This window comes from Ranitomeya variabilis, chromosome 1 (assembly GCF_051348905.1).
Source record: "Ranitomeya variabilis isolate aRanVar5 chromosome 1, aRanVar5.hap1, whole genome shotgun sequence".
NCBI classification, from domain to species: Eukaryota; Metazoa; Chordata; class Amphibia; order Anura; family Dendrobatidae; genus Ranitomeya; species Ranitomeya variabilis.
The window spans coordinates 875,983,680-876,127,858 of NC_135232.1; the positions used below are offsets into that span (position 1 = coordinate 875,983,680).

The window sequence follows — 144,179 nt, forward strand, 5'->3', positions numbered from 1 at the left end:
CTCTTTAAAGATTGGTAGATGGTAATACGCATCTTTCAAGTCCAGAACCGCCATAAAGCAATGGGGAAACAGGAGTTTTACGGTGGATCGAATGGATTCCATTTTAAAAGTTTGATTTTCTAGGAAGGTGTTCAGTTTTTTAAGATTTATGATGGTTCTGAATGATCCATCAGGTTTTGTAATTAGAAACAGCGGGGAATAGAACCCTTTCCCTTCCTGAAGAAATGGAACCTCCACCAAAACTCCTTTGGATAGCAGATTCATTACTTCTTGCTGTAATGCCTCCTGTTGAGACTGTGACTTTAAGGAAGTCAATAGAAATGAGTCCGAAGGGACTCGGGCAAATTTTAATTTTAAGCCAGAGGTGACGAGATTATTTGCCCAATTGTTCGAAGTTATTTTCCTCCATTGGTCTGAAAAAGAGGATAATCTACCTCCCACAGGTAGATCTGCTCTAACGGGGCTTGTCTTCAGATTTAAAAGGGCGCTTCCCAAAGAATGCACCTCTTTGTTTGGCGTCTCTAGGGGTCCAGCGATCTTGGTTTTTAAAATCTTTTCTTTTATTAAATATGGGCTTCCGGAACGCTTTCCTATAGAATGGAAGGTAATTATTATTAGGGAAGCCCTTCTTTCTTTCCCCCGCTTTAGTTAGAATCTCGTCCAGTTTGGTACCAAACAGGTACTCACCCTGACATGGGAGGCTACATAACTTAGACTTTTCTGTGGATCGCCTTTCCAGCCCTTAAGCCATAGGGCTCTGCGTGCCGCGTTTGTGAGACCTGCTGATTTGGCTGCCAGACGTATAGAATCGGCCGATGAATCCGCCAAAAAAGCTGTAGCCCCTCTAATTAAGGGTATAGAAGACAGCAGTTTGTCTCTGGAAAGACCACTTTTAAGACCTTCCTCTAAGTCACTCAGCCAGACCAACATGGACCTAGCGGTGCATGTAGCAGAGATAGATGGTCTGAAGGCTCCCGTACACGACTCCCAGGCTCTTTTTAATAGTGAGTCGGCTTTACGGTCTAACGGGTCCTGTAATGAACCTGAATCCTCCACCGGTAGCAAAGATTTTTTAGATGTAGATGCTACCGCAGCGTCCACTTTTGGCGCTTTTGACCATGTCGAAAACTCTTCATCATTGAAGGGATACCGTCTCTTTGAGGATGGAGGTAAACCCCTTTGGCCCTGGCTTTCCCATTCTTTTTTAACTAAAGATTTTATTGCTGCTATCACCGGAAAAGAAGGCCTTTTCTTTTCCGATAAGCCAGCGAACATAATGTCCTGCTGTGTTCTGGGAATTTTAGAATCTTCGATACCCATCGTATTACACACGGACCTGACAAGGTTGTCAATACTATCCGTGGGAAAGCATGTATCCTGGTCCTCGTCCGAGGAAACATATTCGCAGGAGATGTCAGAATCCGCTTTCTCTCTATCCGAAGATGGGTCAGATATAGGGGATTCATATCCTTTTTTACTTTTAGTATGCGGCTCTTTATCAGAACCTCTCAAGGCTTGTAACTCTTGCCTTATCATGAGCCTGATGTCCTCAGATTTAATTGAGGCATCCTCCCGCAAGGTAGAAGCAATACATGATTTGCACAGTCTCTTTTTATAACTATCCGGGAGGGGCTGGAGACATAATGCACACTGTTTGTGCTTCGTTTTCTCTGTTTTCTTTCCCTAGGTGTATAAAGGGAAAGGGAACACCAGTCAGCTTATGAGGGTAGATGCACACTTACCCCAGTGAAGCTTTTACGGTACCGATTGACGAGGAGATTTAGGTGGAGAACCGGATTTTTTCCTGGAGGATCCGCTCTGTTTGGAGCAACTGCTGCTGCCCCGTGTACGTGGGGTAGCCGCGGTGTCTTCTATGGAGAGCATCGCAGGGGTCTGTGACGAATCCATTGTGGACACCGGGCGCTTGTGCCGGCGTCCTTTTACATGGGGGCCGCCATCTTCTTCCGGTTGAACCCGGAAGTGCTAACCACTTCCGGGTCGCGGCCATACTGTATGCACTCGCGCTGTCACCGGCATCAGCGCGGGTGCCGTCCACCTCCTCCTTCACCCGGAGTTTCAATTCTGGACTCCCGGGGAAATCGTGGAGCTCCACGCCGCCTGAGCGCTCGCCAAAGCGCAGCGCTTACCTCTCCTCGGCGCTAGGTCCCGCAGACTGCCCGGATGGATCCCCATGAGCCAGGAACCCCAGCAGTTGTGGCCTCATGGTGTCTGCCAGCAGAGGGGGGAAGCTGAGAAGAGGACCCCCGACGCTGCATCCAGCCCTGGAGCCCTTGCCGTCCTCACAGGTAAACTGCGCAAGCGGCATCCAGGCTAGGCATCCTCTTCTCCGTGGATTCCCATAGGAACAGGAAACCAAACTGTGGGAGCGAGGGGGACCGCCCCTTTTATCTCTCCGTAGGGTTTCCTGTTCCTAGGGGCGGATCCCCTCTCTCAGTGGGTGCTGTCGTGGCGAAGAGAAAAAATTTATATATATATATATATATATATAGTTTGTGAAACACTATTTTTACGTTATAAACTTCTCTGAAACACTTGTGGGTTCAAAGTGCTCAGCATACATCTAGATAGACCCCTAAGGAACTACTTTCCAAAATTGTGTCATTTGTGGGGGTTTCCACTGTTTAGGTACATCCTGGGGCTCTCCGAATTCGACAAGGCGTTCGCTCTCAATTCCAGCCAATTTTGCATTGAAAAGTCAGACCCCACTCCTTCCCTTCTGAGCTTTGCCATGCGCCCAGACAGTAGTTTACTCCCACATATTGGGTATTAGTGTACTCAGGAAGGAAAAAAAAAAAAAAAAAAGCTTAACAAGTGTGATCCAATTTTTCCTGTTACTCTTTTGGAAATAAAAAATTATTTGTCTAAATTGAACATTAACTTTTCACAAAAAAAAAAAAAAAAATTATATATATTTTTTTTAAACATTCCAAAAACTTCTGTGAAGCACTTGAAGGGTTAACATCTTGAATGGTTGAGCACCTTGGAGGGGGAGCAGTTTAGAATGGTGTCTGTCATGATCTCCATGGCCAGAGAACTAGCATAAGCCTCTATAGGAACAAGCTCTTGGAAGATGTAACTGTACTGACCATGAACTAAACCTACCGCATCATCTAGAAGTAGCCAGGTAGCATGTCCTACTTTTTATCCCTATATGCCCAGCGCCGGCCGGAGAACTAAATAATGCTAGCAGAGGGAAATATAAGACCTGACTCACCTCTAGAGAAATGCCCAAAAGGAGACAGAAGCCCCCCACATATATTGGCGGTGATATGAGATGAAACAACAAACGCAGCAGGAAAATAGTTTTAGCAAATTTGAGGTCCGCTTTCTAGATAGCAGAAGACAGAAAGCATACTTTCATGGTCAGTAGAAAACCCTAACAAAACACATCCAGAAATTACTTTAGGACTCTGGCATTAACTCATAATACCAGAGTGGCAATTCCTGATCAACAAGAGCTTTCCAGACACAGTAACGAAACTGCAGCTGTGAACTGGAACCAAAATACAAAAACAAAACATGGACGAATGTCCAACTTATCTAGTAGATGTCTGGGAGCAGGAACAAGCACAGAGAGGCTTCTGATAACATTGTTGACCGGCAAGCATCTAACAGAGAAGCCAGGTTATATAGCGACACCCAGATCTAATCAGAACAGGTGAACAGGGAAGATGATGTCACAAGTTCAATTCCACCAGTAGCCACCGGGGGAGCCCAGAATCCAAATTCACAACAGGTGTCACTTTTGGGCATTCTGCCATATAGACCCCTCAAAGTGACTTCAAATGTGAGGTGGTCAAAAAAAAAAAAAAATTATATATATATATATATATATATATATATATATATATATATATTTTAAATCGCTGTTTAGCTTTTAACCCTTAACAAAATTTGTTTCCAAAAGGTTGTGCCAGTATAAATTAGATATGTGGGAAATGTTATTTGTTGTTAAGACAAATATGTCACAAAATAGTTAAGGGCATAAAAACTAAAAGTTTAAAAATTTGCAAAATAGCAGTTTTTTTATTTTTTGAAACAAATAAATGCAAGTTATATTAAAATTTTTTACCACTAACGTGAAGTTAAATATGTCGCAAAAAAAAAAAAAAGTCTAAGAACTGCCAAGATCTGTTGAAGTAACAAAGGGACAGTGGTCATAATTGTAAAAATTGGCCCGGTCATTAACATGCAAACCACCCTCAGGGTAAAGGGGGTTTTTAAAGTCCAACTGTGGCTTTCTAGTTAATGCAAATTGAGATTTGCCTTCACTCTGCTCAAGTGTAAATTGCAGTAAGAGAAATCAACTATTCACAAGAGACGCCTTAAAATAGCAAAAATGTCAATAGCAAGGAGGAATGCTGTCATTTATTCAAAAGTTATCAAGACATTTATAGGTTAATAACAATAAAAGTTTAAAATAATTCCCAGCCATTACAGTCCAGGACTGGCTTTCCTTGTAGCTAAAACTGGTTACATTTCAAGTGTCAGGCTGCATCTCAGACAGGAACTGAAATTTCAGGGACAGTCCATCCATGTTTGAGGGTTCAGTTAGATCCCCTTCTGTTGCTCTTTTTTGCCTATCAAGGACTTGTGAATATGAGGAATGACACCTAGAATGAAAATTAGAGGTTTTAAAGAACCACAATAACTAAGCTACACATTTATGTAATGCCCACCAATAGGTGAAGCACAGTTCTGTCATCGGGCCACACAAAAAAAAAAATACAAATAAAACCCACCCACACTAGACCAAAAACTCAAGGTTGTGTTTAGTATTGCAGTGCATCCTCAGACAAACTACTGTGTTTAAAGAAAACAAAATATATATATTACATATACACACACTGCTGCCGCCTTCTTGCCAAGGCCAAGAATTGAATACGCCCTTGTTCAGATGTCCACCCTCCCCCTGTATAAATACATGTCACTTGATCTCCATAACAAAGTCGTTAAAGCTAATCCTTCATAGTAAACAGCTGTAGATCTGAAAGTACCCATCAGCGTACTTACCACCACCAGCAATAGTAGCCTTAATGAGGGCATCCAGTTCTTCATCACCTCTTATTGCAAGCTGCAAGTGACGTGGCGTAATACGCTTCACTTTGAGATCTTTTGAAGCGTTTCCTGCCAATTCAAGTACCTTAAAGTGAAGAGCAAAAAAATAAATAAAGTCTATATTACACATACAAGACTGTTTAGAGATCACAAGGCATTGTTGAATCATGCAATAAAATTGTTTATGACTTTTAGAATTCATGCTACCATTCACCCTGATGAAGTACGGTAAATGTTGCATAGTTTGGTCGCAGAAGAAACTTGTGAGTAGATTATATGGGGTAATTCAACTTTTATCTACACAGAAAATGAGGTACATGCATCAGCTTCTTAATACATCATAACAGGAAGTCTAAAAGACCTTTTACCAGAGAGAGTGAAACCAGAGTACAACAAGTATATGCATTACACTGAACTAATCATATAACAACAACATCACCACCATCTGTCAGAAAAGTGTAAACTCCTCCTGCACACAAAAGTCTAACTGTTGCATATCTGCCAACAGTAAATAGAATGGAGGGATTTTTTTTAAGTGTGTAAATAAAAAAAAATCCCTCTATTCTAAGTGTACAGAAGAGAAAAAAAAAAAAAGAAACCCTTGCACTTTAACTTTACAGGATAATCCCCCACCCATGGAATGGCTGAACTTGTGGAATGGTTAAGGTACAAGAGATGGGGCCTGCACCGATTGGCAGATTAGAGCCCTTATACTCCCCTCCTTCAAGAAAAGGGCAGCAGTGCACATGCTTGACCACTGCTCCGTTCATCTTCTATAGGGCTGCAGAGTGTTGCACTTTACTCTTCCATTCATTCCCTATGGGGTTTGCTGGGAAAGCAGTCAGGCATGTGCACTGCTGACCCATTTTCAGCAGGATAAATTATTTTACCAGTGATGTGGGGCACACTCAATTGGTAAATGATAACTTGTCACTGGAGAACCTTTTTATTTGAGATTTATTAGTGTTCAGTGCACTCTGAACAGAAGATTTGCAGAATCTGCTGCATTGGCATTTGCTGTGTAGTGTATCTTCCAGCAATAGCTGTAGAAGCCATGCTTCTATGACTGAAAGCCAGGAGGAATAAAACAATTATCCCAGTCAAACATACTAAACCTGCAGATGAACCCCATATCTGCAGGTTAGTAGCATTTGGGGACATGGCAGGTTCCCTTGAATGAACGGTGTGCACCCAGTTCATTAAAAAAAAAAAAAAATCACACACCACTAAGAGCATTACCGGTAAGTAATCCGGTATTTTCTATTCGACATGACAGCACCCACTTAAGAGATTTACAGAGACTATCACTTGGGTGGGTTCACCGTGTCCATGACCGATATTCCAAAGGTTAAATCAGAGGAGGAAGATTGTCTACACTATAGTGCTTATAAAAAAGTACTGGGCGAAGACCAGGTTGCGGCCTTACATATAAGGTCTATTGGGACGTCTGCCTTTTCTGCCCAGGAAGCCAACAAAGCCCTTATAGAGTGCTCCCACTTGTTGGTGGATCTTTTCCTTTAGCCTTATATGCCAGGATTATTGCATCTCTAATCCAGCGGGATAATGTATTCTTCGTAACTCTGGGGCCTTTTTTCCCCCTGGAAAGATACAAAGAGCCCTACTCTGTCTCCAGTCCCTGGTCCTGTCTAAGTAGGTCAGAACAGTCCTCTATACATCCAGGGTATGAAGTTTTTCCTCTTCTGGAGTCGAGTGATCCTCATAAAAAGTAGGCAGGAAGATATCTTGGGATCTATGAAACTTAGAAACTTTCAGAAGATAGGACGGGTCCGTTTTTAAAACTATTCTGTCAGGTTTTACTGATAAAAACGGAGGATCTATTGACAAAGCTTGGAGATCGCTCACCCTCCTAGCAGATACCAAAGCTATTAATATTGTTTTTAATGAGATGTTTCAATGAGGCTGTATGAAGAGGCTCAAAAGGGCTTCTTGTTAATGTGTCCAGGACTAAACTCAGATCCCATTGTGGGACCTGTGGTACATGGAGCGGTTTTGATTGTTCACATGCAGACAAAAGGGATATCCACCTATTGCCTGCAATATCATAATTAAAGAGCTCCTAGAGCTGAAATTTGAAATTTTAGAGTGCTTGCAGAGAGACCTAACTCAAGTCCCTTCTGCAGAAACTAATATTGGAAATATGGGTATTTCAGTAGAAAACTGCGCTGTGTGGAACCCGAGAAAGAAAAAAAAATATATAATAATTGTCTATACCCGATAGGGACAAAAGATGACTGGGCTAGATTCATGATGTCTGATGTAATGGACATGAGACTGTTTGACCGCACACCTCCTTGATGGTTTAAGTAAGCTACTGAGGTAGTGTTAGAAAAGATCCTTGTATGGGAGCCTTGCAGCTGCGGAAGAAAGTAGGAGTATGGCATAATATATTGCCCTTAATTCTTTTACATTAGAAGAGTTGCTAGATTCTGCTCTAGACCAAAGACCCTGAACCATCTGCTCCTGAAAATGTGCACCCCAGGGACTAGCGTCTGTGGTCACTATGTTCGAAGGAGTTATTACCCAAAGAACTCTGCCCGAGAGAATTTTTTTTTTTTCCCCTCCGATCCAGCTACCATGTAAGGGAGTGAACCACATCCAATGTTAGAAATATTGTTTGATCTAAATATCCCTGCCTTCTAATGTCCTCCTCTAATAACAATCTCTGCAGTTCTCTAGTATGTAACTGCCCATTGTACCGCAGGAATACATGAAGTTAATGAACCTAGCAAGGACATGGAGTTTCTTAAATGATATACTATGCTTTTCAACAGCTAGGCTTACCCTATTGACTATGGATGTCTTATTCTCAGGAAGCAGACATTTTTGGCTTACTGAGTCTAGAAGAAGTCCAAGAAACCTTTGACACGTTACCGGTTGGAGTCTGGATTTTTCCCCAAATGATAATCCAGCCAAGTTTTTGCAGAGAAACAACAACTTCCCCCAACCTCTGCTCACACCGAAGGGGGGGGGGGGGGGGGGGGGGAATTTCCTACTATTAGAAGGTTGTCTTGGTATGGAATAACTAGTGTATCTTTTACCCGTAGATAGGATATTACCTCTAATAATAATTTGGTGAAAATTCTGGGAGCCATACACAACCCGAAGGGCATTGCTCTAAATTGTAGATGACAAATCTGGCCCTCCAATACAACCACCACTCTGAGGAATTGCCGGTGTGATTGGTGTATAGGAAGATAATACGCATCTTTAAGATCCAAAACCACCATATAGCAACCAGGAAACAGATTTATAGCTGAACGTATATAGACTCCATCTTAAAGGTCTTGGATCTTAAAAAGGTGTTTAATTTTTTTAGATTTATTATAGTCCTGAAGGATCCATCAGGTTTGGTTATCAGAATCAAGGGGGAGTAGTATCCCTTCCCTATTTGAGATGATGGAACCTCTATTAACACCTGTTTGGCCAAGAGAGACTTAATTTCAAGCTCTAACACCAACTCTGCTGTGGTTTAGATTTCAAGGGTGTCAAAAGGAAGGAATCCGGAGGCATCCAGATAAGGTCTAAGGTTAGGCCTGATGATACTATATTGATGGCCCATGAATTAGTTATTAGTTATTTCCTTCCATTGTTGAGAAAAATTAAGCAATCTACCCCCTACTGGCAGAAAAGAACTAGCGGGATCTATCAGCCGGCTTGAAGGGACGTCTATTAAATAGGTTCCCTTTCTGTCTGAACTCCTTGTTATTCCAGTGGTCCTTAAAGTCTTTTCTCCTGCAAAATGGTGGCTTCCTGAATGCCCTTCTGTAAGAAGGAACAAAAGGATTAGGAAACCATTTCTTCCCCTCGCCTGCTTTGGTTAGGATATCGTCCAGTACAGTCCCAAAAAGGTACTCATGCTGACAGGGTATCGCACAGCTTAGATCTGAATTGATCATCACCCTTCCAATTTTTTAACCATAATGCTCAGAGCTGTATGGGTTAGATTAGCCGTCCTGGCTGCCAAACGGAGAGAGTCTATTGAGGCATCTGACAAAGGCCGCAGCACCCTTAATCAAGGGAATAGAAGCACGCAATTTCTCTGGACATACCATTCTTTATATTCTGGTCCAGCCAAACCAGCATAGATCTGCCAGTACATGTGGCTGAAAATCGCCGGCTTGAATGCCATGATGCAAGCTTCCCAGGATCTCTTTAGAAGCGCAACTGATTTCCTATCCATCGGATCAGCTAGAGTTCCTGCGTCATCTACAGGTAAGGAGGAGCGGTGAGAAGTGGAGGCTACAGCCGCGTCTAAATTAGCCCAAGTCATCATCGGATGGGTAGCACCTTTTACAAGATATGGGCACGAATCTTTTCTGCCCCTGTTTGTCCCACTCCTTTTTAATCAGATCCTTAATAGTCTGAATAACAGGGAATATGACCTTTTCGCTGGGAGAGACCCACAACCAACCTCCTGTGGAGTCTGGGGTTCTTTGGATTCTGGTAACCCCATTGTGTTTCTAACAGATTTAACTAGATTAACCCCATCAGTAGGAAAAGCCGGATTACTCACCGGTAATGCTCTTTTAATGAGTCCACAACAGCACCCCACATGAGAGAGAGGGATTCGCCCATAGGAACAGGAAACCTACAGAATAAAAGGAGGCGGTCCCCTCTCCTCCTCAGTTTAGTTTACAGAGTATAAAAAGGAAACCGCAAAAGCTTTAGTATTAATTCTTATTCAGCAAAATATCTTAAAAACTCTATACAACCATTATTTGTGAATTAAAGAAAGAGCTGTGCATAATCAGGGAGGGTTGTAAATGGGTGCTGTCGTGGACTCATTAAAAGCATTACCGGTGAGTAATCCGGCTTTTTACCCTTCGCCACGACAGCACCCCACATGAGAGACTTTCCGAGAGTCATTATTCGGGTGGGATTACTGTACTAAGAACAGCTCTACCAAAGGTCAAATCAGAAGATGAAGATAGATCAAGTCTATAATGGTTGTAAAAGGTAGAAGGTGTAGACCAAGTTGCGGCCTTACATATTAAATGGATCGGGACATCCGCTTGTTCCGCCCAGGAGGAAGCCATGGCTCGTGTTGAGTGCGCTTTAATGCCCACTGGAGGAATCTCGCCTTTTGATGTATAGGCCAAGCAGATAGCATCTCTGATCCATCGAGATATGGTAGCTCTCGTGACCCCATGTCCTTTCTTGTGGCCCTGAAAGGAGATAAACAGAGCCCTACTCTCCCTCCATGTTTGACACCTTTCTATATAAGTCAGGATGGCTCTTCTGACATCTAAGGTGTGGAACTTATGTTGTTCAGGGGTTACAGGAGAATCAAAAAAGGAAGGGAGAAATATTTCCTGTGACCTGTGGTAGGTGGATGCTACCTTAGGGAAGGTATGAGGGGTCTGGTTTTAGGACTATTCGATCATGGAATATCAGTAAGAAGGGTGGGTCTACTGATAGGGCCTGGATGTCGCTAACACGTCTGGCTGAGGTCAGGGCTACCAAGAGGGCTACTTTATATGTGAGGACATTTAGAGGTATAGAATCTAGAGGCTCAAATGGGGAGCTGGTTAAGGCTTCTAGCACTAGATTTAAATCCCACGGAGGTAAACGGGGAATATGTACCGGGTTACTTCGTTCACAAGATTTAATGAATCTGGAGACCCATCTATCAGCGGCTATATTATATCCATATAGGGCTCCTAACGCTGATATCTGGACTCTTAAGGTGTTTACTGATAGACCTAATTCTCTACCTTTTTGTAGGAACTCTAGAATAGGTGTTATCGGAACGTGTTTAGTGAATGGTATTTTTTGCCAGGAACTAAGTTCTTCATCACTGAAGGTGTAGCGTCTTTTAGCAGAGGATGGTAAGAATCCTCTTGTGTGTTGTTTTTCCCACTCTTAACCAGCTCCTTAATTGTGGGTATAGCGGGGAAGGACCTTCGTTTTCTTTGTCCTAACCCTGCAAACATGATGTCCTGTGCTGACTTCTTTCCCTTCTCATCTGGGCACCCCATCGTGCTCCTGACGGCTTTAATTAAACTGTCTACACTACTATTTGGTAGACAAAAGCCTCCTTCATATTCCGATGAACTTGGCTGGGACTCCTCTTCAGAGGATTTTTGTACTACCTCTGACTCCGAGCTTACTGGAGATCGGGACCTGCTAGGCTGACGGGTACTGGTGCTACTTGTATGCGCCAGACCCTGCATCTCTTCGCGAATTAGGGCTCTAACGTCAGACGGAGTCATTACGTTTTCTTGCCATAAGGTCACTATGATGCACTCTGCACATAATCTTTGTGTATGAGTCTGGGAGGGGTTGTAAACATAAGGCACATTCTTTATGTTTGGTTTTATGTGTCCTTTTCTTGGTCTAGAGGAAGGGGATACAGGAGGAACATATATCAGCATATGGGAAGAGACCCTTTTAAAAACTCACCCAGTGAAGCTGACAGGTACCTGTTCTGGAGGCGGATTCTTTGAAGAAACATCCTTCTGTTTGGTGGTAGATCGCTTTTCCTGGGATCGATCCCCACTTTTGGTGCTGCTCCTGGCGCTTGTCTCCTTACTGGGAGACCGCTCTGTTGCAGGCAAGTGCGCTACATCGGCCGGTGAAGCCATACTTACACACACCGGCCGACGCTAGTGCTGCACTTTTTAAATCTGGCGCCGAATCTCCTGCCTCCCCGGACCCAACCCAGAAGTGCTCCAGCGACTTCCGGGTTAGACGCGCCGCTCCTCCTTACCATGCGGCGGCTGCTGGATAAGAAGCCGACCGCGCGCGTCCTCATGGAGCCGGGCGGCCCAGCGGTACCGAACCCGGACCATGGCGACGATCAGACGAGAGGGGAGGCTGCAAACAGTGGCTCCCCCGCCGCTGCTTCTGGCACCGCAGCCCCTGCCGTTCCCACGGAGACCGATGCAGGCGGGTGCATGGCCCAGGAATCCTTGAACTGCAGGTACTTCGGGTTCCCCATAGAAACCTAAACTGAGGAGGAGAGGGGACCGCCTCCTTTTATTCTGTAGGTTTCCTGTTCCTATGGGCGGATCCCTCTCTCATGTGGGGTGCTCTCGTGGCGAAGGGTAAAAACAGTCCTCTTAATCTGAAGAACCTGACATCTGTGAGATATCCGAATCTATCTCTCCACTCTACAAACGTGTCCGTTCTAGGTGAGGGTGCCCTTCTGCCTCTCTATATTCATAGAAGGGCTACTACTTAAGGACTCTAGCTCCTGACGGATCATTAAATGAAAATCGTCCATTCTGACTGATCCTTCCTGTTGTAAGGTATTGCCTATACAAATTTGACCTCTTAGGGTACCGTCACACAGTGCCATTTTCATCGCTACGACGGCACGATTCGTGACGTTCTAGTGATATCGTTGTGTCTGACACGCTACTGTGATCCGGATCCCCGCTGAGAATCGTACGTCGTAGCAGATCGTTTGAAACTTTCTTTCATCGTCTAGTGTCCCGCTGTGGCGGCATGATTGCATCGTGTGACACAGGTTGTATACGATGTGCTCACAGCAACCAATGGCTTCTACATCGCAAATACGTCAGGGGTTCAGTACACAAATCACATAGCTTATGTTTACTCTTTCCAGTCTTTTATCTATGAAAAAAATAGACATAAAATAAGCTACCATGAGCTTCAATGAAGCTTTTAAATGAGCTCACCTGGACATAAAACCATATAAATAACGGCTGTAGGGTTGTTTGATTAGCCTGGGGTGCAGACCTGGTTGATTTTCTGTCTTTTCCTGATTTCTCAGTGGAATATTGGTAATTTTAACTCCTCCAGTGGGCACTCAGCATTATCCTCTTGGGATGACATGTTTGCGCACACTCCACCATCTCCAAATGATTCATATAGTGGAGGAACTTCATACACCCTGCACAAAACACACCCCTTCCCCCCCCCCTCTTTTTTTAAAAAAAATCACCTGTTTCCAGCTGCGGCTGATCACTACAATGGCATCCAAGGAAGGAACACCATCCCCCAACACCGCACCCCCATCTACTTCCGGGACGCTGCCTCTACTGCGTGTGCTCGTGCCACCAAGCTGCTTCCTGGTGCTATGCGGCAGCGACTCTTACTAGACCTTTCAGGAGGTAAGCGCTGCTCCACGCTGATAACTCCGCCACATTCACTGCGGTTCCCGTGGGGGAATCTCTCGTGACCGCACAGCAGACCGTCCAAACAGTGTCCCAGCAGGGAGATAGTTGACAACATAGGGGTATCCATCCTTATGTGACCAGGGGAGGGGGGAGCCAGCAGGAACATTCCCCCGACCCTGTCACCTGTACTGGAGCCCCTGCTGCTCAGCAGAGCCGTACAGGCGGGTATTCCTTCACAATATCTTCAGAGAGTCTTATCTGTAGGTTCCCAGCTAGGAACAGGAAACCAACTGGGGGGCCGCCCCTTTTATCTCTAGGTTTCCTGTTCTTAGGGGCAAATCCCCTCAAGTGGGTGCTGTCGTGGCAAATAGAAAATAAAAAAGATTTAGGAAGAGGATCCATCCTGGCAGAGAAGGAAGCAGATTCCTGTGATAAGATATATTGAAAGATTGATTTCTTGTAAATCAAAGATTACATGAAAATGAGCAGTTATTCTTTCATAACTTGGTCTATGTCTTGGCCAACTAGTCCGAGGTTGGTCTGACAGGTTCTCTGTAATCCACTCCCCTAGACTGACTTAGCTCTCCTTATGCATACATTACTGCAATAAGGCAGCCAGTGTTCAGTTCGTGTTGTCTATTTGGGAAGCAGGAATCTAATGGCAGGTTCCCTTTAGGCTAAGAGAAGTAGTCCAGTCATAATTAATGACATGCAATTGGATAGGTAATAGACTGGTGGGGCATCCAATTTCATCACACTTCACTAATCAGCTGTCAGCCATTGCACTTAAGTTCCAATTCAAGAGAGCTGATAGGTGGTCTGTTCAGGTACCAGGTGTCAATCAGCAATTAATGACCTCTCCTTAGGATAAACCTGGAAAACCCCAAGGCATGACAGTGCATAGACCTGCTTGGTTCATAGGTGCTCAAGTAGGGTTCCACCCCAAATGCATTATATATACACAAAGAACTTGGCACTCCATGGTATTGTACAGTACCCACAAGCAAGTTTTGCCATACCACAGGGCTGTTACTATAAACTCTGCAGAGAAAGTAGACAGATCAATCTGATCCTATAAGATGGAAACCTCAGTTTGTGCATCTTAGGCTACTTTCACACTGGCGTTAACTGCAATATGTCGCAATGCGTCGTTTTGCCAAAAAAACGCATCCTGCAAAAGTGCTTGCAGGATGCGTTTTTTCTGCATTGACTAACATTAGCGACGCATTGACACACGTCGCAACCGTTGTGCGATGGTTGCGCCGTGTTGTGGCGGACCGTCGGGAGCAAAAAACGTTACATGTAACGTTTTGCTCCCGATGGTCCGCTTTTTCCGACCGCGCATGCGCGGCTGGAACTCTGCCCCCACTGCACCTCACAATGGGGCAGCGGATGCGCTGGAAAAATGCATCCGCTGCCCCCGTTGTGCGGCGGAGACAACGCTAGCGTTGGTGACCTCGGCCCGACGCACTGCGACGGGCCGGGCCCGACGCCAGTGTGAAAGTAGCCTACCTTGACAAAGTTTATCTTCATTTTCTCTAAAAAGCTTAGTCCTAAAATTGCAAGTCATTCGCTATTCTTTAGTTAGGAGATACTTACTGATTGAGGTCCCAGAAATCAGCCCAAGAACAGGGCTTTGGATCCAAGGAATTAGGTCCTGCTGAGCCCAGTCTCGAAAGGAGTAGTGCATGCTTGACCTCTATTCCATTCATTGAATATGGGACTGCACTTGTATCCAGCAGTTCCATAAAATAATGAAAAGTGCTGAACCAAGAGACTTGACATCTATTGTGCCCCAAAATAGTTATGAGTAGTTTTCCCCAAGAACAGTTCTCTGCAAAGATTGTGGAACTTCTACAAAGTGCCAGTCATAGAAACCCATTGATAAAGAGCTGCAGGATAATATTTTTCATGTTGCGCTCGGGAAGATCATACCACTGGCTTCACAAGCAGCAGGAATGCAGAAGACAAGCGCTTTCCCTAGCAGACCCCAGCAATTTTATCATGCAAAAAAGTATGGCCACATTCCATAGCCCATGTGTTACATAGGACTAAAGGCAGCATCTATTGCGTTCGCTGTACTCTTATCACCATCATTTGTGATGTTAAAAAGTGAAGGGGGTGGGATACATTTTTGGGGTTTGCATTGTTAGCTTTATAGTTCTGACTAAATGCTAGTCCCTTAAGGTACCGTCACATTAAGCGACGCTGCAGCGATAGCGACAACGATGCCGATCGCTGCAGCGTCGCTGTTTGGTCGCTGGAGAGCTGTCACACAGACCGCTCTCCAGCGACCAACGATGCCGAGGCCCCCGGGTAACCAGGGTAAACATCGGGTTGCTAAGCGCAGGGCCGCGCTTAGTAACCCGATGTTTACCCTGGTTACCAGCGTAAAAGTAAAAAAAACAAACAGTACATGCTCACCTGCGCGTCCCCCAGCGTCCGCTTCCTGACACTGACTGAGCTCCGGCCCTAACAGCACAGCGGTGACGTCACCGCTGTGCTTTCACTTTAGGGCCGGATCTCAGTCAGAGCAGGAAGCAGACGCTGGGAGACGCGCAGGTGAGCATGTACTGTTTGTTTTTTTTACTTTTACGCTGGTAACCAGGGTAAACATCGGGTTACTAAGCGCGGCCCTGCGCTTAGTAACCCGATGTTTACCCTGGTTACCAGTGTAAAACATCGCTGGTATCGTTGCTTTTGGTGTCAAACACAACGATACACGGCGATCGGACGACCAAATAAAGTTCTGGACTTTATTCAGCGACCAGCGACATCACAGCAGGATCCTGATCGCTGCTGCGTGTCAAACTAAACGATCTCGCTAACGAGGACGCTGCAACGTCACGGATCGCTAGCGATATCGTTTAGTGTGACGGTACCTTTATATTGCACTTTAAGGCTTACCTCAGCAGTGAGATACTCCAGGATTGCTGCTGTGTAAACTGCAGCCGTTCCACCAACACGGCCGTGACTGGTAGTTCTGTTTTTCATAAGACGATGGATACGACCCACTGGAAACTGAAGTAAAATCAGATGCTTAGGCAAGAAAATAGAAAAACCCTAACAGCAAGTAATCCTCAGAGCTTGTGGGGTACATAGCATGAGTGAGGCATGTGTCCCAAATAGTAATGAGGTCCACAACACTGCCAAATAGCTTGGCCATTTCCATAATGGAGTGCTCTTGCCATTCAAATAGTCAGTGTCACCACACAGAAAGTAAAAAAGACAACACGTATTTTGAACAAAACACCCAATGGACACTGGGTAGAAGCCCCCTCACCTCTAAAATCCAAATAAGCACTTAAAGTCTTAGGGTATGTGTCCACGATCAGGATGGCCGGCGGTATCGCCGGAGCGGCAAACCCGCTAGGCGCTAAGCCCCGCCCCCTTCTGGGACACGATGATGCCAGATGTGTTCATTGTACACATCCGAGATCATCGCACCCCTCGCATAGGGCCCTGTGTTATTCCTCGCCGCAAGGAACACGGACATGCTGCGATCTGAAAAGATGCGCAGCATGTCCGGAGTCGCAGGGCCACAGCATGCGTGTATCCACGCATAGTGGACACGGGATTTCAAAAAATCCCCTCCACTATGCTGGAACATCTGGACGCTGCGTGTTTGACGCTGCGGCCCCACGCAGCGTTTCCTGACCGTGGACACGTACCCTAAGGTTATGTGCACACGCTGCGTATCCACAGCGGTTTCCCATGCATTTACAGTACCATGTAAAGCTATGGGAAATGAAATCTGCAGTGCACATGCTGTGGAAAAAACCGTGCGGAAACGTAGCGGTTTATTTTCCGCAGCATGTCAATTCTTTGTGCCGATTCCGCTGCTCCAATAGAAATCTGCAGGTGAAAACCCGCAAAGGAAGCCGCAATAGAAACCATGACAAATCCGCAGCGGTTTTGCACTGCGGATTTATCAAATCCGCTGCGGAGAATTCCGCAATGGAATCCGCAGCGTGTGCACAAGCCCTTAATGAAAAGAGCTACTCATACATCCATACGTTCTCTGGACAATGGAGCTCAAGTGAAAATGCATGGTATCAATTAAGTGTGTTAGTCACATGTAATTGACCATGTGTGCAGCTTCACCATGTTTTACAGAACATAGCCATGATTGCTGCCAAATATACCACCATGCTTCCACACACACACAAACTTGATAAAGATGCCAGTATGGCCTTTATTATCCACTAGTATCCTCAGTACATTGTATGGCAAAAAAGAATCAGTCCAAACTATAGCATGTCCAACCACACTCATATCCATGGATGAAAAGAAGAAAAAAAATTTAAATTTTCCTTAAAGTTAAATACAAGAACAGAGTTAAAGTAACAACACTCACAATTATTGTAAGAGATGTGGTTAGCCATTGCTTACCTGCAGTCCTGCTCTTGAAGAACGGGTAACAGAAGTACCTTTAGATTTGCCAGAATCTTTACCAGCCTTGCCTTCAGCCTGTAAAGTGAAGAGTGGATGACTATTGGAAATTCTCTACATTTAGTTGTAGTGTAAAGCCACAGTTCACAGTTTATAAGCCAAACCAGGCGTGGGTGGAAAACGCAGAAGGGGTGACGTGTTTCTATTATACTTTTCCTCTGACTGGTCAGTATGTGTTACACTCCTGGTTTTAGTTTACAATTACTGAACATGTGAAGGTGTTCTTAACACACAAATGGAGAAAAAAAAAACACAAAAAAAAAAAACAAAAAACACATTTGTGTGTGAATGGTGGCAAGCAGCAATATCCAGCTATCTGGAAACCTGTGCATGAATATACAGTGTTTTTACCTCTACCAGCTCCCAGATTAGATAAACTACCAAATTAATAGCATGGGCCAGGTCTACAGAGGCTTATGTTTTATGGAGTATAGCCACAAGTTTGGGGACAGACTAGAAAATATATTTTCCTATAGACAGAATGTGTGATTACTTGCTGATCCCAGTTATGAGATCTCAAGAAAGAGAACAGTGGCTTCCAAAAATCAAAAATCCATTTGGCTTGCCAAATAGAGTATTCCCAAGCACTACACAAGCTGTTGATTTCAGTGGGTGCCTTGGAATGCCTTCTCCGGAAGATAAAACAACACATTCAGCCACCAATAATCACACCTGGATTTCCATGTAATCAGTTACAGTTTGAGAGAAATACAGCCAGTAAAGCACAGACTTAAGGTGGTGTCCTAAAGTTATATGGAAGGAATGTGGTCAGCTCATCTGCTTTAGCAGTAGTATAGAGCTTAATGAGGCAAAACACACAACAGGACATGTGTACAGTGGAGTACCTACACCAGAAACTAAGTCACACAAAAAAATCCACACGTGAGCATAAAGTCAGAACTTGCTCTTGACAGGAAGGGTAACTAAAACCACACTAGTCCAGCCTAGGTACCCTAACTTACCATAATGTGAGCACACGCAGTCCAAAGACCCTGGATTTAAAGTACAAAGTCAGGGCACTAGTAACAGGGCTGGGAGCTCAAACTCAGAAATGCACCAGTGGCAGAGGTCTTCTTGTACCTAGAGAGTGACGAGAGTGACCAGAGTAACACCATAAAGCAACTTAACCAGACAATTTCAGCTTACCACCCATACTAAGGGGACCCAAGTATATACATCACAAGTCAATTAACCTTATAGCATCAAAAGCTAAATCACTAAAATGGAGGTAAAAAGAAACATCACTTCAATGGTACAGAAACCAAAATCACATGTATTAGGACTATCCCTTAAATCCAGATCCTAATGATAACATAACCCTCAGCCCTCAGCCCTCAGCCCTCAGCCCTCAGCCCTCAGCCCTCAGCCCTCAGCCCTCAGCCCTCAGCCCTCAGCCCTCAGCCCTCAGCCCTCAGCCCTCAGCCCTCAGCCCTCAGCCCTCAGCCGGACAGCTGCTTCACCTTCTCTGGATCTGCTACAAATGAGGCTTTCAGAGTTAGGTGTCTGTATAAATGATCCTTCTCCTATCAGAGCAGTCTTCACCCCTGCTACATAATTATGTCAAATCAGTGTCCTGCCTGGGGTGAGTGGAAGAAACTACCACGCCTTAGGCCTCTTTCACACTTCAGTTGTTTGACGTCAGTCTAAAACCGTCATTTTCCTCAAAAAACGGATCCGTTTTTTTTTTTTGACGGATCCGTTTTTTCCCCCATAGACTTGCATTAGCGACGGATTGTGACGGATGGTCGTCCGTTCCATCCGTCATGCGACGGATCCGTCAAAATTTAGCGGACGTCATCTAGACATTGACGTTCATCTAGACGTTTTTTGTCTCCGTTGAAATGGCGGATCGCGACGGATCCGTCGCGTCCGTCATTTCATAGAATGGCCACCTATGGGCGACGGATCCGTCGCGATCCGTTTTTTGGCGGATCCGTCGCCCCAATCCGTTTTTTCAACAATTGTGACGGATCCGTCGATCCGTCACTTTGTCGGAAGTGACTGACGCCAAACGACTGAAGTGTGAAAGAGGCCTTAGGCTACTTTCACACTAGCGTCGGGAAAGACCCGTCGCTGTGCGTCGGGCCGACGTTCCCGACGCTAGCGTGGTCTCCGCCGCACAACGGGGGCAGCGGATGTATTTTTCCAACGCATCCGCTGCCCCATTGTGAGGTGCGGGGAAGTGCGGGGAGGTGGGGGCGGAGTTCCGGCCGCGCATGCGCGGTCGGAAAAAGCGGACCGTCGGGAGCAAAAAACGTTACATGTAACGTTTTTTTCTCCCGACGGTCCGCTACCACACGCCCAAGCGTCGCAAAACGGACGCGACGTTTGGCAATGCGTCGCAAATGCGTCGCTAATGTTAGTCTATGACGAAAAAGCGTATCCAGCAAGAACTTTTGCTGGATGCGTATTTTCGGCAAAACGACGCATTTGCGACGTATTGCAGTTAACGCTAGTGTGAAAGTAGCCTTAGGCTACTTTCACACTAGCGTCGTGTACTGCACGTCGCAATGCGTCGTTTTGGCGAAAAAACGCATCCTGCAAAAGTGCTTGCAGGATGCGTTTTTTCTCCATAGACTTGTATTAGCGACGCAGTGCGACGCACTGCCACACGGCGCAACCGTCGTGCGACGGTTGCGTCAGACCGTCGCCACCAAAAAACGTTGCTTGTAACGTTTTTTGGTGCGTCGTTCCCACCTTTTCCGACCGCGCATGCGCGGCCGGAACTCCGCCCCCGCCTCCCCGCACCTCACAATGGGGCAGCGGATGCGTTGAAAAACAGCATCCGCTGCCCCCGTTGTGCGGCGGTACGTCGCAACAACGCGATTTGTCGTATGTCGTCCGACGCTAGTGTGAAAGTAGCCTAACTTTATATAGGAGCCTGATAAGAGTTGTAGTAAGGAATAATGGGGAGGAGGAATAGGAAGGAAAGTGCATCTCAAATGTATACAATGGACTAAGAGCATATAGTAGTTGCTGCACAGAACAGTCACATCAGAACTGGAGACATCCAGTATACAAATAATGCATTTAGCATGAAACATTTGAAATAAATATATTGATATTAGACAAGGTCAATAAAGAGGTGACAGTGCTCCCCCTAGTGACAAAGAGGTGAATGCAACGCTAGATGCAAACTAAGGCCTCATTAAAAGACGTGTATTTTCTCACATATTTGTTCTATCCATAGTTTTCAAGGATAGAACACATACCCATTATAATCTATGAGGCAGTTCAGATGTCTATGTTTTTTTGAGGAACGTCCCTTTTTTATCAGCGTCATGGATGAAAATCACTCATAAAGTCTATGTGTCCGTGAAAATCACGGACAGCACACAGATGACATCAATGTGCCATCCATGTTGCTGTACATAATTAACGTTGTAATGGAAAGGAAAAGCTTTGCAATCTATTTATTTTTGTCGCACAATAAAATCACTGATGAAACACTGATGATAAAAACAAACACATAGATGAAACTCAGATCAAAAAAACTGATGAATCTCAGACCAGTTTCTGTGTGCATAAAAAATAACAAACGTCTGAATAAGGCAAATACAGCAACAATACGTATATTTTATTATCAGCGTAAAAAACATATTCATCTATTAAAGTTAATATTTTCAACCTACAAAACACTTGTATAAATACATAATATAAGCCACTCTCCATCAGTCATAATACAGTGCATAGATACAGTGGGGCCGATTCATTAAGACTGGCTTAGCGCACAATCACGCTATGCCAGTCTTGGAGAAGTAGAAGGTGCCAAATTCATAAAGAGGCACACGCCAGGTAATGAATTTGGCACCTCTCCTAAGTGGCGTGCGTCTCCAAGCACTGTACCAGAAATACTACTCCAGGCACGGGCAATTTTCATGAATTTGATGGGCAGGCCACGCCCCCGACTCAGCTCCAGCCATTCAGCAGACCTGACTCACACTGGCATGAGGATGCCAAAAGTTGCTAAAAGTTTGCGCAACTCCATGATGCACAAAAATTTAGCGACTTTTCAAAGTGTTTACACTACCTTTATAGCGTAAAACCTTTTATGAATCAGCCCCATAGTGCACTATCCCCAGCATAAAAAGTGATACAAAAAAAGAAAAAATTAAATAAAAATATATAATAAAATAATTGATTATGAAGTCAAGAATAACTAATTTAGAGTCACTTTATTAATTGTGATTCTAGGACATAGAGTTCCCTTATCATATATAGTGAAAGGATCAGTAGGGGTCTGACCACTGTGACCCCTAGTGTATCCAGAGAGCAGGCTTGACCTCCTCTCCATTTATTGTCTATAGGACTGCCAGTGAAAGCCAAGTGCTTTACTCAGCTATTACCGGCTGTCATTTCTGCCAAAAGAAAGGTAGTGGAGTAGCCAGTCCAGAAACAGAAATTGCCAGATGTCTTTGCATAGGACGTGACGTTGGTTCACTAGTGCCTTTACTAACCTTACCACCTACCCCCGTACACTTTGCCTAATTCCCCTTCCACCGTGGCCTCGCATTTTCCCAGGCATGTTGCTCAGATAGTGTGGCAGGAGCACAGAATTAGCAGTAAAAAATTTGATTTTAAACTCTGCACCACCTCTGCAAACAGCTGAATTTCAGCGGCAGTAAGTTCCAAGGAGAAATATGGCATGCTGTATCGCGTTAGCCACAGAAGAAAGAATTATTTGAGTGTGGATGAGGCCTGTATGACAAAAAAGATATGCTACAAACAATTTGAACATCAGATGTTACCTACTGTCTGACGTTAGGAACACAATAATTTTTTTGTGGCCTCTGGATCAAGCCTCTATAACTAGTGTTGAGCGATACCTTCCGATACTCAAAGGTATCGGTATCGGAAGGTATCGGCCGATATCCAAAAAATATCGGATATCGCCGATACCGATACCCGATACCAATGCAAGTCAATGGGACACAAGTATCGGAAGGTATCCTGGATGGTTCCCAGGGTCTGAAGGAGAGGAAACTCTCCTTCAGGCCCTGGGATCCATATTACTGTAAAAAATAAAGAATTAAAATAAACAATATGGATATACTCACCCGTCCGGTGGCCCCTGGACCTTACCGATGTAACCGGCAGCCTCCGTTCCTAAGAATGAGGAGTTTAGGACCTTCGATGACGTCGCGGCTTGTGATTGGTCGCGTGACCACTCATGTGACCGCTCACGCGACCAATCACAAGCCGCGACGTCATCGCAGGTCCTAAACTCCTCATTCTTAGGAACGGAGGCTGCCGGTTACATCGGTAAGGTCCAGGGGCCGCCAGAGGGGTGAGTATATCCATATTTTTTATTTTAATTCTTTATTTTTTACATGAATATGGATCCCAGGGCCTGAAGGAGAGTCTCCTCTCCTCCAGACCCTGGGAACCATACACTGGGAACTTCCGATTCCGATTTCCGATATCACAAAAATATCGGAACTCGGTATCGGAATTCCGATACAGCAAATATCGGCCGATACCCGATACTTGCGGTATCGGAATGCTCAACACTATCTATAACACACTAGATGCTACAAAGTATTTTAAAGTCAGGTCTCCTACTGTATGACACTAGGAACAGAAGAATTTGTTGGTGCCCTCTGGATCAGGCCTCTATAACACAATAGATGCTACAAACTATTTTAAAGTCAGGTCCCCTACTGTATGACGTTTAGCAACAGAAAAAAAAAAAAAGTTCTGTGCATGAGATCTGCAGACAGCTTAATGTCAACTCAACAAATTGACAAAGTGTGATATGGCAGGCTGTCTCACTTTTTTCAACTGAAAAATTATAATTTTTTTTAATTTGCGCTAGATCTCCAGACAATTTCATATCACCACAGCACTAAATGAAAAGGTGGGATACAGCAGGCTAGTGAAAAAAAAAGTATTTAGATTGCTATAATCGTGCATGGAGCACAATAGAAGCAGTGCACAACACACTAGTAGGACATGTGCCCTGCTGGCTTTGCCTGTGGACCTCAGTAATGCTCCCCCCCCAAAAAAAAAAATGCTGGAAGGTAAATTTAACAGCCACACAGGACACTAGCTAGTTACACTGTCTGACTGATATACAACAGCCTAGCTAACAAGCTAAAATCTATCTGCTAACAGTGCTAGTGTCAAGAGCAGCCTCTCTGCGCTGGTACAGTGTAAAAATGGCACCAAAACAAGATGATGGCTCTTTATATGGAGATGGACATGTGATTTCAGCAGCCAATGGCACAAGCTGTGGTGTCAGGACATTGTGGATGTTTCCTGTGCCGATAGGCTAGCAGCAATATGCATACATACATAGTTAGAAAAAAAAAAGTTTACAGGAATGCCGCACCTCTGAGCTCTACAAACCCCTCCTCTCATCAAAAACGCTCATGATACACTACCATTGTCATTGTAAAAGTGCTGAAAATACTTTTGTGGCAACTCAAATATTTTCCCGCCCTTTTTACCGAATGTTACCGATTTTTACTGATTTTTATAAAATTTTGCTCGTGTTTCCGTTCACGAATCTGAATATGCCATATTTGTGCCGAACTTATATTTTTCGATCGTTTTTCAAACAAATTCGCTCATCAATACTGCTGACACATAGAGATGTTTTACCCTAGAGAAAGGACCATCCTGATTAGGGATATCTTGTCGCGATAGGAAGGATTTTACGCTTTTTGATCAAAATAGTGTTCAATGTTATTTCTGTGTACTATTACTATTTACTTACTGCAAGTTATTTGCTCATTGTTTTTTATCCTAAGTTATATAAAATGTCCGTTATTTTAGTATATATGGCCATTTACCTCACAAGCCCCAAACACTTTTCAAAAAGCTAGTAAGAAAAGCAATGTTACAAAATATTACTTAAATATTGTGTGCACCATAGTTTATATTTTTTCACACCAGTTATCCAAAACACATAATTTAATAATAATAATAATAACTAGATGGGCATTTCCTGAAGGAAATACATGGTGCTTGAACAGCGCTGCCAGCTTTACAGCAGCACTATTCACACACGGGACCAGGGGGGCCACTTACTTTTCCACACCCGGGACCAGGGGAGCACTTACTTTTCCACACCCGGGACCGGGGCGCACTTACTTTTGCACACCCGGGACCGGGGCGCACTTACTTTTGCACACGGGGCCGGGGGCGCACTTACTTTTGCACACGGGGCCGGGGGCGCACTTACTTTTGCACACGGGGCCGGGGGCGCACTTACTTTTGCACACGGGGCCGGGGGCGCACTTACTTTTGCACACGGGGCCGGGGGCGCACTTACTTTTGCACACGGGGCCGGGGGCGCACTTACTTTTGCACACGGGGCCGGGGGCGCACTTACTTTTGCACACGGGGCCGGGGGCGCACTTACTTTTGCACACGGGGCCGGGGGCGCACTTACTTTTGCACACGGGGCCGGGGGCGCACTTACTTTTGCACACGGGGCCGGGGGCGCACTTACTTTTGCACACGGGGCCGGGGGCGCACTTACTTTTGCACACGGGGCCGGGGGCGCACTTACTTTTGCACACGGGGCCGGGGGCGCACTTACTTTTGCACACGGGGCCGGGGGCGCACTTACTTTTGCACACGGGGCCGGGGGCGCACTTACTTTTGCACACGGGGTCGGGGGCGCACTTACTTTTGCACACGGGGCCGGGGGCGCACTTACTTTTGCACACAGGGCCGGAGGCGCACTTACTTTTGCACACGGGGCCGGGGGCGCACTTACTTTTGCACACGGGGCCGGGGGCGCACTTACTTTTGCACACGGGGCCGGGGGCACACTTACTTTTGCACACGGGGCCGGGGGCGCACTTACTTTTGCACATGGGGCCGGGGACGCACTTACTTTTGCACACGGGGCCGGGGGCACACTTACTTTTGCACACGGGGCCGGGGGCGCACTTACTTTTGCACACTGGGGCGCACTTACTTTTGCACACGGGCCGGGGGCGCACTTACTTTTGCACACGGGGCCGGGGGCGCACTTACTTTTCACACACGGGGCCCGGGGGCACTTACTTTTCACACACGGGGTCGGGGGGCACTTACTTTTCACACATGGGGCCGGGGGGCACTTACTTTTGACACACGGGGCCGGGGGGGCACTTACTTTTGACACACGGGGCCGGGGGGCACTTACTTTTGACACACGGGGCCGGGGGGCACTTACTTTTGACACACGGGGCCGGGGGGGCACTTACTTTTCACACACGGGGCCGGGGGGGGGGGGCACTTACTTTTCACACACGGGACGAGAGGGTGTCAGTCACTTTATTCTGATGTTTGACTTTGATAAATGATCATGTCCTAAAATGGACACCATACATTTGCATAGCTGCCATCTTTGGAAGGTCAAGTTGGGGGTAATGGAAAGTTCGCCATTATTTCCTATGGGAATTTTTTTTTTTTAAATGCGATTTAAATAAAATCTACATATCGGATCGACTATAAAAGTCATAGCACACCTGTCCCCACCGAGGCCTTCGAAACGCCGCCTGAACGGGGTCTCTGCGCCGAGCGGTTTGGGCCGCATTAATTGCGGAAAACGCGGAGAAGAAGAAGAATAATAAAATATAAGAAATCGGATTACAATATGTTGCTTGAACCTAGGAGGGTTCAAGCACCATAATAATAATAATCTTTATTTATATAGCGCCAACATATTCCGCAGCGCTTCACAGCTTAACAGTTTCAAACACAACAGTCATAAGTAATAATGTTAGCAATACAATAATTAAAGCAAAATAAGATGACCCTGCTTGTGAGAGCTTACAATCTACAATGAGGTGGGGGAGATACAAAGTACAGGTGTGTATTTACAATGATGTATTTACAATGATGGTCCAGCCATCTTCAGGGGGTGGGGGTAGATGGAGATAGTGAATGGGCTACACACACACAAACATAAAATGACTTTGATTAGGGAACATGATAGGCCGCTCTGAACAAATGTGTTTTGAGGGAGCGCCTAAAACTATGTAAATTGTGGATGGTCCTAATATCTTAGGGTAGAGCATTCCAGAGGATTGGCGCAGCACGGGAGAAGTCTTGGAGTCGGGAGTGGGAGGTACGGATTAGTGCAGAGGTTAGTCGAAAGTCATTTGCAGAGCGCAGAGGTCGATTAGGCCGATAGACCGAAATGAGGGAGGAGATGTAAGGGGGTGCCGCACTGTGGAGAGCTTTGTGGGTGAGAACAAGTACTTTGAATTGTATCCTGTAATGAATTGGCAGCCAGTGTAATGACTGGCAAAGAGCGGACGCGTCCGAGTAACGATTTACTAGATGGACAACCCTGGCTGCTGCATTAAGGATAGACTGGAGAGGGGAAAGTCGAGTGAGGGGGATTCCAATTAGTAGAGCATTGCAGTAGTCCAGGCGGGAGTGGATCACGGTGACAGTGAAGGTTTTTGTTTCCATGGTGAGAAAAGGGCGGATTCTAGAGATGTTCTTTAGGTGTTAGCAGCATGAGCGGGCAAGAGATTGTATATGGGTGGAAAAGAAGAGATTGGAGTCAAACATAACACCCAGACAGCGCGCCTGCTGCCGAGGTGTTATTATGGTGCCACCCACGGAGAGGGAAATGTCAGATTTAGGGAGGTTAGTAGATGGCGGGAGCAGAAGAAGTTCAGTCTTGGAGAGGTTGAGTTTCAGATAGAGAGCGGACATGATGTTGGAGACTGCGGACAGACAGTCACTGGCGTTCTGTAGTACAGCGGGAGTAAGGTCAGGGGATGATGTGTATAGTTGTGAGTCATCAGCATAAAGATGGTACTGAAAGCCAAATCTGCTGATGGTCTGTACAACTGGGGCCGTGTAGAGGGAGAAGAGAAGGGGGCCAAGGTGTCATGAATCCCCAATGGCTAGGGATAGCACAGGACAAACAAAGTACAAATAAATAACGGACGAGCTCTAGGGTGATGGAACCTGGGCTGACCGCTGCCCTACGCCTGACAAACGCAACTAGAGATAGCCAGGGAGCGTGCCTACGTTGGTTCTAGACGCCACGCACCAGCCTAAGAGCTAACTAGTACTGCAGAGAAAATAAGACCTCACTTGCCTCCAGAGGAATGAACCCCAAAAGATATAGTTGCCCCCTCACATGTATTGACGGTGAAATGAGAGGAAGGCACACACATAGAGATGATATATATAGCTTTAGCAAATTGAGGCCCGCTGTAAACTAGAAAGCAGAAAGATACAAAAGGGGACTGAGCGGTCAGCAAAAAACCCTAATCAAAAATACCATCCTGAGATTACAAGAACCCATGTGCCAACTCATGGCACATGGGGAGAACCTCAGTCCACTAGAGCTACCAGCTAGCATAGAGACATAATAACCAAGCTGGACAAAAAAACCAAACAACTGAAAATCAGCACTTAGCTTATCCTGAAAGATCTGGGAGCAGGTAGGCAGGAACCAAACAGAGCACATCTGAATACATTGATAGCCGGCAAGGGAATGACAGAAAGGCCAGGTAAAATAGGAAACATCCAGCCTCTGATGGACAGGTGGAAACCAAAGGCCGCAACCCACCAAAGTCACCCAGTACCAGCAGCAACCACCAGAGGGAGCCCACAAACAGAATCCACAACAGTACCCCCCCCTTGAGGAGGGGTCACCGAACCCTCACGAGAACCCCCAGGGCGATCAGGGTGAGCTCTATGGAAGGCGCGGACCAAATCAGTCGCATGAACATCGGAGGCGACCACCCAGGAATTATCCTCCTGACCATAACCCTTCCACTTAACCAAATACTGGAGTTTGCGTCTGGAAACACGAGAATCCAAGATCTTCTCAACAACATACTCCAATTCTCCCTTCACCAGCACCGGAGCAGGAGGCTCAACCGAAGGAACAACGGGTACCTCATACCTCCGCAACAACGACCGATGGAACACATTATGAATAGCAAACGATGCTGGGAGATCCAAACGAAAAGATACAGGGTTAAGAATCTCCGAGATCCTATAAGGACCGATGAACCGAGGCTTGAACTTAGGAGAAGAGACCTTCATAGGGACAAAACGAGAAGACAACCACACCAAATCCCCAACAAGAAGTCGGGGACCCACGCGGCGACGGCGATTAGCAAACTGCTGAGTCTTCTCCTGAGATAACTTCAAATTGTCCACCACCTGATTCCAAATCTGATGTAGCCTGTCCACCACCACGTCCACTCCAGGACAATCCGAAGACTCCACCTGACCAGAGGAAAAACGAGGATGAAACCCCGAATTACAAAAAAAAGGAGAGACCAACGTGGCAGAACTAGCCCGATTATTAAGAGCAAATTCGGCCAGTGGCAAAAAAGCAACCCAGTCATCTTGATCAGCAGAAACAAAACACCTCAAATAAGTTTCCAAGGTCTGATTAGTTCGCTCCATCTGGCCATTCGTCTGAGGATGGAATGCAGACGAAAAAGACAAATCAATGCCCATCTTGGCACAAAACGTCCGCCAAAATCTAGACACAAACTGGGATCCCCTGTCAGAAACGATATTCTCCGGAATCCCATGCAAACGAACCACGTTCTGAAAAAATAACGGGACCAACTCAGAGGAGGAGGGCAACTTAGGCAAGGGCACCAAATGAACCATCTTAGAAAAGCGGTCACACACAACCCAGATAACGGACATTTTCTGTGAAACCGGGAGATCAGAAATAAAATCCATGGAAATGTGCGTCCAAGGCCTCTTCGGGATGGGCAAGGATAACAACAACCCACTGGCCCGAGAACAGCAAGGCTTAGCTCGAGCACACACTTCACAAGACTGCACAAAGGTACGCACATCCCTAGACAAGGAAGGCCACCAAAAAGACCTGGCCACCAAGTCTCTAGTACCAAATATTCCAGGATGACCAGCCAACACAGAAGAATGGACCTCGGAGATGACTCTACTGGTCCAATCATCCGGGACAAACAGTCTTTCTGGTGGACAACGATCCGGTTTATCCACCTGAAACTCCTGCAATGCACGTCGCAAGTCTGGGGATACGGCGGACAATATTACCCCATCCCTAAGGATACCAGTAGGCCCAGAGTCTCCAGGAGAGTCAGGCACAAAACTCCTGGAAAGAGCATCTGCCTTTACATTCTTTGAACCTGGCAGGTATGAAACCACGAAATTGAAACGAGAAAAAAACAACGACCAACGAGCCTGTCTAGGATTCAAACGCCTGGCAGACTCAAGGTAAATGAGATTCTTGTGATCAGTCAAGACCACCACACGATGTTTAGCACCCTCAAGCCAATGACGCCACTCCTCAAATGCCCACTTCATGGCCAAAAGCTCCCGATTACCCACATCATAATTGCGCTCGGCGGGCGAGAATTTTCTAGAGAAGAATGCACATGGCTTCATCACCGAGCCATTAGAACTTCTCTGCGACAAAACCGCCCCCGCTCCAATCTCGGAAGCATCAACCTCAACCTGAAAAGGAAGTGAAACATCTGGTTGACACAACACAGGAGCAGAAGAAAACCGGCGCTTAAGTTCCTGAAAGGCCTCCACAGCCGCAGGAGACCAATCAGCAACATCAGCACCCTTTTTAGTCAAATCAGTCAAAGGTTTAACAATACTGGAAAAATTAGCAATGAACCGACGATAAAAATTAGCAAACCCCAAGAACTTCTGAAGGCTCTTAACAGATGTAGGTTGTGTCCAGTCACAAATAGCCTGAACCTTGACGGGATCCATCTCAATAGTAGAAGGAGAAAAAATGTACCCCAAAAAAGAAATCTTCTGGACTCCGAAGAGACACTTTGAGCCCTTCACAAACAGAGAATTGGCCCGCAGAACCTGAAGCACCTTCCTGACCTGTAGAACATGAGACTCCCAGTCATCAGAAAACACCAAAATATCATCCAAATACACAATCATAAACTTATCCAGATATTCACGGAAAATATTGTGCATAAAGGACTGAAAGACTGACGGAGCATTGGAGAGTCCAAAAGGCATTACCAAATACTCAAAATGGCCCTCAGGCGTATTAAATGCGGTTTTCCACTCATCACCCTGTTTTATCCGCACCAGATTATACGCACCGCGAAGATCTATCTTAGTGAACCACCTAGCCCCCTTAATGCGAGCAAACAAATCAGTTAATAATGGCAATGGATACTGATATTTGACTGTAATCTTATTCAAAAGGCGATAATCTATACAAGGCCTCAGGGAACCATCTTTTTTTGCCACGAAAAAAAAACCTGCTCCCAGAGGGGACGAAGATGGACGAATATGTCCCTTTTCCAAGGACTCCTTAATATAATTCCGCATAGCAGTATGCTCTGGCAGTGACAGATTAAATAAACGACCCTTAGGGAACTTACTGCCAGGAATCAATTCTATAGCACAGTCACACTCTCTATGAGGAGGGAGCGAATTGAGCTTAGGCTCCTCAAAAACATCCCTATAGTCAGACAAAAACGCAGGGATCTCAGAAGGAGTAGATGAAGCAATTGAAATCGGAGGTGCATCACCATGAACCCCCTGACATCCCCAGCTTAACACAGACATTGTTTTCCAGTCCAGGACAGGATTATGAGTTTGTAACCATGGCAGACCAAGCACTAGTACATCATGTAAATTATACAGTACAAGGAAGCGAATCACCTCCTGATGAACGGGAGTCATGCGCATGGTCACTTGTGTCCAGTACTGCGGTTTATTCATAGCCAATGGTGTAGAGTCAATTCCCTTCAGAGGAATAGGAACTTCCAGAGGCTCCAGACTAAAACCGCAGCGTTTAGCAAATGACCAATCCATAAGACTCAGGGCAGCGCCCGAATCCACATAGGCATCGACGGAAATGGAAGACAGTGAAAAAATCAGAGTCACAGACAAAATGAACTTAGGCTGCAGAGTACCAATGGCAAAAGATTTATCAACCCTTTTTGTGCGTTTAGAGCATGCTGATATAACATGAGCTGAATCACCACAATAAAAACACAATCCATTTTTCCGCCTATAATTTTGCCGTTCACTTCTGGACTGAATTCTATCACATTGCATAGTCTCAGGTGCCTGTTCAGAAGACACCGCCAACTGGTGCACGGGTTTGCGCTCCCGTAAACGCCGATCAATCTGAATGGCCATAGCCATAGACTCATTCAGACCTGTAGGCGTAGGGAACCCCACCATAATATCCTTAATGGCCTCAGAAAGACCATTTCTGAAGTTTGCAGCCAGGGCGCACTCATTCCACTGAGTAAGCACCGACCATTTCCGAAATTTTTGACAATATATTTCCGCTTCATCATGCCCCTGAGAGAGGGCTAATAAAGCCTTTTCAGCCTGAATCTCCAGGTTAGGTTCCTCATAGAGCAATCCCAATGCCAGAAAAAACGCATCCACACTGAGCAATGCAGGATCCCCTGGTGCCAATGCAAATGCCCAATTCTGAGGGTCGCCCCGCAGGAAAGATATTACAATCTTGACCTGTTGAGCAGGGTCTCCAGAGGAGCGAGATTTTAAAGAAAGAAACAATTTACAATTGTTCCTGAAATTCAGGAAGGTAGATCTATCTCCAGAAAAGAACTCTGGAATAGGAATTCTAGGTTCAGACATGGGAGTGTGAACAACAAAATCCTGTATGTTTTGAACTTTTGCCGCGAGATTACTCAGGCTGGAAGCCAAACTCTGGACATCCATGTTAAACAGCTAAGATCAGAGCCATTCAAGGGTTAAGAGGAGGTAAGAAGCAGCTAGACAGCAATTAAGGGCTAGGCAGCAAAACTCTGAAGGGAAAAAAAAAAAAAAAATTCCCTTAAACACTTCTATTTCTCCTGCTTCAGCCCAAAATATTAACACTTTGTGGGCCGGCTATACTGTCATGAATCCCCAATGGCTAGGGATAGCACAGGACAAACAAAGTACAAATAATTAACGGACGAGCTCTAGGGTGATGGAACCTGGGCTGACCGCTGCCCTACGCCTGACAAACGCAACTAGAGATAGCCAGGGAGCGTGCCTACGTTGGTTCTAGATGCCACGCACCAGCCTAAGAGCTAACTAGTACTGCAGAGAAAATAAGACCTCACTTGCCTCCAGAGGAATGAACCCCAAAAGATATAGTTGCCCCCTCACATGTATTGACGGTGAAATGAGAGGAAGGCACACACATAGAGATGATATATATAGCTTTAGCAAATTGAGGCCCGCTGTAAACTAGAAAGCAGAAAGATACAAAAGGGGACTGAGCGGTCAGCAAAAAACCCTAATCAAAAATACCATCCTGAGATTACAAGAACCCATGTGCCAACTCATGGCACATGGGGAGAACCTCAGTCCACTAGAGCTACCAGCTAGCATAGAGACATAATAAGCAAGCTGGACAAAAAAACAAACAACTGAAAATCAGCACTTAGCTTATCCTGAAAGATCTGGGAGCAGGTAGGCAGGAACCAAACAGAGCACATCTGAATACATTGATAGCCGGCAAGGGAATGACAGAAAGGCCAGGTAAAATAGGAAACACCCAGCCTCTGATGGACAGGTGGAAACCAAAGGCCGCAACCCACCAAAGTCACCCAGTACCAGCAGCAACCACCAGAGGGAGCCCACAAACAGAATCCACAACACCAAGGACTGAGCCCTGAGGTATCCCGACAGTGAGAGGAAGAGGAGATGAAGTGGAGCCAGAGAACAGATGACTGAAGGAGAGGTCAGAAAGATAGGAGGAGAACCAGGAGAGAGCAGTGTCCTTAATGCCTAGTGACTGGAGCCTAGAGAGTTGGAGAGGGTGATCAAAAGTGGCAAAAGCTGCAGAGAGGTCGAGAAGAATGATCAGAGAGTGGTCACCGTTACATTTTGCTGTCAGAAGGTCATTGGTCACCTTGATGAGTGCCGTTTCTGTCGCATGTAGGGTGCAGAAACCAGACTGTGAAGGGTCTAGGAGGGAATGAGTGGAGAGGTAACGGGTAAGGCAGGAGTAGATCAAGCGCTCCAAGAGTTTAGAGATGAAGGGGAGATTGGAGACTGGTCTGTAGTTGTTTGTGCAGGATGGGTCGAGGAAGGGTTTCTTTAGTAATGGAGTAATGATAGTGTTTGAAGGAGGAGGCGAAAATGCCAGAGGAGAGGGAGAGATTAAAGATTGTAGGTGAGTTGTGACGACTGGAGAGAGAGACTGGAGGAGATGTGAGGGAATGGGGTCGGTAGTGCATGTAGTCGGACGAGAAGAAGAGAGGAGCCTGGAGACTTCTTCTGTAATGGGATCGAATGTGGAGAGTGAGCCAGGGGTAATGCAGGAAGGGATGGGAGTTGCTGTGCTTGGTGTCTGGGAGCGGGTTTCCTGATGGATGCTATCTATTTTCTCTATAAAGTGGGAGGCCAGGTCATCAGCACAAATGTCTGTGATAGGGGCTTGTGCTTTTTGCCATTGTAGTGATGTACAGCCAGATCAGGACAGGAAAAAGAGGAAATTGGGGTCAATGATGAGTGTAGGGAGTCTGAAAGTGTGTGAGGGTTGATAGCATGTAGATTTCTGAATGTGTGGTAGGTAGGAGGGTGCTGCGGTGGGCGAGGAATTGTGAGTGTGAAGGAGAGAATTTTGTGGTCAGAGAGGGGAAGCGGTGAGTTATCTAGGTTGGAGATTGAACAGAGCCGAACGAAGACCAGGTCAAGGGTGTTACCGCTTTGTGTGTTTCAGAGGTTGAGAGCTGTGAGAGGCCGAGCGAAGTGGTTAGTGATAGAAGCTGGGATGCAGATGTAGAAGTGGGGCTGTTTTTGGGGATGTTGAAGTCTCCCAGGTTAAGGGTTGGGAGTTCTGAGGACATGAAGTGCGGCAGCCAGGCAGAGAAATGGTCCAGGAAGTGGGTGGGTGAGCCTGGGGGCCGATATATGACCGCTACTCTGAGGGAGAGGGGACAAAAGAGCCTGATGTTGTGGACCTCAAAAGAAGGGAATGAGAGTGATGGAGCTGGGGGGATAACCTGGAAAGTGCATTGTGGGGACAAGAGTATGCCGACTTCACCACCATGTCTGTTTGTGGGTCTCGGGGAATGTGAGAATTGTAAGCCACCATGGGAAATGACAGCAGGAGAGACAGTGTCGGAATCCTGAATCCAGGTTTCCCTGAGGGCCAACAGATTGAGAGTTTTTCAGAAAGTAATTGTGTACGAAAGCTTGTTACATACAGACCGTGGATTCCAAAGGGCACAATTAAAAGGAGATGAAGGAGTGCAAATAATATTAGTAAGATTACTAAGGTTTCGATGTGATGTAGGGTAGGTGTTGGGGTTGGGGGAGGTGTCCCCTGAAATCAGTAGGAGTAGGAAGATAAAAAGCAAGTAGTTTTTGGAATTGTATGAAGTTTTTTTTGTGCAGTGTGTTTGGGCAAGATGGGCTGAGGTTTTTCAGGAAGGTGAGAAGTGCATGGGAGCTGTACATGGGAGAGGGAAGTATAGAGGGGCTGATGTATATGATTTGTGATGGAGGGGGGATTGGGCGATGAATGTGGACTGCAAGAGAACATAGGAGGGTAGGAATAAAGCACATGGATAGAAGGGAGAGCAGAGTGTGGGTTACCTGACTCCTGGCCTGACTAACTGCCATGGAATAACTGCTGTATCACGACGCTTATCTTCGTGACGCTTTGCTTCGGGATGCTTCTAAATTTATAGTCCCAAATGCTGGGAAGAGATGAATTGTGGGCACTGGTTGGGGATAATTTGGCAGCTGGAGCCAGCACACCAGGGGGTGATTAAATGATCAAACACATTGTGGCTGGCAACATCTATATGCTATAACACCTTCAACAAGATGATATCTAGAGTGACCACAGTCATGGGTATATATCAAACAGTGAAACAGTAATTTGACTTTTAATAAATTATGTGGACATTTGAGGTGAGTGTATGCCCAGGCTTTTATGTACATCTATATATATAAGAGGCATCGTGATTACTCGCTAATCCTGCCCCTGCACAGTAGCTCTGCCCCCCACCACATCACCACACACAATCGCGCCCTCACCACATTACCACATACAATCCCGCCCCCCATCACATTACCACACATAATCCCGCCCCCCACCACATTACCACACATAATCCCGCCCCCCACCACATCACCACACATATTCTCGCCCCCCACATCACCACACATAATCCGCCCCCCACCACATCACCACACATAATCCGCCCCCCCACCACATCACCACACATAATCCCGCCCCCCCACCACATCACCACACATAATCCCGCCCCCCCACATCACCAAACATAATCCCGCCCCCCCACCACATCATAACACATAATCCCGCCCCCACCACATTACCACACATAATCCTGCCCCCCAAACACATCACCACACATAATCCCACCCCCCACCACATCACCACACATAATCTCGCCCCCCCACATCACCACACATAATCCCGCCCCCGACCATATCACCACACATAATCCCGCCCCCCACCACATCACCACACATAATCCCGCCCCCCACCACATCACCACAGATAATCTCACCCCCCCACCACATTACCACACATAATCCCACCCCCCACATTACCACACGAGGCTCCGTCCCCACACATTACCACACGAGTGTCATTACACCTTTCTTTGCCAATCTGGGTTATCATCCGTGTATCTTACCTAGGTCTCCAATTAATTCTCCGGTTCTGGCAGTGGAGGAAAGGCTGACTGCGATGAGGCAAAATCTGGAGGTTCTGAAGGAATCCCTGACCACAGCTCAAGAACAATATAAGAGATCGGCTGATAGATTCCGTAAACCTGCACCCATGTTCAAGGTAGGAGATTCCGTGTGGTTAGCAACTAAGAATCTGAAGTTAAACGTTCCTTCACAAAAACTTGGACAGAAATTCATTGGCCCTTTCAAGATCAACGGTATTGTGAGCTATTATTGCGGCTTTCAAAGAATGGAGGCATCATCTGCAAGGAGCTGCACAACAGATCATGGTGCTAACTGACCATCGCAATTTAGAGTTCCTTAGATCCGCTAGATGTCTTTCTCCTCGTCAGGCTCGTTGGAACTTATTTTTAAATCAATTTAACTTTGTTATCTCGTTATCTTCTACAACCATTACCTGTTCCGTCCTGCCCTTGGGGGTCTATATCAATGGACTTTATTGTGGAGCTGCCTACATCGGGGGGCATGAAAACAATCATGGTGGTAGTTGATCGCCTGACTAAAGCTGCTCATTTTGTTCCGTGCACCGGCCTCTCCTCAGCTAAAGATACAGTGAACTTGGTTATAATGTCTTTCGGTTGCATGGGGTTCCGGATGAGATCATCTCTAACCATGGAGTGCAGTTCACTTCAAGATTCTGGAAGGGGTTTTGCTCTGCACTCAATATTAATGTCTGTCTCTCTTCCGCTTACCATCCCCAGACAAATGGTCAGACTGAGCAAACCAACCAGACGCTGGAACAATATTTAAGATGCTATGTCAGCCATCTCCAGGATGATTGGTTGGAGTTGCTGCCGTTAGCCGAATTTTCATATAACAATTCTTAGAGCGCCTCCACTAAATTTACACCTTTCTTTGCCAATCTGGGTTATCATCCGTGTATCTTACCTAGGTCTCCAATTAATTCTCTGGTTCCGGCAGTGGAGGAAAGGCTGACTGCGATGAGGCAAAATCTGGAGGTTCTGAAGGAATCCCTGACCACAGCTCAAGAACGTTATAAGAGATCGGCTGATAGATTCCGTGAACCTGCACCCATGTTCAAGGTCGGAGATTCCGTGTGGATAGCAACTAAAGGTACCGTCACACTCAGCAACTTTGCAATGAGAACGACAACGATCCATGACGTTGCAGCGTCCTGGATAGCGATCTCGTTGTGTTTGACACGCAGCAGCGATCTGGATCCTGCTGTGATAGCGCTGGTCAGAGCTAGAAGTCCAGAACTTTATTTTGTCGTCAGGTCGGCGTGTATCGTCATGTTTGACATCAAAAGCAACGATGTCAGCAATGTTTTGCATGGAGCTAACAACCAGCGAGAACGATAAGTGAGTCGCCGTTACGTCACTGGATCGCTCCTGCATTGTTCTGGAGCTGCTGTGTTTGACGTCTCTACAGCGACCAAAACAGCGACGCTCCAGCGATCGGCTCGTTGTCTATATCGCTGCAGCGTCGCTGAGTGTGACGGTACCTTTAGAATCTGAAGTTAAACGTTCCTTCACAAAAACTTGGACAGAAATTCATTGGCCCTTTCAAGATCAATGGTATTGTGAGCTCTGTGGCCTTCCGGCTGAAGCTGCCTAGGACTATGAAGGTACACCCAGTTTTTCATGTATCTTTACTAAAGCCTGTATCTCCTAATACCTTCCAGGGACGTGTTGTGCCACCTCCACAGCCTGTGGTGATTGATGGGCAAGAACAATTCGTGGTGGAGGAAATTGTTGATTCCAGGATTCGCAGGAATCGGCTCCAATATCTGATAAGATGGCAGGGATATCCCCCTGAGGAAGACTCTTGGGAACCTGTGGAAAACATCAATGCCCAACAGAAGATTTCTCGTTTTCATCAGAGATTCCCTGAGAAACCAGGTCCAGGATCGTCCTGAGGCCACTTCTAAGGAAGGAGTAATGTCAGGACTCTGAACATTTTTTATTACCTTTTTGTGCATTACTGCCCTTTTCCAAGATGGCGTCTTTGGTCTCATGTGCACTGTGTCTTCCTGCTATAAAACTCCACCCCAGCCTTCAGTCTGTGCTAGAGTATTCTGCCTTGCATTCAGCTCCTGACCTCTGGTTACTCCCTGGCTATATACCTGCTCCTGTGAACCTGTGGGGTTATCCTGCTACTCTGCTCTGAGTTCCTGCTGCATACACCAGTTCCAGTAATCCTCCTTCATCTGCTGCTCGTGTTTGCTTTCATCTGCATTTGCTGGACATGTAAGCTGTTTCTGCTCTGCAAGAACCTGAGACTATTACCCAGACCTCCCTGGTTGAGCTAAGATATTATTTGAACTGCCTTATAAGCATATCTATCTGTGTTTTGGACTAAGCAAGGATGTATTTGTGTCAAGTATCCTCAAGAATAATTGTGCTTCATAGACTATCTGCGTGATTGCATTTTCCTCTGACGTTTCCTATAGACTGCTGAGCTGCATTTGATATTTGCACCAAGTGTTGTGGACTTGAGTTTCTCTCTGCACCTGTTTGAATCACCGTGTGATAATATAGACTTTACCACTTATAAAACTGTGTCCTGTAGTTGTCTTGTTCCACGCAAAGAGTCTCCTGAGTTATCCCCTATAATTATTACAGGATACTCTAGCCTAAAGAAAAAAAGGAGACTGCTGGAACAATGACTGCAGAAAGCAGACTAGAGCAGGTGTTTTCCATAATTAGATCACTGCAGAAAGATGCGGAAGGTCTGCAAAAGAAGTTTGGAAGCTTTGAACTCAATCAACAAGTGTTTGGACAGACTTTGCAGGACTTAAGCACCCGCATGGCAGCCCAGGAAAACAAACTTGCTGGCATAGAGTCCCAGTATGGACGGGCTTTTCAGGACATAAGCACGCAAATAGCTGCACAAGCAACTTTTCCTTCTGGGCAACCGCCACCAGCTAGCCCACCTAAGTTGCCCCCATTCAGATTTAATAGTGATCGCGACAAATTTTGTGGCTTTGTGATTCAATGTATGCTATATTTTGATGTGCATGCTGACCGTTTTCCTAATGATAGATCCAAAGTATTGTGTGTAATAATGCTGCTGACCGCACGAGCGCTCGCCTGGGCGAATCCGATGATTGAGTCTCGTGACCCACGGTTAAATAACTTGGATGATTTCTTGGCCGCTATGGCATTAATGTTTGATGATCCTAATCGCCGTGCAACTGCTGAATCTGCTTTATTGTCTTTACGCCAGGCAAAACGCTCTGTTATTGAGTATGCTACTGAATTCAGGAGATTAGCGGTAGATACCAATTGGGACAGTTATGCACAATTGCCTATTTTTAAAAGAGGTCTGTCTAGTATTGTAAAAGATGAACTAGCTCACTCTGAGTCACCACAAGGGCTAGAGACATTTATACAGCATTGTGTGCGCATTGACATTCGCCTTACTGAGCGTAGGCAGAAGTTTGCTGCATATAACCATATTTCTAACTTTTCCCTTCCTTCCAAAGAGCCTGCAGGTAAAACATCTCGGGAAGTGGAGGAGGTGCCCATGCAAATTGATTCCGTTCAGAGGCGCGAGATCAATGAGCGCCGGGAGCATCGCCTTCTTGAAAGTCTATGTTTCTACTGCGGCCAGTCTGACCACTTCTTGATCAATTGTCCTAAGTGTCCTAGACGGCCTAACAAGGTGCTAGCAGCAGTAGGGGAGTATGACAACTGTGATGATGAATCTGACATCTCTGAATGTAGCCTGCCTTTAAACGCTGTATTCCATTCACTTTCTATGACTTCACCCCCCCAAGGAGCTTAAGGAAAAGAACTCTCACTGTTCTCTCCCTATTAAGATCCTGTGTTCAGGACAGTGGATTTCCAGTGCAGCTATGATTGTCTCTGGTGCAGGTGGCAATTTCATGGATATCGCATTTGCCAAGGAACATGGTATTGAAATTCAGCAAAGAGCCTCTCCAATTACCATGGAAACAGTGGATGGGTCACCTTTAATCTCTGGGCCTGTGGATCAGGAGACCGTACCCCTTGAAATTATGTTGGAGCCTAATCATCAGGAGCAACTTTCTTTCTTGCTAATTTCTTCTCCTCATTTTCCTGTGATTTTAGGCTTTCCTTGGTTGCGTTCTCAGAACCCAATTATCAACTGGGAAACCAAGGAGATTATCTTTCCAACAAGGAGCAACTCAGCGTTAACAGAAGCTGTCCCTGAGTCCACGGCTACGGAACCACATGTACAGGTATTTTCTTTACCTCCAGCATATAAAGAGTTCTCTGACATCTGTGACAAGAAGAATGCAGATCAGCTTCCTCCACACAGGCATTATGACTGTCCCATTGAGTTGCTTCCTGGAGCAGCTATTCCTTTTGGTAACGTATACCCTTTGGCGGCACCTGAGCTTCAAGCCTTAAAGGAGTATATTAATGAAAATCTGGCCAAAGGCTTCATACGTCCTTCTTCCTCACCAGCAGGGGCACCTATCTTTTTTGTAAAGAAGAAGGATGGGACCCTGAGACCCTGTGTTGACTATCGGGAACTCAAAAAGGTAACCGTACGAAACCGTTACCCTTTGCCTCCGATTCCCGAATTACTGGAAAGAGTCCGCCATGCTAATGTGGTCTCTAAACTGGATCTTCGTGGGGCTTATAATTTGGTGCGTATTCGTCCAGGGGATGAGTGGAAGACAGCATTCAGATGCCGGTATGGACACTTTAAATCTCTTGTGATGCCCTTCGGGCTTTGTAAAGCCCCTGCAATGTTTCAACACCTTGCTAATGACATTTTCAGTGATTTGTTGGACCAGTTTGTAGTGATCTATTTGGACGATATACTAATCTTTTCTGACTCTCTACAGGAACATGAAGAACATGTCAAAACTGTTTTAAGACGTCTGAAAGAGAACCATCTGTATATTAAGCCAGAGAAATGCGAGTTCCATCGTTCTGAGATACAGTTCTTAGGTTATATCATCTCTCCCCAGGGGCTGAACATTGAATCTGTTAAGATTCAGGCTATCCTTGACTGGCCGGTACCCAAGAACGTTAAGGAGGTCCAACGTTTTATTGGTTTTGCAAATTTCTACAGACGCTTAATTCGAAATTTTTCTGATATTGTCCATTCCATTACTTCCTTGACAAAGAAGGAAAAGCCCTTTAAGTGGTCATCACATGCTCAAGAAGCTTTTGATCGGCTTAAGATCTGTTTCACATCAGCACCACTGTTGATACACCCAGATCCAACACTTTCTTTCATTGTGGAGGTGGACGCTTCTGATAATGCTTTGGGGGCTATTCTCTCCCAAAGAACTGGAGAGAAGGGTCTGCTACATCCTTGTGCTTTCTTTTCCCATAGACTAACCTCAGAAGAGAAGAATTACGACATGGGAGACAAGGAATTGCTGGCTATTATTGCGGCTTTCAAAGAATGGAGGTATCATCTGCAAGGAGCTGCACAACAGATCATAGTGCTAACTGACCATCGCAATTTAGAGTTCCTTAGATGCGCTAGATGTCTTTCTCCTCATCAGGCTCATTGGAACTTATTTTTAAATCAATTTAACTTTGTTATCTCGTACCGTCCAGGTTCTCGTAATGGTAAGGCTGATGCTTTATCCCGAATCCATGCTGTGGATTCCGTACCTGGAGCCCCATCCAAGACCATTCTATCTGATGCCAATTTCATCGGAGTTATCCACGGTCAGGACTTGTGGAAGGAGTGCAGGGAGGCCTATGACGGTGATGTATTTCTGGCCAACCCACCTGTGGATATTAATCTTGTCTTTAAGGGTGGCATGTGGTTCAGAGATCGACATATCTACGTCCCTGAGGTCGTCCGTCTGCAGATCCTCAAGTTGGTACATGACTCCAAGATGGCTGGTCACAGGGGGGTACAGAAGACACAAGAGTTCCTGAGCCGATTCTTCTGGTGGCCAACTTGCCTGAAGGATACCAAGGACTATGCTCTCTCTTGCGAGGTATGTGCTCATTACAAGACTCCTCATGTGGCACCTACGGGTCTTCTACAACCATTACCTGTTCCGTCCTGCCCTTGGGGATCTATATCAATGGACTTTATTGTGGAGCTGCCTACAACGGGGGGCATGAATACAATCATGGTGGTAGTTGATCGCCTGACTAAAGCTGCTCATTTGGTTCCATGCACCGGCCTCCCCTCAGCTAAAGATACAGTGAACTTGGTTATACAGAATGTCTTTCGGTTGCATGGGGTTCCGGATGAGGAAGACTCTTGGGAACCTGTGGAAAACATCAATGCCCAACAGAAGATTTCTCGTTTTCATCAGAGATTCCCTGAGAAACCTGGTCCAGGATCGTCCTGAGGCCGCTTCTAAGGAGGGAGTAATGTCAGGACTCTGAACATTTTTTATTACCTTTTTGTGCATTAGTGCCCTTTTCCAAGATGGCGTCTTTGGTCTCATGTGCAGTGTCTTCCTGCTATAAAACTCCACCGCAGCCTTCAGTCTGTGCTAGAGTATTCTGCCTTGCATCCAGCTCCTGACCTCTGGTTACTCCCTGGCTATATACCTGCTCCTGTGAACCTGTGGGGTTATCCTGCTACTCTGCTCTGAGTTCCTGCTGCATACACCAGTTCCAGTAATCCTCCTGCTGCTTGTGTTTGCTTCCATCTGCATTTGCTGGACATGTAAGCTGTTTCTGCTCTGCAAGAACCTGAGACTATTACCCAGACCCCCCTGGTTGAGCTAAGATATTATTTGATCTGCCTTATAAGCATATCTATCTGTGTTTTGGACTAAGCAAGGACTTATTTGTGTCAAGTATCCTCAAGAATAATTGTGCTTCATAGACTTTCTGCGTGATTGCATTTTCCTCCGAAGTTTCCTATAGACTGCTGAGCTGCATTTGATATTTGCACCAAGTGTTGTGGACTTGAGTTTCTCTCTGCACCTGTTTGAATCATCGTGTGATAATATAGACTTTACCACTTATAAAACTGTGTCCTGTAGTTGTCTTGTTCCATGCAGAGTCTCCTGAGTTATCCCCTATAATTATTACAACCAGGCTCCATCCCCACACATTACCACACGAGGCTCCGTCCCCCCACATTAACACATGAGGCTCAGTCCCCACACATTACCACACGAGGCTCCATCCACACACATTATCACACGAGGCTCCGTCCACACACATTACCACACGAGCCTCCGTCCCCACACATTACCACACGAGGCTCCATCCCCACACATTACCACACGAGGCTACGTTCCCCCACATTACCACACGAGGCTCCATCCCCGCACATTACCACACGAGGCTCCATCCCCACACATTACCACACGATGCTCCGTCCCCCCACATTACCACACGAAGCTCCGACCCCACACATTACCACACAAGGCTCCGTCCCCACACATTACCACACGAGGCTCCTTCCCCACACATTACCACACGAGGCTCCGTCCCCACACATTACCACACGAGGCTCCGTCCCCACACGTTACCACACGAGGCTCTGTCCCCACACGTTACCACACGAGGCTCCGTCCTCACACATTACCACACGAGGCTGCGTCCCCACACATTACCATACGAGGCTCCATCCTCACATATTACCACACGAGGCTCCATCCCCACACATTACCAACCGAGGCTCCGTTCCCCCACATTACCACACGAGGCCCAGTCCCCCCACATTACCACACGAGGCTCCATCCCCACACATTACCACATGAGGCTCCGTCCCCACACATTACCACACGAGGCTCCGCCCCCCCACATTTCCACATGCAGCACTTCCTTTCTATGTAATTCAACCACTTCAGCCAAGGTAAATGTACATTTAATTACATCCGCATTCTCCCAAACAAAATGAGCCAAGAAGAGTCACCAGGTCCATCTCACAGGCCGCAGGAAAATCCGGACAACGATGCAGTAGCTGATCGACAACAACAATATCGACTAAATCGTAGGATTGGTTATCAACAACGAACACCTGAGCAGATTGATAAGGACAGAAAGAGATATTATTGTTATTAACTTCATTTTAAGTTAATTTACCACCTGTGTAAGCGCTATTGAATGTTGTCATTATTTACTTTAGTTTAATCACCAGCAGCGTTAATTAGATAGCAATGAGCGTGACGAGCGTTAGCTGGCTGGAAACAGCTAGTAGAGTTTATACAAATATACTTTTCATAGTCATGAGAACACTAAGCACGTAGTATTCTGTTTTCTATGGTTTATGCTCTATGATTTCTAAGTAATTTGAGTTTTACGGTTTTACACCTCAAGACAAAAACATCTGGTCTTCATAAGGTCTTAACACTAGAACCACTGAACTCGTGACCCCCACTAGAACTACTGAATGTAGTCATTTTGACTACTGACTTGTTTTCGTTTATTTTTTGAGTTTCATTTGTGGTTATTTATTAATATTTTTAATGTATTATTATTGTGAGATCCAACAGTAATGCTTTGGAATGTTTTTTTTCAGATTTTTCATATTTTTCTACAGGAAATAACAAAAGTAAACTAAGTAAAACAATAATAAAAGACGTATAATGTTCGTTCATTTTTGACTGGACCTATAAAAGTCTTGATGTTTTAGCTAATTTATACATTTTGTTGCAGAATTATACTGTATGTGAACATGGTTGATCATAAACAAAAGAAAAATGAAAATAAACCACGTAATTTTTATCGTTTTCGCGTCATAAAACATTACATTGTATTATTGCTATATTCATGCATATTGCCCATTTGCAGATAAAAAAATATTCTTTCTAGCTGTAAACTATAACTAATAAAATCCAGATGTATGCAAATATAGTTTTTCCCCCCAAAAAATTGCTGCTTCACACTATACAGTACAAAATAATTGAATAATATGACAATAAAATGTTGTATCTGCTATATACTTGTATGAGTTTTTTGAGCTCTTATGTCTGCATGTGTTCGCTTTGTCTTTTCAGCTGAACTGAAAGTAAACTTACTATCCAGACTACTGTCTACTGCTAGGACCAGAGAAAAACACACTTTTTTAGCATAAGATAAGAGCCTACAGTATTTCAAACAAACTCTTTTCAGTTCAGCATTACACAGTATGCATGAGACAGGGATTGAATTATAACCAAATTGGATTATGTAACCCATGCTTTAAGGTACCGTCACACTCAGCGACGCTGCGGCGATATAGACAACGAGCCGACCTAAACTAGATCGCTGGAGCGTCGCTGTTTAGGTCGCTGTAGAGACGTCAAACACAGCAACTCCAGAACGATGCAGGAGCGATCCAGTGATGTAACTGTAGCGCCCCCACTGTCGCAGGGCCGAGAGGTACCCGGTACCGGGCCTCTGAGTCTCTGTTCTGGGGTTGTCACGGTGGCTAGACCCGGTCCGTGACCCTGCTGAGGGGCGTACAATAAAGGTGGAGGGAATGGTGATGATGTTGTGGTGGTGCGGTGCAGGTCGCAGTAAATAACGAGGACACCAGGTTGCAGTCTCTTTACCTCTTTACTGAAGGTCTCAGGATCCTCAATCCGGAATACGGTTAACCGGGCTGCGCAAGTCCGGCCGGTCCGATGGCACCTCCAGAGTTCCCTTTGCAGGTGGAAATCTGTGCCTACCTTCTAGCGCTTGTGTGTTGTGGTCCTCCCCTGCTGTGCTTACGGGATAGTCCCCACAACTGTTGTGTCTGTTTCTGAAGTTCCCTCACAACTCGATTATGATGTTCTGCTTCGTCCCCCAGATGATATGGCTAGGACACACCCGTATGACGGGTAGGCTCGGAGTTCTTCCGGGACCCTAGCGTCGCCCCTCTCCTATTGTTGCCCCCTGTGTCTTCGTAGGTGATTTGTGTGAGACAGCCCGCCTATAGCTGACTGTCCTGCCGTAGGTTTGAAGTATTGCTTGGAGCCTAGTACTTCCTCGGCGTTCCGGCCACCGGCTACGCGCCTCAGTAGGATGTTGCCTCGTCTTACAGCACGACTCCTACTGGTATTTCTCCTTGTTGCGTTGATCTCGTTTCTCACTCAGCACAATGAACCTCGCTTCTTGTCCTTTCTTGGGGTACCGCCGCTATCTCGTGCAGGCGCGGTCCCGTAACGTTCTCTCTGTTCGCTAGGCCTCTGTCAGGATCCCACCCCTGACAGGGACCCCCCTGAGTTTCTCCCCGCAACACCCTCTGCCACAGGGTGTTGCCTGTTCGATTCCCAGTCAGCTTCTTTCTAACTTTCTGCCTAACCCCCAGTTTTGCCAGATTGTGAGGAGTGGCCTAATACATAGAACCCTTAGCTCCCCCTGGAGGCCAGACTGTGAAGTGTATTGGTGACTGTGATACCTGGTCAGAAGAACTCCTTCAGTGCCATCAGACGTACCATAGCCCCCCATAGCGGCGGAGCATCAGTACTGCAACGACCAGGACTCTGGGGCGCTGCATAACGGTGACTCACTTCTCGTTCTCGCTGGTTGTTAGCTCCATGTCAAACAGCCGGAGTGTACCGACTGGCTAGAAGGAGACGCTGCGACGCCCCCTCTGCTCGTTGCTGGCGTCGTTGCTTTTGATGTCAAACATGACGATACACGCCGACCTGGCGACAAAATAAAGTTCTGGACTTCTAGCTCCGACCAGCGATGGCACAGCGGGATCCAGATCGCTGCTGCGTGTCAAACACAATGAGATCGCTATCCAGGATGCTGCAACGTCACGGATTGTTGTCGTTCTCTTTGCAAAGTTGCTGAGTGTGACGGTACCTTTACACTACACCTCTTCTCTCTGAGGTCAGTGCTATGGTAGGTGACGTTGGATAAGGCTACTTTCGCACTTGAGTCGTTCGATGCACATCGCAATGCGTCGTTTTGGAGAAAAAACGCATCCTGCAAAGTTGCCCGCAGGATGCGTTTTTTCTCCATAGACTTTCATTAGTGGCGCATTGCGACGGATTGCCACACGTCGCATCCGTTGTGCGTCCAACCCGTAGCGTTTACTGACCTTGGGAACATACCCTTACATATTCTCATGACTGTACTACACAGTAAACTCCACAAATCTGACTGGAATGAAAACCGTCACAAAAAATGCAGAGTTTTCAACAGGTAATGTACGGTACTTGTGTCAGACATAAGGAAAATAACAGCAGGAGGTGAGAAAACAGATCTAGTCAGATGTAACTGAGCCACCGAGGATGAACTGAATAGAACAAATTTTTAACAAAAGTGTGGAACCACCCATTATATTGTATAAATGCTGTGCACAAAAAGAGGTTTGCAGCTGCTAACTGCGCAAATGTCAGAATGATTAACCAATACCCTATTCCTTTAGGCTATGTGCCCATGTATATATAAACAGGAGAAAATAAGGAGCATATAGTATTGCATATCAAATATCCTTTATTGGTACAAAAATTTAAAAACAGTAATACGTTTCAAATAGATGGTGTCTCCCAATCAAACACGAGAGGGGGAAACTAACCCCTATATTGCCCCCATAAGTAAATACTGAAATCAACATAAGAGGGGAGCTGGAAGAAGAAACAGCAAACCCCCCACAGTAGAAGATAGAGTTATAAACGCACCAAGGTATGTCCTCTGCTAATGCGGTAGCCAAAGCAAGGCCACAGTAAAGTGCATAGTGCATAGTAATGTAGTGAATACCAAAGGTGGGCTTACCAGTTGAGGGGGCAAGAAGGGGGAGTCCCACCGGAACAAAAGAGCGCCCCGACGCGCGTTTCGCGGCAAAAACCACGCCGCTTTCTCAAGGGGATAGAGTATAGATGGTACAGGACCTTGTTATAACCCCCCCGACCCTGGTCACATGTGTGATCCCGGCCAATCCGAGCGGCGCCAACGGCGCATGCGCACTGCGACGGACGGGTCAGAAATGCAGGACGGCGTCAGACACAGTGCGCAAGCGCCAGGCAAAACACCTGGGGATCGCGCACCGGGCACTGAGACGCCCGCCCACAGATCCGAGCCGCCCGTACACAGCGCGATGCGCACGGCCACACGGGTGAGCCTATGGGAAGGAAAGATGCAGCCGCTGATTAAAAGAAAAAAGGGGGTCTGGCCATATAAATGTCTAACAAGATAGGGAGTGCATAGATGCAAATGATCTTAACACAGGGCTGTGCTGACAGTACCACATCAAAGTGCAGAGGTACCTTACCATGTCCACATATATGTCAAGCCCCCAAATAAATGCCCACTGTTATAGTAATCTAGGGGGAGGGGAACATGACAATAATAGAGACAGACATAGATACTTTACAGACTCAACAACATTAATAAACAGTAGAGATCATATAAACATACGTATGTTAATACAAATAAGCACGGTCCATATATATATCTTGTGCACACGGATAGCTGGCACAGAACCACAGGAAGAAGATCCATAATTTCAAAAAGCAAGCTGTAGATGGAGTTTTTTTCTTTCTGGTTCGTGTATTCCATCAAATGCAGGGATAAGGGGAGGGCCCAAAGGTACGAAACTGTTACTGGTGATAAAAACACAAGACCTTTTAAAATCAAGAAATTAAAAGCAAGAAAGTTACGATGGACAAAAAATGAGGGACCACAGGGACTAATCTAAGAACGATGCTAAAGATAAGGAGCAAAACTCAGGGATTCATTCAGACCCTTGGGGGTCAGAGTATCAAGTAGAAAAATCCACTTGGATTCGATCTGTGCAAGGCGCTTCTTATAATCTCCACCTCTACTACCCAGGTGTAGTACGTCAATCCCCCTGACCAGGAGCAATTTATCGTTGCAATTATGATGTAGCCTAAAGTGCCGTGGAATTGTTTTTAGGTCAGCTACTGAGAGCGCCGTCTTGGCCGCGCCAATGTCCCGCACATGCTCCCGCACACGAACCCTCAGTTCTCGGGTAGTGAGTCCAACATAGATTTTTGGACATGGACAGGTAGCATAATAGATGACATTAGTGGTACTACAAGTTATGCGCTGTCTAATTTGGAATGTTCTTAAACCATCACTTGAGGTAAAATCGGAGCAGCGGAGGACATTGGCGCAGGCAAGACAGCGCCCACAGGAAACACACCCCGGACGGGGACCACCCGTACCAAAGGGGTTTGTTGGAGCCGGGATGTAATGGCTTCTGACCAACATATCGTTAAGATTCCTGCATCTTTTAGGGGTCATAAGGGGATAGCTACCCAGGGCAGCACGCAGGGAGGGCTCAGTATGGAGGACAGGCCAATGTTTGGCAAAAATGGAACGCATGTTCTCCCACTCATGGTTGTAGGTCGAAATAAATCTTATCGGTCCACTCTTACTCACAGCACGACGTCGAGTAGTACAGTGCAGAAGATCACTCCGTGGGGTTGCCCTGGCGCGATCGTAGCCATTTTTAATAGCTCTATTACTATAGCCGCGGGCTTTAAACCTCCGTTTGAGATCTCCCGCCTGTGATGTAAATTTGGTCTCAGTAGAGCAAATTCGCCGCATCCTGAGAAACTGTCCGACCGGGATGGCCCTCACAGTAGAGGGATGGTGAGCCGAGGTAGCATGAAGCAAAGAATTAACAGAGGTCGGCTTCCTGAAGACGTCAGCCTGGATGCGCCGGTCCGAATCGATCTCCAGGCGGACATCCAGGAAGTCTACCATCACTGAACTGAAAACATAGGTCAGACGTATATTCAATGTATTGTCGTTCAAACACCTCATAAAGTCCTCGAGCTGGTGGGCAGTCCCCCCCCACAAAAACAGAATGTCATCAATATAACGATGCCAGCACAGCACATGGGCAGCGGACAGTGGGCCCTCGTCACCAAACAAATCCCTCTCCCAGGCACCAAGGAAGAGGTTGGCGTACGAGAGCGCACAAGCCGCGCCCATGGCTGTGCCGCATTTCTGTAGATAGAAAAAGTCCTTAAAAATGAAAAAATTGTGGGTCAGGATATACTCCAACAGCTCAAGGACAAGCTCACGCAGAGGGCCATCCAGGTCGGAGGCACCCAGGAAGCGGCGAACAGCATCCAACCCGTAGGAGTGATCAATGCACGTGTACAAGCTCTCGACATCAGCTGTTACGAGTAATGTGTGCACGCGATCGCACCTGGCGTGCACAGCTGAATGAGGTGTTCCACAATAGCACGGAAGGGGGCGATGAGGGGCCCAACAGAGAGCTACAGGAGACTATCTTCCGATTTAAAGAGTTATTGCGCAAAAGAACGCGCATTTGGTGGAATTACGAATTTTTGGATCAGTACCTCCAAAAGGACCTTATTCCGAGGGGACTCCGAGTACAGGTCTTTCCTTCTTTTCCCATAGATGACGCAGATTTCAAAAGTAAATGGGAAGACCTGACCAATACGTGCTCAAGGGGGTTTATGACTCTCCTTAAACAAATGAATCACAAATCATTAGAATCTATCAAGATTGAAATTGATGCTATACAGGTCATTCTACACAAGGAAATGACAGGGGATGCCCTTAAAAGGTTGAACGATGAGGTGGACACTGAGCTCCAGAAGTGGGCCAGTGATATCCAAACCACCAAAGCGAAAAAATTCCAACGTGATGCTCAAGATAAACAACTCTCAAGAGTGTACAGGTGGCAGAACCCACATGGTCGTTCACGTGCAAGATCTAGAAATACCCATCATTCTAGATCTAGGTCGACCTCTACACGCTCAAGTAAATCCACCCGAGAGGACGATATTGCCGTCACCCCCCTGAGTGGTGGCCCTACTACTTCAGGTTTTTCTAACAAAAGAATGACCACTAGACAACTCACTAAAACCAAAACAACGGGGGGGGCCTGCTCAGGTAAGCACGCAGGGGGGCATACAGGTACTTAATCTGTCTACGCATGTTCTCTCTGAGGATCAGATTGATGTCCTCGGTAGGGGCCTGACCTTTTCTCCCACTAACTCCTTTAATTATTTTTTAGCAGTAAAGGACCTCCAGTTATTTTCCCGCAAACTGATTTTGAAAAAGCTCCATACCAGCAGGGCTTCTGCTGAAGAAATGAGTGATATGGAAAGGGAAACTCTCCGTGACTTGGAGGACCTGCTCGAGGAACAAGAAACCTTGGATCCAAGTAAGTTCCCTCCTTCCGCTCGTCCCAGGTCGACCAGGTTCCCCCCCTTGTCCCTATCTCCGGCAGTTGAAATCTTTACCAAATTGGTCAGCGAGGATTTTAAGAGGCTGTCATCCCGGAGAACATATGACAACTTGACAGTTAGGCAGCGTTCTGCCATTACACAACTACAATCTTGGAAAGATGTGGTGTTTAAACCAGCGGACAAGGGGGGGAACGTGGTGATCTGGCCATGCGTGAAGTATGAAAGGGAAGCCTTTCGGCAATTAAAGGATCCTCATAGTTACCTCAGGCTGTCCTCCAATCCCACGGTTCCCTTTCAGCGGGAATTACAAAACATTCTTATTAGGGCGTTGGAGGCAAATATCATTACCAAACAGGTATTTGATGGATTGATGGTCATGTCACCTAGAGTGCCTACGTTCTATCTATTACCTAAGGTCCACAAGGATGCCCTTGACCCTCCGGGGCGTCCTATTGTCTCCGGTATTGATGGAATGTCTAACCCCATATGTCAATTCATTGACTATTATCTTAAACCATTGGTGGAGACATTACCTTCATATGTGAAGGACACTTCGGACGTCCTGTCGAGGGTTGACGGCATCCTTGTCGATCAGGACACATTACTCGTAACAGCCGACGTCGAGAGCTTGTACACGTGCATTGATCACTCCTACGGGTTGGATGCTGTTCGCCGCTTCCTGGGTGCCTCCGACCTGGATGGCCCTCTGCGTGAGCTTTTCCTCGAGCTGTTGGAGTATATCCTGACCCACAATTTTTTCATTTTTAAGGACTTTTTCTATCTACAGAAATGCGGCACAGCCATGGGCGCGGCTTGTGCGCCCTCGTACGCCAACCTCTTCCTTGGTGCCTGGGAGAGGGATTTGTTTGGTGACGAGGGCCCACTGTCCGCTGCCCATGTGCTGTGCTTGCATCGTTATATTGATGACATTCTGTTTTTGTGGGGGGGGACTGCCCACCAGCTCGAGGACTTTATGAGGTGTTTGAACGACAATACATTGAATATACGTCTGACCTATGTTTGTAGTACAGTGATGGTCGACTTCCTGGATGTCCGCCTGGAGATCGATTCGGACCGGCGCATCCAGGCTGACGTCTTCAGGAAGCCGACCTCTGTTAATTCTTTGCTTCATGCTACCTCGGCTCACCATCCCTCTACTGTGAGGGCCATCCCGGTCGGACAGTTTCTCAGGATGCGGCGAATTTGCTCTACTGAGACCAAATTTACATCACAGGCGGGAGATCTCAAACGGAGGTTTAAAGCCCGCGGCTATAGTAATAGAGCTATTAAAAATGGCTACGATCGCGCCAGGGCAACCCCACGGAGTGATCTTCTGCACTGTACTACTCGACGTCGTGCTGTGAGTAAGAGTGGACCGATAAGATTTATTTCGACATACAACCATGAGTGGGAGAACATGCGTTCCATTTTTGCCAAACATTGGCCTGTCCTCCATACTGAGCCCTCCCTGCGTGCTGCCCTGGGTAGCTATCCCCTTATGACCCCTAAAAGATGCAGGAATCTTAACGATATGTTGGTCAGGAGCCATTACATCCCGGCTCCAACAAACCCCTTTGGTACGGGTGGTCCCCGTCCGGGGTGTGTTTCCTGTGGGCGCTGTCTTGCCTGCGCCAATGTCCTCCGCTGCTCCGATTTTACCTCAAGTGATGGTTTAAGAACATTCCAAATTAGACAGCGCATAACTTGTAGTACCACTAATGTCATCTATTATGCTACCTGTCCATGTCCAAAAATCTATGTTGGACTCACTACCCGAGAACTGAGGGTTCGTGTGCGGGAGCATGTGCGGGACATTGGCGCGGCCAAGACGGCGCTCTCAGTAGCTGACCTAAAAACAATTCCACGGCACTTTAGGCTACATCATAATTGCAACGATAAATTGCTCCTGGTCAGGGGGATTGACGTACTACACCTGGGTAGTAGAGGTGGAGATTATAAGAAGCGCCTTGCACAGATCGAATCCAAGTGGATTTTTCTACTTGATACTCTGACCCCCAGGGGTCTGAATGAATCCCTGAGTTTTGCTCCTTATCTTTAGCATCGTTCTTAGATTAGTCCCTGTGGTCCCTCATTTTTTGTCCATCGTAACTTTCTTGCTTTTAATTTCTTGATTTTAAAAGGTCTTGTGTTTTTATCACCAGTAACAGTTTCGTACCTTTGGGCCCTCCCCTTATCCCTGCATTTGATGGAATACACGAACCAGAAAGAAAAAAACTCCATCTACAGCTTGCTTTTTGAAATTATGGATCTACTTCCTGTGGTTCTGTGCCAGCTATCCGTGTGCACAAGATATATATATGGACCGTGCTTATTTGTATTAACATACGTATGTTTATATGATCTCTACTGTTTATTAATGTTGTTGAGTCTGTAAAGTATCTATGTCTGTCTCTATTATTGTCATGTTCCCCTCCCCCTAGATTACTATAACAGTGGGCATTTATTTGGGGGCTTGACATATATGTGGACATGGTAAGGTACCTCTGCACTTTGATGTGGTACTGTCAGCACAGCCCTGTGTTAAGATCATTTGCATCTATGCACTCCCTATCTTGTTAGACATTTATATGGCCAGACCCCCTTTTTTCTTTTAATCAGCGGCTGCATCTTTCCTTCCCATAGGCTCACCCGTGTGGCCGTGCGCATCGCGCTGTGTACGGGCGGCTCGGATCTGTGGGCGGGCGTCTCAGTGCCCGGTGCGCGATCCCCAGGTGTTTTGCCTGGCGCTTGCGCACTGTGTCTGACGCCGTCCTGCATTTCTGACCTGTCCGTCGCAGTGCGCATGCGCCGTTGGCGCCGCTCGGATTGGCCGGGATCACACATGTGACCGGGGTCGGGGGGGGTTATAACAAGGTCCTGTACCATCTATACTCTATCCCCTTGAGAAAGCGGCGTGGTTTTTGCCGCGAAACGCGCGTCGGGGCGCTCTTTTGTTCCGGTGGGACTCCCCCTTCTTGCCCCCTCAACTGGTAAGCTCACCTTTGGTATTCACTACATTACTATGCACTATGCACTTTACTGTGGCCTTGCTTTGGCTACCGCATTAGCAGAGGACATACCTTGGTGCGTTTATAACTCTATCTTCTACTGTGGGGGGTTTGCTGTTTCTTCTTCCAGCTCCCCTCTTATGTTGATTTCAGTATTTACTTATGGGGGCAATATAGGGGTTAGTTTCCCCCTCTCGTGTTTGATTGGGAGACACCATCTATTTGAAACGTATTACTGTTTTTAAATTTTTGTACCAATAAAGGATATTTGATATGCAATACTATATGCTCCTTATTTTCTCCTGTTTATATATGTATTTGATGGAGCTTTATTAGCCTGGAGGCACTTAATGTGTATGTGCTTGGATCCAGACTACCGTTATGACTCAGGGAACCCTGTTAATATTATGTGCCCATGTAGCAGAAAGTATACAGAATTTTCCTGATGAAATCCGGACTCCCTTTGCAGGAAATCAGCTTGCGCTTTTTTTTGCGTTTTTATTGTTTTTTCGCGCATATTTGTCACGTTTTTTCACGGATTTTTAGCATTTTTTTCCCAATGGTCCAAATACAATTCTATAGAGGCAAAACCGCCGATTTTCAGCAAAATTAATGAACATGCTGTGTTTTTTTCTGCAATGCTTTTCCGCTGCGGAAAAAACGCTGCATGGGCACAAAAATTGCAGAATGCTTTAAAATAATGGGATGCTTTATGTAAGCATTTTTTAAGCGTTTCCGCAGCGGAAAACCGCTGCCAAAACGCTTAAAAACGCTAAAAATCCAGAACGTAGGCACATAGCCTTAGTTTGCCATAGCTTTCTCACTGAGGAGACCACCTATTGCTTCAGTTTATAATAACATTAATATAATATCCAGAGTTTAACTACTTCATGACCAGGGTGAATGAGGATGATAGTAGCATTGTAGAAAGTAACCCTTTAGAGCATTAGTAGAGGCATAACGAAAAAAAAAAATAGGGTATTGGTCACCAAAATATTTTCTTTACTACAAATATCAGAATAAATTCAGTAGCCAATTTGGTCACCGAAATGTTTTTTAAAAGCTTCCAAAGGCTGTTTCTGGAATAATGCAGCTTTACATGAGTTTAAAACCTGAATCAGAAATAGCATCAATTGACCCACAGTAGAAATTTTATAATGGCACAGCAGCAGTCAGACATGGGCCATGCATGAGGTAATGCCATACCTCCCAACTTTTGAGGAAGGGAAAGAGGGACAAAGGCAAATTTTAGGCCACACCTCTGACCACACCCATTTCACAACTAGCCACGCCCCAACCACACCCATTTAGCACTTCTGATCACAATGTTTCGTAAACCATAATTATGAACAAAAAAAATATGGCCACACACGACGCTCCATACTGTACAAAGGCCACACACGACGCTCCATACTGTACAATGGCCACACACGACGCTCCATACTGTACAATGGCCACACACGACGCTCCATACTGTACAAAGGCCACACACGACGCTCCATACTGTACAATGGCCACACACGACGCTCCATAGTGTACAATGGCCACACACGACACTCCATAGTGTACAATGGCCACACACGACGCTCCATAGTGTACAATGGCCACACACGACGCTCCATACTGTACAATGGCCACACACGACGCTCCATACTGTACAATGGCCACACACGACGCTCCATACTGTACAATGGCCACACACGACGCTCCATACTGTACAATGGCCACACACGACGCTCCATACTGTACAATGGCCACACACGATGTTCCATACTGTACAATGGCCACACACGACGCTCCATACTGTACAATGGCCACACACGACGCTCCATAGTGTACAATGGCCACACACGATGCTCCATACTGTACAATGGCCACACACGACGCTCCATAGTGTACAATGGCCACACACGACGCTCCATACTGTACAATGGCCACACATGACGCTCCATACTGTACAATGGCCACACTCGATGCTCCATAGTGTACAATGGCCACACACGACGCTCCATAGTGTACAATGGCCACACACGATGCTCCATACTGTACAATGGCCACACACGACGCTCCATAGTGTACAATGGCCACACACGACGCTCCATACTGTACAATGGCCACACACGACGCTCCATACTGTACAATGGCCACACTCGATGCTCCATAGTGTACAATGGCCACACACGACGCTCCATAGTGTACAATGGCCACACACGACGCTCCATAGTGTACAATGGCCACACACGACGCTCCATAGTGTACAATGGCCACACACGACGCTCCATAGTGTACAATGGCCACACGCGACGCTCCATAGTGTACAATGGCCACACACGACGCTCCATACTGTACAATGGCCAGATTATGCTCCATAGTGTATAATGGCCCCACGTGATGCTGCGTACACTATACTTGCCCCACGTGATGGTCCATTGTCATGGTTCCCAATGGCAGGGGAACGTTGGGAGCATAAGAAAAACGGACAAGCTCTCGGGTGATGGAAACTGGAGCTGACCGCGATACTAAACCTATCCACGCAACTAAAAGTAGCCGGGGAGCGTGCCTGCGTTTTCTCTAGACGCCTCGCGCCAGCCGGAGATCTAACTACCCCTGGAAGAAGAAACACAGACCTGGCTTGCCTCCAGAGAATACCCCAAAAGTTGATAGCAGCCCCCCACATATAATGACGGTGAATTCAGATGAAAAGACACACGTAGTATGAAAGCAGATTTAGCACAGCGAGGCCCACAACTAGATAGCAGAAAAATACAAAAGGGGGCTTCACGGTCAGCTACAAAACCCTAGAAAATACCATCCTGAAATTACCTTAAACTCATGTGTCAACTCATGACACCGGAGTGGTAATTTCAGTCCACAAGAGCTTCCAGCTGCAGAGAGTCACATAACTGCACGCTGGACAAAACATACAAAAATAGACCAAGGACTAAATAGTCCAACTTAGCTGATCAGAAGACTGGAGCAGGTACATGCAACAGAAAGGCTCTGGTTACATTGATGGCCGGCGCCAGAATGACTGAGCAGCAAGGCTAAATAGGATACTCCCATATCCAGATGGAAACAGGTGAACAGAGAAAGAAAAGCACACAAGTCCAGTACCACCAGTGACCACCGGGGGAGCCCAAAAACCAAATTCACAACAGTACCCCCCCCCTCAAGGAGGGGGCACCGAACCCTCACAAGAACCACCAGGGCGATCAGGATGAGCCCTATGAAAGGCACGGACCAAATCAGAGGCATGAACATCAGAGGCTGTCACCCAAGAGTTATCCTCCTGACCGTAGCCCTTCCACTTGACCAGATACTGAAGTTTCCGTCTGGAAACACGGGAGTCCAAGATCTTCTCCACAACGTACTCCAATTCACCCTCAACCAACACCGGAGCAGGAGGCTCAACGGAAGGCACAACCGGTACCTGATACCTGCGCAATAATGACCGATGGAAGACATTATGGATAGAAAAAGATGCTGGGAGGTCCAAACGAAAGGACACAGGGTTAAGAATCTCCAAAATCTTATACGGGCCGATGAACCGAGGCTTAAACTTAGGAGAAGAAACCCTCATAGGGACAAAACGAGAAGACAACCACACCAAGTCCCCAACACGAAGACGAGGACCAACACGACGACGGCGGTTAGCAAAACGCTGAGTCTTCTCCTGGGACAACTCCAAATTGTCCACCACCTGTCCCCAAATCTGATGCAACCTATCCACCACAGTATCCACTCCAGGACAATCCGAAGACTCCACCTGACCGGAAGAAAAACGAGGATGAAACCCCGAATTGCAAAAGAAAGGAGAAACCAAAGTGGCAGAACTAGCCCGATTATTGAGGGCAAACTCCGCCAACGGCAAAAAGGCAACCCAGTCATCCTGATCCGCAGACACAAAACACCTCAAATAAGTCTCCAAGGTCTGAATAGTTTGCTCAGTCTGGCCATTAGTCTGAGGATGGAACGCAGACGAAAAAGACAAATCAATGCCCATCCTAGCACAGAACGCTCGCCAAAATCTAGACACGAACTGGGTCCCCCTATCAGAAACGATATTCTCAGGAATACCATGCAAGCGAACCACATTTTGAAAAAACAGAGGAACCAATTCGGATGAGGAAGGCAACTTAGGCAAGGGTACCAAATGAACCATCTTTGAAAAACGGTCACACACCACCCAGATGACAGACATTTTCTGAGAAACAGGAAGATCAGAAATAAAATCCATAGAGATGTGAGTCCAAGGCCTCTTCGGAATAGGCAAGGACAACAACAATCCGCTAGCCCGAGAACAACAAGGCTTGGCCCGAGCACAAACATCACAAGACTGCACAAAAACTTGTACATCTCGAGACAGGGAAGGCCACCAGAAGGACCTAGCCATCAAATCCCTGGTACCAAAGATTCCAGGATGACCTGCCAACGCAGAAGAATGAACCTCCGAGATGACTCTACTGGTCCAATCATCAGGAACAAACAGTCTACCAGGCGGGCAACGATCAGGTCTATCCGCCTGAAACTCCTGCAAAGCCCGTCGCAGGTCTGGGGAAATAGCAGACAATATCACCCCATCCTTAAGGATACCTGTAGGTTCAGAATCACCAGGGGAATCAGGCTCAAAACTCCTAGAAAGGGCATCCGCCTTCACATTCTTAGAACCTGGTAGGTATGAGACCACAAAATTAAACCGAGAGAAAAACAACGACCAGCGCGCCTGTCTAGGATTCAGGCGCCTGGCAGACTCAAGATAAATCAAATTCTTGTGATCGGTCAATACCACCACCTGATGTCTGGCCCCCTCAAGCAAATGACGCCACTCCTCAAAAGCCCACTTCATAGCCAAAAGCTCCCGATTACCAATATCATAATTTCGCTCGGCGGGCGAAAATTTTCGAGAAAAGAACGCACAAGGTCTCATCACGGAGCAGTCGGAACTTTTCTGCGACAAAACCGCCCCAACTCCGATCTCGGAAGCGTCGACCTCAACCTGAAAAGGAAGAGCAACATCAGGCTGACGCAACACAGGGGCAGAGGAAAAGCGGCGCTTAAGCTCCCGAAAGGCCTCCACAGCAGCAGGGCACCAATCAGCAACATCAGCACCCTTTTTAGTCAAATCAGTCAAAGGTTTAGCAACATCAGAAAAACCAGATATAAATCGACGATAAAAATTAGCAAAGCCCAAAAATCTCTGAAGGCTCTTAAGAGAAGAAGGTTGCGTCCAATCACAAATAGCCCGAACCTTGACAGGATCCATCTCAATGGAAGAGGGGGAAAAAATGTACCCCAAAAAAGAAATCTTTTGAACCCCAAAAATACACTTAGAACCCTTCACACACAAGGAATGAGCTCGCAAAACCTGAAAAACCCTCCTGACCTGTTGGACATGAGAGTCCCAGTCATCCGAAAAATTCAAAATATCATCCAGATACACGATCATAAATTTATCCAAATATTCACGGAAAATGTTATGCATAAAGGACTGAAAGACTGAAGGGGCATTTGAAAGACCAAAAGGCATTACTAAATACTCAAAATGGCCCTCGGGCGTATTAAATGCGGTTTTCCACTCATCCCCCTGCTTAATTCGCACCAAATTATACGCCCCACGGAGATCAATCTTAGAGAACCACTTAGCCCCCTTTATTCGAGCAAACAAATCAGTCAGCAGTGGCAGAGGATACTGATATTTGACTGTAATTTTATTCAAGAGTCGATAATCGATACACGGCCTCAAAGAGCCATCTTTTTTAGATACAAAGAAAAAAACCGGCTCCTAAGGGAGATGAAGAAGGACGAATATGTCCCTTTTCCAGGGACTCCTTAATATATTCTCGCATAGCAGCATGTTCAGGTACAGATAGATTAAACAAACGACCCTTTGGAAATTTACTGCCCGGAATCAGATCTATGGTACAATCGCAATCTCTGTGAGGAGGTAGTGAACCAAGCTTAGGCTCCTCAAAGACATCACGATAATCAGATAAAAATTCCGGAATCTCAGAGGGAATAGATGACGAAATGGAAACCAAAGGTACTTCCCCATGAGCCCCCTGACATCCCCAGCTTAACACAGACATTGCTTTCCAGTCAAGGACTGGGTTATGAGATTGTAACCATGGCAATCCGAGCACCAAAACATCATGTAAATTGTACAATACAAGGAAGCGAATCGTCTCCTGATGGTCTGGATTCATACGCATAGTCACTTGTGTCCAGTATTGTGGTTTATTACTAGCCAATGGCGTAGAGTCAATACCCTTCAGAGGTATAGGAACTTCCAGCGGCTCTAGATTAAACCCACAGTGCCTGGCAAAGGACCAATCCATAAGACTCAAAGCGGCGCCAGAGTCGACATAGGCGTCCGCGGTAATTGACGATAATGAACAAATCAAGGTCACAGATAGAATAAACTTAGACTGTAAAGTGCCAATTGAAATAGATTTATCCACCTTTTTTGTACGTTTAGAGCATGCTGATATAACATGAGTTGAATCACCACAATAGAAGCACAACCCATTTTTTCGCCTAAAATTCTGCCGTTCGCTTCTGGACAGAATTCTATCACATTGCATATTCTCTGGCACCTTCTCAGAAGGTACCGCCAAATGGTGCACAGGTTTGCGCTCTCGCAAACGCCGATCAATCTGAATAGCCATTGTCATGGACTCATTCAGACCTGTAGGCGGAGGAAACCCCACCATAACATCTTTAATGGCATCAGAGAGACCCTCTCTGAAATTCGCCGCCAGGGCGCACTCATTCCACTGAGTAAGCACAGACCATTTACGAAATTTTTGGCAGTACATTTCAGCTTCATCTTGCCCTTGAGATAGGGCCATCAAGGCTTTTTCAGCCTGAATCTCTAAATTAGGTTCCTCATAAAGCAACCCCAAAGCCAGAAAAAACGCATCCACATTGAGCAACGCAGGATCCCCTGGTGCCAATGCAAATGCCCAATCTTGAGGGTCACCCCGCAGTAAGGAAATTACAATCCTAACCTGCTGTGCGGGATCTCCAGCGGAGCGAGATCTCAGAGAAAGAAACAATTTACAATTATATTTGAAATTCAGAAAACGAGATCTATCCCCGGAGAAAAACTCTGGTATAGGAATTCTAGGTTCAGATATAGGAGCATGAATAACAAAATCCTGTAAATTTTGAACCTTCGTAGCAAGATTATTCAAACCTGCAGTCAAACTCTGAGAATCCATTTTAATCAGGTGCGATCAGAGCCATTCAAGGATTAGAAGGAGAGAGAGAGACAAAGGCTGCAATTAGAGCAGAAATGCAACTGAGCCAACTATAGAGCAAGCTCAGAGGGGGAGAAAAAAAAAAAAAAAAAAATCTGCAGACTTCTTTTCCTCTCCTTTCTTCTGCCAACAATTTTAACCCTTGGCCGGCCATACTGTCATGGTTCCCAATGGCAGGGGAACGTTGGGAGCATAAGAAAAACGGACAAGCTCTCGGGTGATGGAAACTGGAGCTGACCGCGATACTAAACCTATCCACGCAACTAAAAGTAGCCGGGGAGCGTGCCTGCGTTTTCTCTAGACGCCTCGCGCCAGCCGGAGATCTAACTACCCCTGGAAGAAGAAACACAGACCTGGCTTGCCTCCAGAGAATACCCCAAAAGTTGATAGCAGCCCCCCACATATAATGACGGTGAATTCAGATGAAAAGACACACGTAGTATGAAAGCAGATTTAGCACAGCGAGGCCCACTTAACTAGATAGCAGAAAAATACAAAAGGGGGCTTCACGGTCAGCTACAAAACCCTAGAAAATACCATCCTGAAATTACCTTAAACTCATGTGTCAACTCATGACACCGGAGTGGTAATTTCAGTCCACAAGAGCTTCCAGCTGCAGAGAGTCACATAACTGCACGCTGGACAAAACATACAAAAATAGACCAAGGACTAAATAGTCCAACTTAGCTGATCAGAAGACTGGAGCAGGTACATGCAACAGAAAGGCTCTGGTTACATTGATGGCCGGCGCCAGAATGACTGAGCAGCAAGGCTAAATAGGATACTCCCATATCCAGATGGAAACAGGTGAACAGAGAAAGAAAAGCACACAAGTCCAGTACCACCAGTGACCACCGGGGGAGCCCAAAAACCAAATTCACAACAGTCCATACAGTATAATGGCCCCACATGATGCTTTGTACAGTATAATGGCCCCACACGATGCTGGGTATAGTATAATGGCCACACATAATGCTGGGTACAGTATAATGGCCCCTCACGATGCTCCATACAGTATAATGGCCCCACACAATGCTGGGTGCAGTATAATGGCCACACATGGTTACCCCACCCCCATCATTGCCTTCTCCATCACTACACACAGACACCTTTCACTGCGCTCCCTCGCAGCAGCCGGCAGCTTCCACTCCCACGGCGCTGAATGGTGTCATCCAGCTGCGCCGCTGACTGCTCACGCCGCTGCATCTGTGATACGCCACTGATAAAGACCTCCTGTGTCTCCTGTGCCAGTCAGTGTCAGAGCGAGGAGCAATATCTGCTCCGATCCGACACAGCCAGCGTCTGCCCCGTACACCTCGTACACATGCGACTCCGCTCCATACACCTCGTACACACACGACTCCGCTCCATACACCTGGCACATGCGGCTCCGCTCCATACACCTCGTACACACACGACTGCGCGCCATACACCTAGCACATGCGGCTCCGCTCCGTACACCTCGTACACACACGGCTCCGCTCCATACACCTCATACACACACGGCTCCACTCCGTACACCTCATACACACACGGCTCCACTCCGTACACCTTGCACACACACGGCTCCACTCCGTACACCTCGTACACACACGGCTCCGCTCCGTACACATTGCACATGCTGCTCCGCTCCATATACCTTGCACACACACGGCTCCGCTCTGTACACCTCATACACATACGGCTCCTCTTCATACATCTTGTACACACACGGCACCACTCCGTACACCTCGTACACACACGACTCCGCTCCATACACCTTGCACATGCGGCTCAGCTCCGTACACCTCGTACACACACGGCTCCGCTCCATACACCTCATACACACGGCTCCATACACGTCTTTCACACACGACTCTGCTCCATACACCTTTCACACGCTGCTCCGATCCATACACCTTGTACACACACGGCTTTGCTACATCCACACTGTAAACACCTCCTGACCTCACACATATGCTTACCTTCCAGCGTCATGACAACCAGCAGAGTCCTGTACACGGGGGTCCTCCCGATCATGTGACCCCCTGACTCCTCCCATCCTGTGACTTCATCACAGGTCCTGAGCCTGTGCGCACAGAGCAGCCAATATGCTGCAGTTCTCTGCGGGACGGGTGCAGGGGCTCAGGGACTGACCGGGTGATATTACACACCTCCCAACCAGTGCGGGACAACTAATGATCCGCCCGGGATCACGGGGCTGACTGTCAAAATCGGGACAGTCCCGCTGGATCCGGGATGGTTGGGAGGTATGGCTCAGCAGCACATGACAGAATGGGGGCGCAGGATAGGAGCAGCACATGACAGAATAGGGGCACAGGATGGGAGCACATGACAGGATTGGGACGCAGGATGGAAGCAGTACATACCAGGATGGAGACCATATACCAATATAAATGCTCGCCACCAGAACGGGTTCAATAGCTAGTCTATCTATATACACACACTGGTATATGTCCCTTATACTGGGCCTCATCTTGGTATATATATCCCTTATCTTGGTATATGCCCATTCTGGTGCTGTTCTTTAACTCCTTTATTACCTATGCCGTAATAGTACGACATAGGTAATAAACCCAGTTTCAGCGTGGGCTCCGGCGCTGAGCCCGCACTGAACTGAGCACGTCAGCTGATCTATACAGCGGAGCCGCGTGTGTGTATGAGGTGTACTGAGCGGAGCCGCGTGTGTGTACGAGGTGAACCGAGCGAAGCCGCGTGTGTGTGTGCGAGGTGTACCGAGAGGAGCCGCGCGTGTGTGTACGAGGTGTACCAAGCGGAGCCGCGTGTGTGTACGAGGTGAACCGAGCGGAGCCGCGTGTGTGTGTGCGAGGTGTACCGAGCGGAGCCGCTTGTGTGTGTGTACGAGGTGTACCGAGCGGAGCCGCGTGTATGTGTGCGAGGTGTACCGAGCGGAGCTGCTTGTGTGTGTGTACGAGGTGTACCGAGCGGAGCTGTGTGTGCGTACGTAGTGTACCAAGCGGAGCTGTGTGTGCGTACGAGGTGTACCGAGCGGAGCCGCGTGTGTGTACGAGGTGCACCGAGCGGAGCCGGGTGTGTGTACAAGGTGCACCGAGCGGAGCCGTGTGTGTGTGTGTACGAGGTGTACCGAGCGGAGCCACGTGTGTGTGCGCGAGGTGTACGGAGCAGAGCCGCTAGTGTGTGTGTACGAGGTGTACCGTGCGGAGCCGCGTGTGTGTGTGTATGTAGTGTACCGAGCGGAGCAGCGTATGTGTACTGAGCGGAGCTGCTTGTAATTTTTGAGTAGAGCAATGAATTAATTGTGCCATGATTTGCTGTCTCATTATAGCACAGGATGATACAGTGTCAGACTGTCACAGGGGCTCTGGCTTAGCCCTTTTTATGCGTGGGAAAATAGCAGCCACAATAGCGTCATCACCCTCTCCCAGGGAGCTGCAGCTGCTCCTCCTCAAATGCACTGACTGGAGACAGACGTGTCAGTGAGTCATCGATCTGACATCGACTACTCACTCACACTGATCTGCATCTGTCGCTCTGCAATAAGACAATAAGATAACACAGCAGTGAGCACTGAGCAGCCGAGGCAAACAGAGGGAGGCTGTGAGTGTGTCCGTCCCTCCCTGCTCAGCCCCACTCATTCCACGCACGATTACACTAGCCAGGCATTATAATTAGCAGCTCCAGTCCACTCACACTGGTCTGCTGCTTACATTCATGCCGCCGGCACCCAGGCTGTGTTCGGCTGTTACTACGTACCTCAAACTAGAAGTGAGTCCCCTCTCTCTCCCTCTCTGAACAGTGACGCTGGGAGACTCAGGAATAGTGATGTGTCGTTCGCGAACGAGCCGACACAAAGAGCCGGCTCCCTGCTGTGAAAGATGGGAGCTGGCACGCCAGTGAGAGCCACTAAAATTCCTGAATGGCTCTCACTGGGTGTAAAATCCCGGGCTTCGGCATGTGTAACTCCGCCCACCTGAGCAAAACCCCACCCACTCTTCAATTTAATTGGCTCTCAGAAGTGGGCGGAGTTTCTGCGGTAGGTGGGCGGAGTTTCGGACGCCTGAACAGGGATCCATTTAGGATCCAAAAAGAGCCGTTTTGTGAGCCGAAAGAGCCGGCTCTTTTTGGTGAGCGGAGCCATGAGAGCCGGATCACGAAAAAGAGCCGGACTGCCCATCACTACTCAGGAACATGGGGAAGGGGCGTGGCCTAACAAAAGGAGGTGTGACGGGAGTTCTCCTGCTGTCTTCCGGGATAAGAGCGTCCTGCGCTGGACAGGCATTTCTGCATTCAGGACCTGAAATTACGTCACGGCTTGCTGTGATTGGTCGCGTCGCGGTCACATAGGCGGCACGCAACCAATCACAAGCCGTGACGTAATTTTAAAATGCGCGCGTCTCCTGCCTCCCGTGACGTCACGGCTTGTGATTGGTCGCGTCGCCCATGTGACCGCGACGCGACCAATCACAAGCCGGAACGTAATTTTAAAATCCTGAATGCCTAGAATTAGGCATCCAGGACCTGAAAATTACGTCACGGCTTGCTGTGATTGGTCGCGTCGCGGCCACATGGGCGGCACGCGACCAATCACAAGCCGTGACATCATGGAAGGAAGTAAAAGCGCGCATTTTAAGCACAGAACGCTGCCGGTTCCCTCGGTGAGGTCCAGGCTGTGTCGGAGAGGTGAGTATAGCAATATTTTTTATTTTAATTCTTTATTTTACACATTAATGTTGTTTCGATACCGATACCCGATACCACAAAAGTATCGGATCTCGGTATCGGAATTCCGATACCCGCAAGTATCGGCCGATACCCGATACTTGCGATATCGGAATGCTCAACACTACCCACAGTACAACATTTTATAATGCCACAGAAGCAGTCAGCCATGGGCCATGCTTGAGGTATCAGGGTCTGGGCGAGTATTGAGAGCTTTGAATTGAAGTTTCAATTAAGACAAGGGTGAGGGCGTGGTGCAAGCCTTCTTTGCTGGAAGCCCTGATACCTCATGCAACAGTTCAATCTGTTTTTTTCCCAGCGACACTCAAGTGGCACAAATATCCACTTGGCAGAACATTAATGTTAGAAAAATGTAAGGATAGTAACACAGGTAGCTGACTGAAAGTAAATGCAGGCCTGCACATGAAGGAGACCCAACTTGGACTGCAAGCATTAAAAAATATTGTCACACACTACTAAAGTGGCATCAATTTCAAGAATAGAAACAGTATAATAGGCCTCTGACACACCTTCCACAACAGGCAACCCACCAGATGGAGACACAACTTTAAAGGGAACCTGTCACCACGTTTTTGGAAGATGGGATAAAAATAGCGTTAAATAGGGGCAGAGGTGGGCGTTACATTAGTGTGTTTGTTATGCGTTTATTACCCACCTAAGTTGCCGAAATACCTTTGCAAAGTCTCCGTTTTCGCCTGTCAATCAGGCTGGTCTGGTCAAAAGGGCGTTGTCTTCCCCCAGATTTTGCGTAGTTTTCCGTTGGTGGCGTAGTGGTGTGCGCATGCCCAAGGTCCCGAATCCTCTGCCAGGGGATTTAAAAGAGCGCGCTGTTCGTTTTCATTGGTGATCGGTGGGCGCGGCCATCTTCCTTTGGCCGCGCGTGCGCAGAAGCGACGCTCTGCTGGCCGCGGCTTCAGGAAAATGGCCGCCGCGATATCCATCTGCGCACGCGCGGCATCCCGCGGCCATTTTCCTGAAGCCGCGGCCAGCAGAGCGCCGCTTCTGCGCACGCGCGGCCAAAGGAAGATGGCCGCGCCCACCGATCACCAATGAAAACGAACAGCGCGCTCTTTTAAATCCCCTGGCAGAGGATTCAGGACTTTGGGCATGCGCACACCACTACGCCACCAACGGAAAACTACGCAAAATCTGGGGGAAGACAAGACGCCCTTTTGACCAGACCAGCCTGATTGACAGGCGAAAACGGAGACTTTGCAAAGGTATTTCGGCAACTTAGGTGGGTAATAAACGCATAACAAACACACTAATGTAATGCCCACCTCTGCCCCTATTTAACACTATTTTTATCCCATCTTCCAAAAACGTGGTGACAGGTTCCCTTTAAGTCTCCACATTTAAAAAAATTATTGTCACACACAACTAAAGTGCCATCAATTTCCACAGAGTAAAATCAGTATAATGGATCTCTGACACACTTTCCACTACAGGCAACCCAACAGATAGAGACTTAACTTTGAGTCTCCACATTTCAAAAAATGTTTGTAAAATCAGCAGCAAGAGAGCAGCAGGCAGGATTTGCTTCAGAGTGCAGCAGGCAAGATTTGCTTCAGAGTGCAGCAAGCAGGATTTGCTTCAGAGTTAGGCAAGCAGGATTTGCACTTTGAGTACAGCAGGCAGGATTTGTACTTAGAGTACAGCAGGCAGGATTTGCACTTGGAGTACAACAGGCAGGATTTGTATTTAGAGTACAGCAGGCAGGACTTGCACATGACCTTACACAGCATAGAATGAAACAGGAAGGTTGCTCAGGCACCTCCCCAGTGGGGAGGAAGCAATATATACATAGTCTTTCATAGCCACTGGCTGGGGAGGCAATTACAAGTGCACGCCCTAGCCCTTTAAGAGGACGGGAGCGCATGCGTGCGAGACTTAAGGATATGGCAAGAGGACCGGCTGGAAGCATGGCAACCATGGGGAAGGAAAGAACCGCCTGCAGTGTTACACCTGGTCCTGTACCTTCACGGGGTCCCCATCGGGACTCCCACTCTGTGCCGGCCCCACGCCATCCTGCTGCAGTCTCTGCTTCCTCTCTTCCCCCTGCTTCCTGGCGCACAGCCAGCAGGTTCTCGGGTAGAGTGCTTAGGTCACACGCTCATGCGCTCTTGGTCTCTTAAAGAGACAGCGTGCAGTTTTCAAAAAGTACTTCTGACCAATGACATGTTAGTAATTACTATTTTTAGCCCCTCCGCCATAGCGTGGGTGCCGGAGCCACAAGTATCCTCTGTTGCTAGTTTCCAGTTTCTTCTAGTGTGTGCTTTAGCTTCTGAAGTGTTCTGCCAGTTCTCCGCTTACACTGTCTCCGCAGACTATCAGCTACCTATTACCCGGCTATCCTGGACAATGACCGTTCTGTCTACGCCAGTTCCGTCACGTCTCACCATTCAGCCATCCGTACCTCTGGACAACGCCAGTACCACCTGTGTCAGCTCCACGACATGTTAACACTGCTTGTCCATCTGTCCCGCTGGGACAGCTGCCATGTGTCCAAGGTCTAACTGGAGGTAGCACCCGTGTCCCCCAGGCATTCCATTCCGACCCTGTTCGAGGGGACTTACCACAGGTGTCCTGGGCTCACATAGTCATGCCCCCTTTGGAGCCCCCCGGACTGTGGTCCTGAGGTTCCACAAAAATATTAAAAAAACGAATGTGAACTTCACCACCTGTGCCTCCATTTCCATTCGTTACAGGCAGCATAGGTGAGTGAAGAGACACGCCGCCAACCCTGCCCGTCAGAGCAGGGATCCAGCGTGGTGCTAACAGTACCTCCCCTTTACGCCCACTTCTCTTCAAGCCATCAAGAAAGTTCCAGAGAAGAATCGGAGCGTGAATATTCTCCTTAGGCTCCCAGGACCTTTCTTCAGGGCCAAAACCCTTCCAGTCAACAAGGAAGATGGTCTTGCCTCTCACCTTCTTCATGGCCAAGATGTTTTCCACTTCAAAAACAAGGCAGTTGGCATGGGCGTGGTACCGGGATCCTTGAAGAAGGAACTCAGGACGACTGGCTTTAGTAGCGATACATGAAAGGAATTTGGAATCCGCAGAGAAGGAGGCAGCTTCAATTTATAGGAGACCTCGTTGATTCACTTCAACACCTAGAAAGGCCCGATAAAATGAGGACCCAACTTGTAAGAAGGGATCTTCAGCCGTACATACCTGGATGAAAGCCATTCCTTGTCTCCAGGACGGAAGCACAAAGGATCCAGATGCCTTTTGTCTGCATGTCTCTTCCAACGAGCCGAGGATGCTTCTAATGTGGTTCTGGTTTCCTCTCACAACTTCACAAAATCCTTGGAAAGGAAATCTGCCACGGGATGTCAGAAGGAACTGTCACCGGGAGGGGAGCCTCGGGTTGCCGATCGAACACAATGTAGAATGGAGACACTCCTGAAGGCTTCACTGTTGTGAATTAGACTTTTTGGCTCCCTCTTGTGGTTACTAGTGATATGACTCTGGGATTTTCTTCCCTCAGTTTCCACCCAGCTGGGTCGTTAGTTCAGGGGTGTTGCTATATAAACCTCCTGGATCCTTAGTCCAGTGCCTCGCATCGTTGTAATCAGACACATTCTGTTTGCTCCTATCTGCTGGTCCTGGTTCGTGCAAAATTAAGCTAAGTCCTGCTTCTTTGTTTTTTGGGTTATTTGCTTGCTCTCATTTTTGTCCAGCTTGTACTAAATGTGATTCCTGACCTTGCTGGAAGCTCTAGGGGGCTGGTGTTCTCCCCCCAAACCATTAGACGGTTCGGGGGTTCTTGAATTTCCAGTGTGGATATTTTTGATAGGGTTTTTGCTGACCATATAAGTTATCTTTCTATATTCTGCTATTAGCTAGTGGGCCTCTCTTTGCTAAATACCTAGCTCATTCTTATGTTTGTCTTTTCCTCTTACCTCACCGTTATTATTTGTTGGGGGCTTGTATCCAACTTTTGGGGTCTATTCTCTGGAGGCAAGAAAGGTCTTTCTTTTCCCTTTTAGGGTTAGTTAGTTCTCCGGCTGGCGCGAGACGTCTAGAATCAACGTAGGCACGTTCCCCAGCTGCTGGTATTTGTGGTGCTAGGATTAGATATATGGTCAGCCCAGTTACCACTGCCCTATGAGCTGGTTTTCTGTGTTTGCAGACTTAGCAATTATTCCTGAGACCCTCTGCCATTGGGGTCATAACACTTCACTAATGTGATTGTTCTACAAGAACTCAGCCCAGGGAAGTAATTGCACCCAATCATTATGGTGGGCATTGACGAAGTGTTGCAGGTAGTTGCCCAGGACCTGGTTGACACTCTCCACTTGTCCATTGAACTGAGGGTGATAGGCCGTGGAGAAATCCAAGAAGATATCCAGATGTTGACAGAGCGCTCGCCAGAAACTGGAGGTAAACTGCGAGCCTCAATCGGATACGATGTGGTGAGGAAATCCATGCTTGATGAAAATATGCTTGATGAAGCTGTCAGCCAATTCAGGAGCGGATGGAAGAGCAGGCAACGGGGTAAAATGTGCCATTTTGGAGAAGCGATCCACGACTACCCTGATGACGGTGCAACCCACGGAAGCTGGCAAATCTTTAATGAAGTCCATAGCTATGTGCTGCTAAGGAAGTATAGGTAACGGCAGGAGAGAACCGGAAGGAAGTAATCTAGGAACTTTATTGTAGGCACAAGTCGGACAGGCAGCCACATAATCATAGATTTCCTTCCTCTTGGATGGCCACCAGTAATGAAGAGAGATCAATTGTAATGTCTTCCTTTGTCCCGCGTGACCAGCCACCTTGGACAAGTGACCCCAAGACAAAACCCGCTCCTTCTCAGATTAATCCACAAGGGTCTTTCCTTGAGGAATTCGTGACAGGCAGACAGGTGCATCTTAGAGGGTTCAATGATAAATTAAGGATCCTTCTCTTGGTCCCCAGACAGAAATGAGTGAGAGAGGGCATCAGCTCTGACATTCTTGTCACTGGATCTGAAATGCAAAAGAAAGTTAAAGCGGGCAAAAAAACAAAGACCACCTGGCTGGGCGAGGATTAAGACTCTGAGTGGACTGGAGACACACCAGGTTCTTATGATCCATGTAGATAACCACTAGATAAACTGCGTCCTCCAGCAGGTATCGCCACTCCTCCAAAGCCATCTTAACAGAGAGCAACTCCCGGTCCCCGATGGAGTAGTTACATTCTGGAGCGGAAAAGGCCTTGGGGAAGAAGCTGCAGGACACGCGGCGACCCAAGGATGACTTCTGAGTAAGCACAACTCCGGCCCCTAATGACAATGCATCTACCTCAAGAAAGAACTGTTTATTCAGATGATGCAGAATGGGTGTGGTGGAGAAGGCCCCTTTGAGAGAGTGGAAGGCCTCTTCAGCCTCGGAGGACCAGTTCTTTGGATGGGCTCCCTTTGGGGTCATAACAGAGATGGGAGCAGTCAGAGTGGAGAAGTGTGGAATAAATTGCCGATAGTAATTAACAAAGCCAAGGAATCTCTGGATTGCTTTGACTCCCACGGGCAGCGGCCATTTAAGGATGGAAGAGACCTTCTCAGGATCAATCCTGAGTCCGGTGTCTGAGACAATGTAACCCAAGAAAGGAAGAGAGGACTGTTCAAAAACGCATTTCTCATACTTAACGTAGAGTCGATTCTCCCTAAGACGCTGAAGAACTTGCCGAACTGCTCATCTGTGGGAGCCCAGATCTGGGGAAAATACCAGAATATCATCCAGGTACAGTACAACGCAAGTATAAAGAAGGTCCCGGAATACATCATTGACAAATTCTTGGAAAACGGCCAGTGCATTACTGAGACCGAAGGGCATCACTCGGTATTCGTAATGTGGTGTTGAAAGCTGTCTTCCATTCGTCTCCCCGGCGAATGTGGATCAGATTGTAGGCGCCCCTCAGATATAATTTGGTGAAGACTCTGGCACCTCTTAACCAGTCAAACAACTCAGGAATTAAGGGAAAAGGGTATCTATTCTTCACCGTGATCTGGTTGAGACCTCGATAGTCAATACAGGGTTGGAGTGATCCATCCTTCTTCTTAACAAAGAAGAACCCAGCCCCAGCAGGAGAGAAGGACTTCTGAATGAACCCACGGGGCAAATTCTCCTGGATGTAGTCTGACATGGCTTAAGTCTCGGCTGGGGACAGAGGGTAAATTCGACCTCTAGGGGGTGTAGAACCTGGAACTAAGTCAATAGGACAGTCATGTGGCCTGTGAGGTGGCAAAGTCTCTGCTTCCTTCTGCTCTGCTTCAAAAACATCTGCAAAGGACCAATATGCAGACGGCAAACCGGGCAGTGATGCTGGAGAAGGCGGAACCTTAACTGGACGTACTGGAACCAGACATCTCTCATGACAGGAATTTCTCCAGCGGAGCACCTCTCCAGTTGCCCAGTCCAACACAGGTTTGTGTTGTCGTAGCCATGGCAAACCTAAGAGAAAGGAGTGAGACATGTGAGTAAGAACATAGAAGACTATCTTCTCTGTGTGAGACATCCCAATACGGAACTCTAGTGGCTCAGTAACCAGACGAACTGCCTCCCGAAAAGTTCTCCCATCAACAGATGTTATAGCCAGAGGGTTTTGAAGTGGACGTACTGGAATTTGGGAGCAATCCACTACAGCCTCGAGCACAAAGTTTCCCACTGCCCCGGCATCCACATACGATGTCTCAACAAACTGGGATTCACCGGTTATCATGGCCACAGTAAGAGTCAGGGGTTAAAAGGAGTCTTTTCCGTCTAGGAAGGCCTCTCCTACAGAACCTAGACGCTGGAGTTTTCCAGCCTTACTGGACTGGTGCAAATGAAGTGGCCTGTGTCACCACAATACAGGCACTGGCCTTTAGCATGGCGATCCCTCTGCCGCTGACTGGCAAGAGCAAAGTGGTCGACCTGCATGGGCTCTGGTGAGGACTCGACAAGTGAGGGTGGAGGAACAAGTGGTTTCTGAGAGGATGGAGCCAGATGCCGTGATCTTCTCTCAAGTGCCACCTCACGGGTGTGCTCCTGAAAACGAAGGTCTATACGGATAGCCAGGGAGACCAGGTCATTGAATTGTTGGTAGGTCGCGACCTGCTAACTAATCCTTTATGTTTCCAGAGAGTCCCTCCCAAAATGTTGCCACTAAACATTATTCCAACTGAGCTCGGAAGCCAGAGTATGGAAGCGTACCACATATTGTCCCACAGATGAGTTCGACTGGCGTAAGCGAAGCAGAGTGGAAGCTGATGAGGTGGTTCGCCCGGGTTCATTGAAAACTTTGCGAAAGGCTTCAATTAATACGGAAATATTGGAGATGATAGGATCCTCTCTCTCCCACAATGGATTCAACCATGCTAGGGCCTCTCCTCCAAGATGTGACATAAGGAATGCTACCTTTGTACGTTCTGACAGGAAGTGATGAGGAAGGAGTTCAAAATGTCTGCAGTGTGATCCCTAGAAGTGTGTCCTAAAAGTGTGGATTACATTAGAATTAAAACCTGAAAGATGTATACAGACTGTGCCCTGCTACCTACCACCATCGCACTCTAACAAGCATCTCTATTCTTCCAACAGGTATGTTCATCCACCCAGCTCTCCTGCTATGAAGTGCACATAGTACATCACCCAGCTTTGCACACAGACTTTCCTCTGCTCCTAGCAATTTCATGGTATGTTCATCCACCCAGCTCTCCTGCTATGAAGTGCACATAGTACATCACCCAGCTTAGCACACAGACTTTCCTCTGCTCCTAGCAATTTCATGGTATGCCTTTCAGCTAACCCCAACTTACACTGTGATATTTATGACCTTGTTTACTTAGGCTTGATTGTATGCATCTGGTCCACCCTTAATTCTCTGACCAAGATGAGCAGAGACCACTCCTCTCTGCTTCACACCTGAACGCACTTAGTTTTCCATATATTGCCTAGCAAAAGTCTGCATAGACTTCAGTCTGCAGTGTGATCCCTAGAAGTGTGTCCTAAAAGTGTGGATTACATTAGAATTAAAACCTGAATTGAACCTGAAGGGAACTGAAGGTAACTGGCCAGGCACTGCAAACAATGTTTCTGTTTGTTGTCACTTTTACCCCTATAATCTTTCACTTTCTGCTACCTCCCCCAATCCCCACACCAAGTAAGGAACTGTTCATCTCCTCTTCAATCCTCCCCATCCATCTCACCTCCTCCTCAGAACTGTTCCTTAACATACAATCCTCTGTCTCAAAGCACAGGCAGCCCCCTCATGCCCTCTCCTGCTCCCACCTGCTAACACTATCTCTGCTCCTTCTCACTGCTGGTGATATCTCTCCAAATACTGGTCCTCCTCCCCATATTCCCACAGTCATTTCTACCTCCCATCCACGCTCCATCACAAACTTCCGTAACCTCTCTAACCTTATACCCATTCATCCACCTTTCTCACACACCCCGCCCCAGCAGCAAGCATGGCGGAGGAGTTGGTTTTCTCTTGTCAGATAACTGCTCCTTCACCCCAATCCCACTGACACCCTCTGTTACTTCCTTTGAGCTGCACTCTGTGTGCATCTACTCCCCCTCCAACCTCCAACTGGCTGCCATTTACCGCCCCCCAGGGCCAGCCACCACCTTCTTTGACCACTTCACCACCTGGCTACTTCATTTCCTTTCTGCGGACATCTCCACTATCATCATGGGCGATTTCAACATCCCCATTGACGCTTCCCTCTCAGCTGCCACTAAACTTCTATCTCTCACTTCCTCCTTCGGCCTCACTCAATGGTCTTCTCCAGCCACTCACAAAGATGGTCACACACTGGACCTCATCTTCACCCGCCTCTGCTCCCTATCTAACCTCTCTAACTCATCTCTTCCACTCTCTGACCACAACCTTCTCACATTCTCATCTCTCTCCACTCCATGTCTACAATCCCCACCCCACAAACTTTCACACCCTCGCAGAAATCTTAAACATCTTGACCTACATTCATTCTCCGAATCCCTCCTCCCTCTCACAGACATAAGTTCCATACACAATGCGGATGACGCTGCCGCTCTATATAACACCACAATAGCTGTAGCTTTGGAATCTGCTGCCCCACTTACACATACCAAAGCTCGCAAAATCAACAGACAGCCCTGGCACACCAGCCTGACCAAAGAACTGAGTCGAGCTTCCAGGGCTGCTGAGCGCAGATGGGAAAGATCCCACTCCAACGACCACTTCATCGCATTCAAACAGTCCCTCGCTACTTTCAAGACCACACTCGCCACAGCTAAACAAACCTACTTCTCATCTCTCATATCCTCCCTGTCTCACAACCCTAAACAGTTATTCAACACTTTCAATTCTCTCCTCCATCCCCCAGCACCTCCTCCCTCCCCACTTATCTCAGCTGAAGACTTTGCCTCATTTTTCAAGCAGAAGATTGATAGCATCAGAGACAGTTTTGGTCAACAAGCCCCAGAGCCCTTCCTCCCGACTTCCCAGCCCTCCACCTCCAAAACCAACTTCTCCACCATTACAGAAGATCAACTCTCCACTCTACTCTCAAGATCGCATCTCACCACTTGTGCACTTGACCCACTCTCATCCCACCTCATCCCAAACCTCACCACAGTCTTCATCCCAACCCTAACCCATCTCTTCAACCTATCACTAACAACTGGTGTTTTCCCCTCAAGCTTTAAACATGCCTCCATCACACCTATCCTCAAAAAGCCCTCTCTTGACCCATCCTCTGTATCTAGCTATTGCCCTATATCACTACTCCCTTATGCCTCCAAACTACTGGAACAACACATCTACCTTGAACTGTCGTCCCATCTCTCTTCTTGCACCCTCTTTGACCGCTTACAATCTGGCTTCTGGTCACACCACTCCACTGAAACTGCCCTAACTAAGGTCACCAACGACCTCTTAACCACCAAGAGCAAGCGACACTACTCTGTTCTCCTCCTCCTCGACCTGTCGGCTGCCTTTGACACAGTGGACCATTCCCTATTATTACAGACCCTCTCATCCCTTGGCATCACAGACTTGGCCCTATCCTGGATCTCATCATACCTAACAGGCTGGACATTCAGCGTCTCCCACTCACACATCACCTCCTCACCTCGCCCCCTATCTGTCGGAGTCCCGCAAGGTTCAGTCCTTGGGCCCCTGCTCTTCTCCATTTACACCTTTGGCCTGGGACAGCTCATAGAATCTCATGGCTTTCAGTATGACCTCTATGCTGACGACACACAGATCTACATCTCTGGACCAGATATCACCTCCCTTCTAACCAGAATCCCTCAATGTCTGTCCACTATTTCATCCTTCTTCTCCGCTAGATTTCTGAAACTTAACATGGACAAAACAGAATTCATCATCTTTCCCCCATCTCACGCGACCCCCCCAACGAACCTAACCATTACAGTAAATGGCTGCCCACTCTCCCCAGTCCCACAAGCTCGCTGCCTCGGGGTAATCCTTGACGCTGATCTCTCCTTCAAACCACATATCCAAGCCCTTTCCACTTCCTGCCGACTTCAACTCAAAAATATTTCATGAATCCGTTCATTCCTCAACCAAGAATCTGCAAAAACCCTAGTCCATGCCCTCATCATCTCTCACCTTGACTACTGCAACCTCCTGCTCTGTGACCTCCCCTCGAACACTCTCGCACCCCTCCAATCTATTCTAAACTCTGCTGCCCGACTAATCCACCTGTCCCCCCGCTATTCCCCGGCCTCTCCCCTCTGTCAATCCCTCCACTGGCTCCCCATTGCCCAGAGACTCCAGTACAAAACCCTAACCATGATATACAAAGCCATCCACAACCTGTCTCCTCCATACATCTGTGACCTCGTCTCCCGGTACTTACCTACACGCAACCTCCGATCCTCACAAGATCTCCTTCTGTACTCCCCTCTTATCTCCTCTTCCCACAATCGCATACAAGATTTCTCTCGCATATCACCCCTACTCTGGAACCCTCTGCCACAACACATCAGACTCTCGCCTACCATTGAAATCTTCAAAAAGAACCTGAAGACCCACCTCTTCCGACAAGCCTACAACCTGCAGTAACCACCGATCAACCAAACCGCTGCACGACGAGCTCTATCCTCACCTACTGTATTCTCACCCATCCCTTGTAGATTGTGAGCCTTCGCGGGCAGGGTCCTCACTCCTCCTGTACCAGTTATGACTTGTATTGTTTAAGATTATTGTACTTGTTTTTATTATGTATACCCCTCCTCACATGTAAAGCGCCATGGAATAAATGGCGCTATAACAATAAATAATAATAATAATAATAATAAATGTAGCCGGCATTGATTGATGAACCCACAGCAGAGCTTAGGATTGCCGCCAAAGCGTGGTGGGGCAGTGAATCGGGGGCCTGAAGCTCGAACTAAGCAGACTGACTGAGAGGTCTCCGGAGAAGATCTGGTTTCATGAACGTGAGGAGACTCTAGAGAGATGTTTAAGGTCTCCATCTTGGTAGTCAGGGACTGCAACTGTATAGACAACTTCTCTTGTATGCTTTACTGTACAGAGCTCTTGGTACATGGTCTGATCTGATGGGATCCGGGATCCAGAGGGGTCCATGGCCTGAGCAAACTGTCACAATTGTGGTTTGTGAAACCACTGTGCCACGGTCCGCGAAAAGCCTGGAGGGGCATGACTAAGCGATCACCTGACCATTCACTAGAGCCTCTAATGGTGAGGTTAGACTTGGCTCCCGATGAACGCCAGGTGCCACTCCTGGACAAACCAACAGTGGCGCAGCAGCTGGACTCGAAGGACAGACTGGATGAAGCAGCAGGCAGAGCTTGTATCAGAGTGCAGCTTACCAAGTTCGTATCAGAGTGCAGCAGAGTTTGTTCCTGGGGTTGGAAGTCTAAAACTACGATGCACCCTATGTGCCTCACTACCTACAAGTGTGTTTTTTGATACGCCAGCATGCACGCAACCTTTTCCGGGGGGGGGGGAGCATCTGGCAAAATGTATTTTTGTACCGTGGAACTATCAAAGTGGAAACCCAGTAGTCAGCACTATTTCTAACCCTAAGAATATGGGCATCATGTTGAAGATAGTGCAGCAAGATGCTCATATGTCGGGAGCTTCCATGAGGTCCAAGTCCATGGAGTGTTGCTGGTGAAGTGACACTCAAGCTTTCTTCCTTCGTCCTCTCCCGCCAACCAAAGACAACAGAGAGGGGATCATTATCCTTTTCATCTCCTGACTGTTGTGCACCCATCACCTCTTCTTCATCTTCCTCCATTTGTTCCTCTGCTCCTGCATTTTTACTAACAATTTGTCTCACACAATGAACCCCCTTGATTGCTGTAATCTATGCTCCCATGTCACCTGCCAGTGCGACTACAGATCAGAACTTAAGGTACCTTCACACTAAACAACTTTCCAACGAGAACGACAACGATCCGTGACGTTGCAGAGTCCTGGATAGCGATCTCGTTGAGTTTGACACGCAGCAGCGATCTGGATCCCGCTGTTATATCGCTGGTCGGAGCTAGAAGTCTGGAACTTTATTTGGTCGCTAGATCGGCGTGTATCGTCATGTTTGACAGCAAAAGCAACGATGTCAGCAATGTTTTTACATGGAGCGTGAACGATAAGTGAGTCGCCGTTACGTCACTGGATCGCTCCTGCATCGTTCTGGAGTTGCTGTGTTTGACGTCTCTACAGCGACCTAACAGCGACGCTCCAGCGATCTAGTTTAGGTCGGCTCGTTGTCTATATCGCTGGAGCGTCGCTTAGTGTGACGGTACCTTAAGAGATATTATTATCTCATCCTCCTCTGCTTCCACTTCTTCGGCCGGCGTCACACTTGACGTAAGACAATACGGTCCGTATTTTACGGCCGTAATACGGAGAAATGTTCCCAAAATAGTGATCCGTAGGCAGGGTGTGTCAGCGTATTTTGCGCATGGCATCCTCCGTATGTAATCCGTATGGCATCCGTACTGCGATATTTTCTCGCAGGCTTGCAAAACCGACATCTAATGGATTTATGTGCTCAAATGTTCGGGAAAACATATATACAGTATATATATATATATATATATGTCATTGAGACACACATATATATATAGTCTGTATTTATATTTACTTCAGCGCGATATCTGTGAAAAGCCGGTAATTCAATTGCCGGCTTCTCATTTCTCCTTCCCCAACCCAACATGATATGAGACATGGCTTACATACAGTAAACCATCTCATATCCCCATTTTTTTTGCATATTCCACACTACTAATGTTTTCTTTACATCTTTTGACTAGCACTTGCTTATTACTGTGATTTTTTTTACAACAGAGTATTTTTGACCTCACTGTGCTTTTTTGTGTCTTCAAGTTTTCTGGTGGTGTGAACAGGTTCCTACAGACTTGTTCAGTGTGCAAGTAGCCCATGTGTTTCTGGTTCTATAATTGTTCTCTTGTTTCTACAAGACTGGGGAGTCCACCACTCCTCTGTGGGTCATTTGCATTTAAGCTGTTCCATCCTGCATGTCCACATGTATATTTTTTTCTCTCTGAACCCTGCTTATACAGGTACTATACAGATAATCAGGTTTTAAATACATCACATAGGGATTGCATACATTAGTTAGGACTGCTCTATAAGGGTATACCTTGGCGATTTGGTGGAGCAGCTTAGTATACATTTTTTTGCAAAAAAACGTATCAACTAAATACCCTGTTTTCTTTACATCTTTTGACTAGCACTTGCTTATTACTGTGATTTTTTTTACAACAGAGTATTTTTGACCTCACTGTGCTTTTTTGTGTCTTCAAGTTTTCTGGTGGTGTGAACAGGTTCCTACAGACTTGTTCAGTGTGCAAGTAGCCCATGTGTTTCTGGTTCTATAATTGTTCTCTTGTTTCTACAAGACTGGGGAGTCCACCACTCCTCTGTGGGTCATTTGCATTTAAGCTGTTCCATCCTGCATGTCCACATGTATATTTTTTTCTCTCTGAACCCTGCTTATACAGGTACTCTACAGATAATCAGGTTTTAAATACATCACATAGGGATTGCATACATTAGTTAGGACTGCTCTATAAGGGTATACCTTGGCGATTTGGTGGAGCAGCTTAGTATACATTTTTTTGCAAAAAAACGTATCAACTAAATACCCTGTTTTCTTTACATCTTTTGACTAGCACTTGCTTATTACTGTGATTTTTTTACAACAGAGTATTTTTGACCTCACTGTGCTTTTTTGTGTCTTCAAGTTTTCTGGTGGTGTGAACAGGTTCCTACAGACTTGTTCAGTGTGCAAGTAGCCCATGTGTTTCTGGTTCTATAATTGTTCTCTTGTTTCTACAAGACTGGGGAGTCCACCACTCCTCTGTGGGTCATTTGCATTTAAGCTGTTCCATCCTGCATGTCCACATGTATATTTTTTTCTCTCTGAACCCTGCTTATACAGGTACTCTACAGATAATCAGGTTTTAAATACATCACATAGGGATTGCATACATTAGTTAGGACTGCTCTATAAGGGTATACCTTGGCGATTTGGTGGAGCAGCTTAGTATACATTTTTTTGCAAAAAAACGTATCAACTAAATACCCTGTTTTCTTTACATCTTTTTACTAGCACTTGCTTATTACTGTGATTTTTTTACAACAGAGTATTTTTGACCTCACTGTGCTTTTTTGTGTCTTTAATGTTAGTAGTGTGTATGTGCAAAATTTGGGCGCTGTAGCTGCTAAAATAAAGGGTTAAATGGCGGTAAAAATTGGCGTGGGCTCCCGCGCAATTTTCTCCGCCAGAGTGGTAAAGCCAGTGACTGAGGGCAGATATTAATAGCCTAGAGAGGGTCCATGGTTATTGGCCCCCCTGGCTACAAACATCTGCCCCATGCCACCCCAGAAAAGGCACATCTGGAATATGCGCCTATTCTGGCACTTGGCCACTCTCTTCCCACTCCCTGTAGCGGTGGGATATGGGGTAATGAAGGGTTAATGCCACCTTGCTATTGTAAGGTGACATTAAGCCAGATTAATAATGGAGAGGCGTCAATTATGACACCTATCCATTATTAATCCAATTGTTTGAAAGGGTTAAAAAACACACACACATGATTTAAAAGTATTTTAATGAAATAAACACAGCGGTTGTTTTAATATTTTATTGCTCTCTCAATCCATTTGCAGACCCTCGCTTGGCAAAATAATAAACGCACAAGATACATACCCTCTGTTGAACCGTCACGTCCCATGAGGTAATCCATCTGAAGGGGTTAAAATAATTTACAAGCAGGAGCCCTGCAAATGCAGCTGTGCTTGTAATTCCCCGGCGAATGAAGGAAATGTAGGTCATTGACCTACATTTCCTTCAGTCGCGGTGATGCGCCCCCTGGTGGATGTCCTCATATGACCTGGAGTGTGGGAAAAAGTTCCCAGGCTGCAGTTCATGAGAACATCCAGCAGAGGCGCATCACCGCGACTGAATGTAAGTATAGATCACTCTGCTTTCCTTTCAGCACCCGGGGATTACAGGCACGAGCGAGTGGTTTAGCGCAGCTCATGCCTGTAATATTAGTTAGCCCCTTCAGATGGATTACCTCGTGGGATGTGATAGGACATCAGAAGGTATGTATATTGTGTGTTTATTATTTTGCCAAGCGAGGGTGTTCCTGATGGATTGAGAGAGCAATAAAATACTAAAACAACCTGTTTGTTTCTTTCATTAAAATACTTTTAAATCGTGTGTGTGTGTGTGTGTTTTTTTTAACCCTTTCAGACAAATGGATTAATAATGGATAGGTGTCATAATTGACGCCTCTCCATTATTAATCTGGCTTAATGTCACCTTACAATAGCAAGGTGGCATTAACCCTTCATTACCCCATATCCCACCACTACAGGGAGTGGGAAGAGAGTGGCCAAGTGCCAGAATAGGCGCATCTTCCAGATGTGCCTTTTCTAGGGTGGCTGGGGGCAGATGTTTTTAGCCATGGGGGGGCCAATAACCATGGACCCTCTCCTGGCTATTAATATCTGCCCTCAGTCACTGGCTTTACCACTCTGGCGGAGAAAATTGCGCGGGAGCCCACGCCAATTTTTTCCGCCATTTAACCCTTTATTTTAGCAGCTACAGCGCTGAAATTTTGCACATACACACTACTAACATTAGTAGTGTGGAATATGCAAAAAAAAGGGGGATATGAGATGGTTTACTGTATGTAAACCATGTCTCATATCCTGTCGGGTTTAGGCAGGAGAAATGAAAAGCCGGCAATTGAATTACCGACTTTTCACTAACACCGCTGCGTATTTCTCGCAAGTCACACTGCTGGTCCGTGTGGAATCCGTATTTTTCTCGCCCCCATAGACTTTCATTGGCGATTTTTTTGCGCAATACGCTGACAAACGCAGCATGCTGCGATTTTGTACGGCCGTAGAACGCCGTATATTACGGATCCGTAATATACGGCTGATAGGACTAGACCCATTGAGAATCATTCTGCCGTATGTTATGCGAGTTTTACGGACGTAGTTTCTGCGCTCTTACGTCCGTAAAACTCGCATGTGTGACGGCGGCCTTCCTCTGAGACCACCACCTCCTCCCGAAGACTATTCAAAATGTGTTCAGCATGTAGATGACTGGATTAGTACTGCTGATGACGGCATTGTCATCATAACCATCTTACTAGCCATTTCTAAACTATGCAGAAGGGTGCAGGGTGCCTTCATCTCTGCCCACGTGATTTGCACCACGTCCGTACTGGTTATGCTGCACCAGAGCTTGTCAGTGCTGCCACCTTCACTGCAACATGTTCAGAGTGGAATTCCACCTTGTCAGCACATCGCAACTGAACTGATAAGGCTGAAAGACCTCTGTAGTGATGCAAATTGATGACTTGTGGGATACAATCGGCGGAAGTGAGCACACAGTGACCGTGCTTTGCGCAGCAGCACATCCAGGTCAGGATAGTGGCAGAGAAATTCCTGTACCACTAGGTTGAGAATGTGAGCCATGCAAGGCACTTGTGTGAGGTTGCCCCAGCATAGGGCTACCACCAGGTTCACACTGTTATTGCACATGGCCTTCCCTGACTCCAGGTTCATTGGAGAAAGCCATTGCTCTAACTTGGCCTGGATAGCTGTGCACAACTCTTGAGCTGTGTGACTGCGATCACCAAAGCATATTAATTTAAACGCTGCCCGATTGTGGTGAGCCCTGGCTGCGCAGCACGGAAGTGGGGGTATTATATCTGCACTGTTAAAACATGTGTCTCATTAAGGGAGGAGTTTAGGGCACAGATAGAGGCCCTAGAGGTGAAGCAGCCAGAAGCAGTGGAGGAAGTGTTAGATATAGAGGTTTGTCCCACACGCCTTGGGAATTCCAAGACTTGTGGAGCAGCCCCTTTACTGCCTGACCCCACAGCCACCAGAGTTACCCAGTGCTCAGTCAGCAAGATGTAATGCCCCTGCCCATGTTTGCTTGTCCAGGAGACAGTGGTGAAATGCACCCTGACTGTCAATACTCGAACCCAGCAGCTCTTGTGCGCCAGACGGCAGCTCTTCCCTCTGAGATATTCAGCTAGGTGGACAGTTTTTTGATAACCCGAGTTTCTGATTGTCTCCACCTTGAGTTCCTGATTGGCTCCACCCTGAATGAATACCCTACTTTTACCTGGCATTGCACTTCCTTGTGAGATTATTGAGCTACCAACCTTTAGTCAAGCTTCCTTTCACCTGTTCCATCAACTTTTGGAAATTGTATCCACCAGGCGGAAAGGCAGCATTTCCGTGGTCAATAGATTGGAGATGGTGGAGTTCAAGCTCTTAGCTTTGGCATGTGTAGGAGGAAACATTCTTTTATTTGACCACAACTGCTGGATCCAGGGCTGGCTGCTGTGCTGAGAGAGGGTGGAGTAGGGTGAAGAGGATAAACTGTTGGAATGTGAGTGAGGTGCAGGCGGAGATGTTATTTTGGATTGAGAAAGATGTGTTGTGTTCGGTGAAACAAAAACAGCAGGCATCTCCACTCCCAAAACAGCTGACGGGCTCTCACTCACCCCTACTGTAGGGTGTAAATAAGTGAAGGTTCTGTGGCCAGAGACCTGTGTAAAAAAACACTTGAAGGAGGAGGAAGAAACAGCAGATTTGATTGATTGGACGGCCGTTGGGTGGCCTGGGACGCTAGGCCATGTTTTAGCACAGTGTGATTCCCAGACTAAGGCACGTTGATCGCGCATATGAAGGTTCATGCATGTAGTAGTCCAATTATTGCAATTTTTGCCTCTACTGAGTCGTTTTTGGGAAAGTTGGCAGATAAGGTGAGTAGGGTCATCCTTTGTGGTCTCAAAAAAAGGCCTAGGCTAGTGTAACAACTCTGCTGGCATCACGGCATGGCCTCGCATCTCTCACACTATCTTACCCACTGCTCCAGGTCATGATGTGGTTTCTGTTTCATTCCAGCTCCATGTTCTGTGTCTCTGCTCTCTGCATGCTTCATGGCTGTGTGTATAGGGGGGCGGCACCTGAACTCTCTGGTTCTTATAGGAATCAGGTGCATCTGTCTAATCTGTTCCTGACCAATTGCCAGGAGACCTCTAGTATTTAGTGCAGCTCCACCCAGTGGTCTGGGCCTGTGCAATGTGTTAGCTCAGTTTGTGTTTAGCTTCTGAGTTTGCCAGGCCTTGCTCTGTGTTACTCCCTCTCTGGAGGCTTTTCTCTGTTATTGCCTTGGTCTTGTTGTCCGCCCTCCAGGAGGCAGAATATCCTGGTCCCTGTGTCTTTGTCCTTGTTTCTTGTCTTGTTCCATTTACTTGTCTGAACTTAGTCTTATCTCGGTCTCCTTGTCTGTGGCTTCCTTCCCTGCTGTGTCTTTCCTCGTGTTCTCAGTCTGCTTACACTCCGCACTCTTGCGGCTCTACCTGCTCTGTACCCTTGCAGCTTTACCTCTGCTCCACACTCCTGCGGTTCTGCTCCTTTCTACTCTGCTTATCTTCTGCTGCTGCAGTTATCCCTTGCTGCAGCTCCTCTCCACTTTCCTTGTGGCTCCACTCTGCTTTGCTGAAGTAACCTCTCGCTGCAGCTCCTCTCCGTATTCCTTGCGGTTCTGCTCTGCTTAGCTTTTGTTGCTACACTATCTCTTGCTGCTCTACCATTCCTATCCGCAGCCTTGCGGTTCTCTTCCTGTGTGAACAGGTTCCAACCTGTTCCTTCATTCTCCTTTCCTTCTGGCTTGTTTCCGTACCTACACCTCTTGTGTGAACAGGTCCCTACCTGTTCCTCCACACTACATATCCGTACCTGCACCTCCAGTGTGAACAGGTCCCTACCTGTTCCTTCATAAACCACATCAACCAGTCCTGTGTTCTCTGCCATGCCTTCCAATCCAGTGTTCCTGCTGTTCCTGCTGTGCCTTCCAGTCCTGTGTTTCCTGCCGTCCTAGCCAGTCCTGTGTTCCTGCCAGCCCTGTGTTCTCTGCCGTGTTTCTGCCAGCCCTGTGTTCTCTGCCGTGTCTCTGCCAGCCGTGTTCTCTGCCGTGTCTCTGCCAGCCCTGCGTCTCAGCCGTGCCAGCCTACTCATCTGAGTTTCAGCTGTGCTCTTCTGCCAGTCGTGCCTGATGCCCGCACCAATCCTGGTGTTCCTGTCTCCCAAGTGGGATCAGCAGCCACAGCCAGACACCACCCTGGAATAGCACCTGGCAGCTGCCTGCTGCACAAGCCTGACCTCACCATCAGAGGCTCCAGTGAAAACCCAGGCAGCTGTCATAGTCACGCCCCTTCCAGGGCAGTCTGGTTCGTGGCACAGTAGGGCCACAAACCCCCCGAGCTCACGCCCATCAGTCAGGGCGTGAGTGTGACAGCTAGGCAACTCTTGCCGCTCCTTTGAACTGCAGACCCTCAGTTGTGGCTGAAGATGAAATGTTTGTCATGGTAGCATCACTCTGTGTCTGCGCAGCAAGTCGCAACGTAACCTCCTTTCCTTCCTCCTCCTCCACCTCCTCTGCTGAGCTACTCAGCTGCGTGCCTCTGCCTTCACACCAAGTGGGATCTACATCCTCATCATCAACATCTCTGTTCTCCCACTCCTTGCTTTGAGAGTCACCATCCTCCAATTCCAGCAGCGACAGCACAGTACAGTCCACGTGCTCCTCAGGTATCTGAGTCTCACCTCATCAGTATGACTTACACCCCTGGGGGTTAATGTCTGGCGATGAGGGTCTGGATCCTGCTCGGACTCTACTTCTTCCAGAAAAAAATGTTGGGTATTGGTGTTGATGCTTTCCTCCTTTGGATTCTGTGAATCTTTGGAGCAGACCTCTGATGCCCATGGAATAGAATGTGTGAACAGATCTGCAGACTGGCCCATCTGTGGTTCCCCACAGTCAGTTGGGAATTTGGAAAGTAGTGATACAGGGGGAAACAAGGGTGATTGGGGTGCCAGCTCTGAGGATTGTACTGTGTGTGACATTAAGGTGGAGGAAGAGGGGCCACTCGATGCAGCGCTTGCGATCCACTGGAACACATGCTCTTTCTGACCCTCATCTACAATGCGTACAGCTGTGCGGCTGCCAAAGAAAGAGAGTTGAGTAGCCCATCCAGTAGATGTTATCAGTTGTCTTCGGATAGGATGAGACAGTGTTTGTTCAGTAAAGATTTCAGTGACATTACCTTTACATCTAACCCACCTACATGTCGAACACCAAGCCTACTCCACCTTCCACCACAACCTCGCTTTTCCCCACTTATGTTGTTTGTACCCTTTCCCTCTTTTAACTTGCTGTTTCACAACCTGAGGCCCAGACCAGTCAGTCACCTGTCACCAAATGAACAATCAGTATTTATTTTCTGAGATAGCATGCCGGAACAATAATATTAGTCCTGACAATTTTGATTAGCAAATGGGGCCTCCTGAGTACTGACTGCAACACGAATGACAAGTTCAATTGCAGCAGCAGCATGTGTGACCTTTCTGCGCTGTTATACTGAGAAAATTACACCAGCAAAACAACATGTCAGCTTTTTATGTGGGGAGGGACATGTGACTTTGGCAGCCAATCACAGAAGCCCCTGTGTCATGACGTTGTTAGATGGTTTCTGCACCCTGATAGGCTGCCGCAATGTACACACATTAAAGTATTTTTTTTTTTAAATTACACTCCACCGCGTCTTTGAGCTATAAACACTCCCTCGCCTCATAAAACATATCTCCTACGCTCATTATACAGATCCACTATCCTAGCCCACGTCATAACAGAAGCATTAGTGGAAACGCGATCATTTACCGATCTGTGACGGAGTTTTGCCAACTTTTCGGAAATCTGAATGTGCTACGTTCATGCCAAATATGAGATTGGCAAATGTTTTCTGAACAGGTTTGCTCATCTCTAGTTCCTACTAATTGTGTCTCCTCTTGCAAAACCATATTAACCAGAGCTAGTGATTATATTCTTTTTTTTTTTCACACAACTTTTATCCTGCATTTACTACAAGTCTGGCATTCTGAATAATTTCCTTGTGTCAAAGATCCATCTATAGTAATCAAGTAACCATAATTTTTTTTATCTACACTCACAAAAAGCATCCAAATGAATTAAAGGGTTGTCCATACATGGCACCCCCACCGATTAGCTGTTCCCAGTGCCAGCGGTGGCCAGATGTTATCATTTGGCTAGGGATGGACATGCAGTACCAAGCTGCAGCCACTGTACAGTTGATAGTAGAGCTGTTCTGTGCAGCTTCACAACTGATCACACCCTGCTGATCTGATTTTGATGACCAATCCCAAGGATAGTTCATCATTATAAAAGCAGTGGACAACCCCTGTAATCAAGACATCTTTTTCATAGAAGAGAGATCCACAGTCATGTTGCTCTTACCGTGAAGAAACTTTGCTAAGGTTGGTGTAAACATTTTCTTTTCATAGTGGATGCAACCCTTATTGGCATCTCCTTGTATTCCAGTGGTTCCGAAGAACAGTAATGCCTATTTGTTCTTTAAAACTCTTCCAGCAGAACAACATAACTGTTCTTTCAGGTTTTCATACAGTACCATTACAGAGATTGTGCAGGCTCCTTAGAGTTTCAAGGGTATAACACAATATTTCCAATAGAGAATCATAGGTGTAAATTACAAGATCAGTGAGAGTCAGACAGATGGGACGCTCAATAAACGCCAGAACAAGGGATCCCATTTCACTTGGCATTAATACTGTGTGGTGGCCATTGTTGCTGTTCCTGTGGGGTGATCTGGGGCCATGGTGGCTTTACCTTGCTGCATTGGTGCCGACGAAGAGCTTTGCCATGACATGGCAGTGAGCTAATCATAGTTAAGAACTTGTTTAGGTTTTGTATATTTTTACTTAGCTGAAACAGATCAATATATACGTTTTAGATGTCCAACTCTTTTTTTCTACAGCTATAGCATATTGCAAACTGTTTTCTCTATTTTTTTTGTTTCAGTATTTCTCCCATTTGGCACAGATATTTTTAAACTAGTAGGAGCCTGCAAGAGGGATTCAGCCTATTTAGCGCTAAGATTTTATGTCTCGGACCATGTGGAAGGTGAGCTTTTTAGATACATTTACAGTTGATGCTTTGTGGTGACCATTGTTGCTGTGGTGCTGTGCCTGTGGGGTGCTGCTACCGGGAGCTGTCGGGGCTTTGCTGTGCAGACTGGGTGCTAATGAGAAACTGGTTTGCTTTCTCTGCTGGTGCAGTATCACCTCAGCCGTTGTTGCCACTTTGCACTGCGCCTTTAAGGTCAGGGACCCACTAAGAGGTTTGCCATGATGTGGCATTGGTCTTTATACATTATGACGGAGAACCTCGTATTCAATTTTTGCTTGGCTGCAATAAAACATTGTATAAGTTTTGGATGTGCGGCCCATGTCTTTTTTTCTACAGTTATAGCAGATGGCAAAGATGGTTTATTGCTCTCATGGCCTTCCTCGTCACTTTATACAGGGTGAATCAAAGAGAGAAAAGACCCCAGCCTTAATGAATCGACGCCTTTGCATTTGATTTTGTGGAATGCATCAATGAAACACCTCAAGCGGAAATGATTGCTGATTTACAGATTCATTTTCCATACATATGTGGCTGATATATCAATAAACAAAATGCTTATTTTATATTATTATTCCAGCTCAATTTATTGAGAAAGATGAAATAGCGAACAGACTGTTAGACATCGTGATTCTGCCGCTGCACGGGATAAGATCCCAAGCCTTATCTGCCTCTGCGGTCTCCCATTCAGGCTCAGCCGCTCCAGGTGCTGCTGAGCATAGACGTCAGTCATCTTTGCAGAAAAGCACAAGCAAGAGTATGTTTCCCCCATCATGCTTCTCGATTAGGACGGTGTTCTTGGGGTTGCATTGATCCTTCTTTCGCCTAACACATCAAGTGGAGTGGAAACCAAAAAGTTCTATTTTAGTCTCATCTGATCACATGACCTTCTCCCATGCCTCCTCTGAATCATCCAGATGATCATTGGCAAACTTCAAATGGGCCTGGACATGTGCTGGTGAGAGCAGGGGCACCTTACGTGCCCTGCAGGAATTTAATCCATGACAACGTAGTGTGTTACCAATGGTAATGTTTGAGACTATGGTCCCAACTCTCTTCAGGTCATTGACCAGGGCCCACTCGCCATGGGAGACACTGGCTTGCTATGGGGACCCGGTGCTTCTGCCAGGGCCCCGACTCCCTCTTGCTCAGGGTCCTGCTACTTGTGATACTTACCTCTCCCTGTTCCTCCGTTGCGGCATCTTCGAAGTCTCCTGACTGATGTTTCAGGTCAGAGGGCTCCATGTCATGACTAGTGTGCTCCTTCTGCCTGAACAGTCACAGTGCAGAGAGCCGGAAGACACCAGCACCTAGGAGTATAGAGCAGAGCAGCGGCCAGCGGGGGGAGCCATTTCATTTTTTTTTAATGTTTGCAGGAGCATCATATATGGATACTACATCAAGGTGAAATAAATCATGAATATTAATACATAAAGGAAGTGAATATTCACTGATTCAACATCTGTACCTACTCAAAATAAAAAAAAAAAACAGGTGAATTGACAATACATAATTTTATTCAGTAACCAAATAAAATACAGGTAAGAAAGGGGGGGTCCTATAAAAGGGAATTCACAGCAAAACGTTTAAGTATTGGGTATAATGACTACAACATTTACACTTCCAAAAAAGTAGCCTAAATGGTCAAAGTGCAAAGAGCATATTGATTTCACAAAAGATGTCAAGTAAGAGTCATTCCATATCAAGTGATCCAAATATGAATATTTTTTTTACCTGACATCTTTAGATTTTTTTTTTATCAAGTACAACTTTAGTTAATTATAAATTAAACGTTTTGAATTTTTTTCTTCATCAGTTAATTTTTTACAGACTTCTAAAGTTTTGAAATAGCGTGAATATTGGCCTGGTACGGCTTTACATTTTTATCATATCTCGGGCTAGAATTAAGATAAAGAGGTGGGAGAGGCATCATTTTTCTCAGAACGGTACCAGCTTTCATTTGATATGTCACAAGACTGTTTCTTTATATTGTTTTGGAGAAATCAAATTCTAAATTTTGACGTGCAATTGTGAAAAAACAGTATGTTTTAAACCCTCCACAACCTTGCCCTTTTCCGTTTTTGCGTTCTCGTTTTTCGCTCCCCTCCTTCCCAGAGCCATAACTTTTTTATTTTTCCGTCAATATGGCCATGTGAGGGCTTGTTTTTTGAAGGACAAGTTGCACTTTTCAAAGACATCATTGGTTTTAACATGTCGTGTACTAGAAAATGGGAAATTTCAACATTTATATGCAAAGTGCCAGAATAAATCCATCTTAATCATAACACAACTTGCTCAGCATTTTCAACCTGAATGCATTGAACAAATCAAAAGAAAAAAGGTGATCATATCCTCAAGTGTCATTTTCTAAATACAATCTCATCCTAATGATATGTTAAAAACAAGATTAACCCCTTAGTGACAGAGCCAATTTGGTACTTAATGACCGAGCCAATTTTTACAATTCTGACCACTGTCACTTTATGAGGTTATAACTCTGGAATGCTTTAACAGATCCTGCTGATTCTGAGACTGTTTGTTCGTGACATATTGTACTTCATGTTAGTGGTAAAATGTCTTCGCTATTACTTGCGATTATTTCTGAAAAAAATGGAAATATGGCGAAAATTTTTAAAATTTAGCAATTTTCAAACTTTGTCTTTTTATTCCCTTAAATCAGAGAGACATGTCACAAAAAATAGTTAATAAATAACATTTCCCACATGTCTTCTTTACATCAGCACAATTTTGGAAACAATTATTTTTTTGTTAGGGAGTTATAAGGGTTAAAAGTTGACCAGCAATTTTTCATTTTTACAACACCATTTTTTTTTTTAGGGACCACATCCCATTTGAAGTCATTTTGAGGGGTCTATATGATAGAAAATAACCAAGTGTGACACCATTTTAAAAACTGCACCCCTCAAGGTGCTCAAAACCACATTCAAGAAGTTTATTAACACTTTACGTGCTTCACAGGAACTGAAAAAATGTGTAAGGAAAAAATGAACATTTAACTTTTTTTTGCAAACATTTTACTTCAGAACCATTTTTTTTTATTTTCACAAGTGTAAAAACAGAAATTTAACCATAAATTTTGTTGTGCAATTTCTCCTTAAAAATCGCATTTGTTTACACAAAAATGATCTTTTCGCCCACAAATTCTTATTTTCACAAAGGAAACAGGAGAAATTAGACCACAAAAGTTGTTGTGCAATTTCTCCTGAGTACGTCGATACCCCATATGTGGGGGTAAACCACTGTTTGGGCGCACCGCACAGCTTGGAAGTGAAGGAGTGCCGTTTTACTTTTTCAATGTAGAATTGGCTGGAATTGAGATCGGACACCATGACGCGTTTGGAGAGCCCCAGATGTGCCTAAACAGTAGAAACCCCCCCACAAGTGACCCCATTTTGGAAACTAGATCCCTTAAGGAACTTATCTAGATGTGTGGTGAGCACTTTAAACCCCCAAGTGCTTCACAGAAATTTATAAAGTAGAGCCGTGAAAATAAAAAATCCTTTTTTTTTTCCTCAAAAATGATTTTTTAGCCTGCAATTTTTTATTTTCTCAAGGGTAACAGGAGACATTGGACCCCAAAATCGGTTGACCAGTTTGTCCTGAGTACGCTGATACCCCATATGTGGGGGGGCACTGTTTGGACACCCATCGGGGTTCGGAAGGGAAGGAGCGCCGCTTGGAATGCAGACTTTGATGGGATGGTCTGCGGGCGTCATGTTGCATTTGCAGAGCTCCTGATGTACCTAAACATTAGAAACCCCCCACAAGTGACACCATTTTGGAAACTAGACCCCCCAAAGAGCTTATCTAGATGTGTGGTGAGCACTATGAACCCCCAACTGCTTCACAGAAGTTTATAATGTAGAGCCATGAAAATAAAAAAAATCATATTTTTCCACAAAAATGATCTTTTCACCCCCAAATTTTTACTTTCACAAGGGTAACAGGAGAAATTGGACCCCAAAATTTATTGTGCAATTTATGCTGAGTAGGCTGATACCCCTTATGTGGGGGTAAACCACTGTTTGGGTGCATGGCAGAGCTCGGAAGGGAAGGAGCGCCGTTTTGGAATGCAGACTTTGAAAGAATGGTCTGCGGGTGTTATGTTGCGTTTGCAGAGCCCCTGATGTACCTAAACAGTAGAAACCCCCCCACAAGTGACCCCATTTTGGAAACTAGACCCCCAAGGAACTTATCTAGATGTGTGGTGAGAACTTTGAATGCCCAAGTGCTTCACAGAAGTTTATAATGCAGAGTCGTGAAAATAATTATTTTTTTTTTCCACAAAAAAGATTTTTTAGCCCCCAAGTTTTATTTTCACAAGGGTAGCAGGAGAAATTGGACCCCAAAAGTTGTTGTCCAATTTATCCCGAGTACGCTGATGCCCCATATGTGGGGGTAAACCACTGTTTGGGAGCACGGCAGAGCTCAGAAGGGAGGGAGCACCATTTGACTTTTTGAGCGCAAAATTGGCTGTGGCGTTTAGAGACCCCCTGATGTACCTAAATAGTGGAAACCCCCAATTCTAACTCCAACCCTAACGCAAACACACCCCTAACTGTCATGATCTCAATGGCAAGAGAACATAGCATAAGCATATATAGGAACTAGCTCTTGGAAGATGGGAACTGAGCTGACCATGAACTAAACCTAACGCACAACTAGCAGTGGCCGGGTAGCATGCCTACGTTGATTCTAGATGCCCAGCACCAGCCGGAGGACTAAATAAAACTAGCAGAGGAAAATATTAGTCCTAGCTCACCTCTAGAGAAATACCCCGAAAGGAGACAGAGGCCCCCCACATGTATTGGCGGTGAGTTGAGATGAAATAACAAACGTAGTATGAAAATAGGTTTAGCAAATTTGAGGTCCACTTACTACATAGCAGAAGACAGAAAGGACACTTTCATGGTCAGCTGAAAAGCCTATCAAAAACACCATCCAGAAATTACTTTAAAACTCTGGCATTAACTCATAACACCAGAGTGGCAATTCCTGTTCACAAGAGCTTTCCAGACACAGTAACGAAACTTCAGCTGTGAACTGGAACAAAAATGCAAAAACAAACATGGACAAGAGTCCAACTTATCTAGTAGTTGTCTAGGAGCAGGAACAAGCACAGAGAGGCTTCTGATAACATTGTTGACCGGCAAGCAACTAACAGAGCAGCAAGGTTATATAGCGACTCCCACATCTTGATGGGAACAGGTGAACACAGAAGATGAAGACACCAGTTCAATTCCACCAGTAGCCACCGGGGGAGCCCAGAATCCAAATTCACAACAGTACCCCCCCCCTCAAGGAGGGGGCACCGAACCCTCACCAGAACCACCAGGGCGATCAGGATGGGCCCTATGAAAGGCACGAACCAGATCGGAGGCATGAACATCAGATGCATTCACCCAAGAATTATCCTCCTGGCCGTATCCCTTCCACTTGACCAGATACTGGAGTCTCCGTCTGGAAACACGAGAGTCCAAGACCTTCTCCACAACGTACTCCAACTCACCCTCAACCAACACCGGAGCAGGAGGCTCAACGGAAGGCACAACCGGTACCTCATACCTGCGCAATAATGACCGATGAAAAACGTTATGAATAGAAAAGGATGCAGGGAGGTCCAAACGGAAGGAAACAGGGTTAAGAATCTCCAATATCTTATATGGGCCGATAAACCGAGGCTTAAACTTAGGAGAAGAGACCCTCATAGGGACAAAACGAGAAGACAACCACACCAAATCCCCAACAGAAAGCCGAGGACCAACACGACGGTGGCAGTTGGCAAAAAGCTGAGTCTTCTCCTGGGACAACCTCAAATTGTCCACCACCTGCCCCCAAATCTGATGCAATCTCTCCACCACAGCATCCACTCCAGGACAATCCGAAGATTCCACCTGACCAGAGGAAAATCGAGGATGAAACCCCGAATTACAGAAAAACGGGGACACCAAAGTGGCAGAGCTGGCCCGATTATTGAGAGCGAACTCCGCCAATGGCAAAAAAGCAACCCAATCATCCTGGTCAGCAGACACAAAACACCTCAGATATGTCTCCAGGGTCTGATTAATCCGCTCGGTCTGGCCATTCGTCTGAGGATGGAAAGCGGACGAAAAAGATAAATCTATGCCCATCCTAGCACAGAATGCCCGCCAAAATCTAGACACGAATTGGGTCCCTCTGTCAGAAACGATATTCTCAGGAATACCATGCAAACGAACAACATTTTGAAAAAACAGAGGAACCAACTCGGAAGAAGAAGGTAACTTGGGCAGAGGAACCAAATGGACCATCTTAGAAAAACGGTCACACACCACCCAGATGACAGACATCTTCTGAGAAACAGGCAGATCTGAAATAAAATCCATCGAGATGTGCGTCCAAGGCCTCTTAGGAATAGGCAAGGGCAACAATAATCCACTAGCCCGAGAACAACAAGGCTTGGCCCGAGCACAAACGTCACAAGACTGCACAAAGCCTCGCACATCTCGTGACAGGGAAGGCCACCAGAAGGACCTTGCCACTAAATCCCTGGTACCATAAAATGCCAGGATGACCTGCCAACGCAGAAGAATGAACCTCAGAGATGACTCTACTGGTCCAATCATCAGGAACAAACAGTTTATCAGGTGGGCAACGATCAGGTCTATCCGCCTGAAACTCCTGCAAGGCCCGCCGCAGGTCTGGAGAAACGGCTGACAATACCACTCCATCCTTAAGGATACCTGTGGGCTCAGAGTTACCAGGCGAGTCAGGCTCAAAACTCCTAGAAAGGGCATCCGCCTTAACATTCTTAGAACCCTGTAGGTACGACACCACAAAATTAAACCGAGAGAAAAATAATGACCAGCGCGCCTGTCTAGGATTCAGGCGCCTGGCGGTCTCAAGATAAATCAAATTTTTGTGGTCAGTCAATACCACCACCTGATGTCTGGCCCCCTCAAGCCAATGGCGCCACTCCTCAAAAGCCCACTTCATGGCCAAAAGCTCCCGATTCCCAACATCATAATTCCGCTCAGCGGGCGAAAATTTACGGGAAAAGAAGGCACAAGGCCTCATCACGGAGCAGTCAGAACTTTTCTGCGACAACACTGCCCCAGCTCCGATCTCAGAAGCGTCGACCTCAACCTGAAAAGGTAGAGCAACATCAGGCTGACGCAACACAGGGGCAGAGGAAAAACGGCGCTTAAGCTCCCGAAAGGCCTCCACAGCATCAGGGGACCAATCAGCAACATCAGCACCCTTCTTAGTCAAATCGGTCAATGGTTTAGCAATATCCGAAAAACCAGCAATAAATCGACGATAAAAGTTAGCAAAGCCCAAAAATTTCTGAAGACTCTTAAGAGAAGAGGGCTGCGTCCAATCACAAATAGCTTGAACCTTGACAGGATCCATTTCAATGGAAGAGGGGGAAAAAATATATCCCAAAAAGGAAATCCTCTGTACCCCAAAAACACACTTAGAACCCTTCACACACAAAGAATTAGACCGCAAAACCTGAAAAACCCTCCTGACTTGCTGGACATGAGAGTCCCAGTCATCCGAAAAAATCAGAATATCATCCAGATACACAATCATAAATTTATCCAAATAATCGCGAAAAATATCATGCATAAAGGACTGGAAAACTGACGGAGCATTAGAAAGACCAAAAGGCATCACTAAATACTCAAAGTGGCCCTCGGGCGTATTAAATGCGGTTTTCCACTCATCCCCCTGCCTGATTCGCACCAAATTATACGCCCCACGAAGGTCAATCTTAGAGAACCACTTGGCCCCCTTTATGCGAGCAAACAAATCAGTCAGCAACGGCAATGGGTATTGATATTTAACAGTGATTTTATTCAAAAGCCGATAATCAATACATGGTCTCAAAGAGCCGTCTTTTTTTGACACAAAGAAAAAACCGGCTCCTAAGGGAGATGACGATGGACGAATATGTCCCTTTTCCAAGGACTCCTTTATATATTCTCGCATAGCAGCATGTTCAGGCACAGACAGATTAAATAAACGACCCTTTGGGTATTTACTACCCGGGATTAAATCTATGGCACAATCGCACTCTCGGTGCGGAGGTAACGAACCAAGCTTGGATTCTTCAAAGACGTCACGATAGTCAGACAGGAACTCAGGAATTTCAGAGGGAATGGATGATGAAATGGAAACCACAGGTACATCCCCATGAGCCCCCTTACATCCCCAGCTCAACACAGACATAGCTCTCCAGTCGAGGACTGGGTTGTGAGATTGCAGCCAAGGCAATCCTAGTACCAAATCATCATGTAGATTATACAGCACCAGAAAGCGAATAATCTCCTGGTGATCCGGATTAATACGCATAGTTACTTGTGTCCAGTATTGTGGTTTATTATTAGCCAATGGGGTGGAGTCAATCCCCTTCAGAGGAATAGGAGTCTCCAAAGGCTCTAAATCATACCCACAGCGTTTGGCAAAGGACCAATCCATAAGACTCAAAGCGGCGCCAGAGTCGACATAGGCGTCCGTGGTAATAGATGACAAAGAGCAAATCAGGGTCACAGATAGAATAAATTTAGACGGTAAGGTGCAAATGGAAACAGATTTACCAAGCTTTTTAGTGCGCTTAGAGCATGCTGATATAACATGAGTAGAATCACCACAATAGAAACACAACCCATTTTTCCGTCTAAAATTCTGCCGCTCGCTTCGGGACAGAATTCTATCACACTGCATACTCTCTGGCGACTTCTCAGTGGACACCGCCAGATGGTGCACTGGTTTGCGCTCCCGCAAACGCCTATCGATCTGAATAGCCATTGTCATGGACTCATTCAGACCCGCAGGCACAGGGAACCCCACCATAACATCCTTAATGGCATCAGAGAGACCCTCTCTGAAAGTCGCCGCCAGGGCGCACTCATTCCACTGAGTAAGCACAGACCATTTACGGAATCTTTGGCAGTAAATTTCCGCTTCATCTTGCCCCTGAGATAGGGACATCAAAGTTTTTTCTGCCTGAAGCTCCAAATGAGGTTCGTCATAAAGCAACCCCAAGGCCAGAAAAAACGCATCCACATTGAGCAACGCAGGATCCCCTGGTGTCAATGAAAAAGCCCAGTCTTGAGGGTCGCCCCGGAGCAAGGAAATCACAATCCTGACCTGCTGTGCAGGGTCTCCGGCAGAGCGAGATTTCAGGGACAAAAATAATTTGCAATTATTTCGAAAATTCTGAAACCCGGATCTATTCCCCGAGAAAAATTCCGGCAAAGGAATTCTCGGCTCAGATACAGGTGCATGACAAACAAAATCTTGCAAATTTTGTACCTTCGTGGCGAGATTATTCAAACCTGCAGTTACACTCTGAAGATCCAATACAAACAGGTGGACACAGAGCCATTCAAGGGTTAAGAGGAGGTAAGAAGCAGCTAGACAGCAATTAAGGGCTAGGCAGCAAAACTCTGAGGGGGAAAAAAAAAAAAAAAAAAATTTCCCTTCAACACTTCTTTTTCTCCTGCTTCAGCCCAAACAATTAACACTTTGAAGGCCGGTCAAACTGTCATGATCTCAATGGCAAGAGAACATAGCATAAGCATATATAGGAACTAGCTCTTGGAAGATGGGAACTGAGCTGACCATGAACTAAACCTAACGCACAACTAGCAGTGGCCGGGTAGCATGCCTACGTTGATTCTAGATGCCCAGCACCAGCCGGAGGACTAAATAAAACTAGCAGAGGAAAATATTAGTCCTAGCTCACCTCTAGAGAAATACCCCGAAAGGAGACAGAGGCCCCCCACATGTATTGGCGGTGAGTTGAGATGAAATAACAAACGTAGTATGAAAATAGGTTTAGCAAATTTGAGGTCCACTTACTACATAGCAGAAGACAGAAAGGACACTTTCATGGTCAGCTGAAAAGCCTATCAAAAACACCATCCAGAAATTACTTTAAAACTCTGGCATTAACTCATAACACCAGAGTGGCAATTCCTGTTCACAAGAGCTTTCCAGACACAGTAACGAAACTTCAGCTGTGAACTGGAACAAAAATGCAAAAACAAACATGGACAAGAGTCCAACTTATCTAGTAGTTGTCTAGGAGCAGGAACAAGCACAGAGAGGCTTCTGATAACATTGTTGACCGGCAAGCAACTAACAGAGCAGCAAGGTTATATAGCGACTCCCACATCTTGATGGGAACAGGTGAACAGAGAAGATGAAGACACCAGTTCAATTCCACCAGTAGCCACCGGGGGAGCCCAGAATCCAAATTCACAACACCTAACCCTAATCTCAACCCGATCCATAACCCTAATCACAACCCTAACGATAATCACAACCCTAACCCCAAAACAACCATAACCCTAATCAGAACCCTAAATCCAACACACCCCTAATCCTAATCTCAACCCTAATCTTAACCCTAAACCCAAACCCAACCCTAATCCCAAACGTAACCCTAATGCCAACCCTAACCCTAATCCCAACTCTAACCCTAACTTTAGCCGCAACCCTAGTCCTAACTTTAGCCCCAACCCTAAATTCTTACCGGAGGAAGAAGCCGGCGACCAGGAGAGGACACAGGAGGACCCCGAATCCCCCTATTTCTCTGTCCTCTGATGTGCGATCACATCCGAGGACAGAGAATTACACATCGCTTTTTTTTTTTTTGCGGTCGCTGGTAAACAGTTAATTACCGGCGATCGCAAAACAGGGCTCGGTAAAAACCGACCCCGATCATGTTCTTTGGGGTCTCGGCTACACCCGGCAGCCGAGACCCCAAAGATCTTCCGGGTGCCGGCCGGCGGGCGCACTGAGCCCGCCATTTTTTGGCCGGAACAAGATGGCGGCGCCCATCGGGAGCCACGAGGAGCACCGAGGGAGACAGGTGAGTATCAGGGGGCTATCGGGGACCCCATTTCTCTGTCCTCTGATGTGCGATCACATCGGAGGACAGAGAAAGGAAATGGGAAATCGCTTTTTTTTTTTTCTGCGACCGCCGGTAAACGGTTAAATACCGGCGATTGCAACTCGGGGGTCGGTAAACCCCCCCCCCGAATCATGTTCTCTGGGGTCTCGGCTACCCCCGGTAACCGAGACCCCAGAGAAAATCCGACTCTGGGGGGCGCTATTAACTTTTTCCACAGCGCCGTTAATTAACGGCGCTGTGGTTTAAGTACCATTAACTGCCGCCGTTAAAAGGCGTATCGGCGGTCGTTAAGGGGTTAAAAGAACCAATATTTTTACTATCTATTTATACATGTAACAATTTTTTTTTCTATTATATCACTAAACATGTCATTTATGAAGTGTTTAAGGAGAATAGTACAGTAGTTAAATCTCCATTCTATAAAATATGAACTAATCAAACAATAGTAGGGTTTTAACCCCTTAACGACCGCCGATACGCCTTTTAACGGCGGCAGTTAAGGGTACTTAAACCACAGCGCCGTTAATTAACGGCGCTGTGGAAAAAGTGGATAGCGCCCCCCAGAGTCGGATTTTCTCTGGGGTCTCGGTTGCCGGGGGTAGCCGAGACCCCAGAGAACATGATTCGGGGGTTTTTTACTGACCCCCGAGTTGCGATCGCTGGTAATTAACAGTTTACCGGCGATCGCAAAAAAAAAAAAAAAAAAAGCGATCTCCCTTTTAAATTTCTCTGTCCTCCGATGTGATCGCACATCAGAGGACAGAGAAATGGGGTCCCCGATAGCCCCCCCGATACTCACCTGTCTCCCCCGGTGCTCCTCGTGGCTCCCGATGGGCGCCGCCATCTTCTTCCGGCAAAAAAATGGCAGGCGCACGTGCAGTGCGCCCGCCGGATCTTTGGTCTCGGCTGCCAGGGTAGCCGAGACCCCAAAGAACATGATCGGGGTCGGTTCTTACCGACCCGTTTTGCGATCGCCGGTAATTAACTTCACCGGCGGTCGCAAAAAAAAAAAAAGCGATCGGTCATTCTCTGTCCTCTGATGTGATCGCACATCAGAGGACAGAGAAATAGGGGGATTCGGGGACCCTGCTATACTTACCGGTGTCCCTGGGTCCTCCTGCGTCCCCTCCTGCCCGCCGGCTTCTTCCTATGGAAAATGGCGGGCGCATGCGCAGTGCGCCCGCTCTCTGCTGCCATCTGCTGGCCGGCAGGAGAGAGGAGTTGGGGCTAAAATTAGGGTTGGGGCTAAATTTAGGGTTAGGCTTCTTTCACACTTGCGTCGGTACGGGGCCGTCGCAATGCGTCGGCCCGACGTACGTTGTGAAAATTGTGCACGTGGGCAGCGGATGTAGTTTTTCAATGCATCTGCTGCCCAGTCTATATCCTGGGGAGGAGGGGGCAGAGTTACGGCCACGCATGAGCAGAAATGGGGGACGCGACGTACAAAAAAAAGTTACATTGAACTTTTTTTTGTGACGACGGTCTGCCAAAACACAACGGATCCAGTGCACGACGGACGCGACGTGTGGCCATCCGTCGGCAATACAAGTCTATGGGCAAAAAAGGCATCCTGCGGGCACATTTGCAGGATCCGTTTTTTGTCCAAAATGACGGATGCCACACGACGCAAGTGTGAAAGTAGCCTTAGGGCTAGGGTTAGGGTTAAATTTAGGGTTAGGGATGGGGCTAAATTTAGGGTTAGGGCTAAAGTTAGGGTTAGGGCTAGGGTTGGGGCTAAAATTAGGGTTAGGGTTGGGGCTAAAGTTAGGGCTAGGGTTGGGGCTAAAGTTAGGGCTAGGGTTGGGATTAGGGTTTGGATTAGGATTGGTATTAGGGTTAGGGTTGACATTAGGGTTACGTTTGGGATTAGGGTTAAGGTTAGGGTTGGGAGTATATTGGGATTAGGGTTAGGTTTGAGGTTAGGGTTGAGATTAGGATTAGGGGTGTGTTGGATTTAGGGTTTTGATTAGGGTTATGGTTAGGGTTGAGATTAGGGTTGTTTTGGGGTTAGGGTTGTGATTATCGTTAGGGTTGTGATTAGGATTATGGATCGGGTAGGATTAGGGGTGGAGTTAGAATTGGGGGGTTTCCACGGTTTAGGAACATCAGGGGGTCTCCAAACACGACAGCCAATTTTGCGCTCAAAAAGTCAAATGGTGCTCCCTCCCTTCTGAGCTCTGCCGTGCTCCCAAACAGTGATTTACCCCCACATATGGGGCATCAGCGTACTCGGGATAAATTGGACAACTTTTGGGGTCCAATTTCTCCTGTTACCCTTGTGAAAATAAAAACTTGGGGGCTAAAAAATATTTTCACGACTCTGCATTATAAACTTCTGTGAAGCTCTTGGGCATTCAAAGTTCTCACCACACATCTAGATAAGTTCCTTGGGGGTCTAGTTTCCAAAATGGGGTCACTTGTGGGGGGTTTCTACTGTTTAGGTACATCAGGGGCTCTGCAAATGCAACATAACGCCCGCAGACTGTTGTGGATTCTGTTTGTGGGCTCCCTCTGGTGGTTACTGCTGGTACTGGGTGACTTTGGTGGGTTGCGGCCTTTGGTTTCCACCTGTCCATCAGAGGCTGGGTGTTTCCTATTTTACCTGGCCTTTCTGTCATTTCCTTGCCGGCTATCAATGTATTCAGATGTGCTCTGTTTTGTTCCTGCCTACCTGCTCCCAGATCTTTCAGGATAAGCTAAGTGCTGATTTTCAGTTGTTTGGTTTTTTTTTGTCCAGCTTGCTTATTATGTCTCTATGCTAGCTGGTAGCTCTAGTGGACTGAGGTTCTCCCCTTGTGCCATGAGTTGGCACATGGGTTCTTGTAATCTCAGGATGGTTTTTTGATTAGGGTTTTTTTGCTGACCGCTCAGACCCCTTTTGTATCGTTCCGCTTTCTAGTTTACAGCGGGCCTCTATTTGCTAAACCTATATATATCATCTCTATGTGTGTGCCTTCCTCTCATTTCACCGTCAATACATGTGGGGGGCAACTATACCTTTTGGGGTTCGTTCCTCTGGAGGCAAGTGAGGTCTTTATTTTCTCTGCAGTACTAGTTAGCTCTTAGGCTGGTGCGTGGCGTCTAGAACCAACGTAGGCACGCTCCCTGGCTATCTCTAGTTGCGTTTGTCAGGCGTAGGGCAGCGGTCAGCCCAGGTTCCATCACCCTAGAGCTCGTCCGTTATATATTTGTACCTTGCTTGTCCTGTGCTATCCCTAGCCATTGGGATTCATGACAGCAGACCATTCTATTAAAGTCTGCATTCCAAAACGACGCCCCTTCCCTTCCGAGCTCTGCCGTGCGCCCAAACAGTGGTTTACCCCCACATATGGGGTACCAGCATACTCAGAACAAATTGGACAACAACTTTTGGGGTCCAATTTCTCTTGTTACCCATGTGAAAATAAAAACTTGGGGGCTAAAAAATCTTTTGTGGAAATTTTTTATTTTTTTTTATTTTCACGACTGCATTATAAACTTCTGTGAAGCACTTGGGCATTCAAAGTTCTCACCACATATCTAGATAAGTTTCTTGGGGGGGTTTAGTTTCCAAAATGGGGTCACTTGTGGGGGGGTTTCTACTGTTTAGGCACATCAGGGGCTCTCCAAACGCGACATGGCGTCCGATCTCAATTCCAGCCAATTCTACATTGAAAAAGTAAAACGGCACTCCTTCTCTTCCAAGCTCTGCGGTGCGCCCAAACAGTGGTTTACCCCCACATATGGGGTATCGACGTACTCAGGAGAAATTGCCCAACAACTTTTGTGGTCTAATTTCTCCTGTTACCCTTGTGAAAATAAAAATTTGGGGACAAAAATGCAAATGCAATTTTTTATTTTCCCGGCTCTACGTTATAAACTTCTGTGAAGCACTTGGGAGTTCAAAGTGCTCACTACACATCTAGATAAGTTCCTTAAGGGGTCTAGTTTCCAAAATGGTGTCACTTGTGGGGGGTTTCCACTGTTTAGGCACATCAGGGGCTCTCTAAACGTGACATGGCATCCAATCTCAATTCCAGCCAAATGGCGCTCCTTCACTTCCAAGCTCTGCCGTGCGCCCAAACAGTGGTTTACCCCCACATATGGGGTATCTGCGTATTCAGGAGAAATTGCACAACAAAATTTATGGTTAAATTTCTGTTTTTACACTTGTGAAAATAAAAAAAAAATGGTTCTGAAGTAAAATGTTTGCAAAAAAAAGTTAAATGTTCATTTTTTCCTTCCACATTGTTTCAGTTCCTGTGAAGCACGTAAAGGGTTAATAAACTTCTTGAATGTGGTTTTGAGCACCTTGAGGGGTGCAGTTTTTAGATTGGTGTCACACTTGGTTATTTTCTATCACATAGACCCCTCAAAATGACTTCAAATGGGATGTGGTCCCTAAAAAAAAAAAAAAAAATGGTGTTGTAAAAATGAGAAATTGCTGGTCAACTTTTAACCCTAAGGCTAGGTTCACATTGCGTTAGGGCAATCCGTTTAGCGCATACGCTAGCGGATTGCGCTAACGCAATGTCCCAAAAGGATCGCGTTTGGCGATCCTGCTAGCGCAGATGCCCGATCTGCGCTAGCGAGGAACGGACCTCGGACGCTGCAAGCAGTGTTCGAGGTCCATTTGAAAATAACGGGACATAAATGGCATGCGTCAGCGATGCGTTAGCGACCCGTTAGTACATTGCGGTCAATGGGTGCGCTAACGGACCCGTTACATAGCGTTAATTGAGACAATTGCGCCATGTAACAGAGTCCGCTAGCGGACACCCATTAAGGCAATCAGCGGGATTCGTTAATGCGTTCCAGAGTTATAATCTCAAAGTGACAGTGGTCAGAATTGTAAAAATTGGCTCGGTCATTAAGTACCAAATTGGCTCTGTCACTAAGGGGTTAAACTGGCCTTTTGTCATCAATGTGTCCCTTCTAGTGGGCAAAATGTAATCTTGTCCAGGGTCATTCCATGTCAAGTGAACCAATGATTTTTACCACTATATTTTTAATTCTTTTGAGATTTTGTTATTTGGTAATAGTGTGTCAGAGAATGCAAAATGTGAAGAAAAAAAAAATTCTAGATTTTTTTTTTATTGATTTTCAAAGTTCGGAAAAAGTGCGAATTTCTGTGTTGCCTGCCTTTACATTTATCCCCATAACTCAGGCTAGAAAAGAGATAGAGAAACAAAATAAACACCATTCTACTCAGAACTGTACAGGCTTTCACCAGATATGTCACAAGAGTATCTTTGATAATATTTTACCTATGCGAACGCAAGCGCAAAATTTTAAAACGCATTTCCGAAAAAAAACGTTTAATTTAAAAATGTTAAAAACTGCACATGTGCCTGCTATGCTCCTATTCACATCTGTACCAAAATACAAGATGGGATCATATTTTAAAAAATAAAACTATTACAGTGTCAGTTCAAAAATCTTGATTTCAGATCTGCTCAGCCTGTGGTCTAACAGTGTGAGGTCTATATTTACCAAATAATCCATGATTGCTAGATATTCCTGTATTATTTATTATATTACAGAGTATTAGAAGCAGGAGAGGACAGAGGAGAAGCTTTGTTAGGGCTGAGATTGAACAGGGGTAGACGGTGACTGCAGAGCAGATGACAGGCCGGCAGCTCGGGCCTCCACAGACCGTATTCACACCAAATCTGAACAAACAGGAGAGGTAACGCCTCAAATGGAGGGAGAAAAATATTCTGAACATCCAGTTCATGTATTGTACAAACCAGGACTACGAAAAGGAGAAGAGTTTGTTATAACATCGGTTACAGGAAGCAGAACCCATCACAGGGACTCAGCAATACCGGACTGTCATCCCATGTAGTGGAAATAAAGACAGTGACGTCCATGACGTGGTAGAAGGCGGCACAAGATTGGCAATGGATGCCACAACTGGCTATGTGACCTGTGAATATGATCGGCGCTGGTGGCTACTGGACTCTCCAAAGATTGTGAAAATGAAGACGTAGAAGTGACTCTTCTGCACCTTCTGGTCCAGCGCCGTCCTTTGTGTATCCAAGAAAATCAGACATTGTAAAAGTGAACAAAAATCAGATATAACTCAGGTGGAGCCGAGCACCATGACAGGCCGCACATACTCTAAAGCCGGAGACACACTGGTGCGAGATACGGCCGAGTCTCGCTGGTTAAAAGCAAGCTGTGGCACCGGCACTCCGGAGCGGAGCGTGCAGCTGCATAGCAATACATGGAGCCGCACGCTCCGCTCCGGAGTGCCGGTGCCACAGCTTGCTTTTAACCAGCGAGACTCGGCCGTATCTCGCACCAGTGTGTCTCTGGCCTGACACAGAAGGAAACGGCCACTGCTAGTGAGCGCTTATGGGCAAGATGACATTTCACCCACTAGAAGGGACACATTAATGATAGAAGGCCAGTGTAAAAACCTACTATTGTTTGATTAGTTCATATTTTATAGAACGAGGATTTAACTACTGGACTATTCTTCTTAAACACTTCAGAAATGACATGTTTAGTGATATAGTAGAAAAAAAATTGTTCCATGTATAAATAGGTGGTAGAAATATTGGTTCTTTTAATCTTGTTTTTAACATATAATTAGGATCAGACTGTATTTAGAAAATCACACTTGAGGATATGATCACGTTTTATCTTTTGGCTTGTTCAATGAATTCAGGTTGAAAATGCTGAGCAAGTTGTTATGATGATTAAGATGCATTTATTCTGGCACTTTGGTATTTGTTTTTTGTGTTTCTTTATTGTTACATATAAATGTTGAATGCAATAAGTTGTAATTTGAAAAGAAAAAAGGAAGAAACTCACAAACATAAAATCAGATGATTCAAGGCTTAAAAAAAAAAATACAAATGTGATAGATCCCAAGTTGAATCCCTGTACAAATATAAACAAGGACACAAGTAACACACATGCATGTTTTCACAATTTTAAAACATACGTTTTTTTCAGAATTGCGCATCAAAATTTTTAATTTGATTTCTCCAAAACAAAATATAAAGAAACATAGTCTTGTGACATATCAAATGAAAGCCGGTATGGTTCTGAGAAAAATGATGCCTCTTCCACCTCTATATCTTAATTCTAGCCCGAGATATGATAAAAAATGTAAAGCTATACCAGGCCAAAATCCATGCTTTTTCAAAACTTTAAAAATCTGTAAAAAATTAACTGATGAAGAAAAAAATTCTAAACTTTTAATTTGTAATTAACTAAAGTTGTACTTCATAAAAACAAAAAATAAAAAAAATCTAAAGACGTCAGGTAAAAAAAAATATTCATATTTGGATCACTTGATATGGAATGACCCTCCATAAGCGCTTACTAGCAATGGCCGTTTCCTTTTGTGTCAGAGTATGCGCGGCCTGTCATGATGTTCGGCTCCACCTGAGTTAATATCTGATTTTTGTTAACTTTTAAAATGTCTGGTTTTCTTGGATACACAAAGAATGGCGCTGGACCAGAAGGATGCAAAAAAGTCAATTCTACTTCTTCATTTTCACAATCTTTGGAGATTACAGTAGCCGCCACCAGTGCCAGTCATATTCACAGGTCACGAAACCAGTTGTCATCCATTGCCAATCTTGTACCGCCTTCTACCACTTCATGGACTTCACTGCCTTTGCTGAATGAAGAAATCCTTGTTTTAATTTCTGTTTCACTACATGGGATGACAGTCCGGTATTACAGAGTCCCTCTGATGGTTCTGCTTCCTGTAACCGTTGTTTTAATAAACTCTCCTCCTCTTCGTAGTCCTGGTTTGTACAATACATGAACTGGATGTTAAGAATAGTTTTCTCACCCCGAGTCTGAATATGGCCTCTGGAGGCTAGCTCGAGCTGCTGACCGGTCATCTGCTCTGCATTCACTGTCTACCCCTGTTCATTCCCAGGTTAAGCTCTAACAAAGCTTCTCCTCTGTCCTCTCATGCTTCTAAGCTGTAACATAAAACACAGTGTATCTAAAAATCATGGATTTGGTAAATATAGACCCCACACTTTTAGACCACATGCTGAACAGATCTGAATTCAAGATTTTCGATCTGACACCAACTTGTATTTTGGTACAGAGGTGGATAAGAGCATAGCAGGCACATGGGCAGTTTGACATTTTTAAATTAAACTTTTTTCGGAAATACTTTTACAATTTTGTGTTTGTATGGGTAAAACAACAAAAATACTCTTGTGACATCTGGTAAAAAGCCTGTACAGTTCAGAGTAGATTGGTGTTTATTTTGTTTCTCTCTTTTTTCTAGCTTGAGTTATGAAGACAAATGTAAAGGCAAGCAACACCGAAATTCACTTTTTCCGAACTTTGAAACTCGATAAAAAAAAAAAAAGTCTAGAATTATTTTCTTCTTCTTCACATCTTGCATTTTTACACACTATTACCAAATAACACAATCTCAAAAGAATTAAAAATATAGGAGGCATTTAAAAAAAAAAACAAAAAAAAAACATTCATTGGTTCACTTGACATGGAATGACCCTTAAATGGACCGTTGTACCCACTACTTATACATTTTGCAGCGAGTTTCCTGTATAGGATATTGTGGGACTGTCCAGATCAGTTACCTTGTGGTGGGATGGCTTTTATGCTACTTTTGATTAAGAAAAACAAACAGTATTACTTGAAACTTAATTAAATACACTTTTTGCTATTTACTTAGTTAAGCAGGGTTTTTGCTCATTTTTTCCTCTTGTAGGTTTTATGGCCAATGTGAACATGTGTTTGATCTGCATGAGTACCAACTCAAAGCTCAATTTGTTTTTTTTACTTATGTTTTGTAGCGAGTTCCCTGTATAGGACACCCCTCCCTCCCATGTGTTTACCATTTCTTACCTGTATTTTATCTGGTTACCGAATACAATTTATTATTTTTTATGTATATTTTGTCTATTCACCTTTGAGTAGGTACCATTCTATATGAGCTCATACTGTATGTAGCAATATACGGACTCATTCTGTATGGAGCATTATATGTGGCTCACTATACATCATGGCGCATTACATGGGGTCCATTATTCTGTATGGCGCAATATATGGGGCTCATTATTCTGTATGAAGCATTATGTGGTGTCCATAATACTGTATGGAGGACTATACTGCCTGGTTTCAGTTATTGGATGTATACAGGGAAAAACACTGGAGTACATGTCCATACATAGTTAATACAAGTTTATTAGAGCAGAAAAATCACAAAATACAATTACATACAAAAAAATCAAGACAAAATGTCAATTATTCAGATTGAGAGGAAACCGAGTAGCACAGATCAAAAACTAGTGTGGGTCTCGAAAAACGCCATATACCGCCATAAAGTGCATAGTGCAAGTGTATATGGGTATTACAACAGGAGGGAAAAGTATCACAGAGGACAGTGCAAGAGCCCTGTACACAGGCTCAAGGAGTGTCATGGAAGTAGCCAAATACCCCCCCAGTTCTTACCCATATGTTGGCGTCAGACAGAGGACCACACTGTTACCCCTACGCGCGTTTCGCATTCGCTTCTTCCGGGGGCGGTGCTGCTGATTAGCTAGGGGCATCATTTATAGGTCGCACGCAATACCAAACCATTCCACCTGTTGTGGCGCATGTCCGCCGCCTGCCTGGCCGGGTGATGCATCACTAACGGCGCCCAAGATGGCGGCGCGGTCCACAGCTCCGTCGCGCTGACGTCACTGCACCGCGCGCGTCATCACGTGGCGCCGCCCATAATGCCCCGGGACACAAGCGGCAGAGGACATGCGCACTGTGGAGCAGGTATGCTACGCATTGGATCCCCAAGTCTGGATAATAAGTATGGTATCAGGAAAAAAGGAAACACCAATCCCACATATACCAAAGGAGAACAGGACACGGAGATAAAAGGCTAATTAATAAGGCCACCGCCGTGCTAGTAGTGCCGATTAAATAGTGCAAAAAGTGCTAAAAGTACAGAGAAAAAGACCTCTATCTATATATATATATATATATATATATATATATATATATATATATATACACACACACATACACGTATCAATTAAAAAGCTCCCTTCTATATTAATGTGTAATACCAAGGTATACAAATATAGGGAAGGGGACATACAAAGTGAAGAAAAATGTAAAAACAGATGCAAATAGTGATGTCAATATAGATAAAATATAAATACACAAGCTACAAGGTGCATATATTACAAATAAGTGATACATATTCATAACATCACTAAAATAAAAATATTGGATCCGTGATTTTCATACTCCAAAAGTGTTATAACTCCTCGATATACGGGGAGTAGAGCGATGATTAGAGCCAAAACGGATAATAGTTCATATGTCCGATTGCAATTCACGCTTGCCTTCTCCAAGAGGGGGGAACCAAATCAATAGTGCCAGAAAATGATGCATAGAAGACACTAAACATGAATAACGAATTGCAATCGGACATATGAACTATTATCCGTTTTGACATCACTATTTGCATCTGTTTTTACATTTTTCTTCACTTTGTATGTCCCCTTCCCTATATTTGTATACCTTGGTATTACACATTAATATAGAAGGGAGATTTTTAATTGATACCGAATATATATATATATATATATATATATATATATATATATATATATATATATATATATATATATATATATATATATAAAAAAGAGGTCTTTTTCTCTGTACTTTTATCACTTTTTGCACTATGTAATCGGCACTACTAGCACGGCGGTGGCCTTATTAGCCTTTTATCGCCGTGTCCTGTTCTCCTTTGGTATATGTGGGATTGGGGTTTCCTTTTTTTCTGATACCATACTTATTATCCAGACTTGGGGATCCAATGCATAGCGTACCTGCTCCACAGTGCGCATGTCCTCTGCCGCTTGTGTCCCGGGGCATTATGGGCGGCGCCACGTGATGACGCGCGCGATGCAGTGACGTCAGCGCGACGGAGCTGTTGACCGCGCCGCCATCTTGGGCGCCGTTAGTGATGCATCACCCGGCCAGGCAGGCGGCGGACATGCGCCACAACAGGTGGAATGGTTTGGTATTGCGTGCGACCTATAAATGATGCCCCTAGCTAATCAGCAGCACCGCCCCCGGAAGAAGCGAACGCGAAACACGCGTAGGGGTAACGGTGTGGTCCTCTGTCTGACGCCAACATATGGGTAAGAACTGGGGGGGGGGGGGGGTATTTGGCTACTTCCATGACACTCCTTGAGCCTGTGTACAGGGCTCTTGCACTGTCCTCTATGTGATACTTTTCCCTCCTGTTGTAATACCCATATACACTTGCACTATGCACTTTATGGCGGTATATGGCATTTTTCAAGACCCACACTAGTTTTTGATCTGTGCTACTCGGTTTCCTCTCAATCTGAATAATTGACATTTTGTCTTGATTTTTTTTGTATGTAATTGTATTTTGTGATTTTTCTGCTCTAATAAACTTGTATTAACTATGTATGGACATGTACTCCAGTGTTTTTCCCTGTATACATCCAGTTTTTTTGGAGTGTCCTAAAGTACCGTGTTAGGTATATTTCTCCAGTGGAAGCTCTCCCCATAGTGGTGTCTGGCATGGTGGAGAATAACCAGATTGTACCCTCCTTTTTGGGCTTCTGTCTCTGGTTTCAGTTATTGTAGAATTTACAACAAATATTACTCATTATGTAAAAAGTGAGATCTTTAGTATTGTATTATACCTAGATTTCTCTGTTGTATCTGTTCATCATGAATAGTGATATATGTTAAAGGGGCCCACGAAACATGGAGCCGGCTCTGTTACCTCTCTGGTGCAGACAGCAGGCTGAGAAGACAGTGCAGAGCAGAGGGAGAAACTGCCTGCCCTGAGCTTTTCCCGAGCAGAAAACTTACTTGAACTTTCTCTACATCACCGCTTCTGATGTTTGGCATTAGATTTCTATAAATCTCATTTGTTTTGATGGAACTGTAAAACACTGTTTTGCAGTGAAAATATTTAGCGTCAAAAATTAATTGTGGGAACTTAAGGGAATCTGTCACCCCAAAAATGGCCTATAAACAAAGGCCACCAGCATCAGGGGCTGATCTACAGCATTCTGTAATGCTGTAGATAAGCCCCAATGTATCCTGAAAGATATAAGAAAATCAGGTTATTATACTCACCCAGGGGCGGTCCCGCTGTGGTCTGCTTGGCGTCTGTCTGGTCCTGGGCCTCCCATCTTCATATGATCACGTCCTCTTCTTGCCACGGCTCCTGCGCAGACATACTTTGTCTGCCCTGTTGAGGGCAGAGCAAAGTACTGCAGAGCGCAGGCGCTGGGAAAAGGTCAGAGAGGCCTCGCGCCTGCGCACTGCAGTACTTTGCTCTACCCTCAACAGGGCAGACAAAGTATGTCTGCGCAGGAGCCGTGGCAAGAAGAGGACGTGATCATATGAAGATGGGAGGCGCCAGACCGGGACACCCATCGGACCGGACCACCCTTGGGTGAGTATAATAACCTGTTTTTCTCATCTTTCAGGTTACATCGTGGGCTTATCTACAGCATTATAAAATGCTGTAGATAAGCCCCCGATGCCGGTGGTCTTAGTTTGTAGGCCATTTTTGGGGTGACAGATTCCCTTTAACCTTAAGGTGCACAGTCCTGGAGGCTGCCACATCCCTGAAATGCACAAGGCAGAAAGCATAGGGCAAGGCCAGCATTCCGATAGTATTAAAATAACGTGCACGTATATGCAACAATATTTAATGTCTGTATATTGGACATGGCATATGTGCTCTTGCTACTTAAATACTATAGGAGTGCTGGCTTTGTTCCATGTTTTCTGTAGTATACCACAACAATTGTTGTAATGAATAGTACTATAGACTGCTATATTAGCATCCATAAACACTTCATCTTTAATCTAAGGCCTACAGTGTTTCTGCTATGCTCAATACCGAGCATTCATATTAACCTGCAGATATGGCATTAACCCAAAGGTTAATAGCGTCCTGAAGCTGCCTGGCACCTGCACCAAGAGCCCCACTGCCAGGTGGGAATGAACTTTATTACTCCGGGCAGCGTCTGGCTTTCAGGCACAGAGGTGGGCCAGCGCGGCTTTAGTCACCGCAGCTGTAACACCACACTGACAGTTGCGATTTAAGCAGCATTTCATAACTTCGATAACCCCTTTAAAAAAAAAACCTCATCAACTGACTGAATATAGTGTTAAATTTATTGTAAAAATACAGATATCCAAAAGATTAGCTTAGTGAACATATTCCCGTATGGTTTCCCAAGTTTTTTTTTTTTTTTTTTTTTTTTAAGAATCTAAGGCTACATTCCGATGAGCTTTTGGCGAGTTTTTAATTTGCAGATGTCTAGCACCCATTAAGTAAAATAGGTTACTTTTTTTTTTTTTACTTTTATTTTTTTTAAATTATGCAAAAAACTCACTAGACACGCATCATGGGAACACAGCCTAGAGGGAAAATTTATCAAGACCTCACGCTTTATTCTCCAATCTTGATCCAGGGTCCACTGAAGTAAGATGCCTAGCAGTTTCAATGCAGAACTGGCTTCTTTGAAGCCAAAACGTCAAACTGGTTACAGTCCAAATATCAGGCTGTAATTTCGATGGGAACTCAAGCAAACTGCAGATTGGTCAAAGTCCACATCCATGTTTGATGGTTCAGTTAGACAGCATTCTGTTGTTCTTTCTTGCCAATCAAGGACTTGTGAATATGAGGAATGACACCTACAAGGAAAGCAATTATATAGAGGTTTAAGAATTGCTACACCAATGAGCTTTCTGAACTACATATTTATGTCAACCTTATTTACTTAGCGTCTCTTGACCCCGGCCCCAAGAAAGATCCAAACAATAGAGTTGGGAGCAATTTACTACCTATCCTTTTGATCATTATGACTACAATACTTCATTTGTATTCAAAGGGAAAAAGGAACAAACTTCAGACGTCACAACTGCCAGTCATAGAACAGAGCTACATAAGTTATTTTGTGGAAATATATAAAGTGCAAAGCAAATCCCTCATAGTAATCTACTGTAGATCTGAAAGTAACCATCAGCGTACTTACCACCACCAGCAATAGTAGCCTTAATGAGGGCATCCAGTTCTTCATCACCTCTTATGGCGAGTTGCAAGTGACGTGGTGTTATACGCTTCACTTTGAGATCTTTTGAAGCGTTTCCTGCCAATTCAAGTACCTTGAAGAGGAAAAAAAAAAAAAAAAGTCTTACACATGTATCTGTATCACTCAGAACAAATGGTCATGCCTTTGAGAGAGATATATATATATATATATATATATATAATTTTATATTTAGTACTTCTGCTTACTCCACGATTCACCCTGATAGATGAAGTAAACCGGACACATTTCTTTAGCACCTTTGTGTACAGAGAAAGTTGCTCTAAAACGTAAAGAGGATAGATCCCCTTCAAACATACTAGGGTATATCACAGTAAGGAGACTGCATGTATAACCCCCTTCCTGACATGCACTGTACATATACTGCTCTGTGAGAGTTGTGTTTCTGACACCCCGCAGCAATGCAACGATCGAGTCCAGCACAGATAGCAGGCATTTATTTAATCCCTCTGTTGCTGCTGTCAGTAGTGATCGCAACATCGAGGAGATCTGCTTAGGAATGGGTTCCATGTGTGCTTCCATCAGGACAAGGCAATGCGATTGTGTGGCCTTGATGGGTCTCCATGGAGACCCGTCTGCAAGATGACCGCGGAGTCCTTAAGGCAAGGTGGCGAACATGTCAGTGACTGCTCAGAGCAGGACCTGACACTAGAGATGGGCAGTCACCTGGATGTTCAAGTCTGGCTAAACAGTTACAAAAGGTTTGGGTACCAGAACAGTATCGGGACTCCATTCACTTGAATAGGGGTGGGTGGGGACCCCCCAAACATCCAGTGGTTGCCGCGCTGTCACGTGCACAGCTTTTGCTCGGCAGTGAAATCATTCCCTCTGGTCAGAGCTGTCCAAAGACAGTGAGTGCTCAGCTGTGATCGGAGGTATGAAGTTCAACTCTGGCCACTAGTGTCAGTGGATGGGACTACAGCTCCCATGATCCGACACCTGCTGCCTCTAATAACAGCAAGAACAGGTGCAGCTGATGGGTGTGTTCATTTAAAAAAAAAAAAAAAAAAAAAAACATTTTGATAACCAGCCAGGCAAAACTCACAGCTGCGGGCTGCAACCCTCAGCTGTCAGATTCAACAAGGCTGGTTACCAAGAATAGAGGGGGTTCACCATGCCGTTTTATTTAAATAATTAAAAAACAAACAAACAAAAAAAAAAAAACGACATGGGGTCCCCCGTTCCATTTTTGACAACCAGCCTTGCTAAAGCAGACAACTGGGAGCTGGTATTCTCAAGCTGGTAAGGGACCATGAATATTGGCCCCCAGCCTAAAAGTAGCAGCCTGCAGCTGCCCAGAAAAGGCACATTATCAGATGCGCCAATTCTGACGCTTTGCCCTGACTTCTGGCTAGGTTGGGGCCTAAGAAACGGCTGATATTTCTTTGGTTTCTCCTCAGGGAACCCTTTCTTATGGTCTGAGGCCTTCTCCAGAATATCATCTAGAACAGGCCCAAACACTTTATTACTAGAGAAGGAAATGGAACAGAGCTTATTCTTGGACTGAGTTTCCCCCGACCAAGTCTTTAACCAGATAGCGCTTCGGGTGGCATTGGACAAATACCCATTCTTGGCTGCGAATCGTACAGATTCTGCTGATGTGTCAGCCATGAATCCAATCCGGTTGCCAGTTTCAGGAGGGAGAGGGGTTTTAGAATGCTGTCCCTGTGAGTCTTAGATCTCAAATGTTCCTCTAAATCATAGACCATAAGTGCATGGATTGAGCCACCAGAGGCTAGAGTGATGTTCGCCCGGTTTATGGCTGCCATGGTTTCCCCAAGTTCTCTTTAGGAGGCCGTCCACCTTCTGGTCCATGGGTTCTTTCAAGCTTGAAGAGTATTCAAACAGGATTGAAGTTCTCTTCACCACTTTGGCTACCGAAACATCTATCTTGGGGATGTCTTCCCAGGATTTGACGTGTTCTGGCTCAAAGGGTAGGCGAAGTTTAAAGTCCCTCGGTATAGCCAGTCTTTTCTCCACATCCTCCATGATCATAGAACGGATGTGGCTATTGACCGGGAATACTCTGAGATCATAACCCCCCAAAACATCTCGTCCTGTACGGAGAGGGTTTTTATCCACCTGAATGGCATTTCGTACCGCACGGAGGAGTTCATCTGTGTCCTCGGAGGAAAAGAGATTTCATCTCTTCCCTCCCTCTGGTGGGTCAGTCAGTAAATACTTCCCCCTTCTTACTGGTCAGATTCATCCAACATCTCATCTTCCGAGGACACTTCTATCTCCCTTGGGTCTTCTACGGGACCCTCCCTGGCTTTCGGATTGTGAGGCATGAGAAAATACAATCCTATAAATTGAGGCCTGGACCGCCTCTGATTATGGCCCTCATGCCCATCAGCAAGGAAGTCTGTTCCTCTCTGATGATTTTTGAAGTGCAGAGTTCACATAGGTGCTTCTGCCAGGTATTTGGTAGTTTGATGCCACACATAACACATCTCCTACACTTCCTTGACTTCTTGGTATCCTTCTTTGGAGTTGCCGAGACAGGTGTTCCCCCTAGAATACACAGTATATATTATGTGTTTCTATGTATAGGGTAAGGGCTTAAAGTGGGTGTCACATTGCAAGCTTACTCACGTGAGAGTCTCTCGTTCCAATACCCGGCACTGCCGGCCGGCACTCGGGACTGGAGCATGCAGCTGCCGGCAGCAGTGCTGGGTATTGAAGCAAGAGATTCTTGCATTGCACTCGCAAGTGTGACCCAGACCTTAGTGGAATCCTCCATGTCGTAACCTTACAGTACGGCACTCTACTCACATTCCAGGACCCCATTTATACAATACCCATACGTTGGACCCTCTTCCTGCATTCCACTGAACGGAACACATGCTGGCCGTGACCCGGAAGTGCTCTGCCCAGCCTACGGAGATGTCGCCGGAAGCGCGCTTGCAGGACTTGCAGCGTGCCAGAGGCAGACGTCTTAACCGAGAGCACCCTGGCAGGGGAAAGCGGCTCGCAACTTAGAAGCAGCGCTTCACAGAGGTGGGCTGAGGGATGGACACCCCCCCCCCCCCCCCTCGGAGGGTGTCTGCCGCACATATCTTCCTAGCAGGAGGGGAAAGGCTGGGCCCCCCGATCCACGCTGATCTGCCCAATGCAACCAGGGATAGGAGCTTCCCCTCGTCGTTCCTATCCTCACTGGGACAGGAAAAAACTGGAGTGGTGGAGATGGGAGGGTCCTTTTAACCCCCCCTTTTTTTTTTTTTTTTTTTACTCCCCTCAATCTAGGATCTGTTTTGCTGGAAGCAGCACTTATGTTTAGTTAGCAGATCCGAGGGCTCCATGAATATGGCAGCAGAACACTCCCACTACTGTGAATTGTGCAGCCCACAGAGGCGTGCCCAGATCACGGCTAATGCGGCTGCAATGATAGAGATAGGGTGCCATATTATGGCACTGATAGTGTTGGGCTGCTGCTGTGAAAACAAGATGTCAGCCCCCAGTGCCTTTTTAAAAAACTCCTATAACACATGAAATATGTTTCAAATGTTTTCAAAACTTTGTTATAACAGCATGTTATGCTACATTACATTGATTTAATGATCTACAAACACGGTACCTTCCCTTTAAGTAATGGTTTACCTTTACATGCGTGATCCCATCTGTATTCTCTTTTGTTTCCTCCCCTGCCCAGGAGATGTGGTATGATCAGACCACGTCCCTGTACAGTCAGACACGCCATGTACTGTGTAATAGCCAGGGGCATACGTAAAAGATTCTTGGCACAGGAAACATTTCTCAACACATCCAATTGTGGAACTTATTTTTATTCTAAGATCCAGTTAAAATATTTTGTTAATGGGAAAACCACATTTATAAGATTATCTCCGCACAGGAACATTTTTTGTAAACATCCAATTGTGGAATTTAATATTATTCAAAGTCCTATTGATTAAAATGTTTATTAAAAATAACTTTGTCTGAAAACTCCTTCAAAGACTTTCCCTCCTTTCTATTCCACTTAAGGCTTACCTCAGCAGTGAGATACTCCAGGATTGCTGCTGTGTAAACTGCAGCCGTTCCACCAACACGGCCATGATTGGTAGTTCTGTTTTTCAGAAGACGATGGATACGACCCACTGGAAACTAAAGATCAAAAGTACAATCAGATGCTTAGGTAAGACTAAGCAACTGTACAAATCCTAAGAGCAAGTAAGTATTCCTTTAATCATCTTGCGGACTTTGTCGGAGGTATCCTGACAGACTGATATTTGGGTTCCCAATAGAAAACCTATGATTTTGTGGGACATGTTTTGATAGTATTGTATAAAGGATTTAGCTCTTAAATAAAAAGCAAGTTTTGTTACACGGCTGACTTTATCCGTCAATGGATGCATCCCCCTGTTTGGTGCGGGCTCTGGCGATGAGCCAGCACCTCTTCCGGCACATGACAACTGATTTGATAAGCTGTAATGTACCCCCAACAGCCGCGAGTTGAATTGCATTCCTCCAGCGGCTGTTAACCCGTTAAAAAACTCAAACGGTCAAACTCTGAAAGCGGCATTTGGCACTTCTGGCAATAGTGCTGGAAATCTGCGTGTGTGTGTGTGTGTGTGTGTGTGTGTGTGTGTGTGTGTGTGTGTGTGTGTGTGTGTGTGTGTGTGTGTGTGTGTGTGTGTGTGTGTGTGTGTGTGTGTGTGTGTGGGGGGGGGGGGGAGAGAGAGATAGAGAATATATATATATATATATATTTTTTTTTAAACATTCCAAAAATTCCAGTGAAACACCTGAAGGGTTAATAAAATTCATGAATGCTGTTTTGAGCACCTTCAGGGGTGCAGCTTTTACAGTGGTGCCACACTTCGGTATTTTCTATCATATAGACCCCTGAAAGGGACTTCAAATGTGATGTGGTAAAAAAAAAAAAAAGTTTTAAAAATGAGAAATTGTATAAAGCCTGTATTTGGTGGCGCAAGGTGTCATTATGCTAAAGATCCTTGCAGCGACACCAACAAACCTCCAAACGGTTTGTAGATAGTTATCCCATATAAAAGAAATTATACACCTCAATGCATACAGATGCGCGCTGGATCTTAACAAATAAAGGTGATGCTAGATAGCCTATGTAATAAAATGAACTTAAACACCAGAGAGTGTATGCTGGTGTAATGTCTTAGTGAGAGTCACTTGGTACGGGTACCGACTTGCTGTATACCGATAACTGGATAAGAAAAAGGAGCTGCTTGAGGGGTACATAAATGTTTGCCTACCTCAAGTAATGAGTCCTTCAAGAACAGGATGGCTGCAGTAATGCTGCCGAGGTTCCAGAAAGAATCCAAATGAACCGATCAGAGTCCAGATGTGTGGCTGCTCCGGCCGGTAGCAGCCACCTTCAAACAAGCCACCGGGTGGGAGCAAGATCCTGTGGAGCCGGACGCCGCGTGTAGTGAAAGCGGTAAGTCCGGATGGTGCGCAGGACCTGCGTGACGTCACAGATCACGTGACCGCGAGCCCGAGAGTGAAAGTGAGTATGGGGTGCAGTGAGGATCAACCAACCAACGCGTTTCGGAGATGACCGTCTCCTTCCTCAGGGATGATCCCTGCTCCGTACTACTGTTCCTTATATAGTCTGTCTCTCACACTGTAAATTAATTATTGAAAACCAAAAAGTTCCGTGCCCATGTTCAAGCCTCTTGGCACGATGGTGTCTAACATGAAAATCCATTTTGTCTCAATTCTAGACATAGCTTTAATATAATCACCGCCCCTCCAGTGTTGCTGTACCGTAGCTATGCCTGAGACCTTCATCTGTTGTGCCAGTCCATTTGATATTCCGTGAAATGTTGGGTGAGTGGGTGATCCCTATCATAACTAAATATAACACCAACTCTAATCTCCTTCGTAATATAGTCAGTAAACACTGGCATATCTTTAAAAAAATGATAAGGTTTTGGGGAATATGTTACGGATAAGCCTAGTTTTGTGTACAAGAAAAAAATCAAGGAAATTTGATTGCCCCCACGGTAAAGAAAAAAAATCTCCTCTGATACAGTCTGCCATTTTTCATAATAAGCTAAAAGGATTTTTTCCGTGCTGCAAGTGTAATATGTGCAAACAAACTATTACACGAAAATGCACTGATATTAAAAAAGGGGACAGGACGTTTCAAATCAAAGACTTTATAACATGCTCTACTACAGGGGTAATATACACCATAGAATGCCCCTGTAGGAAACTATGTGGGGAGGACGAAACGACCGTTAAAAAACAAGGACCAGTGAGCATATTAGGAATATCAAGAATCAATTTATGGGTCACCCACTCTCCCAACATTTCACGGAACATCATAATGGACTGGCACAACAGATGAAAGTCTCAGGCATAGCTACGGTACAGCAACACTGGAGGGGCGGTGATTATATTAAAGCTATGTCTAGAATTGAGACAAAATGGATTTTCATGTTAGACACCATGTGCCAAGAGGCTTGAACATGGGCACGGAACTTTTTGGTTTTCAATAATTAATTTACAGTGTGAGAGACAGACTATATAAGGAACAGTAGTACGGAGCAGGGATCATCCCTGAGGAAGGAGACAGTCATCTCCGAAACGCATTGGTTGATTGATCCTCACTGCACCCCATACTCACTTTCACTCTCGGGCTCGCGGTCACGTGATCTGTGACGTCACGCAGGTCCTGCGCACCATCCGGACTTACCGCTTTCACTACACGCGGCGTCCGGCTCCACAGGATCTTGCTCCCACCCAGAGGCTTGTTTGAAGGTGGCTGCTACCGGCCGGAGCAGCCACTCATCTGGACTCTGATCGGCTCATTTGGATTCTTTCTGGAACCTCGGCAGCATTACTACAGCCATCCTGTTCTTGAAGGACTCATTACTTGAGGTAGGCAAACATTTATGTACCCCTCAAGCAGTTCCTTTTTCTTATCCAGTTATCGGTATACAGCAAGTCGGTACCCGTACCAAGTGACTCACTAAGACATTACACCAGCATACACTCTCTGGTGTTTCAGTTCATTTTATTACATAGGCTATCTAGCATCACCTTTGTTAAGATCCAGCGCGCATCTGTATACATTGAGGTGTATACTATTTTCTTTTATATAAAAATGAGAAATTGCTGGTCAACTTTTAACCCTTATAACTGAAGAATCATAATGGCAGGTCATTTTAGCATTTAGTGAACCTAGCAAAAAAGCCAAACAACCAACAAGTGTGGGATTGCACTTTTTTTTTGCCATTTGACCGCACTTGGAATTCCCCCCCCTCCCCATTTTCTAGTACACGAGATGGTAAAACCAATGGAGTCGTTCAAAAGTACAACTCGTCCCACAAAAAACAAGCCCTCACATGGCCATATTGATGGAAAAATAAAGGGGAGCGGGAAAAAAAAAAAAAAGGCAGGGTCTCTAAGGGGTTAAGCCAAAAATTGTGACTTTGGATTTATGCCATCCAGCACTTTTCTTAAGTGTGACCACAGGGCCAACATCAGACTGATCGATTTGCTAAGATTAGCAACAATTGATATGAATTATAGCAGAATCTATGCCACTTCAGGCTATGTGCACATGTCAGGATTTCTTGCAGAAATTTCCTGAACAAAACCAGACATTTTCTGCAAGAAATCAGCATGCGTTTTTTTGCAGAGATTTCCCAATGCAATAATATAGTGGGAAATCCGCAAAATTAATGAACATGCTTCGTTTTTTTTACTGCGATGCGGTTTTTTTAACGGAAAAAAAAAATGCAACATATGCACATAAATTGCGGAATGCATTATAAATGATAGGATGCATATGTATGCGTTTAAGCGTTTTTATAGCGGGAAAAAAAAAACGCAAAAAATCCTGAACGTGCGCACACAGCCTCAGTGAGCTTCTGTTTAAGATTGAGGTATATGGCAGTCTTTGTAAAGTTATCATATACTGACAATAAGATCTTGAAAATTGAAAGCTATATAGGATGCAAAACTTAAATGGTTATTTAAATGAGACATTTGTTGCATATCCATAGGGAATGCCAGACATATTGAATAGTTGTCAGAGAAATTAGGGTCTACCCATCTGAGAAAGGAAGTCCCATAACTATCAGAAATAAAAAATAATTTCATGAGAAGTGTGGTTAACCATTGCTTACCTGCAGTCCTGCTCTTGAAGAGCGAGTGACAGAAGTTGCTTTTGCTTTGCCAGAATCTTTACCAGCTTTGCCACCAGCCTGTAAAATAAATGACCACCAGTTAACGTAAATATTCATTACAATTAGTTGTAATGTTAGTACAGCTACTGTTCTGCTGACTAATATGAGTAACGCAATTCATCCATAGGTCTATTATAAGCAGGCATTGTTATAGCACAACATTAGGGCCATAAATGGGGTGACCGGCGTGTAAAACCTGTAGAGGGGTCACTGGGTGTCAGAATCACCATTTACAAAAAAAAAATAAATCCAAGATTAATGGCAGATCTCTAACAGAGTAGTCAATCAGCAGTTATGGAGAACACAATACAGTGCACAGTTCTGTGTGAATACACACCAAGAGAGATATACTGTATTAACCCAAGTCCCGCTGTATATGGAGGTCTGCAGACCAGTGGCTCCTTCACCATGGCTCACAGTTCTGGTCACTGCAGCAGTGTCAGAAGCAACTTGGACATAATACGAAGTTATTACATAATACAGGTTCCCGGTACTGAGGATATGCTGACAACTCAGGGACCGGGTCTACAGAGGTTCATGGCTTAGATCCACAGGTCATTCACTAAAATTATTAAACCTTCCTCTGCCTTCAAAGTGGTATTCGTTTCTGATCAGCCAGGACCCCCCCAATCTCCCGCCCAGGAGCAGGCCCAGTTCCCGCTCAGTGCTCTCCACTGCAGGCAGGAGGCCGCATGTGTCACTCATTCATCTCTACGGCCCTTTCGCCACAATAAATGAACACTTGTGTCCCCCCCCAATGATCCCGGCCGCACAGACCCCTGCCCTGCGATCTGATGGGGTTTGGGCGACAAACAGCCAAGAAACAGGCGCCACAAAGCAAAAGCTCCGAGCGCGTGGGGGAGGGGCGCGGGCAGGAAAGAAAGAGGAAAGGAGCGTTCTCCCTCCTCCAGCAGCAGCGCTGAGGCCCGGGGAACACAGGGATTCCCACCAAGGCTCCCATTATATCTACTGCTTAGTATTTCTACACAATCCCCACAGCACCGGAGGCCACACATTACACTGGAGTGCGGACATGGCTGCTCTGCACAGGGCTCCAACTCAATAAGGAGGGAAACCATCGTGTACATTGCAGAAAACTACAACAAGACTTTACCTCAGGCGGGAAATATGGCTAGAAATGAAGAATGGAAGCATACAGAGGAGGCGAGGAAGGCACAAACGTCTGCTTGTTCCCACACAGGCCAACAAGAGGCCGCACACTCACCATGACTGGAGCTCACACGATCCACAAAGCCTCGTGCGCTCACTGCCACCATTTATATGGAGTTCCACACATTCAGGAACTTGAGCTCAGAGGTGACCAATGGCGGGCGGCCTCATTGTTTAGAGGCGGAGAGTGCTGAGGTGAAGAGGAATGGGGCGGGCTACACACAAAATGCCCCCTGATGAGGGGAGCTGTGGTGGAGGAGAAAGAGGCAGGAAACCGAATGGCCCCTCGGGATTATTCCTGTGAGGAGACGGCCACGAACGATAGGAGCAGTCCACGGCCCGTGCACTGAGGCAAAAATGGCCGTCACATTTGTTTCACGTACATGTTGTATCTGCGTTTTTCATGGATAGAACTATAAACCCACTATAGTGTTTTGGGTCTGTTCACATGTATGGTTTTTTATGGACCACATGTTTGCAAAAAAAAAAGAAACATGGAGTCAGTAAAAGATCAAAATCACACAGTCAAATCTATGAGTCCACGAAAACCTTGGACCGCACACTGATGTGTCGCATAATCTGCAAACAGCTATGTCTCCCATACACAGTAACGCTCAGCCAAACTCTAGGGTTTACGATGAAAGCCAAAAACCAGAGTACACCGACAGCAGCATATCACACTCAGAACTAAAAGATTAGCCTTCAGAAATCCGATGTGCTGGACTCTTCCCTCCCTTATATTATCTGTCATCGACCCCAGGGGCTGGCTGGCACTTTTCAGCCTGGGGGCAATCTTGCCTTGCGCTGGCGTGTACTCCGGAGGACAGAGAATGAACTTCAATCCAATATTGCGGCCAGCATGCAGCCAGCGGGTAAGGAAAAAGTGAATCAAACACCCGAAAACCCTGCCCATATGACCCAAAACTGGTCCCGCCAAATTCAGGTGACAGGTTCCCTTTAAATGGAACCTGTCACCCTCCCCCCCAGGCATTTGTAACTAAAACAGACACCTTGTGCCGCACTAATGCTGCATTCTGACAAGGTGGCTCTTTTAGTTCTTTTTCCTGGCACTGCTGAAATAATCGTTTATAAAATTTGTCCCTCATACCTTGAAATCATCCTGGGGCAGGTCTTTCCCCCCCCTAATACAGACGCACCACAGCCATCGCTCAGGGCCTCTGCGCAACGGGCGGCGCCTCCTCTTCCTTCATTAGCGTTCCCGGCGCCTGCGCTGTAATTTTTTTGGGGGGCACGTTCAGTTGTGCTGCCCTTCGAACTTACAGCACAGGCGCCGGGAACGCTAATGAAGGAAGAGGAGCCGGCGCGCAGAGGCCCTGAGCGATGGCTGTGGTGCGTCTGTATTAGGGGGGAAAGACCTGCCCCAGGACGATTTCAAGGTATGAGGGAAAAATTTTATAAACGATTATTTTAGCAGTGCCAGGAACTAGAACTAAAAGAGCCACCTTGTCAGAATGCAGCACTAGGGCTGCACAAGGTGGTTCTTTTAGTTACAAACGCCTGGGGGGTGACAGGTTCCCTTTAACAATACTTAATACAGAAATAAGGGAGCAGAACTGAGCTTACTACAGAGACCTGGGAGCAGAACAGAGCTTATTACAGATGTAAGGGAGCAGAACAGAGCTTACTACAGAGATATGGGAGAAGAACCAAGCTTACTACAGAGAAAAGGGAGCAGAACCGAGCTTACTACAGAGCTGTGGGAGAAGAACTTAGCTTACTACAGAGATATGGGAGCAGAACCGAGCTTACTACAGAGGTATGGGAGCATAACTGAGCTTACTACAGAGATATGGAAGCAAAACCGAACTTACTACAGAGATAAGGAGCAGAACCAAGCTTACTAAGTATCTACTACAGAGATACTGGAACAGAACCAAGCTTACGGCATGCATATGGTACCAGAATCTAGATTACTACATCGATACAGTACCGGAATCAAGCTTACTGCTTAGACATGGTACCATAACTGAGCTTACTTACAAACATACATATATCTCTAGAAACACTGACAAGTAAACACACAGTACGGCAGGGACATTGCTAGGGTTCTAAAAGATCAGGGGTCCAAGCCCCAAAGTGCACGTCTCCCCATAAGTGATGAGCGAGTATACTCGTTGCTCGGGTTTTCCTGAGCATGCTTGGGTGTCCTCCGAGTATTTTCGCATGCTTGGAGATTTCGTTTTTGTCTACGCAGCTGCATGATTTGTGGCTGCTGGACAGCCTGAACACATGCAGGGATTGCCTGTATGTTAGGGAATCCTCACATGCATTCAGACTGTCTAGCAGCTGCAAATCAGGCAGATGTGTCGACAAAAACTAAATCTCCGAGCACACCAAAATACTCGGAGGACACCCAAGCATGCTCGGAAAACCCGAGCAATGAGTATACTCGCTCATCACTACTCCCCATCTAACCCCCTATAACCATTTAAAAGAGCATCTATAGATATATTACAGTATACCACTGTTTCTAACCAAAAAACATACAATGCAAAGACCAATATTATCAAAATTACTACTATAAGACCAAAACAATAAAACTACTCAATGTCCACCACCATCACCACTACACAGCGAATACATAATATAATATAATATGACCATTACCTTTACATAACAAAACACTATAAAGAGACCAATGATACCACCATACACCTTTCATTACATAATGACTGAAACAAATTTAGCTGTTACTACATAAAAAAAGACTACTAAAAAGAGCAATACACCATACTGTAACTGTATATTCGTAGATACCAGTCCCGCAGAACATACACGTGAGTACAGTACAGTTATATATAGTAACTTACAGCTGATGATCTCTCTGATTTGGGTCGCTCACTTTTCCCGTCTTTTCCATCTCGCCCATACCTCCATTAACCACTTCTCCAGCCACAACGCGTCTGCACAGATTACAACAAAAACACATTTAACTTCTCACATTTCTAGTGATGTCTCCATCTATTCCCAACCTACAAAAACTCCCCACTCTGCATGTACCTGAGGCATAGAATACTGCCCCCAATATTTAAAAAACTGTCATTAATATGATTACTCCCTCCCCAAAATTAAAGTGTCCTATAGAAAGTAGATGATACTCTCATCCAGGCCCTTAAAGGGCCACTGTCACCCCCCTCCAGCCGTTATAAACTAAAAGAGCCACCTTGTGCAGCAGTAATGCTGCATTCTAACAAGGTGGCTCTTTTAGTTTTAGGTTCAAGCATACCCCAAATAAAACGTTTTTATACTTAGCCACAATTCCTGTCTCTAGCCACGTAGGCGGGTCCTCACTCCCCAGCTTGGCCAGCTCCTCTGCCGTCACTCACATCTTCCTGCGCTTTCGGCGCCGCCCCCTCAGCGCTGTTATCGTTTCAAATCCGGCGCCTGCGCTGTAGGGCAATCACATGGCAGTGACATCATCGCAGGTCCTACAGCTATTTGCTGTGCAGCAGATCCATCCTGGTGTTCTGTGGATCTCATTTGTTCTCTGGTATCAGCCATTACATCAGACGGCCAGAGCTTACTGTGTCTGCGCAGGACACCAGTACACAGCGCAGGCGCCGGATTTGAAACGATAACAGCGCTGAGGGGGCGGCGCCGAAAGCGCAGGAAGATGTGAGTGACGGCAGAGGAGCTGGCCAAGCTGGGGAGTGAGGACCCGCCTACGTGGCTAGAGACAGGAATTGTGGCTAAGTATAAAAACGTTTTATTTGGGGTATGCTTGAACCTAAAACTAAAAGAGCCACCTTGTTAGAATGCAGCATTACTGCTGCACAAGGTGGCTCTTTTAGTTTATAACGGCTGGAGGGGGGGTGACAGTAGCCCTTTAAAAAAATAATTAAAATAAAAAATAGTTATATACTCACCTGGCGGCTCCCGGATCCAGCCCAGGCCTTAGCGATGCTCCCGGCAGCTCCTGTTCCCAGTGATGCCTTGCGACAATGACCTGTGATGACGTAGCGGTCTCGCGTGATGCTACGTCATCTGGGGTCATTGTCGCAAGGCATCGCTGGGAATGGGAATTGCCGGGAGCATTGCAAGGATCAGGGAGGCTGCAGGGGGCCGCCGGAAGGTGAGACTATCACGATTTTTTATTTTTTTTAAATTATTTTTAACATTATATCTTTTTGCATAGGCAGCATCAATAGTAAAAAGTTGGTCACACTTGTCAAACACTATGTTTGACAAGTGTGGCCAACCTGTCAATCATTTTTCCAAGCGATGCTACAGATCGCTTGGAAAACGCTAGCATTCTGCAAGCTAATTGCGCTTGCAAAACGCTAGTGTTTAGCGGGAATACGCATGCCAATTCCGCATGCGGATTTCCCACGGCAGGGAGTTGCGGAATTGCTGCGGAAATTTCCTCGGCAATTCCGCAACGTGTGCACATAGCCTTAATGTCCCCATTTATAACAAACTAGATGGTGGCCCGATTCTAACGCATCGGGTATTCTACAATATGTATGTAGTTTATTTATGAAGATTTTAGAATAATACAATGAATACACAGAATTCAGCTGGCCGGGTGCGACCAATTAGCGAAGCGTGGTTCAAATCCCACGCCAATTCGCGGCCGGAGTGCGCCTGTCGCTGATTGTTCGCGGCCGGTCACGTAGTATATAGCACAGCCACGTAGTATATAGCAGACCACATAGCATATAACACAGCCACGTAGTATATAACACAGCTCACGTAGTATATAACAGCCCACGCAGTATATAACACTGTGCACGTAGTGTATAACACAGCCACGTAGTATATAGCACAGCCCACGTAGTATATTGCACAGCCCGCGTAGTATATTGCACAGCCCACGTAGTATATTGCACAGCCACGTAGTATATTGCACAGCCCACGTATTGTATAGCACAGCCATGTAGTATATTGCACAGCCCACACAGTATATTACACAGCCACGTAGTATATTACACAGCCCACGTAGTATATAGCACAGCGACGTAGTATATAACAGCCCACGCAGTATATAACAGCCCACGCAGTATATAACACAGCCCACGTAGTGTATAACACAGCCCACGTAGTGTATAACACAGCCACGTAGTATATAACACAGCCCACGTAGTATATTGCACAGCCACGTAGTATGTATTGCACAGCCATGTAGTATATTGCACAGCCATGTAGTATATTGCACAGCCCACGTAGTATATTGCACAGCCCACGTAGTATATTGCACAGCCCACATAGTATATTGCACAGCCCACATAGTATATTGCACAGCCCATATAGTATATTGCACAGCCACGTAGTATACAGCACAGCCACGTAGTATATAGCACAGCCACGTAGTATATTGCACACCCAACGTAGTATATTACACAGCCCACGTAGTATATAGCAGAGCGATGTTTTATATAACACAGCCCATGCAGTATATAACACAGCCACTTAGTCCCACATAGTATATAGCACAGCCAAGTAGTATATAGCACAGCCACGTAGTATATTGCACAGCCACGTAGTATATTGCACAGTCCACGCAGTATATTGCAGTCCACGTAGTATATAGCACAGCCCACGTAGTATATAACACAGCCACGTAGCATATTACACAGCCCACATAGTATATAGCACAGCCACGTAGTATATTGCACAGCCGACGCAGTATATAACACAGCCCATGCAGTATATAGCACAGCCGACGTAGTATATAGCACAGCGATGTAGTATATACAGTAACACAGCCAATGCAGTATATAACACAGCCCACGTAGTATATAGCACAGCTAAGTAGTATATCACACAGCCAACGTAGTATATTGCAGCCACGTAGTATATTGCACAGTCACGTAGTATATAGCACAGCCCACGCAGTATATTACACAGCCACATAGTATATAGCACAGCCCACGTAGTATATAGCACAGCCCATGTAGTATATAGCACAGCGACGTAGTATATAACACAGCCAATGCAGTATATAACACAGCCCACGTAGTCCCACGTAGTATATAGCACAGCCAAGTAGTATATTGCACAGCCACGTAGTATATTGCACAGCCGACGCAGTATATTGCAAAGCCGATGCAGTATATAACACAGCCCATGCAGTATATAGCACAGCCCATGCAGTATATTACACAGCCACATACTATATAGCACAGCCCACGTAGTATATAGCACAGCCACGTAGTATATAGCGCTGCTGACGAAGTATATTGCAGAGCCGACGCAGTACAGCCCACGCAGTACATAGCACAGCCCATGCAGTATATTACACAGCCACGTAGCATATTACACAGCCCACGTAGTAACGTAGTATATAGCACAGCCACGTATTATATTGCACAGCCGACGTAGAATATAACACAGCCCACGCAGTATATAACATTGCCCACGTAGTATATAACACAGCCCACGCAGTATATAGCAATGTGGGCACCATATCCCTGTTAAAAAAAAGAACTAAAATAAAAAATAGTTATATACTCACCCTCCAACGGCCCCCGGATCCAGCCCAGGCCTTTCCCGCTCCTCGCGCGCCACTCCGGTCCCAAGCAGCAATAACACGTGATGATGTAGCGGTCTCTGGTCATTGCCGCAATGCATTCTGGGAACCGGAGCGGCGCGCGAGGAGCGGGAAAGGCCTGGGTTGGATCCGGTGGCCGTCGGAGGGTGAGTATATAATGATTTTTTTATTATTTTTAACATTATATGTTTTTACTATTGATGCTGCATAGGCAGCATCAATAGTAAAAAGTTGGTCACACAGAGGGTTAATGGCAGCGTTAACGGACTGCAGTCCGGTAAATGCTATGTGGGCGCTGACTGGGGGGGAGTAGGGAGGGGCCAATTCGCGGCCAGACTGTGCCCGTCGCTGATTGATCACGGCCTCGGGCCGCGACCAATCAGCGATGCAGGATTTCCGTGACAGACAGACAAACAGACGGAAGTGACTCTTAGACAATTATATAGTAGATAATGTCCTGAGTGCTCACACAGCTCTGCATATACAGAATGATAGTCTTACAGCCCCCAATACACAATATGGTGGTCCCCAAAGCCCTTTATTATACATTGAGGACCTCATAGCTCCCCTTATTGTAAAATGGCTACATAGCACCTACAGTGCCTTGCGAAAGTATTCGGCCCCCTAGAACTTTTCAACCTTTTCCCACATATCATGCTTCAAACATAAAGATACTAAATGTAAATTTTTGGTGAAGAATCAACAACAGGTGGAACACAATTGTGAAGTTGAACGAAATTTATTGGTTATTTTAAATTTTTGTGGAAATTAAAAAACTGAAAAGTGGGGCGTGCAATATTATTCGACCCCTTTACTTTCACTGCAGCAAACTCACTCCAGAAGTTCATTGTGGATCTCTGAGCTGCGTGTCCACTGTCCGGATTTACGGTGCTTTGGATGGAGCGGAAAACCCGCTCCGCCCAAAGCGCCGCCCCCTTCTGAACGCACGGTGACTCCGGATGTGTTCATTGCACACATCCGGAATCTCCGCACCCCATACAGAGGGCCCTGTGATTTACATTGAGGCGACGGAGCATCGCAGCAAGGTAAACAGACATGCTGCATTCTGAAAAGTCGCGCCATATGTCCGTAAACGCAAGGCTGCCGGATGCGTGTTCGCACGCATAGTGAAGACGGGATTTCATAAAATCCCCTCCACTATGCTGTAACATCTGAACACTGTGGGTTGAACGCTGCGGTTGTATGCAGCGTTCAATCCGCAGCTAATCTGGATGTAAACCGGCCCGTGGACACATACCCTGAATGATCCAATGTTGTCCTAAATGCCTAATGATGATAAATATACTCAACCTGTGTGTAATCAAGGCTCCGTATAAATGCACCTGCTCTGTGATAGTCTCAGGGTTTTGTTTGAAGCACAGATAGCATCATGAAGACCAAGGAACACAACAGGCAGGTCTGTGATACTGTTGTGAAGTTTAAAGCCGGATTTGGATACAAAATGATTTCCAAAACTTTAAACATCCTAAGGAGCACTGTGCAAGCGATAATATTGAAATGGAAGGAGTATCATAACACTGCAAATCTACCAAGACCCAGCCATCCCTCTAAACTTTCATCTCAAACAAGGAGAAGACTGATCAGAGATGCAGCCAAGAGGCCCATGATCACTCTGGATGAACTGCAGAGATCTACAGCTGAGGTGGGACAGTCTGACCACAGGACAAAAATCAGTCATACACTGCACAAATCTGGCCTTTATGGAAGAGTGGCAAGAAGAAACCCATTTCTCAAAGATATCCATAAAAAGTGTTGTTTAAAGTTTGCAGCAAGCCATCTGGGAGACACACCAAACGTGGAAGAAGGTGGTCAGATGAAACCAAAATCGAACTTTTTGGCAACAATGCCAATCGATATGTTTGGCGTAAAGGCAACACAGCTCATCACCCTGAGCACACCATCCCCACTGTCAAACATGGTGGTGGCAGCATCATGGTTTGGGCCTGCTTTTCTTCAGCAGGGACAGGGAAGATGGTTAAAATTGATGGGAAGATGGATGGAGCCAAATACAGGACCATTCTTGAAGAAAACCTGTTGGAGTCTGCAAAAGACCTGAGACTGGGACGGAGATTTGTCTTCCAACAAGACAATGATCCCAAAACATAAAGCAAAATCTACAATGGAATGGTTCACAAAAAAACGTATCCAGGTGTTGGAATGGCCAAGTCAAAGTCCAGAATGGGCAAGAATTTCAGTCTCTCGATGTACAAAACTGATAGAGACATACCCCAAGCGACTTGCAGCTGTGATCGCAGCAAAAGGTGGAGCAACAAAGTATTAAGTTAAAGGGGACGAATAATATTGCACGCCCCACTTTTCAGTTTTTGAATTTCCACAAAAATGTAAAATAACCAGTAAATTTCGTTCAACTTCACAATTGTGTTCCACTTGTTGTTGATTCTTCACCTAAAAGTTACATTTGGTATCTTTATGTTTGAAGCATGATATGTGGGAAAAGGTTGAAAAGTTCCAGGGGGCCGAATATTTTCGCAAGACATTGTATATAGTATGATGGCCCCAGTTCCTCCATATATAAAGTATTATGGCCCCAGTTCCTCCATATACACAGTATGATGGCCCAGCCCCATATATATACTATGATGGCCCCAGCCCCCTTATATACAGTATAATGGCCCCAGCCCCATATATACAGTATGATGGCCCCACCCCATATATACAGTATAATGGCCCCAGCCCCCTTATATACAGTATGATGACCCCAGCCCCCATATATACAGTATGATGGCCCCAGCCCCCATATATACAGTATGATGGCCCCAGCCCCCATATATACAGTATGATGGCCCCAGCCCCATATATATATAGTATGATGGCCCCAGCACCCTTATATACAGTATGATGGCCCCAGCACCCTTATATACAGTATGATGGCCCCAGCACCCTTATATACAGTATGATGGCCCCAGCACTAGTGTTGAGCGATACCTTCCGATATCGGAAAGTATCGGTATCGGAAAGTATCGACCGATACCGTCAAAGTATCGGATCTAATCCGATACCCGATCCCAATGCAAGTCAATGGGACGAAAATATCGGAATTAAAATAAACCCTTTCTTTCCTTGTAGGTTAATTCTACATGAAGAAAAACAACTAAGAATAATGTAGGATGTATTGGGGGAGGTGGCGGAGACATTAAAGGCACAGAGGTTTATCCCAATCAAATAGAATAGCAGGATTTTGGTTTTTTTTAATGACGTTCGGCGTTAGAAAGATTTTGACTGTTATTTTTTTTTTTTATTTTGTCAGATATTGATGTTTCACTACTTCCACGCCCTTCACCTTCTTTTTTACTTCTCCCACACTTTCTTCTTCATTATCCTCATCATCAGCTTCTTTGACATCAACTATCTTCACCTTATTCATCTTCTTCTTCATCTTCTACCTATAATTTTTTTTTTTTTACATTGTTCATATTCTTTTTATTTAACTATTATCTTCTTCATATTCAACTTCTTCATCATATTCTTATTTGTGACAGGCATTCCCGTAGTTGTTATGTATAAAAGTTTGAAGATTACACCTTCCGTTCTGCCTGTCACAAAAGAGTTTCATTTGTCCGCGTTCAGTTTGGCCTGCAGCATCAGGCTTTATCCAGGGGCACCACGAGGAGGAACGGACTCACCCCCATACACTGCTTAGTCTTCTTCTGCTTATAATTTAGATAATATCTTTTGCTCTGATATTTAGTCTTATGCTTAATGTTCTTCTGCTCTTTGTTCTGCAGCCTCTTGTTCTTCTGCTTCTCGGTCTTCCATGTCGTCGTCGTCGTCTCCAGGGTCGTCGTCTCCGGGGTCGTCGTCATCGGGGTGGTCTTCAGGGTCATCGTCTCCAGGGTCGTCGTCATCTCAGTGGTCGTCGTCTCTGGTGTCGTCGTCATCTTAGGGGTGGTCTTCCGGGTCGTCGTCTTTAGGGTCTTGAATTTGGAAATGTAGCAGAAGGTACAAGAAGGCTGAGAAAATGCCGAGAAACAGCTGATGGAACTGGAACTCGGATGGCTACCCGAAGGTCCAAGAGCCAATGGAACTACCGAGGACCAGCTGACGTTACTGGAACCCGGTTACTAAGCAGGAGGTACCCGTGCCTGAAAGCACTACCAAGGACCACCTGACGTTGGTGGAACTCGGATACCCAGAAGGAGGCACCTAAGCCAAAGGCTCTGCCCGGAACCAGCTGACGGTACTGGAACCAGGATGGGGAGCAGAAGGTACAAGAGCAAAAGACACTGCCGAGAACCAGCTGACGGTACTGGAACCCGGATGGGTAGCCGAAGGTCCAAGAGCCAATGGAACTACCGAGGACCAGCTGACGTTACTGGAACCCGGTTACTAAGCAGGAGGTACCCGTGCCTGAAAGCACTACCAAGGACCACCTGACGTTGGTGGAACTCGGATACCCAGAAGGAGGCACCTAAGCCAAAGGCTCTGCCCGGAACCAGCTGACGGTGCTGGAACCAGGATGGGGACCTATTCAAGCTTATCTTCCTAGAGCCCCAACTAGCGGTGTTGGAGCAAAGGGTCAGCAGGGGGAGCAGAGTGTAGGCCGAAGCCTGCACTGGCGGCAGCTTTGTGTCTGCGTGGCTGTTGCAGGACACGTTGCCGGCTACACAGCAGGGGAACAGCTGGCGGTGCTGAACCCCACTGACACATTGGCGAGGTGTTTTTCTCTGTGCAGCCAGCACTTCGGGGCACCAACTGGCGGTGTTGGAGCCCAGGCTCTGCAGGGGGAGCAGAGTGTAGGCCGAAGCCTAATTGAACCAATTTTAAAGGTAACCTTTAACCCCCCCCTCAGGTGTTACAAACTAGAAGAGCCACGCCTTATGCAGCAGTAGTGCTGCACAAGTCAAAGGTTGCTCTTTTAATTTTTCTCCTTGCACACGCTGAAAGGAACACGTATAACATTTAGGCCCTTACACAGTCAAACTGATTTTGAGGCGTGAGTTCCCTTCGTAAAGAGACGGAGCACAGCTGGCAAAAATACCACCTTGGTGCGGCCTCCTGAGCATCGCATTTTGATGTACAGGAGTCTGCGTTGTTGCGTTATCCCTTGGCCATGCGCTGCCCGTCTTCTGACATCATTTCATGTCGGCTGGTGCGGTTCGCGATGCCCATGAATCCCAGCCCCGCAGTGTCTTTACAGTGTTTCACACTGCGGGGCTGGGATTCATGGCCTGGCGCAGTACATATGTTCGCCTCTCGCTCGTGTCCTTACACCTGCTACAGACTGTGCGGCGTCAGCTGATCCCTTATCGCATGCCACGGCCATGAAGCCGCACAGTCTGAAGAAGGCGGAAGGAGCTGAGTGACAGCCTGGCGAAGATATGCACTGCTCATGCCCGTCAATCACACCCTCGCAGTCATAATAAATAAGACACCGAGGGGCGTTGTGTCGGGCAGGGCGGCCGCAGAGGCGCAGCCAGCCAAACAATGATGTCAGAAGAAGGGCTGTGCTACCAAGGGGGTCGTTGCATGTCATTACAAAGGAAAGTCACACCTCAGGGACGTTTTAATGGTCTCAGGGGACACATTGTAGACGTGTTCCATTCCACGTGTGCAAGGAGAATAAGTTTATGAGCCACCTTGCACACATGCAGCATTACTGCTGTACAAGGTGGCTGGAAAACATACAAACGCCTGGGGGAGGGGGGACAGGTTCCCTTCAATTTCAGTTCTTGTGTCTGCGTGGCTGTTGCAGGACACGTTGCCGGCTACACAGCAGGGGAACAGCTGGCGGTGCTGAACCCCACTGACACATTGGCTGGTGTTTTTCTCTGTGCAGCTAGCACATCTGGGCCCCAACTGGCGGTGTTAGAGCCCAGGGTCAGCAGGAGGAGGAGAGGGAGCAGAGTGTAGGCCGAAGCCTGCACTGGCGGCAGCTTTGGGTCTGTTGTGCCTGCGTGGCTGTTGCAGGACACGTTGCCGGCTGCACAGCAGGGGAACAGCTGGCGTTGCTGAACCCCACTGACACTTTGGCTGGTGTTTTTCTCTGTGCAGCTAGCACATCTGGGCCCCAACTGGCGGTGTTAGAGCCCAGGGTCAGCAGGAGGAGGAGAGGGAGCGTAGTGTAGGCCGAAGCCTAATTGAACCAATTTCAAAGGTAACCTTAAACCCCCCCTCAGGTGTTCCAAACTAGAAGAGCCACAGCTTATGCAGCAGTAGTGCTGCACAAGTCAAAGGTTGCTCTTTTAATTTTTCTCCTTGCACACGCTGAAAGGAACACGTATAACATTTAGGCCTTTACACAGTCAAACTGATTTTGAGGCGTGAGTTCCCTTCGTAAAGAGACGCAGTACAGCTGGCAAAAATGCCACCTTGGTGCTTGGCGCGGCCTCCTGAGCATCGTTATTTGTTGCACAGGAGTCTGCGCTGTCGTGTTATCCCTTGGCCTTGCGCTGCTAGCGCTGCCCATCCTCTGACATCATGTAATGTCGGCCGTTGCGGTTTGCGATGACCATGAATCCCAGCCCCGCAGTGTCTTAACATTGTTAAAACACTGCGGGGCTGGGATTCATGGCCTGGCGCAGTACATATGTTCGCCTCTCGCTTGGGTTCTTACACCCGCTTCAGACTATGCGGCGTCAGCTGATCCCTTATCGCATGCCACGGCCATGAAGACGCACAGTCCGAAGAAGGCGGAAGGAGATGAGGGACAGGCGAAGAAATGCACCGTTCATGCCCATCAATCACACCCTCGCAGTCCAAATAAATAAGACACCGAGGGGCGTTGTGTGGGGCAAGGCGGCCGCAGAGGCGCAGGCAGCCAAACAATGATGCCAGAAGACGGGCAGCGCTACCAAGGAGCTTGTTGCGTGTCAATACAAAGGAAAATCACACCTGAGGGACGTTTTAATGGTCGCAGAGGACTCATTTTAGACGTGTTCAGTTCAACATGGGCAAGGAGAATAAGTTTCTGAGCCACCTTGCACACATGCAGCATTACTGTCGTACAAGGTGGCTGTAAAACGTTGAAACACCTGGGGGAGGGGGGACAGGTTTCCTTCAATTTCAGTTCTTGTGTCTGCGTGGCTGTTGCAGGACACGTTGCTGGCGGTGCTGAACCCCACTGACACATTGGCTGGTGTTTTTCTCTGTGCAGCTAGCACATCTGGGCCCCAATTGGCGGTGTTAGAGCCCAGGGTCAGCAGGAGGAGGAGAGGGAGCAGAGTGTAGGCCGAAGCCTGCACTGGCGGCAGCTTTGGGTCTGTTGTGCCTGCGTGGCTGTTGCAGGACACGTTGCCGGCTGCACAGCAGGGGAACAGCTGGCGTTGCTGAACCCCACTGACACTTTGGCAGGTGTTTTTCTCTGTGCAGCTAGCACATCTGTGCCCCAACTGGCGGTGTTAGAGCCCAGGGTCAGCAGGAGGAGGAGAGGGAGCAGAGTGTAGGCCGAAGCCTGCACTGGAGCAAGTTGAAAAGGAACCTTTAACACCCCCCCCAGGCGTTTGTAGCTGAAAGAGCCATCGTGTACAGCACTAATGCTGGAAAAGGTAAACTTAGCTCTTTTAATTATGGTCCTTGCACATGCTGAACCTAACACTTATGAAATGTGTCCCCTCCTACCGTGATACCGTCCGGTTGGTGGAACTTTCCTTTGTGATGTGACGCAGCACAGCCGTCATTCTTACCCCCTTGGCGCCGTGCGCCGCCTCCTCAGCGTTGTTTGAATCAGTCCCGGAGCCTGCGCTGTTAGGTTAGCCCTTGGCCATGCACACATTTTGCGCTGCCCGTCTTCTGACATCATTTGGTGTCAGACTGGCTGCGCCTGTGCGGCTGCGCTGGCCGAGATCCCGCCTCGCAGTGTCGTCTAATGTAATCCCACCGCGGGCCTGGGATCCGTGGCCATGCGCAGTGCATATCCTCACCTCTCACTCCCCTCCCTACGGCTTCTTCAGACTGTGCGGTGTCACGGCCGTGGCATGCTATTAGGGATCAGCTGACACCGCACAGTCTGAAGAAGCCGTAGGGAGATGAGTGAGAGGTGGAGGTTCAGATATGCACTGCGCATGTCCATGGATCTCAGGCCCCCAGTGGGATTACATTAGACGACACTGCGAGGCGGGATCTCGGCCAGCGCAGCCGCACAGGCGCAGCCAGTCTGACACCAAATGATGTCAGAAGACGGGCAGCGCAAAATGTGTGCATGGCCAAGGGCTAACCTAACAGCGCAGGCTCCGGGACTGATTCAAACAACGCTGAGGAGGCGGCGCACGGCGCCAAGGGGGTAAGAATGACGGCTGTGCTGCGTCACATCACAAAGGAAAATTCCACCTACCGGACGGTATCACGGTAGGAGGGGACACATTTCATAAGTGTTAGGTTCAGCATGTGCAAGGAGCACCACGAAAAGAGGCACTTTTTCCCTTTGCATCATTACTGCTGCACAAGGTGGCTCCTTCAGTAACAAACGCCTGGGGGGGGGACAGGTTCCCTTAAATTTAACTTGTTGTGCCCGCGTGGCGGTCGCAGTACACGTTGCCGTATACACAGCAGGGGAACAGCTGGCGGTGCTGAACCCCACTAACACATTGGCGAGGTGTTTGGCTCTGTGCGGACAGCACTTCTGGACAGCAACTAGCGGTGTTGGAGCCCAGGGACAGGAGGAGGAGGTGGAGGAGATAGGAGGGATTGCCACACACACAGCAGGGGAACAGCTGACGTTACTGAACCCCAATAACAGAGGAGGGACTGTTGACTGTGCGTACAGCACTTCTGGACAGCAACTAGCGGTGTTGGAGCCCAGGGACAGGAGGAGGAGGAGGAGGTGGAGGAGATAGGAGGGATTGCCACACACACAGCTGGGGAACAGCTGACGTTACTGAACCCCAATAACAGAGGAAGGACTGTTGGGACTGTGCGTACAGCACTACCAGGCAACAACTAGCGGTGTTGGAGCCCAGGGACAGGAGGAGGAGGAGGAGGTGGGGGAGATAGGAGGGATTGCCACACACACAGCAGGGGAACAGCTGACGTTACTGAACCCCAATAACACAGGAGGGACTGTTGGGACTGTGCGTACAGCACTACCAGGCAACAACTAGTGGTGTTGGAGCCCAGGGACAGGAGGAGGAGGAGGAGGTGGTGGAGGAGATAGGAGGGATTGCCACACACACAGCTGGGGAACAGCTGACATTACTGAACCCCAATAACAGAGGAGTGACTGTTGACTGTGCGTACAGCACTTCTGGACAGCAACTAGCGGTGTTGGAGCCCAGGGACAGGAGGAGGAGGAGGAGGTGGAGGAGATAGGAGGGATTGCCACACACACAGCTGGGGAACAGCTGACATTACTGAACCCCAATAACAGAGGAGTGACTGTTGACTGTGCGTACAGCACTTCTGGACAGCAACTAGCGGTGTTGGAGCCCAGGGACAGGAGGAGGAGGAGGTGGAGGAGATAGGAGGGATTGCCACACACACAGCTGGGGAACAGCTGACGTTACTGAACCCCAATAACAGAGGAGGGACTGTTGGGACTGTGCGTACAGCACTACCAGGCAACAACTAGCGGTGTTGGAGCCCAGGGACAGGAGGAGGAGGAGGAGGTGGGGGAGATAGGAGGGATTGCCACACACACAGCAGGGGAACAGCTGACGTTACTGAACCCCAATAACAGAGGAGTGACTGTTGACTGTGCGTACAGCACTTCTGGACAGCAACTAGCGGTGTTGGAGCCCAGGGACAGGAGGAGGAGGTGGAGGAGATAGGAGGGATTGCCACACACACAGCAGGGGAACAGCTGACGTTACTGAACCCCAATAACAGAGGAGTGACTGTTGACTGTGCGTACAGCACTTCTGGACAGCAACTAGCGGTGTTGGAGCCCAGGGACAGGAGGAGGAGGAGGAGGTGGGGGAGATAGGAGGGATTGCCACACACACAGCAGGGGAACAGCTGATGTTACTGAACTCCAATAACAGAGGAGGGACTGTTGGGACTGTGCGTACAGCACTACCAGGCAACAACTAGCGGTGTTGTAGCCCAGGGACAGCAGGAGAAGCAGAGGAACACAATGTAGGCCGAAGCCTGATTGGAGAAAGTCGAAAGGGAACCTTTAACCCCCCCCAAGGAGTTTGTAGCTGAAAGAGCCAGCTTGTGCAGCACAAAAGATGCAAAAGGAAAAGGTGGCTCTTTTCATCATGCTCCTTGCAAACACAGAACTAAACACTTATAAAATGTGTCCCCTGAAACCGTGAGACCGTCCCGGAGGTGGGACTTTCCTTCGTAATATGACGCAGCACAGCTGTCATTCCTACACCCTTGGCGCCGTGCCCCGGCTCCTCAGCGTTGTTTGAATCTGTCACGGAGCCTGCGCTGTTATGTTATCCCTTGGCCAGGCACACTTAGCGCTGCCCATCTTCTGACATCATTTGGTGTCAGGCTAGCTGCGCCTGTGCGGCCGCGCTGGACGAGATCCCGCCTCGCAGTGTCGTCTAATGTAATCCCACCGCGGGCCTGGGATCCGTGGCCATGCGCAGTGCATATCCTCGCCTCTCACGCCCCTCCCTACGGCTTCTTTAGACTGTGCGGCGTCACGGCCGTGGCATGCTATTAGGGATCAGCTGACGGCGCACAGTCTGAAGAAGGCGTAGGGAGATGAGTGAGAGGCGGAGGTTCAGATATGCACTGCGCATGTCCATGGATCTCAGGCCCCCAGTGGGATGAAATCAGAAGACAATGCGAGGCGGGCTCTCGGCCAGCGCGGCCGCACAGGCGCAGCCAGCCTGACACCAATTGATGTCAGAAGATAGGCAGCGCTAAGTGTGCCTGGCCAAGGGATAACATAACAGCGCAGGCTCCGGGGCAGATTTAAACAACGCTGAGGAGCCGGGGCACGGCGCCAAGGGGGTAGGAATGACAGCTGTGCTGCGTCATATTACGAAGGAAAGTCCCACCTCCGGGACGGTTTTACGGTATCAGTGGACACATTTTATAAGTGTTAAGTTCTGCGTGTGCAAGGAGCTAAACAAAAATAGCTACCTTTTCCTTGTGCAGCATTACTGCTGCACAAGGTGGCTCTTTCAGTAACAAACGCCTTGGGGGGGGGGGACATGTTCCCTTACATTTCAGTTGTTGTGTCAGCGTGGCGGTCGCAGGACACATTGCCGGCTACACAGCTGGGGCTCAGCTGACGTTACTGAAACCCAATAACACTGGGTCGTATGTTTTGACTGTGCAGACGGCACTTCTGAGCCTCAACTGGCGGTGTTGGAGCCCAGGAATTTAAGTTCAGGTGGTAGAAAGATGAACACAACAGGAGACCTGGATAACGTAGACAGTCACCTAATTATTTAATCAGGAAGAGGAGTGGCAAATTCCTGCGAGATCCAGGCCTTGTTCATTTTCAGGAAAGTAAGCCGGTCAACGTTATCGGAGGATAGTCGCATGCGACGGTCAGTTAGTACACCACCTGCAGCACTAAAGACGCGTTCCGATAATACACTAGCCGCAGGGCAAGCCAGCACCTCCAATGCATACTGGCTTAGCTCTGGCCATGTATCCAGCTTTGAGACCCAAAACTTGAAAGGGGAAGAGCCGTCTGGGAGTACAGCAAGAGGGCAAGACATGTAGTCTGTCACCATCTGACGGAACCGTTGCCTCCTGCTGACTGGAGCCGTCTGTGATGGTGTTGACTTTTGTGGCGGGCACAGAAAACTGTGCCACAGTTGGGCCATACTGCTCTTGCCTTGGGCAGAGGCACTGCTTCTGCTCCCTCTTTGTGCAGAGCCTCCACCACTGCCTGGACGCACTGAGCTGCTTTGTAATGCACTGGCAGCACTTCTCTCACTTGGAATGGAGAAGATGATGGAATTCACCAGTGTGTCTTGGTACTCCCGCATTTTTCGCTCCCGGTTCAACGGTGTGATGAGGCTTTCTACGTTGTCCCGGTAGAGAGGATCGAGGAGGGTGAACACCCAATATTCAGACATGTTGAGAATGTGGGCGATGCGGCGGTCGTTTCTCAGGCACTGCAGCATGTAATCCACCATGTGCTGCAGACTGCCAACTGCCCAAGAAACGCTGTCCCCTGCTGGAGGCGTGATCTCTGCCCGCTCGTCATCACCCCACCCTCGCTGTACACACTGAGTACTGGACAATTGTGTAACTCCCTCCTCTGGACGGATGTCTTCCTCCTCCATTGACTCCTCCTCATCCTCCTCACAAACTGTCCCCTGCCTACGCGTTTGTGAGGAACCACGTGGCGCTGACTGTCCAGAAGATGATGGAAATGCTGAATCCTCATCCTCCACCTCTTCCACAACATCATCCCTTAGCGCTTGCAGTGATTTTTCAAGCAGGCAGATAAGGGGGACAGTCATGCTGACTAGTGCATCATCTGCACTCGCCATCCTCGTGGAATAATCAAAGGGACGCAAAACCTGGCAGACGTCATTCATAGTGGCCCACTCTGTGGTTGTGAAGTCTGAACGGCACGGAGTGCGACTTCTTTGCGCCTGATGCAGCTGGTACTCCATTACAGCTTGCTGCTGCTCACACAACTGCTCCAACATATGTAACGTGGAATTCCACCTGGTAGGTAGGTCACATATGATGCGATGTTCCGGCAGGTGGTGTCGGCGCTGCAGAGCCGCAATGCGCGCTTTTGCCGTGCTGGAACGCCTCAAGTGAGCACACTCTAGGCGGACCTTGTGCAGCAGTGCATCAAGATCCGGATAGTCCCTCAAAAAACTCTGCACGACCAAATTGAGAACATGTGCCAGACATGGGATGTGAGTGAGGTTGCCGAGGCCCAGAGCTGCCACCAGATTTCGGCCATTATCACACACTACCATGCCTGGCTGGAGATTCGCTGGCACAAACCACACATCGCTCTCCTGCTTGATGGCATTCCAGAGCTCCTGCGCTGTGTGGCTTCGATTCCCCAAAGAAATTAATTTCAAGACAGCCTGTTGATGTTTGGCCACGGCTGTGCTCATGTCGGTCGTAACAGGTAAACGTTCATCACGGGTCCATGTGGAGGTGGACTGTGACGGCTCCTGCAGCGATGATTCTGAGGAACTGGTGTAAGAGGAGGAGTCAATGCGTACAGAATGGATTCCTGCAATCCTTGGAGTGGGCAGGACACGTCCTGCGCCACTCGCACGATCTGTACCCGGCTCAACGACATTAACCCAATGGGCAGTGAGGGAAAGGTATCGCCCCTGTCCATGTTGACTGGTCCACGCATCGGTGGTGAGGTGGACCTTGCTACTGACGGCATTCAGTAGCGCGTGTTTTATGTGTCCCTCCACATGCTTGTGCAGGGCAGGGACGGCTTGCCTGCTGAAGTAAAAGCGGCTGGGCACATTGTACTGTGGGACTGCCAATGACATCAAGTCACGGAAGCTGTCAGTCTCCACCAGCCTGAATGACAGCATTTCCAGTGACAGAAGTTTGGCAATGCCTGCAGTCAGAGCCTGTGCTCGTGGGTGGTTTGACGAGAAAGGCCGCCTTTTCTCCCATGCCTGTACTACCGATGGCTGTACACTGGGCTGGGAGTGTGTGGATGACTGGGAACGTGGTGCTGCGGGTGGAATTACAGCGGGTCTCTGGACAACAGGGCCAGAGGTTCTTCCACGGCGATCCTGGGAGGAAGCCGAACCAGCTGCGTGTGAGCTGGAGGAAGAGGCAACACGAGCTGAAGAGGTGGTAGCTGCCGCTGTTGGTTGGCCTAGCTCTTCAGTGTGTTTTTCTAACTCCGCCGCGTGCCTGTTGCGCACATGTTTCCACATGTTGGAGGTATTGAGGTTGCTGACATTTCGACCTCTTTTTACTTTGTGATGACACACCTTGCATTTGACATAGCAAATGTCATCTGCAACTGTGTCAAAAAAGGACCAGGCACTGCAAGTCTTGGGAGCGCCCTTTTTGGCTTTTGGAAGAGACATGCTCCTAACGGGTGCCAAAGCGGAGGCTGCAGGATCCGCAGTCTTCCCCCTCCCTCTCCCTCTTTGGGCCGTACAGGGAATCTCTTCCTCAGAGCTGCTCCCACCACCTTCCTGTCCCTCACGCCAAGATGGGTCAAGGACCTCATCATCTACACTACCCTCTGCCCCCAACTGCTCCTCCTAGGTAGTCTCAGCAGCAGAGCACGCACCAGAAAGTGGCACCTGAGTGTCATCATCAGCGGATGCGGCCTGCGATGTGGTGACCGGAAGCACTGGCCCACCCGCCTCTTCAGAGGAAGAGAGAAAAAGCTGTTGGGCATCACTGCACCCTGCCTCTTCTTGCATTTCTCCAATGCTGCTTGGCTGGCCCCCTGTTTCCAAGCCAAGAGATTCAGAGAACAGAAGTAGAGACGGCTCCTGTCCTGGGCTCTCTGTCTGCCTGGGCAATTTGGCAGGTGGTGAAGAGACAGATGGCTTCTCTCCAGTGCTCTGTGTCTGAGAGGATGTGGCACTAATTGAAGTTGATGCATTAGCTGCCATCCATCCGACAACGGCTTCAATT

General features: G+C 46.6%; 2 protein-coding genes and 1 long non-coding RNA gene across 4 annotated transcripts; 1 reads left to right on the top strand and 2 right to left on the bottom strand.

Annotated features, from left to right (window-relative positions):
- Nucleotides 1–4,363: 4,363 nt before the first annotated feature.
- On the bottom strand, nucleotides 4,364–19,097 carry LOC143788290 (histone H2A.Z-like). Its single transcript, XM_077277834.1, has 6 exons — nucleotides 19,082–19,097; nucleotides 18,599–18,718; nucleotides 17,577–17,654; nucleotides 16,092–16,205; nucleotides 5,035–5,164; nucleotides 4,364–4,634 (listed from the first exon to the last, which is right to left on the bottom strand). The coding sequence occupies exons 2-6, from the start codon at nucleotides 18,599–18,601 to the stop codon at nucleotides 4,573–4,575; spliced, it is 387 nt and encodes a 128-aa protein (XP_077133949.1). The 5' UTR covers nucleotides 18,602–18,718; nucleotides 19,082–19,097; the 3' UTR covers nucleotides 4,364–4,572.
- LOC143788297 (uncharacterized) lies at nucleotides 13,097–89,328 on the top strand. Of its 2 annotated transcripts, XR_013218599.1 has the most exons (4): nucleotides 13,097–13,178; nucleotides 36,243–36,393; nucleotides 88,695–88,796; nucleotides 89,199–89,328. It is a non-coding gene; the product is annotated as an uncharacterized LOC143788297 (long non-coding RNA). The 2 variants fall into 2 exon arrangements; XR_013218600.1 differs by lacking the exons at nucleotides 13,097–13,178; nucleotides 36,243–36,393 and adding an exon at nucleotides 36,408–37,336.
- Nucleotides 89,329–112,885: 23,557 nt separating this feature from the next.
- LOC143788281 (histone H2A.Z-like) lies at nucleotides 112,886–123,521 on the bottom strand. Its single transcript, XM_077277824.1, has 5 exons — nucleotides 123,237–123,521; nucleotides 121,952–122,029; nucleotides 117,828–117,941; nucleotides 113,763–113,892; nucleotides 112,886–113,421 (listed from the first exon to the last, which is right to left on the bottom strand). Exons 1-5 carry the CDS (start codon nucleotides 123,237–123,239, stop codon nucleotides 113,360–113,362), a joined length of 387 nt encoding a protein of 128 aa, XP_077133939.1. The 5' UTR covers nucleotides 123,240–123,521; the 3' UTR covers nucleotides 112,886–113,359.
- Nucleotides 123,522–144,179: the final 20,658 nt, after the last annotated feature.

Excerpts from the sequence above, each read along its gene's own strand:
- LOC143788290 (XM_077277834.1), bottom strand. Across the intron at positions 5,165-16,091 it reads TGGAGTATCTCACTGCTGAG|GTACTTGAATTGGCAGGAAA; the intron begins GTAAGCCTTAAA and ends CTTCACTTTAAG. Across the intron at positions 4,635-5,034 it reads GGCTACTATTGCTGGTGGTG|GTGTCATTCCTCATATTCAC; the intron begins GTAAGTACGCTG and ends TTTTCATTCTAG.
- LOC143788281 (XM_077277824.1), bottom strand. Across the intron at positions 117,942-121,951 it reads CTTCAAGAGCAGGACTGCAG|TTTCCAGTGGGTCGTATCCA; the intron begins GTAAGCAATGGT and ends TTTGATCTTTAG. Across the intron at positions 113,422-113,762 it reads GGCTACTATTGCTGGTGGTG|GTGTCATTCCTCATATTCAC; the intron begins GTAAGTACGCTG and ends CTTTCCTTGTAG.